The sequence below is a fragment of the Astatotilapia calliptera genome, chromosome 23 (assembly GCF_964374335.1).
Source record: "Astatotilapia calliptera chromosome 23, fAstCal68.1, whole genome shotgun sequence".
Taxonomy (NCBI): Eukaryota; Metazoa; Chordata; class Actinopteri; order Cichliformes; family Cichlidae; genus Astatotilapia; species Astatotilapia calliptera.
The window spans coordinates 19,275,538-19,416,205 of NC_137443.1; the positions used below are offsets into that span (position 1 = coordinate 19,275,538).

At 44.4% G+C, this 140,668-nt stretch overlaps 4 long non-coding RNA genes and 47 other non-coding genes across 56 annotated transcripts in view; 24 read left to right on the forward strand and 27 right to left on the reverse strand.

The window, feature by feature from the left end:
- Positions 1-12,667: 12,667 nt before the first annotated feature.
- LOC145424326 (uncharacterized) lies at positions 12,668-13,562 on the reverse strand. Its single transcript, XR_013905368.1, has 3 exons — positions 13,383-13,562; positions 13,185-13,296; positions 12,668-13,104 (listed from the first exon to the last, which is right to left on the reverse strand). It is a non-coding gene; the product is annotated as an uncharacterized LOC145424326 (long non-coding RNA).
- A 4,875-nt stretch (positions 13,563-18,437) lies between these two features.
- trnaw-cca (transfer RNA tryptophan (anticodon CCA)) lies at positions 18,438-18,509 on the reverse strand. Its single transcript has one exon. It is a non-coding gene; the product is annotated as a tRNA-Trp (tRNA).
- A 759-nt stretch (positions 18,510-19,268) lies between these two features.
- Positions 19,269-19,351, forward strand: trnas-uga (transfer RNA serine (anticodon UGA)). Its single transcript has one exon. It is a non-coding gene; the product is annotated as a tRNA-Ser (tRNA).
- Positions 19,352-21,646: 2,295 nt separating this feature from the next.
- Positions 21,647-21,718, reverse strand: trnaw-cca (transfer RNA tryptophan (anticodon CCA)). The gene has a single exon. It is a non-coding gene; the product is annotated as a tRNA-Trp (tRNA).
- A 759-nt stretch (positions 21,719-22,477) lies between these two features.
- Positions 22,478-22,560, forward strand: trnas-uga (transfer RNA serine (anticodon UGA)). Its single transcript has one exon. It is a non-coding gene; the product is annotated as a tRNA-Ser (tRNA).
- A 2,295-nt stretch (positions 22,561-24,855) lies between these two features.
- On the reverse strand, positions 24,856-24,927 carry trnaw-cca (transfer RNA tryptophan (anticodon CCA)). Its single transcript has one exon. It is a non-coding gene; the product is annotated as a tRNA-Trp (tRNA).
- Positions 24,928-25,686: 759 nt separating this feature from the next.
- Positions 25,687-25,769, forward strand: trnas-uga (transfer RNA serine (anticodon UGA)). The gene has a single exon. It is a non-coding gene; the product is annotated as a tRNA-Ser (tRNA).
- A 2,295-nt stretch (positions 25,770-28,064) lies between these two features.
- trnaw-cca (transfer RNA tryptophan (anticodon CCA)) lies at positions 28,065-28,136 on the reverse strand. The gene has a single exon. It is a non-coding gene; the product is annotated as a tRNA-Trp (tRNA).
- Positions 28,137-28,895: 759 nt separating this feature from the next.
- trnas-uga (transfer RNA serine (anticodon UGA)) lies at positions 28,896-28,978 on the forward strand. Its single transcript has one exon. It is a non-coding gene; the product is annotated as a tRNA-Ser (tRNA).
- Positions 28,979-31,273: 2,295 nt separating this feature from the next.
- On the reverse strand, positions 31,274-31,345 carry trnaw-cca (transfer RNA tryptophan (anticodon CCA)). Its single transcript has one exon. It is a non-coding gene; the product is annotated as a tRNA-Trp (tRNA).
- Positions 31,346-32,104: 759 nt separating this feature from the next.
- Positions 32,105-32,187, forward strand: trnas-uga (transfer RNA serine (anticodon UGA)). Its single transcript has one exon. It is a non-coding gene; the product is annotated as a tRNA-Ser (tRNA).
- Positions 32,188-34,482: 2,295 nt separating this feature from the next.
- On the reverse strand, positions 34,483-34,554 carry trnaw-cca (transfer RNA tryptophan (anticodon CCA)). Its single transcript has one exon. It is a non-coding gene; the product is annotated as a tRNA-Trp (tRNA).
- A 759-nt stretch (positions 34,555-35,313) lies between these two features.
- On the forward strand, positions 35,314-35,396 carry trnas-uga (transfer RNA serine (anticodon UGA)). Its single transcript has one exon. It is a non-coding gene; the product is annotated as a tRNA-Ser (tRNA).
- Positions 35,397-37,691: 2,295 nt separating this feature from the next.
- Positions 37,692-37,763, reverse strand: trnaw-cca (transfer RNA tryptophan (anticodon CCA)). The gene has a single exon. It is a non-coding gene; the product is annotated as a tRNA-Trp (tRNA).
- Positions 37,764-38,522: 759 nt separating this feature from the next.
- trnas-uga (transfer RNA serine (anticodon UGA)) lies at positions 38,523-38,605 on the forward strand. Its single transcript has one exon. It is a non-coding gene; the product is annotated as a tRNA-Ser (tRNA).
- Positions 38,606-40,900: 2,295 nt separating this feature from the next.
- On the reverse strand, positions 40,901-40,972 carry trnaw-cca (transfer RNA tryptophan (anticodon CCA)). The gene has a single exon. It is a non-coding gene; the product is annotated as a tRNA-Trp (tRNA).
- A 759-nt stretch (positions 40,973-41,731) lies between these two features.
- Positions 41,732-41,814, forward strand: trnas-uga (transfer RNA serine (anticodon UGA)). The gene has a single exon. It is a non-coding gene; the product is annotated as a tRNA-Ser (tRNA).
- A 2,295-nt stretch (positions 41,815-44,109) lies between these two features.
- On the reverse strand, positions 44,110-44,181 carry trnaw-cca (transfer RNA tryptophan (anticodon CCA)). The gene has a single exon. It is a non-coding gene; the product is annotated as a tRNA-Trp (tRNA).
- A 759-nt stretch (positions 44,182-44,940) lies between these two features.
- trnas-uga (transfer RNA serine (anticodon UGA)) lies at positions 44,941-45,023 on the forward strand. Its single transcript has one exon. It is a non-coding gene; the product is annotated as a tRNA-Ser (tRNA).
- Positions 45,024-47,318: 2,295 nt separating this feature from the next.
- Positions 47,319-47,390, reverse strand: trnaw-cca (transfer RNA tryptophan (anticodon CCA)). Its single transcript has one exon. It is a non-coding gene; the product is annotated as a tRNA-Trp (tRNA).
- A 759-nt stretch (positions 47,391-48,149) lies between these two features.
- trnas-uga (transfer RNA serine (anticodon UGA)) lies at positions 48,150-48,232 on the forward strand. The gene has a single exon. It is a non-coding gene; the product is annotated as a tRNA-Ser (tRNA).
- A 2,295-nt stretch (positions 48,233-50,527) lies between these two features.
- Positions 50,528-50,599, reverse strand: trnaw-cca (transfer RNA tryptophan (anticodon CCA)). The gene has a single exon. It is a non-coding gene; the product is annotated as a tRNA-Trp (tRNA).
- Positions 50,600-51,358: 759 nt separating this feature from the next.
- On the forward strand, positions 51,359-51,441 carry trnas-uga (transfer RNA serine (anticodon UGA)). Its single transcript has one exon. It is a non-coding gene; the product is annotated as a tRNA-Ser (tRNA).
- A 2,295-nt stretch (positions 51,442-53,736) lies between these two features.
- Positions 53,737-53,808, reverse strand: trnaw-cca (transfer RNA tryptophan (anticodon CCA)). Its single transcript has one exon. It is a non-coding gene; the product is annotated as a tRNA-Trp (tRNA).
- A 759-nt stretch (positions 53,809-54,567) lies between these two features.
- trnas-uga (transfer RNA serine (anticodon UGA)) lies at positions 54,568-54,650 on the forward strand. Its single transcript has one exon. It is a non-coding gene; the product is annotated as a tRNA-Ser (tRNA).
- A 2,295-nt stretch (positions 54,651-56,945) lies between these two features.
- On the reverse strand, positions 56,946-57,017 carry trnaw-cca (transfer RNA tryptophan (anticodon CCA)). Its single transcript has one exon. It is a non-coding gene; the product is annotated as a tRNA-Trp (tRNA).
- A 759-nt stretch (positions 57,018-57,776) lies between these two features.
- On the forward strand, positions 57,777-57,859 carry trnas-uga (transfer RNA serine (anticodon UGA)). Its single transcript has one exon. It is a non-coding gene; the product is annotated as a tRNA-Ser (tRNA).
- Positions 57,860-60,154: 2,295 nt separating this feature from the next.
- trnaw-cca (transfer RNA tryptophan (anticodon CCA)) lies at positions 60,155-60,226 on the reverse strand. Its single transcript has one exon. It is a non-coding gene; the product is annotated as a tRNA-Trp (tRNA).
- Positions 60,227-60,985: 759 nt separating this feature from the next.
- Positions 60,986-61,068, forward strand: trnas-uga (transfer RNA serine (anticodon UGA)). Its single transcript has one exon. It is a non-coding gene; the product is annotated as a tRNA-Ser (tRNA).
- A 2,295-nt stretch (positions 61,069-63,363) lies between these two features.
- Positions 63,364-63,435, reverse strand: trnaw-cca (transfer RNA tryptophan (anticodon CCA)). The gene has a single exon. It is a non-coding gene; the product is annotated as a tRNA-Trp (tRNA).
- Positions 63,436-64,194: 759 nt separating this feature from the next.
- Positions 64,195-64,277, forward strand: trnas-uga (transfer RNA serine (anticodon UGA)). Its single transcript has one exon. It is a non-coding gene; the product is annotated as a tRNA-Ser (tRNA).
- Positions 64,278-69,692: 5,415 nt separating this feature from the next.
- trnaw-cca (transfer RNA tryptophan (anticodon CCA)) lies at positions 69,693-69,764 on the reverse strand. Its single transcript has one exon. It is a non-coding gene; the product is annotated as a tRNA-Trp (tRNA).
- A 759-nt stretch (positions 69,765-70,523) lies between these two features.
- trnas-uga (transfer RNA serine (anticodon UGA)) lies at positions 70,524-70,606 on the forward strand. Its single transcript has one exon. It is a non-coding gene; the product is annotated as a tRNA-Ser (tRNA).
- A 2,295-nt stretch (positions 70,607-72,901) lies between these two features.
- trnaw-cca (transfer RNA tryptophan (anticodon CCA)) lies at positions 72,902-72,973 on the reverse strand. Its single transcript has one exon. It is a non-coding gene; the product is annotated as a tRNA-Trp (tRNA).
- Positions 72,974-73,732: 759 nt separating this feature from the next.
- On the forward strand, positions 73,733-73,815 carry trnas-uga (transfer RNA serine (anticodon UGA)). The gene has a single exon. It is a non-coding gene; the product is annotated as a tRNA-Ser (tRNA).
- Positions 73,816-76,110: 2,295 nt separating this feature from the next.
- trnaw-cca (transfer RNA tryptophan (anticodon CCA)) lies at positions 76,111-76,182 on the reverse strand. Its single transcript has one exon. It is a non-coding gene; the product is annotated as a tRNA-Trp (tRNA).
- A 759-nt stretch (positions 76,183-76,941) lies between these two features.
- On the forward strand, positions 76,942-77,024 carry trnas-uga (transfer RNA serine (anticodon UGA)). The gene has a single exon. It is a non-coding gene; the product is annotated as a tRNA-Ser (tRNA).
- A 2,295-nt stretch (positions 77,025-79,319) lies between these two features.
- Positions 79,320-79,391, reverse strand: trnaw-cca (transfer RNA tryptophan (anticodon CCA)). The gene has a single exon. It is a non-coding gene; the product is annotated as a tRNA-Trp (tRNA).
- A 3,121-nt stretch (positions 79,392-82,512) lies between these two features.
- trnaw-cca (transfer RNA tryptophan (anticodon CCA)) lies at positions 82,513-82,584 on the reverse strand. Its single transcript has one exon. It is a non-coding gene; the product is annotated as a tRNA-Trp (tRNA).
- Positions 82,585-85,705: 3,121 nt separating this feature from the next.
- trnaw-cca (transfer RNA tryptophan (anticodon CCA)) lies at positions 85,706-85,777 on the reverse strand. Its single transcript has one exon. It is a non-coding gene; the product is annotated as a tRNA-Trp (tRNA).
- A 759-nt stretch (positions 85,778-86,536) lies between these two features.
- Positions 86,537-86,619, forward strand: trnas-uga (transfer RNA serine (anticodon UGA)). Its single transcript has one exon. It is a non-coding gene; the product is annotated as a tRNA-Ser (tRNA).
- A 2,293-nt stretch (positions 86,620-88,912) lies between these two features.
- On the reverse strand, positions 88,913-88,984 carry trnaw-cca (transfer RNA tryptophan (anticodon CCA)). Its single transcript has one exon. It is a non-coding gene; the product is annotated as a tRNA-Trp (tRNA).
- A 759-nt stretch (positions 88,985-89,743) lies between these two features.
- Positions 89,744-89,826, forward strand: trnas-uga (transfer RNA serine (anticodon UGA)). Its single transcript has one exon. It is a non-coding gene; the product is annotated as a tRNA-Ser (tRNA).
- Positions 89,827-92,121: 2,295 nt separating this feature from the next.
- Positions 92,122-92,193, reverse strand: trnaw-cca (transfer RNA tryptophan (anticodon CCA)). Its single transcript has one exon. It is a non-coding gene; the product is annotated as a tRNA-Trp (tRNA).
- Positions 92,194-92,952: 759 nt separating this feature from the next.
- On the forward strand, positions 92,953-93,035 carry trnas-uga (transfer RNA serine (anticodon UGA)). Its single transcript has one exon. It is a non-coding gene; the product is annotated as a tRNA-Ser (tRNA).
- Positions 93,036-96,045: 3,010 nt separating this feature from the next.
- trnaw-cca (transfer RNA tryptophan (anticodon CCA)) lies at positions 96,046-96,117 on the reverse strand. Its single transcript has one exon. It is a non-coding gene; the product is annotated as a tRNA-Trp (tRNA).
- Positions 96,118-96,876: 759 nt separating this feature from the next.
- On the forward strand, positions 96,877-96,959 carry trnas-uga (transfer RNA serine (anticodon UGA)). Its single transcript has one exon. It is a non-coding gene; the product is annotated as a tRNA-Ser (tRNA).
- Positions 96,960-99,961: 3,002 nt separating this feature from the next.
- On the reverse strand, positions 99,962-100,033 carry trnaw-cca (transfer RNA tryptophan (anticodon CCA)). Its single transcript has one exon. It is a non-coding gene; the product is annotated as a tRNA-Trp (tRNA).
- A 10,196-nt stretch (positions 100,034-110,229) lies between these two features.
- Positions 110,230-119,833, forward strand: LOC145424345 (uncharacterized). 5 transcript variants are annotated; one of them, XR_013905398.1, is made up of 5 exons: positions 110,230-110,427; positions 111,802-112,566; positions 117,065-117,216; positions 118,981-119,102; positions 119,245-119,833. It is a non-coding gene; the product is annotated as an uncharacterized LOC145424345 (long non-coding RNA). The 5 variants fall into 5 exon arrangements; XR_013905397.1 differs by lacking the exon at positions 110,230-110,427 and having other exon boundaries at positions 111,446-111,982; positions 112,081-112,566; XR_013905399.1 differs by lacking the exon at positions 110,230-110,427 and having other exon boundaries at positions 111,446-111,982; positions 112,109-112,566.
- A 2,422-nt stretch (positions 119,834-122,255) lies between these two features.
- LOC145424348 (uncharacterized) lies at positions 122,256-129,976 on the forward strand. The gene is made up of 2 exons (XR_013905401.1): positions 122,256-128,997; positions 129,542-129,976. It is a non-coding gene; the product is annotated as an uncharacterized LOC145424348 (long non-coding RNA).
- Positions 129,977-131,941: 1,965 nt separating this feature from the next.
- LOC145424350 (uncharacterized) overlaps positions 131,942-140,668 on the reverse strand; it is a 14,873-nt gene continuing 6,146 nt past the window's right edge. Inside the window, exons 1-5 of one of the 2 annotated variants that reach the window (XR_013905402.1) lie at positions 136,552-136,791; positions 135,440-135,531; positions 133,843-134,000; positions 133,359-133,416; positions 131,942-132,423 (exon numbers count right to left, since the gene is read on the reverse strand). This is a non-coding gene — a long non-coding RNA (uncharacterized LOC145424350). Of the gene's footprint in view, positions 132,424-133,358; positions 133,417-133,842; positions 134,001-135,439; positions 135,532-136,551; positions 136,792-140,668 lie in introns of those variants that run through there. The other variant, XR_013905403.1, reaches the window with a different exon arrangement.

Genomic DNA, 140,668 nt, shown 5'->3' on the forward strand with positions numbered 1-140,668 from the left:
AACCTCAGCCACTAAGGTCTGCATTTTACGTGACAACACGCCTTTCTTTACTAATGCAGCCTTCAACACTCCTTTAATCTCATCTTTCAACCGTTTATCTCCAATGTCGACATCGTAATATTCAGCAAGTTTCAGGAGTTGTTCTTTAGTACAACTATTCAAGAGTTCCTCCGATGGAGACTGAACAAAAGCATCAACAGTAGCCATAACAGCAAAGTATTGATTCTCGACATGCAATTTAAAACAGCACTCTCCCACTAACTGCCTAACCAAAATCTACTTAACTAAAGCCTAGTCTTCATGCAGTTACTTACGGTGGGTACTTATGCACTAAAAACCACCAGGAAGAGAAAGGCAACTGCACAAACAGCGACCCCCTCAATCCTGGGGACGTGCTCCCGAGACAACTGCTCTAACCGTGTTCACCGCAACAGAAATTTCAATGAATGTTTCTCGAGGGAGAAACACTCCTTCAACCTAACAGGGAAAGCACTGATTTCAACTTCGCATATTCAATAATCAACACAGCTCATACGCTCCAAAGTTGACACAAGACAGCACATCAACACTAGCTCAAGTCTACAGTAAACAGTATTAACATGACTGCCTCCACTCAATCTGCCTAACCCAAATGGCCTCCCAAACACAATACACAGCAGACCCAAAATATCAAAGCACCACAAATAACCAAACTGATCAGCAATCAACTCAACAATTGCCTACAAGGCAAGACCTAGCCAAGACAAGCAGCTGCAAACAGACCAGCTCTCAATCAAATTTTAGAAAGCTTACCAAACCAGGACGATCCCAAACGAGCCCCCATTTGTCACAACCCGGCTCATAGGAAGTGACAAACAAATGGGAGACCACACACAGGCTTTTAAAGACTGTAAGACACATTTAATGAAAATAAGGTAAAGCAACTTAAACACAAGTTAAAGGACATAACAGCCATAACTGAAACTTCCAAATAAACATAACACGTGCCAGAGAGAGCCAAAAAGCCAGCCACCCTGGTTCAGTCAAGGTGTCTTTATATACACTGGGACTGGCCTCTCAGGTGTGCTGCATCAATAATTGGGTCAGCTCCACCTACCTGCAAGAAACAGGAAAAGGAAAAAGAAAAACACAAGGCCAGCCCACTGGCCGTCACAGTGGTCACTCAGCAGCCGTGGAGCATTAGCCAGGGGGGGTGGCAGTGACGTGCCCGTGAGCTCCGCCGGCAGCCAGCTGTGCCTGAGTGAACGAGCCCCAGGCCGAGAGGCTGAGGGCACCCCACCCCCGAAGTGGCCCGAGCGAGCCCCAGGCTCCAGGCCCCAATAAGCAGCCAACAAGGGGTGAGCCACAAAGAACCACCAACGCAATAATGTCTGAGGGCGTCTGCCACTGGCAGGGGAAGTGGTAGGGGGAGATAGGCCTCCATACCTTTGAGGGCCTGAGATGTCCCCAGAGATGTGGCATCTGATACCCAACCTGACATATAGACACAGACATACAGGCACACACAGATACAAACATCCATTCCCACCCTCATGCTCTCATATGCAATTACTCAACACTCAACCAACGTGGAGACAGACATAGAGACACTGTACACACAGTTACACTCCCCAAGCATACTCTAAGCCCCGGGTCTAGGCCCCTGGAGGGGGAAACTGCACACAGACCCAGGTGGTGTTACCCTTTTCCCTGTGGTGGGGAGAAGCAGACCACCCCGACTCCGCAGCAGCAGAGATGCCCCACACTCCAGACCCCAGTCGGACGGCCAACTCCTCCTCCTGGCCCCCTGCTCCAGCAGGTCGCAGAGAGCGGGGGTGTGAGAAGACTCCAAACCTCCCTCCGCCTGCTCATATGTAGTGTTAATGCATGTGTGTTTTAAGGTGCATTTAAAACCCAGGAGGTAAGCGCATAGCCCCTCCTGATAGCCATCAGTGTCTACGTGTATTTAAAATTTAGAGGTGGGAAACGACGCCAGGGGTGAAGTGTACACCCTGATGGTCTGTGTGTTTTGTTTGCCATTTTTATTCAGTTCCATTTACAGAAGCCCTCTTATTCAGCTACTATTCACACCTATCCAATGTATTCACACCTGGTGCTTTCAGAAAACAATGGAACGTCCAGCTACCCGGGCCCCCTCCCCAGACGGTCAACACTTGCGGCTCCCCCGTCACCTCTACCACTCAGTAAAGCTCACAAATTTCTCCATGTGCCTTCACACCTCTTCACAAATGCATTACGGGTGCTTCTTTTTCTGCTAAGATAAGGTTGCAATTAGTCGGTGGAGCTCATATACAAAAGTTGCAACGGTGCCCTGGAGCATTGAGTGATTGACAGTTCTCCAATCACCGGTTCACACCACTGTACTTACATACTAATCATTCATGTACAAAATGTGCTTGTCTCCAAGGAGAGTCCCTCTTCTTCTCTCCAGGCTTTATAAACAAAAACAGTGGGAGATGTCGATCAGTGGCATGTGCACAGACTTTGAGTCACATATTAATTCAAACAGGCTGCAGTCCTGTCACTCTTGGTTGACCTTGATGTGATTTGAATACGCAAGCTTCTGATCTGGAGTCAGATGCGCTACCCCACAAGGTCCCACAAACCTGCCCCTCAGCCCAAAACTTCTGAAAATCTCTGCAAAGCCAATCCATCTTCTTTCCACACAAGACATCAAAATTGTTGCAGGGGGCTACTTGTTATCACTGCTATAGAAAGGCTAGAATGACAAATCTTAATCCTTTCTGGCTACGTTTGGTTTTCAGTTAGGCGGCAGTACCTGGGCCCTATTTCAGGAAGCCGGTTTAGAAAACTCAGAGTGAAAAACGATACTCAGGTTTGAGTAACCCCGAACTGTCCAACTCGGAATATTCGGTTTCAGAAAGGCTGATAACAATTACTTCAGTCAACGCGGAGTTGCTTAAACCCCAAGTTAAGCGCACGCACGAGGATACATAAAGCCCTGATTAGTGGAGCACAGATTAAGCGAGTCACCATGGAGACGGAGGGAAAGAAGGCGCGGTCAATGTATTGTACAGCGCTTGAGGCCGAAATTCTGATGGCAGCATATGCCGATAACATGCAAATTTTGCAGAAAAAAAGTAACACAGCCTCAGCTGCAAAAGAAAGGGAGCATGCATGGCAAAACAGAGTCAATGCATGAGTGTTAATTTAAACATTGATCTAGGGATTTCCACCCATTTAACACGTTATTTTATTATATTTTATTTTATTTTTTATTTCATACATTTTAATTTTTGTGTGTGAGCGCAGGTGCAACCCAACAGGCCCCAAATGTTCCTGGCAGCAAGTAAAAATGAAATATAAAAATATAGTCCAAACAGGTAAGGTGTAATTGTATTATGAGCCATAGTGCTTGGTCTGTTTGTCCGATGTAAATCAATTGCAGTTAGAGGCTACATTAATTTCCCCTCTGTAAGCACTTATTGAAATTATCTGAGCACATTACAAGTACATATTTGCTTACTCTGTATGCTCAAATGTGACCCGTTATGGCCACTAGAAAAAAAGCGGAGGCCCGAAAAACAGGTGGGGGTCCTCCACCACCACCACCACTCACAGAGCCTGGCCACTTGGCTTCCACATTTGTGATAATGTTGGCAGCATCACATATGATCTTCACAGTGCAGAGAACGCAAATTAGCATCCATTACTAATAATGAAATAATTTGTTAGTTTGAAATGCTACAGGGAACTATGTACCTGCACATTAATGCTGTGGAAAGACTTCCTGTTCACATAGTCTCCTTCATTTACTGAAGGAGCAATGATTGGAATGTGAGTGCCATCTATACAGCCAATCACACCTGGGAACCGTGAAAATAAATGTAAAATTTAAGTAGTAGTTCAAGTATCACCACATCATGAATTAAGTTTTGTTCATAATAATAATAATAAATTTTATTTATGAGCGCCTTTCAAGTCACCCAAGGACACTTTACAATAGGATAAAACACTTAGTAAAACAATGGCAGAATAAGAACAATAAAATAACGCACAAGATAAAATGAACAAACAGTGTATTCACAGTGAATATGCAGATTTGAACAGATGAGTTTTGAGTTGGGATTTAAACTGGGGGAGAGAACCAATATTTCTTATTTCAGGGGGCAGAGAATTCCACAGCCTGGGAGCAGAGCAGCTGAAAGCTCTGCTTCCCATGGTTGTGAGGCGGAAGGAAGGTACAGTAAGCTGGACAGAAGAAGAAGAACGAAGTGAACGGGCAGAACAAGTGGTGGTTAACAGGTCAGAAAGGTAAGAAGGAGCGAGGTTATGAATGGCCTTGAAGGTGAGCAGAAAAAGTTTGAAAATTATCCGGAATTTCACAGGGAGCCAGTGAAGTTCCTGAAGAACAGGGGTGATGTGCTGGTAAGAGGGGGTTCTGGTGATAATGCGAGCAGCAGAGTTCTGAACCAGTTGAAGCTTATGGAGGGATTTTTGGGGGAGACCATGCAGAAGAGAATTGCAGTAGTCAATACGGGAGGTAACAAGACTATGTACAAGAATGGACGTAGACTGGGTGGAAAGAGAAGGAAGCAATCTGTTAATGTTATGTAGATGGAAGTAGGCAGAACGGGTGAGGTTATTGATGTGTGATTTATAAGAAAGTGAACTGTCTAGGATGACACCAAGGCTCTTAACCTGAGGAGAAGGGAAAACTGTGGAGTTATCGATGGTAAGTGAGAAATGGTTTGCCTTCAAAAGGTTGGATTTGGTGCCAATAAGGAGGATCTCAGTTTTATCCTCATTGAGCTTTAGAAAATTAGAGGTAAACCAGGATTTTAACTCGGATAGACATTCTGTAAGGGAACAAGGTGGGAGGGAGGAATCAGGTTTGCAAGAGAGATATAACTGGGTGTCATCAGCAAAACAGTGAAACTGAAGATCAAATTTGCGGAAGATGGTACCTAGAGGGAGGATGTATATTATAAAGAGAAGAGGGCCTAAAACTGAGCCTTGGGGTACACCAGAGGTGACGGGGAATAGGCGAGAGCGGAATGATCTTAGTTGAATAAACTGGGAACGGTCGAGGAGACATGATTGAAACTAGGCGAGGGGTGTGTCAGAGATGCCGAGAGAGGAAAGTCTGCTTAGAAGGACAGAGTGAGAAATGGTGTCAAAGGCTGAGCTCAGATCTAAAAGGACGAGAATGGTGAGAAGACCAGAGTCAGCTCCGATTAAGAGATCGTTAGTGACTTTAAGTAGAGCAGTTTCGGTACTGTGACATGAGCGAAAACCAGATTGAAATCTCTCATAGATGTTATTATTAACCAGGTGTAAATGAAGTTGAGCTGCAACCACTTTTTCGAGTATCTTAGAAATGAAGGGTAGATTGGAAATCGGACGGCGGTTGTTAAAGTTATTAGGATCTAAAGAAGGTTTTTTCAGTATAGGAGTGACTAGAGCAGTCTTCAATAAGGAGGGAACGATACCGGTGGTGAGAGAAGAGTGAATGATAGCACAGATGAGTGGGAGTAAAGAAGAGAGGCAGGATTTCACAAGCCCTGTGGGCATGGGGTCAAGATGACATGTGGCAGGCTTTGATTTACATATTAACTCGGAAATATCAGATAAATCAGGAAGATGAAAAGTGGAAAACGGCTCAAAAAGGAGAAAAGGTTCTGGAGAGGGCGTAGACACAACATTTGATCTGAGTTGCTGGTGGATGTTATCGATTTTCGTAGTCCAGAACAGCATCAAGGTGTTGCATGTTTCAGAGGAATAGAAGTGTGGTGGTAAAGCGTTGGGGGGTTGAATTAGTTTGTTGAAAACTGAAAACAGAGTCCTAGCATTACCCTCATAAGAACTGATAATACCAGAGTAGAAGCTTTGTTTGGCCTTGTTAATGGAGTCTTTATACTGAAGTACATGGTATTTATAGATTTCTGAATCAACAGTTAAACCAGATTTCTTATATTTACGCTCTAGCTGCCGAGCTTTGGCCTTCAGAGCTCGGAGGTCAGAGGTAAACCAGGGAGCAGAGCGAGTGAAGGAAACAGAGTGGGTTTTTACAGGAGCCAGAGAATCAAGGACAGTGCGTAGACAATTATTATAATATAACAACAAATCATCAGGAGTAGAATAGAAGTCCGGAATCTGAACATTGTCCCAACTGGTAGTGAGAATGTCCATATCAATGTTCTTGATGTTGCGGAACAAGATGAGACGGGTTGGCTTGGTAGAAGAGCAGCAGAGAGTGAGGTTAAATGAAAGGAGGAAGTGGTCAGTTATGGGGATTTCAGTAGCAGAAAGATTCAAGGGAGTAAGACCAGAACAGCAGACCAAGTCCAGGGTGTGTCCTTTAGAGTGACTGTGGAAGTAAATAAATTGTTTAAATTCAGAGCCTTCGAGAGAGGAGGAAAAGTCTCTGGTGAGCAGAAGGTCATTATTGTCCATGTGAATGTTGAAATCTCCCACCAAGATCACATTTGGGGAGAGAGATGAAAGATGGGTTAGTAGATTAGCAAAGTCACTGAGGAAGACAGGGTTAGGTTTGGGGGGGCGGTATACAGTAGATATGATAGTGGGAATGGGTCCAGTCAGCTCACATGCAAGGACCTCTAGAGAACTAAAGGTATCAACATTAACCGGCAGGACTTTCAAGTGCATCCTGCTACCTGCAATTTTGTGGAATCCCTCTTTGATAAATCTTGTGGGTCTATGACCGGGGAACACCACAAACGAGTACAGGAGACGTTTCAGTGCAACTGTAGCATTCCTGACTGCCCGACAGACGGTAGACTTGGAAATGTGCTCAGCGTCACCAATATTATACAGAAAGCTCCCGTTTGCAAAAAAGCGAAGTGCAATACAAATAATATGTACAGAACTGAGAGGATGTCCACGATGTGTCACATGAGCAATATTAGGCCTGAGGATGTTATTCAAATAAAGTGTAGATTGTGCTGAAAAACGGTAACGTCCACACAGGAAATCATCAGGAAATGATAAACACACAGAAAATCATCAGGAAATGATAAAATGTCCAAACGCGCTCTAATCACTCTCTCCCGGCGGAGAGCTCTACGGAGAATTTGGGCTTCAACATCTACTGGCTCTTCAAGGAAGGGACACGCCATGTCTGACACTTCCTAAAGTCAGGTTTCCGACAAAGAGGCGGAGACAGTCAGGGTTAGTTGAAGTAAACCTGCTAGGGGGCAGGTTAGCTTCACGGAGTGTGTCGTCATAGTGACTCACTCAGAATTAATCTAAACTCGCTTTGTGAAAACGAAAACCCAGAGTTTTCGTTAACTCAGGGTATACTTACTCAGAGTTTGCACTAAACAGGGCCAGGGCCCTATTTCAGGAAGCCGGTTTAGAAAACTCAGAGTGAAAAACGATACTCAGGGTTGAGTAACCCCGAACTGTCCAACTCGGAATATTCGGTTTCAGAAAGGCTGATAACAATTAGTTCAATCAACGCGGAGTTGCTTTAACCCCAAGTGAAGCGCGCGGACGAGGATACATAAAGCCCTGATAAGCGGAGCACAGATTAAGCGAGTCACCATGGAGACGGAGGGAAAGAAGGCGCGGTCAATATATTTTACAGCGCTTGAGGCCGAAATTCTGATGGCAGCATATGCCGATAACATGCAAATTCCGCGGAAAAAAGTAACACAGCCACAGCTGCAAAAGAAAGGGAGCATGCATGGCAAAACATAGCCGACAGAGTCAATGCGTGATGTTACACCCCGGCCTAGGCAACCGGGGTGCAACGCAGGAAAACAAAAATAAGGAAAATAAAAATAAGGTAAAAAAAAACACACAAGAAAAAACTAGTACGGGTTTCCACAAAAATCATCCCAAAACGACCACTATTTTCTTTAAAGCAAAATGATATTTATTTACAACGCAAGGCGCCAAACTATTTACAACGGGGGGGAAGATCGCGACCATGACCAACTGACACACAGGGTTTAAATACATAGAGGGAGCAATCAGGAAAATGGACAACAGGAGGGAAACACAGCTGGGGCAAATTAGAACTGACGAGACAGGGAAAATGTAAACTGAACACACTAAGATAACAACAGACCTTCAAAGTAAAACAGGAAACACATGACAGTCACGCAAAAACAAAACACTGACAACACCGAAACGTAACATTTCCCCCCACCCAAAAATCAAACATGTAACCCCAAGTGAAATGTTTGATCAAAACCGGATGAAGGCTGGTGGAGGCTGGAGCGGTCCCACGGACCCTCCAGCAGACGACGAAGGCTGGAGCGGTCCCTCCAACGGACCCTCCAGCGAAGACGGACGAAGCTGATGAAGGCTGGAGCGGTCCCACTGACCCTCCAGCAGACGACGAAGGCTGGAGCGGTCCCTCGGACCCTCCAGCGAAGACAGATGAAGACTGGAGCGGTCCCTCGGACCCTCCAGCGAAGGCGAATGAAGGCTGGAGCGGTCCCTCGGACCCTCCAGCGAAGGCAGACGAAGCTGATGGAGGCTGGAGCGGTCCCACTGACCCTCCAGCAGACGACGAAGGCTGGAGCGGTCCCTCGGACCCTCCAGCGAAGGCAGATGAAGACTGGAGCGGTCCCTCGGACCCTCCAGCGAAGGCGAATGAAGGCTGGAGCGGTCCCTCGGACCCTCCAGCGAAGGCAGACGAAGGCTGGAGCGGTCCCTCGGACCCTCCAGCGAAGACAGACGGAGGCTGAAGTGGACCTCCCTCGGACCCTCCAGCAACGGCGGACGGCTGAAGCGGCCCTCGGACCCTCCAGCGAAGACAGACGGCCGAAGCAGTCCCTCCCTCGGACCCTCCAGCGATTGGACGAGCCCCCATATGTTACACCCCGGCCTAGGCAACCGGGGTGCAACGCAGGAAAACAAAAATAAGGAAAATAAAAATAAGGTAAAAAAAAACACACAAGAAAAAACTAGTACGGGTTTCCACAAAAATCATCCCAAAACGACCACTATTTTCTTTAAAGCAAAATGATATTTATTTACAACGCAAGGCGCCAATGGGGCCAATGTTAATATAAACATTGATCTAGGGATTTCCACCCATTTAACACGTTATTTTATCATATGTTATTTTATTTGTTATGTTATACATTTTATTTTGTGACGTGATGTGAGCACAGGTGCAACCCAACAGGCCCCAAACGTTCCTGGCAGCAAGTAAAAATGAAATATAAAAATATAGTCCAAACAGGTAAGGTGTAATTGTATTATGAGCCATAGTGCTTGGTCTGTTTGTCCGATGTAAATCAATTGCAGTTAGAGGCTACATTAATTTCCTTTCTGTAAGCACTTATTGAAATTATCTGAGCACATTACAAGTACATATTTGCTTACTCTGTATGCTCAAATGTGGCCCGTTATAGCCAACAGAAAAAAAGCGGAGGCCCGAAAAACAGGTGGGGGTCCTCCACCACCACCACTCACAGAGGCTGAGCAGTTGGCCCTCAGCCAAAACAGTGGGCACCCTGTGGCCGAAGGCATCTCTGCGGGGACATCCTCTGAGTCAATAACCCCGCAAGACACAAGTGCCTACATAGGGGGTAAATTCAAAATAATACATGATGTGCATACATCCTTTCTTCACAGTCACCTTTGCAGTGCTACTCATTCATTTGATAAACTCTTTACCATAATGAATTATTTTGTAGTGAAGTTATTTTCCTACTGATTTTGCCTTCCCTCAGTCTTGGTTGTCTTTGAGAGCATAATGACAATGAAGTGTAAGGTGATAGGTATGTTTGTTAATTGCCATTTGGTCCCTTGTAAGTTATAAGTGACCTGTATGAACCTCATATTCTATCAGTTGATGGTGGTGGTGTACTGCATCTGGTGCAGCCTCCTGTTTTGTTTTGTTTTTTTGTTTTTTTTGTTTTTTTTTGTTTTTTTTTTGTGTCCCGTTTGGATCTTTGGCCATCAGAATTGTTGTCTTAAGGCGAAGAAAGATGCCAAGCGGATTTCTTTTACCAAGTGGATCATCATGGCCTTGCCATATTGGTCCATTTGATTGACCTTTATTCTAATTATGAATTTATTTTATTTTCAGTTGCTACAAACGGGACAGACATAACTGGGGGATAGGACAGGGAGAGAGAATGAAAGAAAGAGAGGGAGAGAGAGAAAAACAAAGGGGAGAAGAGACGGTGAGAAGGGGGGGAAGAAAGAAAAAAACAAACAAACAAAAAAAACAAAACACCTGGGTCACCTGTATGGAGAAAAAAAAACAGAAGAGAAAGCAAACAACAAGGAGCAACATAATAAAAAAAAACGGCACCATCACAATAAACTAGCTAGCAGTAGATATCAGTAGATACTAAATAATAAACGATATTGTGCAGCACGCAAGATAGACAGCGCACAATGTGCTTTGAGGCAGCAGCCAAGAAAGCTGTAGTCCGCGTCTGTGAATACCCGTGTGTACACCTGTGTGCATACCTGTATGGATCAGCATGCTTGCATTCCAAAGGTTTCTCCATGTAACGATCTGCTAGGGAGTGTGGGGAGCCAAAGCCCCGTCCTCCAGGGTATGAAGCAGGTATGGAGGAGATCAAAACTCCAGACATCCAGAGACCCCCAGAACACAAGAGACCAAGGAAGACCAACAGAGGGGCAGCCGCGCCACTGTCCCAGTAAGAGCTGAGGAGAGTCCCAGATGAGGGTTCACTCAGCAGCCGCGGAGCAGAAGCCAGGGGGAGTTGCAGTGACGCGCCCATGAGCTGTGCAGCCTCCTGTTGAGCCAGACCAACATGCAGTTGTGAGTAATACTCCACAGATTATATGAGTTTACAGTAGAACAGCAATGTTGTTAATTTCTTTACTACAGGAAAATAATGAAGAAACATTGACAGCTGTTACAGAGGAGGAAGCAACAAATCAAATTCAAATTCAAATTTTATTTGTCACGTACACAGTCATACACAGTACGATATGTAGTGAAATGCTTGGACAACTGCTCGTGACCTAAAGAGAACAAAAAAGGAAAAGGCTATGAATAAGATAGGAAATAAATATGAAAAATTAAAAAGGGTAAATTTAACTAGGAAGGAATAAAATATAAATTAAGGTTAAAAATGAAATAACTGTACAACACAAATTAGAATGAAGGGTAAATTTAACTGGGAAGAATAAGATAAAGATAAATATATAAATTAAAGTTGAAAATAAAATAACTGTACAACAAAATACACAATATAGAACTATATAAGAATGTATGAAGAAATCTAAATCTAAATAAATATATACACAATAACAGCAGCTGTACAAGTATTAACCGGAAATGAAGAATATAGTGACCAGTGTTGTGCAAAACCAAAGTCCAGAAAGTCCAGTGTGTGTGTAAGAACCATATGTGTGGGTCAGTACTGTGTGGTGGTGTGATTGAGAGACCGTATCGCCTGCGGGAAGAAGCTCCTCCTCAGTCTCTCTGTGTTGGTCTTCAGGGAGCGGAATCGCTTTCCTGACCTCAGCAGAGAGAACAGTCTGTTGTTGGGATGGCTGAGGTCCTTCACGATCTTCCTGGCCTTGGTCCAGCACCGCCTGCTGTAGATTGAGTGCAGGTCAGGGAGCTCGGAGCGGATGGTGCGCTCAGCTGACCGCACAACCCTCTGTAGAGCTCGTCTGTCCTGCATGGTGCTGTTCCCGAACCAGGTTAAGATGTTTCCCGCCAGGATGCTCTCTATGGTGCACGAGTAAAAGTTCCTGAGCACCTTGGAGGGCAGTTGGAAGTCTCTCAAGCGTCTGAGGTGGTAGAGACGCTGTCGGGCCTTTTTCACCACGGTGTTGATGTGACAGGACCATGACAGGTCCTGCGTGATGTGAACTCCGAGGTATTTGAAGCTGTCCACTCTCTCCACTGGGCACTCGTTGATGACGGGGGTCTGGTAGTTCCTCTCCTGCTTAGTGCTGAAGTCCACTATCAGCTCCTTTGTCTTACTGACGTTTAGAAGGAGGTTGTTCCTCTGGCACCAGTTCTCCAGATTCCTAATCTCCTTCAGGTAGGCCGTCTCGTTGTTATCAGAGATCAGGCCCACCACGACGGTGTCGTCAGCAAACTTGATGATGGTGGTGGAGCTGGTAGTGGCCACACAGTCATATGTGTACAAAGAGTACAGCAGGGGGCTCAGAACACACCCCTGGGGGGCTCCAGTGCTGAGAGTGGTGGAGGCTGAGACATGTCCGCCCATCCTTACTGCCTGTGGTCTGCCAGTTAGGAAGTTGGAGATCCACTGACACATAGATGAGCTGAGTCCCAGATGCTCCAGCTTGGTGGTGAGTGTGGAGGGAATTATGGTGTTAAATGCAGAGCTGTAGTCTATGAAGAGCATTTTAACATAATTCCCCCTTCTAGTGTCCAAGTGAGTGAGTGATGTGTGGAGGAGATGAGAGATGGCATCGTCTGTGGAACGATTTGGACGGTAAGCGAACTGTAGTGGGTCCAGTGTGTCTGGTAGTGAAGAAATGATGAAGTCTCTGACCAGGCGTTCAAAGCACTTCATCACTACTGAGGTGAGGGCTACAGGGCGATAGTCATTGAGAGAAGCAGGGTGGGGTTTCTTCGGGACAGGAACAATGATGGACTCTTTGAAGCATGTGGGGATCACCGACTGAGATAAACAGAGACACTTTATGAGGTTTACATCTTGTAATACTTTGTGTACAGGAAATACAGGCGACCAATAAAGCCAGTTGAACAAAAAATCTGTTTATTCTTCTTTCAACATGTTGAGGTGATGGGTCAAAAGAAATGATTGTGACATATGGTGTCTCTGACTGCGCTTCCATCTTGTATGTCCGTGCGAGGGTCAGGATATTCATGGTTTGGATCACTGCTGATGTTTGGTTCAGAAGGACAGTGTTCTCCTCTAATTGTGGCAATGTTGTGAAGAATCACACATGCCACAATAATGTCACATGCCCTTTCTGGGGTGACCCTGAGTCTTTGCAGGCACTGGAACCGGGCCTTAAGCATTCCGATAGTCATTTCAATTCTGGCTCTTGTCCTGCAATTAGCCAGATTATATCGCTGCTGTGGGCCCGGTTCAGGGTCAGAATAAGGGGTAAGCAAATAGGGTAAACATGGATACCCCCTATCACCAAGCAAGTAGCCAGTGAACTCTCCTAAGACAGAAGGATACACTTCAGTTCAAATGTCCCTGTAGCAATTGGTATTTATATATTTTAAAGTATTCTCAACTCACCATGTCCAAATTTTGTGCTCAGTGTACATTCACGGAATATTTGTGAGTCATGGACAGAGCCTGGCCACTTGGCTTCCACATTTGTGATAATGTTGGCAGCATCATATATGATCTTCACAGTGCAGAGAACACAAATTAGCATCCATTACTAATAATGAAATAATTTGTTAGTTTGACATGCTACAGGGAACTATGTACCTGTACATTAATGCTGTGGAAAGACTTCCTGTTCACATAGTCTCCTTCATTTACTGAAGGAGCAATGATTGGAATGTGAGTGCCATCTGTACAGCCAATCACGCCTGGGAACCGTGAAAATAAATGTAAAATTTAAGTAGTAGTTCAAATATCACCACATCATGAATTAAGTTTTGTTCATCCTGATACCTGCAATTTTGTGGCATCCCTCTTTGATGAATCTTGTGGGTCTGTGACCGGGGAACACCACAAACGAGTGCAGGAGACGTTTCAGTGCAACTGTAACATTCCTGACTGCCCGACAGACGGTAGCCTTGGAAACGTGCTCAGCGTCACCAATATTGTACAGAAAGCTCGCGTTTGCAAAGAAACGGAGTGCGGTACCAAGAATATGTACAGAACTGAGAGGATGTCACATGCGTAATATATGGCCTGAGGATGTTATCCAAATAACTTAGAGATTGTGCTGAGAAACGGTAACGTTCGCACAGAAAATCATCAGGAAATGATAAGATGTCCAAACGCGCTCTGATCACTCTCTCCCGGCGGTGAGCTCTGCGGAGTATTTGGTGTCAGTGTCAGACATGGCGTGTCCCTTCCTTGAAGAGCCAGTAGATCGTGAAGCCCAAATTCTCCGCAGAGCTCTCCGCCGGGAGAGAGTGATCAGAGCGCGTTTGGACATTTTATCATTTCCTGATGATTGTCTGTGCGAACGTTACCGTTTTTCAGCACAATCTATAAGTTATTTGGATAACATCCTCAGGCCATATATTACGCATGTGACACATCGCGGACATTCTCTCAGTTCTGTACATATTATTTGTATTGCACTTCGGTTTTTTGCAAACGGGAGCTTTCTGTACAATATTGGTGACGCTGAGCACGTTTCCAAGGCTACCGTCTGTCGGGCAGTCAGGAATGTTACAGTTGCACTGAAACGTCTCCTGTACACGTTTGTGGTGTTCCCCGGTCACAGACCCACAAGATTCATCAAAGAGGGATGCCACAAAATTGCAGGTATCAGGATGACCAAAACTTAATTTATGATGTGGTGATACTTGAACTACTACTTAAATATTACATTTATTTTCAGGGTTCCCAGGCGTGATTGGCTGTACAAATGGCACTCACATTCCAATCATTGCTCCTTCAGTAAATGAAGGAGACTATGTGAACAGGAAGTCTTTCCACAGCATTAATGTACAGGTACATAGTTCCCTGTAGCATGTCAAACTAACAAATTATTTCATCATAGTAATGGATGCTAATTTGTGTTCTCTGCACTGTGAAGATCATATGTGATGCTGCCAACATTATCACAAATGTGGAAGCCAAGTGGCCAGGCTCTGTCCATGACTCACAAATATTCCGTGAATGGACACTGAGCACAAAATTTGGACATGGTGAGTTGAAAATACTTTAAAATATATAAAGACCAATTGCTTCAGGGACATTTGAACTGAAGTGTATCCTTCTGTCTTAGGAGAGTTCACTGGCTACTTGCTTGGTGATAGGGGGTATCCATGTTTACCCTATTTGCTTACCCCTTATTCTGACCCTGAACCGGGCCCACAGCAGTGATATAATCTGGCTAATTTCAGGACAAGAGCCAGAATTGAAATGACTATCGGAATGCTTAAGGCCCGGTTCCAGTGCCTGCAAAGACTCAGGGTCACCCCAGAAAGGGCATGTGACATTATTGTGGCATGTGTGATTCTTCACAACATTGCCACAATTAGAGGAGAACACTGTCCTTCTGAACCAAACAGCAGTGATCCAAACCATGAACATCCTGACCCTCCCACGGACATACAAGATGGAAGTGCAGTCAGAGACACCATATGTCACAATCATTTCTTTTGACCCATCACCTCAACATGTTGAAAGAAGAATAAACAGATTTTTTGTTCAACTGGCTTTATTGGTCGCCTGTATTTCCTGTACACAAAGTATTAAAAGATGTAAACCTCATAAAGTGTCTCTGTTGCTTCCTCCTCTGTAACAGCTGTCAATGTTTCTTCATTATTTTCCTGTAGTAAAGAAATAAACAACATTGCTGTTCTACTGTAACCTCATATAATCTGTGGAGTATTACTCAAAACTGCATGTTGGTCTGGCTCAACAGGAGGCTGCACCAGATGCAGTACACCACCACCATCAACTGATAGAATATGAGGTTTATACAGGTCACTTATAACTTACAAGGGACCAAATGGCAATTAACAAACATACCAATCACCTTACACTTCATTGTCATTATGCTCTCAAAGACAACCAAGACTGAGGGAAGGCAAAATCAGTAGGAAAATAACTTCACTACAAAATAATCCATTATGGTAAAGAGTTTATCAAATGAATGAGTAGCACTGCAAAGGTGACTGTGAAGAAAGGATGTATGCACATCATGTATTATTTTGAATTTACCCCCTATGTAGGCACTTGTGTCTTGCGGGGTTATTGACTCAGAGGATGTCCCCGCAGAGATGCCTTCGGCCACAGGGCGCCCACTGTTTTGGCTGAGGGCCAACTGCTCAGCCTCTGTGAGTGGTGGTGGTGGAGGACCCCCACCTGTTTTTCGGGCCTCCGCTTTTTTTCTGTTGGCTATAACGGGTCACATTTGAGCATACAGAGTAAGCAAATATGTACTTGTAATGTGCTCAGATAATTTCAATAAGTGCTTACAGAAAGGAAATTAATGTAGCCTCTAACTGCAATTGATTTACATCGGACAAACAGACCAAGCACTATGGCTCATAATACAATTACACCTTACCTGTTTGGACTATATTTTTATATTTCATTTTTACTTGCTGCCAGGAACGTTTGGGGCCTGTTGGGTTGCACCTGCGCTCACATCACGTCACAAAATAAAATGTATAAAATAACAAATAACATATGATAAAATAACGTGTTAAATGGGTGGAAATCCCTAGATCAATGTTTATATTAACACTCACGCATTGACTCTGTCGGCTATGTTTTGCCATGCATGCTCCCTGTCTGTTGCAGCTGTGGCTAACTTTACTTTTTTCCGCGGAATTTGCATGTTATCGGCATATGCTGCCATCAGAATTTCGGCCTCAAGCGCTATAAAATACATTGACCGCGCCTTCTTTCCCTCCGTCTCCATGGTGACTCGCTTAATCTGTGCTCCGCTTATCAGGGCTTTATGTATCCTCGTCCGCGCGCTTCATTTGGGGTTAAAGCAACTCCGCGTTGACTGAACTAATTGTTATCAGCCTTTCTGAAACCGAATATTCCGAGTTGGACAGTTCGGGGTTACTCAACCCTGCGTATCGTTTTTCACTCTGAGTTTTCTAAACCGGCTTCCTGAAACAGGGCCCTGGTCACTGGTCTCCCGGCAAACAGAGCCAGCCATTTGGGTACACCCAAAGCAACACAGTGGTCCAACCGTTTACCGTCACCTCCATTGTTGATCTTGTGTTGCAAACAGGTGATGTCACGCTGTTGAGGTAACAAAGTGAATGGGCATTGAAGAAGATGTGGGGAACAGGTTATATTAACTAGGATTTGCTTCTTAGTGAGGCAACTTCTGGGTTTAGTCTGTTTTGTCCAATTTTTGGAAGGTGAATGGCTTCTTCCTGGAAACCTATCCCAGACTTGTAAGCAAGCCTTTCGGAGCACAGTTGTTTAGTACGTCCTGAAAACAGACGAGCCTAGCAGAGGATGGTTTCGATCCATCGACCTCTGGGTTATGGGCCCAGCACGCTTCCGCTGCGCCACTCTGCTCCACACGTACCACAAGACTAGCGCTGCTTAAAAGTGGGCCTTCAATAACATCTTGCATGAACAAACTGTGGGAATTCTGAAGGTGGACGGTACCCGTTTGAACACTGACTTTTATAAATCTTTGTCATCTCAGCGTTCAATGCTTCAAAGCTTCTTGGACTGCTTGTCAGGTCTCGTGTGCGGCCCAACAGATTTTAAGCTAGGGTCAGCCAACCATTTCCTCGTTAGCTGCTAACTCGAATCACTGAGCTTATTGTGTGAGCCACTGAGTCGCATAGTCACGTAAACGCTTAGACGTGAAAACAATGACACTTGGTGTTGCGTATGTTTACTTCCTAAATAAACCCATGAACTCTCTTCAATGAACCTTATTTTACCTTTAGTTAACTAAAATCGACATTCTGTTACACGAACACACTCTGCTGATGCACTTCGATGCTCTTAATACTTCCCGCTGATTGTCAATGGTAGTTCTCATCGGTAGAGATGTAATACCGTCTGTAATCACAAGCACCGACATTAGACATGAAATCTGAATGTATCCAACACAGCGGACACAGTGACATTGTCCACAGTGAAAAACTATCCTGGATATGATGAGCTTGCTTCAGAATGCCAAGCCCAGCTCTGAAGCTGGTTTTAGATTTCATTATCATTCAAAACCGTTTGTTTGCTCGGAATGAAAAACTTATACTTGATATTTGAATGTTTTTTTCTTTACAATCATTTTGTGAGTTTCTCTTTGGTGCAGTCTTTACTTCTTTCAACTATGTGTTTACATGTATCTCATGGCATGGTTCTCTGTATACCTGCAGCATGCGAGTGTTTTGTTTGCCATTTTTATTCAGTTCCATTTACAGAAGCCCTCTAATTCAGCTACTATTCACACCTATCCAATGTATTCACACCTGGTGCTTTCAGAAAACAATGGAACGTCCAGCTACCCGGGCCCCCTCCCCAGACGGTCAACACTTGCGGCTCCCCCATCACCTCTACCACTCAGTAAAGCTCACAAATTTCTCCATGTGCCTTCACACCTCTTTCCATACTTGAAAGGGATGTAAACAGACTCTCTAAGACACAGGACCCATGCAAAGCAGCTGGGCCAAATTCGGTGCCTCCATCCACCCTGAGGCACTGTGCTGATCAGTTGTCTACAGTGTTCACTGACACCATCAACAACTCACTGGAGACACGTCATGAGTCATGGACCTGAATTTCTGGACAGACGGACGAGTATGCCACAAGCAACTAAAAACCTCCTATTGGAAGGGAATCACAGGCTGCAGTCCCCTCACTCTCGGCTGACCTTGACGTGATTTGAACACGCAACCTTCTGATCTGGAGTCAGATGCGCTACCATTGCGCCACAAGGTCCCACAAACCTGGCCCTCTGCTCAAAACTTCTGAAAATCTCTGAGAAGCCAGACCATCTTTCCACACAAGCAATTTTTCTGCAACTGGAGGTTGTTCAACTTGTGAATGCAAAGAGGTTGTGCCAAAGACGCATGTCATTTCAGACCATGCATGTCAACATGCACACGTAGAATCTCTCTTTATACTTGAAAGGTTCTCCTCTTTGAGAAAAGAATACAAATCGAGGTTTGAAGTGCGCTTGCAGTAGTCAATCAAAGGCCTAATATAGTGTCTGTCATTCAGTGCTCACGCTCTGATGAGCTTTGCAAGCCAGCTAGACAAATTCTTAACAATGCATATTTGTTACTGATGCTTGTCAGAGAAAGACAAAGTCCTTGGACAGTGTCTAAAAATAAAAGACCTTCCTCTCACACACACCTAAAAAGTGATTGCTCAGAAGGGAGTGCTTTTGTACGTGATGATCTCCTGTCTCAAACACAAGCTGCTCTGGAGAGGCTCCTTGTGCCGTCTGCACCAAAATGCTATTCATGGGGGTAGGAGACCAGTGCTGTCAGCCTTGAATGAAATCTTACCTGACTAAACGACCTTACACTTCACACACAATGGTCTCTTCAACGACTGTTAATGGTATTTACCAGAGAAGTGACTTCTGACTAGGGAGTGTTCTGGCATGTGATGATCTCCAAAAGAACCAGCGCTGTTGGAGCAGGGAGCAGGCATCTCTCACCACAGGCCAAAAGGTGCAGGTGAAGTGGAGGAGCTGTGATGGCCGAGAGGTTAAGGCGTTGGATTTGAAATCCAATGGGGTGTTCCCCGTGCAGTTTCAAACCCTGCTCACAGCGAAAATGGGTTACGGGTGCTTCTTTTTCTGCTAAGATAAGGTTGCAATTAGTCGGAGGGGCTCATATACAAAAGTTGCAACGGTGCTCAGGAGCATTGAGTGATTGACAGTTCTCCAATCACCGGTTCACACCACTGTACTTACATACTAATCATTCATGTACAAAATGTGCTTGTCTCCAAGGAGAGTCCCTCTTCTTCTCTCCAGGCTTTATAAACAAAAACGGTGGGAGATGTCGATCAGTGGCATGTGCACAGACTTTGAGTCACATATTAATTCAAACAGGCTGCAGTCCTGTCACTCTTGGTTGACCTTGATGTGATTTGAACACGCAAGCTTCTGATCTGGAGTCAGATGCGCTACCATTGCCCCACAAGGTCCCACAAACCTGCCCCTCTGCCCAAAACTTCTGAAAATCTCTGCAAAGCCAATCCATCTTCTTTCCACACAAGACATCAAAATTGTTGCAGGGGGCTACTTGTTATCACTGCTATAGAAAGGCTAGAATGACAAATCTTAATCCTTTCTGGCTACGTTTGGTTTTCAGTTAGGCGGCAGTACCTGGTCACTGGTCTCCCGGCAAACACAGCCAGCCATTTGGGTACACCCAAAGCAACACAGTGGTCCAACCGTTTACCGTCACTTTAGCAGCAGGTACACCGTTGCCTCCATTGTTGTTCTTGTGTTGCAAACAGGTGATGTCACGCTGTTGAGGTAACAAAGTGAATGGGCTTTGAAGAAGATGTGGCGAACAGGTTATATTCACTAGGATTTGCTTCTTAGTTAGGCAACTTCTGGGTTTAGTCTGTTTTGTCCAATTTTTGGAAGGTGAATGGCTTCTTCCTGGAAACCTATCCCAGACTTGTAAGCAAGCCTTTTGGAGCACAGTTGTTTAGTACGTCCTGAAAACAGACGAGCCTGGCAGAGGATGGTTTCGATCCATCGACCTCTGGGTTATGGGCCCAGCACGCTTCCGCTGCGCCACTCTGCTCCACACGTACCACAAGACTAGCGCTGCTTAAAAGTGGGCCTTCAATAACATCTTGCATGAACAAACTGTGGGAATTCTGAAGGTGGACGGTACCCGTTTGAACACTGACTTTTATAAATCTTTGTCACCTCGGCGTTCAATGCTTCAGAGCTTCTTGGACTGCTTGTCAGGTCTCGTGTGCGGCCCAACAGATTTTAAGCTAGGGTCAGCCAACCATTTCCTCGTTAGCTGCTAACTCGAATCACTGAGCTTATTGTGTGAGCCACTGAGTCGCATAGTCACGTAAACGCTTAGACTTGAAAACACTGACACTTGGTGTTGCGTATGTTTACTTCCTAAATAAACCCATGAACTCTCTTCAATGAACCTTATTTTACCTTTAGTTAACTAAAATCGACGTTCTGTTACACGAACACACTCTGCTGATGCACTTCGATGCTCTTAATACTTTCCGCTGATTGTCAATGGTAGTTCTTATCGGTAGAGATGTAATACCGTCTGTAATCACAAGCACCGACATTAGACACGAAATCTGAATGTATCCAACACAGCGGACACAGTGACATTGTCCACAGTGAAAAACTATCCTGGATATGATGAGCTTGCTTCAGAATGCCAAGCCCAGCTCTGAAGCTGCTTTTAGATTTCATTATCATTCAAAACTGTTTGTTTGCTCGGAATGAAAAACTTATACTTGATATTTGAATGTTTTTTTCTTTACAATAATTTTGTGAGTTTCTCTTTGGTGCAGTCTTTACTTCTTTCAACTATGTGTTTACATGTATCACATGGCATTGCTCTCTGTATACCTGCAGCATGCGAGTGTTTTGTTTGCCATTTTTATTCAGTTCCATTTACAGAAGCCCTCTAATTCAGCTACTATTCACATCTATCCAATGTATTCACACCTGGTGCTTTCAGAAAACAATGGAACGTCCAGCTACCCGGGCCCCCTCCCCAGACGGTCAACACTTGCGGCTCCCCCATCACCTCTACCACTCAGTAAAGCTCACAAATTTCTCCATGTGCCTTCACACCTCTTTCCATACTTGAAAGGGATGTAAACAGACTCTCTAAGACACAGGACCCATGCAAAGCAGCTGGGCCAAATTCGGTGCCTCCATCCACCCTGAGGCACTGTGCTGATCAGTTGTCTACAGTGTTCACTGACACCATCAACAACTCACTGGAGACACGTCATGAGTCATGGACCTGAATTTCTGGACAGACGGACGAGTATGCCACAAGCAACTAAAAACCTCCTATTGGAAGGGAATCACAGGCTGCAGTCCCCTCACTCTCGGCTGACCTTGACGTGATTTGAACACGCAACCTTCTGATCTGGAGTCAGATGCGCTACCATTGCGCCACAAGGTCCCACAAACCTGGCCCTCTGCTCAAAACTTCTGAAAATCTCTGAGAAGCCAGACCATCTTTCCACACAAGCAATTTTTCTGCAACTGGAGGTTGTTCAACTTGTGAATGCAAAGAGGTTGTGCCAAAGACGCATGTCATTTCAGACCATGCATGTCAACATGCACACGTAGAATCTCTCTTTATACTTGAAAGGTTCTCCTCTTTGAGAAAAGAATACAAATCGAGGTTTGAAGTGCGCTTGCAGTAGTCAATCAAAGGCCTAATATAGTGTCTGTCATTCAGTGCTCACGCTCTGATGAGCTTTGCAAGCCAGCTAGACAAATTCTTAACAATGCATATTTGTTACTGATGCTTGTCAGAGAAAGACAAAGTCCTTGGACAGTGTCTAAAAATAAAAGACCTTCCTCTCACACACACCTAAAAAGTGATTGCTCAGAAGGGAGTGCTTTTGTACGTGATGATCTCCTGTCTCAAACACAAGCTGCTCTGGAGAGGCTCCTTGTGCCGTCTGCACCAAAATGCTATTCATGGGGGTAGGAGACCAGTGCTGTCAGCCTTGAATGAAATCTTACCTGACTAAACGACCTTACACTTCACACACAATGGTCTCTTCAACGACTGTTAATGGTATTTACCAGAGAAGTGACTTCTGACTAGGGAGTGTTCTGGCATGTGATGATCTCCAAAAGAACCAGCGCTGTTGGAGCAGGGAGCAGGCATCTCTCACCACAGGCCAAAAGGTGCAGGTGAAGTGGAGGAGCTGTGATGGCCGAGAGGTTAAGGCGTTAGATTTGAATTCCAATGGGGGGTTCCCCGCGCAGGTTCAAACCCTGCTCACAGCGAAAATGGGTTACGGGTGCTTCTTTTTCTGCTAAGATAAGGTTGCAATTAGTCGGAGGGGCTCATATACAAAAGTTGCAACGGTGCCCAGGAGCATTGAGTGATTGACAGTTCTCCAATCACCGGTTCACACCACTGTACTTACATACTAATCATTCATGTACAAAATGTGCTTGTCTCCAAGGAGAGTCCCTCTTCTTCTCTCCAGGCTTTATAAACAAAAACGGTGGGAGATGTCGATCAGTGGCATGTGCACAGACTTTGAGTCACATATTAATTCAAACAGGCTGCAGTCCTGTCACTCTTGGTTGACCTTGATGTGATTTGAACACGCAAGCTTCTGATCTGGAGTCAGATGCGCTACCATTGCCCCACAAGGTCCCACAAACCTGCCCCTCTGCCCAAAACTTCTGAAAATCTCTGCAAAGCCAATCCATCTTCTTTCCACACAAGACATCAAAATTGTTGCAGGGGGCTACTTGTTATCACTGCTATAGAAAGGCTAGAATGACAAATCTTAATCCTTTCTGGCTACGTTTGGTTTTCAGTTAGGCGGCAGTACCTGGTCACTGGTCTCCCGGCAAACACAGCCAGCCATTTGGGTACACCCAAAGCAACACAGTGGTCCAACCGTTTACCGTCACTTTAGCAGCAGGTACACCGTTGCCTCCATTGTTGTTCTTGTGTTGCAAACAGGTGATGTCACGCTGTTGAGGTAACAAAGTGAATGGGCTTTGAAGAAGATGTGGCGAACAGGTTATATTCACTAGGATTTGCTTCTTAGTTAGGCAACTTCTGGGTTTAGTCTGTTTTGTCCAATTTTTGGAAGGTGAATGGCTTCTTCCTGGAAACCTATCCCAGACTTGTAAGCAAGCCTTTCGGAGCACAGTTGTTTAGTACGTCCTGAAAACAGACGAGCCTAGCAGAGGATGGTTTCGATCCATCGACCTCTGGGTTATGGGCCCAGCACGCTTCCGCTGCGCCACTCTGCTCCACACGTACCACAAGACTAGCGCTGCTTAAAAGTGGGCCTTCAATAACATCTTGCATGAACAAACTGTGGGAATTCTGAAGGTGGACGGTACCCGTTTGAACACTGACTTTTATAAATCTTTGTCACCTCGGCGTTCAATGCTTCAGAGCTTCTTGGACTGCTTGTCAGGTCTCGTGTGCGGCCCAACAGATTTTAAGCTAGGGTCAGCCAACCATTTCCTCGTTAGCTGCTAACTCGAATCACTGAGCTTATTGTGTGAGCCACTGAGTCGCATAGTCACGTAAACGCTTAGACGTGAAAACACTGACACTTGGTGTTGCGTATGTTTACTTCCTAAATAAACCCATGAACTCTCTTCAATGAACCTTATTTTACCTTTAGTTAACTAAAATCGACGTTCTGTTACACGAACACACTCTGCTGATGCACTTCGATGCTCTTAATACTTCCCGCTGATTGTCAATGGTAGTTCTTATCGGTAGAGATGTAATACCGTCTGTAATCACAAGCACCGACATTAGACACGAAATCTGAATGTATCCAACACAGCGGACACAGTGACATTGTCCACAGTGAAAAACTATCCTGGATATGATGAGCTTGCTTCAGAATGCCAAGCCCAGCTCTGAAGCTGCTTTTAGATTTCATTATCATTCAAAACTGTTTGTTTGCTCGGAATGAAAAGCTTATACTTGATATTTGAATGTTTTTTTCTTTACAATCATTTTGTGAGTTTCTCTTTGGTGCAGTCTTTACTTCTTTCAACTATGTGTTTACATGTATCTCATGGCATGGTTCTCTGTATACCTGCAGCATGCGAGTGTTTTGTTTGCCATTTTTATTCAGTTCCATTTACAGAAGCCCTCTAATTCAGCTACTATTCACATCTATCCAATGTATTCACACCTGGTGCTTTCAGAAAACAATGGAACGTCCAGCTACCCGGGCCCCCTCCCCAGACGGTCAACACTTGCGGCTCCCCCATCAGCTCTACCACTCAGTAAAGCTCACAAATTTCTCCATGTGCCTTCACACCTCTTTCCATACTTGAAAGGGATGTAAACAGACTCTCTAAGACACAGGACCCATGCAAAGCAGCTGGGCCAAATTCGGTGCCTCCATCCACCCTGAGGCACTGTGCTGATCAGTTGTCTACAGTGTTCACTGACACCATCAACAACTCACTGGAGACACGTCATGAGTCATGGACCTGAATTTCTGGACAGACGGACGAGTATGCCACAAGCAACTAAAAACCTCCTATTGGAAGGGAATCACAGGCTGCAGTCCCCTCACTCTCGGCTGACCTCGACGTGATTTGAACACGCAACCTTCTGATCTGGAGTCAGATGCTCTACCATTGCGCCACAAGGTCCCACAAACCTGCCCCTCTGCTCAAAACTTCTGAAAATCTCTGAGAAGCCAGACCATCTTTCCACACAAGCAATTTTTCTGCAACTGGAGGTTGTTCAACTTGTGAATGCAAAGAGGTTGTGCCAAAGACGCATGTCATTTCAGACCATGCATGTCAACATGCACACGTAGAATCTCTCTTTATACTTGAAAGGTTCTCCTCTTTGAGAAAAGAATACAAATCGAGGTTTGAAGTGCGCTTGCAGTAGTCAATCAAAGGCCTAATATAGTGTCTGTCATTCAGTGCTCACGCTCTGATGAGCTTTGCAAGCCAGCTAGACAAATTCTTAACAATGCATATTTGTTACTGATGCTTGTCAGAGAAAGACAAAGTCCTTGGACAGTGTCTAAAAATAAAAGACCTTCCTCTCACACACACCTAAAAAGTGATTGCTCAGAAGGGAGTGCTTTTGTACGTGATGATCTCCTGTCTCAAACACAAGCTGCTCTGGAGAGGCTCCTTGTGCCGTCTGCACCAAAATGCTATTCATGGGGGTAGGAGACCAGTGCTGTCAGCCTTGAATGAAATCTTACCTGACTAAACGACCTTACACTTCACACACAATGGTCTCTTCAACGACTGTTAATGGTATTTACCAGAGAAGTGACTTCTGACTAGGGAGTGTTCTGGCATGTGATGATCTCCAAAAGAACCAGCGCTGTTGGAGCAGGGAGCAGGCATCTCTCACCACAGGCCAAAAGGTGCAGGTGAAGTGGAGGAGCTGTGATGGCCGAGAGGTTAAGGCGTTAGATTTGAATTCCAATGGGGGGTTCCCCGCGCAGGTTCAAACCCTGCTCACAGCGAAAATGGGTTACGGGTGCTTCTTTTTCTGCTAAGATAAGGTTGCAATTAGTCGGAGGGGCTCATATACAAAAGTTGCAACGGTGCCCAGGAGCATTGAGTGATTGACAGTTCTCCAATCACCGGTTCACACCACTGTACTTACATACTAATCATTCATGTACAAAATGTGCTTGTCTCCAAGGAGAGTCCCTCTTCTTCTCTCCAGGCTTTATAAACAAAAACGGTGGGAGATGTCGATCAGTGGCATGTGCACAGACTTTGAGTCACATATTAATTCAAACAGGCTGCAGTCCTGTCACTCTTGGTTGACCTTGATGTGATTTGAACACGCAAGCTTCTGATCTGGAGTCAGATGCGCTACCATTGCCCTACAAGGTCCCACAAACCTGCCCCTCTGCCCAAAACTTCTGAAAATCTCTGCAAAGCCAATCCATCTTCTTTCCACACAAGACATCAAAATTGTTGCAGGGGGCTACTTGTTATCACTGCTATAGAAAGGCTAGAATGACAAATCTTAATCCTTTCTGGCTACGTTTGGTTTTCAGTTAGGCGGCAGTACCTGGTCACTGGTCTCCCGGCAAACACAGCCAGCCATTTGGGTACACCCAAAGCAACACAGTGGTCCAACCGTTTACCGTCACTTTAGCAGCAGGTACACCGTTGCCTCCATTGTTGTTCTTGTGTTGCAAACAGGTGATGTCACGCTGTTGAGGTAACAAAGTGAATGGGCTTTGAAGAAGATGTGGCGAACAGGTTATATTCACTAGGATTTGCTTCTTAGTTAGGCAACTTCTGGGTTTAGTCTGTTTTGTCCAATTTTTGGAAGGTGAATGGCTTCTTCCTGGAAACCTATCCCAGACTTGTAAGCAAGCCTTTCGGAGCACAGTTGTTTAGTACGTCCTGAAAACAGACGAGCCTAGCAGAGGATGGTTTCGATCCATCGACCTCTGGGTTATGGGCCCAGCACGCTTCCGCTGCGCCACTCTGCTCCACACGTACCACAAGACTAGCGCTGCTTAAAAGTGGGCCTTCAATAACATCTTGCATGAACAAACTGTGGGAATTCTGAAGGTGGACGGTACCCGTTTGAACACTGACTTTTATAAATCTTTGTCACCTCGGCGTTCAATGCTTCAGAGCTTCTTGGACTGCTTGTCAGGTCTCGTGTGCGGCCCAACAGATTTTAAGCTAGGGTCAGCCAACCATTTCCTCGTTAGCTGCTAACTCGAATCACTGAGCTTATTGTGTGAGCCACTGAGTCGCATAGTCACGTAAACGCTTAGACGTGAAAACACTGACACTTGGTGTTGCGTATGTTTACTTCCTAAATAAACCCATGAACTCTCTTCAATGAACCTTATTTTACCTTTAGTTAACTAAAATCGACGTTCTGTTACACGAACACACTCTGCTGATGCACTTCGATGCTCTTAATACTTCCCGCTGATTGTCAATGGTAGTTCTTATCGGTAGAGATGTAATACCGTCTGTAATCACAAGCACCGACATTAGACACGAAATCTGAATGTATCCAACACAGCGGACACAGTGACATTGTCCACAGTGAAAAACTATCCTGGATATGATGAGCTTGCTTCAGAATGCCAAGCCCAGCTCTGAAGCTGCTTTTAGATTTCATTATCATTCAAAACTGTTTGTTTGCTCGGAATGAAAAGCTTATACTTGATATTTGAATGTTTTTTTCTTTACAATCATTTTGTGAGTTTCTCTTTGGTGCAGTCTTTACTTCTTTCAACTATGTGTTTACATGTATCTCATGGCATGGTTCTCTGTATACCTGCAGCATGCGAGTGTTTTGTTTGCCATTTTTATTCAGTTCCATTTACAGAAGCCCTCTAATTCAGCTACTATTCACATCTATCCAATGTATTCACACCTGGTGCTTTCAGAAAACAATGGAACGTCCAGCTACCCGGGCCCCCTCCCCAGACGGTCAACACTTGCGGCTCCCCCATCAGCTCTACCACTCAGTAAAGCTCACAAATTTCTCCATGTGCCTTCACACCTCTTTCCATACTTGAAAGGGATGTAAACAGACTCTCTAAGACACAGGACCCATGCAAAGCAGCTGGGCCAAATTCGGTGCCTCCATCCACCCTGAGGCACTGTGCTGATCAGTTGTCTACAGTGTTCACTGACACCATCAACAACTCACTGGAGACACGTCATGAGTCATGGACCTGAATTTCTGGACAGACGGACGAGTATGCCACAAGCAACTAAAAACCTCCTATTGGAAGGGAATCACAGGCTGCAGTCCCCTCACTCTCGGCTGACCTCGACGTGATTTGAACACGCAACCTTCTGATCTGGAGTCAGATGCTCTACCATTGCGCCACAAGGTCCCACAAACCTGCCCCTCTGCTCAAAACTTCTGAAAATCTCTGAGAAGCCAGACCATCTTTCCACACAAGCAATTTTTCTGCAACTGGAGGTTGTTCAACTTGTGAATGCAAAGAGGTTGTGCCAAAGACGCATGTCATTTCAGACCATGCATGTCAACATGCACACGTAGAATCTCTCTTTATACTTGAAAGGTTCTCCTCTTTGAGAAAAGAATACAAATCGAGGTTTGAAGTGCGCTTGCAGTAGTCAATCAAAGGCCTAATATAGTGTCTGTCATTCAGTGCTCACGCTCTGATGAGCTTTGCAAGCCAGCTAGACAAATTCTTAACAATGCATATTTGTTACTGATGCTTGTCAGAGAAAGACAAAGTCCTTGGACAGTGTCTAAAAATAAAAGACCTTCCTCTCACACACACCTAAAAAGTGATTGCTCAGAAGGGAGTGCTTTTGTACGTGATGATCTCCTGTCTCAAACACAAGCTGCTCTGGAGAGGCTCCTTGTGCCGTCTGCACCAAAATGCTATTCATGGGGGTAGGAGACCAGTGCTGTCAGCCTTGAATGAAATCTTACCTGACTAAACGACCTTACACTTCACACACAATGGTCTCTTCAACGACTGTTAATGGTATTTACCAGAGAAGTGACTTCTGACTAGGGAGTGTTCTGGCATGTGATGATCTCCAAAAGAACCAGCGCTGTTGGAGCAGGGAGCAGGCATCTCTCACCACAGGCCAAAAGGTGCAGGTGAAGTGGAGGAGCTGTGATGGCCGAGAGGTTAAGGCGTTAGATTTGAATTCCAATGGGGGGTTCCCCGCGCAGGTTCAAACCCTGCTCACAGCGAAAATGGGTTACGGGTGCTTCTTTTTCTGCTAAGATAAGGTTGCAATTAGTCGGAGGGGCTCATATACAAAAGTTGCAACGGTGCCCAGGAGCATTGAGTGATTGACAGTTCTCCAATCACCGGTTCACACCACTGTACTTACATACTAATCATTCATGTACAAAATGTGCTTGTCTCCAAGGAGAGTCCCTCTTCTTCTCTCCAGGCTTTATAAACAAAAACGGTGGGAGATGTCGATCAGTGGCATGTGCACAGACTTTGAGTCACATATTAATTCAAACAGGCTGCAGTCCTGTCACTCTTGGTTGACCTTGATGTGATTTGAACACGCAAGCTTCTGATCTGGAGTCAGATGCGCTACCATTGCCCTACAAGGTCCCACAAACCTGCCCCTCTGCCCAAAACTTCTGAAAATCTCTGCAAAGCCAATCCATCTTCTTTCCACACAAGACATCAAAATTGTTGCAGGGGGCTACTTGTTATCACTGCTATAGAAAGGCTAGAATGACAAATCTTAATCCTTTCTGGCTACGTTTGGTTTTCAGTTAGGCGGCAGTACCTGGTCACTGGTCTCCCGGCAAACACAGCCAGCCATTTGGGTACACCCAAAGCAACACAGTGGTCCAACCGTTTACCGTCACTTTAGCAGCAGGTACACCGTTGCCTCCATTGTTGTTCTTGTGTTGCAAACAGGTGATGTCACGCTGTTGAGGTAACAAAGTGAATGGGCTTTGAAGAAGATGTGGCGAACAGGTTATATTCACTAGGATTTGCTTCTTAGTTAGGCAACTTCTGGGTTTAGTCTGTTTTGTCCAATTTTTGGAAGGTGAATGGCTTCTTCCTGGAAACCTATCCCAGACTTGTAAGCAAGCCTTTCGGAGCACAGTTGTTTAGTACGTCCTGAAAACAGACGAGCCTAGCAGAGGATGGTTTCGATCCATCGACCTCTGGGTTATGGGCCCAGCACGCTTCCGCTGCGCCACTCTGCTCCACACGTACCACAAGACTAGCGCTGCTTAAAAGTGGGCCTTCAATAACATCTTGCATGAACAAACTGTGGGAATTCTGAAGGTGGACGGTACCCGTTTGAACACTGACTTTTATAAATCTTTGTCACCTCGGCGTTCAATGCTTCAGAGCTTCTTGGACTGCTTGTCAGGTCTCGTGTGCGGCCCAACAGATTTTAAGCTAGGGTCAGCCAACCATTTCCTCGTTAGCTGCTAACTCGAATCACTGAGCTTATTGTGTGAGCCACTGAGTCGCATAGTCACGTAAACGCTTAGACGTGAAAACACTGACACTTGGTGTTGCGTATGTTTACTTCCTAAATAAACCCATGAACTCTCTTCAATGAACCTTATTTTACCTTTAGTTAACTAAAATCGACGTTCTGTTACACGAACACACTCTGCTGATGCACTTCGATGCTCTTAATACTTTCCGCTGATTGTCAATGGTAGTTCTTATCGGTAGAGATGTAATACCGTCTGTAATCACAAGCACCGACATTAGACACGAAATCTGAATGTATCCAACACAGCGGACACAGTGACATTGTCCACAGTGAAAAACTATCCTGGATATGATGAGCTTGCTTCAGAATGCCAAGCCCAGCTCTGAAGCTGCTTTTAGATTTCATTATCATTCAAAACTGTTTGTTTGCTCGGAATGAAAAACTTATACTTGATATTTGAATGTTTTTTTCTTTACAATAATTTTGTGAGTTTCTCTTTGGTGCAGTCTTTACTTCTTTCAACTATGTGTTTACATGTATCACATGGCATTGCTCTCTGTATACCTGCAGCATGCGGGTGTTTTGTTTGCCATTTTTATTCAGTTCCATTTACAGAAGCCCTCTAATTCAGCTACTATTCACACCTATCCAATGTATTCACACCTGGTGCTTTCAGAAAACAATGGAACGTCCAGCTACCCGGGCCCCCTCCCCAGACGGTCAACACTTGCGGCTCCCCCATCACCTCTACCACTCAGTAAAGCTCACAAATTTCTCCATGTGCCTTCACACCTCTTTCCATACTTGAAAGGGATGTAAACAGACTCTCTAAGACACAGGACCCATGCAAAGCAGCTGGGCCAAATTCGGTGCCTCCATCCACCCTGAGGCACTGTGCTGATCAGTTGTCTACAGTGTTCACTGACACCATCAACAACTCACTGGAGACACGTCATGAGTCATGGACCTGAATTTCTGGACAGACGGACGAGTATGCCACAAGCAACTAAAAACCTCCTATTGGAAGGGAATCACAGGCTGCAGTCCCCTCACTCTCGGCTGACCTTGACGTGATTTGAACACGCAACCTTCTGATCTGGAGTCAGATGCGCTACCATTGCGCCACAAGGTCCCACAAACCTGGCCCTCTGCTCAAAACTTCTGAAAATCTCTGAGAAGCCAGACCATCTTTCCACACAAGCAATTTTTCTGCAACTGGAGGTTGTTCAACTTGTGAATGCAAAGAGGTTGTGCCAAAGACGCATGTCATTTCAGACCATGCATGTCAACATGCACACGTAGAATCTCTCTTTATACTTGAAAGGTTCTCCTCTTTGAGAAAAGAATACAAATCGAGGTTTGAAGTGCGCTTGCAGTAGTCAATCAAAGGCCTAATATAGTGTCTGTCATTCAGTGCTCACGCTCTGATGAGCTTTGCAAGCCAGCTAGACAAATTCTTAACAATGCATATTTGTTACTGATGCTTGTCAGAGAAAGACAAAGTCCTTGGACAGTGTCTAAAAATAAAAGACCTTCCTCTCACACACACCTAAAAAGTGATTGCTCAGAAGGGAGTGCTTTTGTACGTGATGATCTCCTGTCTCAAACACAAGCTGCTCTGGAGAGGCTCCTTGTGCCGTCTGCACCAAAATGCTATTCATGGGGGTAGGAGACCAGTGCTGTCAGCCTTGAATGAAATCTTACCTGACTAAACGACCTTACACTTCACACACAATGGTCTCTTCAACGACTGTTAATGGTATTTACCAGAGAAGTGACTTCTGACTAGGGAGTGTTCTGGCATGTGATGATCTCCAAAAGAACCAGCGCTGTTGGAGCAGGGAGCAGGCATCTCTCACCACAGGCCAAAAGGTGCAGGTGAAGTGGAGGAGCTGTGATGGCCGAGAGGTTAAGGCGTTGGATTTGAAATCCAATGGGGGGTTCCCCGCGCAGGTTCAAACCCTGCTCACAGCGAAAATGCGTTACGGGTGCTTCTTTTTCTGCTAAGATAAGGTTGCAATTAGTCGGAGGGGCTCATATACAAAAGTTGCAACGGTGCCCAGGAGCATTGAGTGATTGACAGTTCTCCAATCACCGGTTCACACCACTGTACTTACATACTAATCATTCATGTACAAAATGTGCTTGTCTCCAAGGAGAGTCCCTCTTCTTCTCTCCAGGCTTTATAAACAAAAACGGTGGGAGATGTCGATCAGTGGCATGTGCACAGACTTTGAGTCACATATTAATTCAAACAGGCTGCAGTCCTGTCACTCTTGGTTGACCTTGATGTGATTTGAACACGCAAGCTTCTGATCTGGAGTCAGATGCGCTACCATTGCCCTACAAGGTCCCACAAACCTGCCCCTCTGCCCAAAACTTCTGAAAATCTCTGCAAAGCCAATCCATCTTCTTTCCACACAAGACATCAAAATTGTTGCAGGGGGCTACTTGTTATCACTGCTATAGAAAGGCTAGAATGACAAATCTTAATCCTTTCTGGCTACGTTTGGTTTTCAGTTAGGCGGCAGTACCTGGTCACTGGTCTCCCGGCAAACACAGCCAGCCATTTGGGTACACCCAAAGCAACACAGTGGTCCAACCGTTTACCGTCACTTTAGCAGCAGGTACACCGTTGCCTCCATTGTTGTTCTTGTGTTGCAAACAGGTGATGTCACGCTGTTGAGGTAACAAAGTGAATGGGCTTTGAAGAAGATGTGGCGAACAGGTTATATTCACTAGGATTTGCTTCTTAGTTAGGCAACTTCTGGGTTTAGTCTGTTTTGTCCAATTTTTGGAAGGTGAATGGCTTCTTCCTGGAAACCCATCCCAGACTTGTAAGCAAGCCTTTCGGAGAACAGTTGTTTAGTACGTCCTGAAAACAGACGAGCCTAGCAGAGGATGGTTTCGATCCATCGACCTCTGGGTTATGGGCCCAGCACGCTTCCGCTGCGCCACTCTGCTCCACACGTACCACAAGACTAGCGCTGCTTAAAAGTGGGCCTTCAATAACATCTTGCATGAACAAACTGTGGGAATTCTGAAGGTGGACGGTACCCGTTTGAACACTGACTTTTATAAATCTTTGTCACCTCGGCGTTCAATGCTTCAGAGCTTCTTGGACTGCTTGTCAGGTCTCGTGTGCGGCCCAACAGATTTCAAGCTAGGGTCAGCCAACCATTTCCTCGTTAGCTGCTAACTCGAATCACTGAGCTTATTGTGTGAGCCACTGAGTCGCATAGTCACGTAAACGCTTAGACGTGAAAACACTGACACTTGGTGTTGCGTATGTTTACTTCCTAAATAAACCCATGAACTCTCTTCAATGAACCTTATTTTACCTTTCGTTAACTAAAATCGACGTTCTGTTACACGAACACACTCTGCTGATGCACTTCGATGCTCTTAATACTTCCCACTGATTGTCAATGGTAGTTCTTATCGGTAGAGATGTAATACCGTCTGTAATCACAAGCACCGACATTAGACACGAAATCTGAATGTATCCAACACAGCGGACACAGTGACATTGTCCACAGTGAAAAACTATCCTGGATATGATGAGCTTGCTTCAGAATGCCAAGCCCAGCTCTGAAGCTGCTTTTAGATTTCATTATCATTCAAAACTGTTTGTTTGCTCGGAATGAAAAACTTATACTTGATATTTGAATGTTTTTTTCTTTACAATCATTTTGTGAGTTTCTCTTTGGTGCAGTCTTTACTTCTTTCAACTATGTGTTTACATGTATCACATGGCATTGCTCTCTGTATACCTGCAGCATGTGGGTGTTTTGTTTGCCATTTTTATTCAGTTCCATTTACAGAAGCCCTCTAATTCAGCTACTATTCACACCTATCCAATGTATTCACACCTGGTGCTTTCAGAAAACAATGGAACGTCCAGCTACCCGGGCCCCCTCCCCAGACGGTCAACACTTGCGGCTCCCCCATCACCTCTACCACTCAGTAAAGCTCACAAATTTCTCCATGTGCCTTCACACCTCTTTCCATACTTGAAAGGGATGTAAACAGACTCTCTAAGACACAGGACCCATGCAAAGCAGCTGGGCCAAATTCGGTGCCTCCATCCACCCTGAGGCACTGTGCTGATCAGTTGTCTACAGTGTTCACTGACACCATCAACAACTCACTGGAGACACGTCATGAGTCATGGACCTGAATTTCTGGACAGATGGACGAGTATGCCACAAGCAACTAAAAACCTCCTATTGGAAGGGAATCACAGGCTGCAGTCCCCTCACTCTCGGCTGACCTTGACGTGATTTGAACACGCAACCTTCTGATCTGGAGTCAGATGCGCTACCATTGCGCCACAAGGTCCCACAAACCTGGCCCTCTGCTCAAAACTTCTGAAAATCTCTGAGAAGCCAGACCATCTTTCCACACAAGCAATTTTTCTGCAACTGGAGGTTGTTCAACTTGTGAATGCAAAGAGGTTGTGCCAAAGACGCATGTCATTTCAGACCATGCATGTCAACATGCACACGTAGAATCTCTCTTTATACTTGAAAGGTTCTCCTCTTTGAGAAAAGAATACAAATCGAGGTTTGAAGTGCGCTTGCAGTAGTCAATCAAAGGCCTAATATAGTGTCTGTCATTCAGTGCTCACGCTCTGATGAGCTTTGCAAGCCAGCTAGACAAATTCTTAACAATGCATATTTGTTACTGATGCTTGTCAGAGAAAGACAAAGTCCTTGGACAGTGTCTAAAAATAAAAGACCTTCCTCTCACACACACCTAAAAAGTGATTGCTCAGAAGGGAGTGCTTTTGTACGTGATGATCTCCTGTCTCAAACACAAGCTGCTCTGGAGAGGCTCCTTGTGCCGTCTGCACCAAAATGCTATTCATGGGGGTAGGAGACCAGTGCTGTCAGCCTTGAATGAAATCTTACCTGACTAAACGACCTTACACTTCACACACAATGGTCTCTTCAACGACTGTTAATGGTATTTACCAGAGAAGTGACTTCTGACTAGGGAGTGTTCTGGCATGTGATGATCTCCAAAAGAACCAGCGCTGTTGGAGCAGGGAGCAGGCATCTCTCACCACAGGCCAAAAGGTGCAGGTGAAGTGGAGGAGCTGTGATGGCCGAGAGGTTAAGGCGTTGGATTTGAAATCCAATGGGGGGTTCCCCGCGCAGGTTCAAACCCTGCTCACAGCAAAAATGCGTTACGGGTGCTTCTTTTTCTGCTAAGATAAGGTTGCAATTAGTCGGAGGGGCTCATATACAAAAGTTGCAACGGTGCCCAGGAGCATTGAGTGATTGACAGTTCTCCAATCACCGGTTCACACCACTGTACTTACATACTAATCATTCATGTACAAAATGTGCTTGTCTCCAAGGAGAGTCCCTCTTCTTCTCTCCAGGCTTTATAAACAAAAACGGTGGGAGATGTCGATCAGTGGCATGTGCACAGACTTTGAGTCACATATTAATTCAAACAGGCTGCAGTCCTGTCACTCTTGGTTGACCTTGATGTGATTTGAACACGCAAGCTTCTGATCTGGAGTCAGATGCGCTACCATTGCCCCACAAGGTCCCACAAACCTGCCCCTCTGCCCAAAACTTCTGAAAATCTCTGCAAAGCCAATCCATCTTCTTTCCACACAAGACATCAAAATTGTTGCAGGGGGCTACTTGTTATCACTGCTATAGAAAGGCTAGAATGACAAATCTTAATCCTTTCTGGCTACGTTTGGTTTTCAGTTAGGCGGCAGTACCTGGTCACTGGTCTCCCGGCAAACACAGCCAGCCATTTGGGTACACCCAAAGCAACACAGTGGTCCAACCGTTTACCGTCACTTTAGCAGCAGGTACACCGTTGCCTCCATTGTTGTTCTTGTGTTGCAAACAGGTGATGTCACGCTGTTGAGGTAACAAAGTGAATGGGCTTTGAAGAAGATGTGGCGAACAGGTTATATTCACTAGGATTTGCTTCTTAGTTAGGCAACTTCTGGGTTTAGTCTGTTTTGTCCAATTTTTGGAAGGTGAATGGCTTCTTCCTGGAAACCTATCCCAGACTTGTAAGCAAGCCTTTCGGAGCACAGTTGTTTAGTACGTCCTGAAAACAGACGAGCCTAGCAGAGGATGGTTTCGATCCATCGACCTCTGGGTTATGGGCCCAGCACGCTTCCGCTGCGCCACTCTGCTCCACACGTACCACAAGACTAGCGCTGCTTAAAAGTGGGCCTTCAATAACATCTTGCATGAACAAACTGTGGGAATTCTGAAGGTGGACGGTACCCGTTTGAACACTGACTTTTATAAATCTTTGTCACCTCGGCGTTCAATGCTTCAGAGCTTCTTGGACTGCTTGTCAGGTCTCGTGTGCGGCCCAACAGATTTTAAGCTAGGGTCAGCCAACCATTTCCTCGTTAGCTGCTAACTCGAATCACTGAGCTTATTGTGTGAGCCACTGAGTCGCATAGTCACGTAAACGCTTAGACGTGAAAACACTGACACTTGGTGTTGCGTATGTTTACTTCCTAAATAAACCCATGAACTCTCTTCAATGAACCTTATTTTACCTTTAGTTAACTAAAATCGACGTTCTGTTACACGAACACACTCTGCTGATGCACTTCGATGCTCTTAATACTTTCCGCTGATTGTCAATGGTAGTTCTTATCGGTAGAGATGTAATACCGTCTGTAATCACAAGCACCGACATTAGACACGAAATCTGAATGTATCCAACACAGCGGACACAGTGACATTGTCCACAGTGAAAAACTATCCTGGATATGATGAGCTTGCTTCAGAATGCCAAGCCCAGCTCTGAAGCTGCTTTTAGATTTCATTATCATTCAAAACTGTTTGTTTGCTCGGAATGAAAAACTTATACTTGATATTTGAATGTTTTTTTCTTTACAATAATTTTGTGAGTTTCTCTTTGGTGCAGTCTTTACTTCTTTCAACTATGTGTTTACATGTATCACATGGCATTGCTCTCTGTATACCTGCAGCATGCGGGTGTTTTGTTTGCCATTTTTATTCAGTTCCATTTACAGAAGCCCTCTAATTCAGCTACTATTCACACCTATCCAATGTATTCACACCTGGTGCTTTCAGAAAACAATGGAACGTCCAGCTACCCGGGCCCCCTCCCCAGACGGTCAACACTTGCGGCTCCCCCATCACCTCTACCACTCAGTAAAGCTCACAAATTTCTCCATGTGCCTTCACACCTCTTTCCATACTTGAAAGGGATGTAAACAGACTCTCTAAGACACAGGACCCATGCAAAGCAGCTGGGCCAAATTCGGTGCCTCCATCCACCCTGAGGCACTGTGCTGATCAGTTGTCTACAGTGTTCACTGACACCATCAACAACTCACTGGAGACACGTCATGAGTCATGGACCTGAATTTCTGGACAGACGGACGAGTATGCCACAAGCAACTAAAAACCTCCTATTGGAAGGGAATCACAGGCTGCAGTCCCCTCACTCTCGGCTGACCTTGACGTGATTTGAACACGCAACCTTCTGATCTGGAGTCAGATGCGCTACCATTGCGCCACAAGGTCCCACAAACCTGGCCCTCTGCTCAAAACTTCTGAAAATCTCTGAGAAGCCAGACCATCTTTCCACACAAGCAATTTTTCTGCAACTGGAGGTTGTTCAACTTGTGAATGCAAAGAGGTTGTGCCAAAGACGCATGTCATTTCAGACCATGCATGTCAACATGCACACGTAGAATCTCTCTTTATACTTGAAAGGTTCTCCTCTTTGAGAAAAGAATACAAATCGAGGTTTGAAGTGCGCTTGCAGTAGTCAATCAAAGGCCTAATATAGTGTCTGTCATTCAGTGCTCACGCTCTGATGAGCTTTGCAAGCCAGCTAGACAAATTCTTAACAATGCATATTTGTTACTGATGCTTGTCAGAGAAAGACAAAGTCCTTGGACAGTGTCTAAAAATAAAAGACCTTCCTCTCACACACACCTAAAAAGTGATTGCTCAGAAGGGAGTGCTTTTGTACGTGATGATCTCCTGTCTCAAACACAAGCTGCTCTGGAGAGGCTCCTTGTGCCGTCTGCACCAAAATGCTATTCATGGGGGTAGGAGACCAGTGCTGTCAGCCTTGAATGAAATCTTACCTGACTAAACGACCTTACACTTCACACACAATGGTCTCTTCAACGACTGTTAATGGTATTTACCAGAGAAGTGACTTCTGACTAGGGAGTGTTCTGGCATGTGATGATCTCCAAAAGAACCAGCGCTGTTGGAGCAGGGAGCAGGCATCTCTCACCACAGGCCAAAAGGTGCAGGTGAAGTGGAGGAGCTGTGATGGCCGAGAGGTTAAGGCGTTGGATTTGAAATCCAATGGGGGGTTCCCCGCGCAGGTTCAAACCCTGCTCACAGCGAAAATGCGTTACGGGTGCTTCTTTTTCTGCTAAGATAAGGTTGCAATTAGTCGGAGGGGCTCATATACAAAAGTTGCAACGGTGCCCAGGAGCATTGAGTGATTGACAGTTCTCCAATCACCGGTTCACACCACTGTACTTACATACTAATCATTCATGTACAAAATGTGCTTGTCTCCAAGGAGAGTCCCTCTTCTTCTCTCCAGGCTTTATAAACAAAAACGGTGGGAGATGTCGATCAGTGGCATGTGCACAGACTTTGAGTCACATATTAATTCAAACAGGCTGCAGTCCTGTCACTCTTGGTTGACCTTGATGTGATTTGAACACGCAAGCTTCTGATCTGGAGTCAGATGCGCTACCATTGCCCCACAAGGTCCCACAAACCTGCCCCTCTGCCCAAAACTTCTGAAAATCTCTGCAAAGCCAATCCATCTTCTTTCCACACAAGACATCAAAATTGTTGCAGGGGGCTACTTGTTATCACTGCTATAGAAAGGCTAGAATGACAAATCTTAATCCTTTCTGGCTACGTTTGGTTTTCAGTTAGGCGGCAGTACCTGGTCACTGGTCTCCCGGCAAACACAGCCAGCCATTTGGGTACACCCAAAGCAACACAGTGGTCCAACCGTTTACCGTCACTTTAGCAGCAGGTACACCGTTGCCTCCATTGTTGTTCTTGTGTTGCAAACAGGTGATGTCACGCTGTTGAGGTAACAAAGTGAATGGGCTTTGAAGAAGATGTGGCGAACAGGTTATATTCACTAGGATTTGCTTCTTAGTTAGGCAACTTCTGGGTTTAGTCTGTTTTGTCCAATTTTTGGAAGGTGAATGGCTTCTTCCTGGAAACCCATCCCAGACTTGTAAGCAAGCCTTTCGGAGAACAGTTGTTTAGTACGTCCTGAAAACAGACGAGCCTAGCAGAGGATGGTTTCGATCCATCGCCCTCTGGGTTATGGGCCCAGCACGCTTCCGCTGCGCCACTCTGCTCCACACGTACCACAAGACTAGCGCTGCTTAAAAGTGGGCCTTCAATAACATCTTGCATGAACAAACTGTGGGAATTCTGAAGGTGGACGGTACCCGTTTGAACACTGACTTTTATAAATCTTTGTCACCTCGGCGTTCAATGCTTCAGAGCTTCTTGGACTGCTTGTCAGGTCTCGTGTGCGGCCCAACAGATTTCAAGCTAGGGTCAGCCAACCATTTCCTCGTTAGCTGCTAACTCGAATCACTGAGCTTATTGTGTGAGCCACTGAGTCGCATAGTCACGTAAACGCTTAGACGTGAAAACACTGACACTTGGTGTTGCGTATGTTTACTTCCTAAATAAACCCATGAACTCTCTTCAATGAACCTTATTTTACCTTTCGTTAACTAAAATCGACGTTCTGTTACACGAACACACTCTGCTGATGCACTTCGATGCTCTTAATACTTCCCACTGATTGTCAATGGTAGTTCTTATCGGTAGAGATGTAATACCGTCTGTAATCACAAGCACCGACATTAGACACGAAATCTGAATGTATCCAACACAGCGGACACAGTGACATTGTCCACAGTGAAAAACTATCCTGGATATGATGAGCTTGCTTCAGAATGCCAAGCCCAGCTCTGAAGCTGCTTTTAGATTTCATTATCATTCAAAACTGTTTGTTTGCTCGGAATGAAAAACTTATACTTGATATTTGAATGTTTTTTTCTTTACAATCATTTTGTGAGTTTCTCTTTGGTGCAGTCTTTACTTCTTTCAACTATGTGTTTACATGTATCACATGGCATTGCTCTCTGTATACCTGCAGCATGTGGGTGTTTTGTTTGCCATTTTTATTCAGTTCCATTTACAGAAGCCCTCTAATTCAGCTACTATTCACACCTATCCAATGTATTCACACCTGGTGCTTTCAGAAAACAATGGAACGTCCAGCTACCCGGGCCGCCTCCCCAGACGGTCAACACTTGCGGCTCCCCCATCACCTCTACCACTCAGTAAAGCTCACAAATTTCTCCATGTGCCTTCACACCTCTTTCCATACTTGAAAGGGATGTAAACAGACTCTCTAAGACACAGGACCCATGCAAAGCAGCTGGGCCAAATTCGGTGCCTCCATCCACCCTGAGGCACTGTGCTGATCAGTTGTCTACAGTGTTCACTGACACCATCAACAACTCACTGGAGACACGTCATGAGTCATGGACCTGAATTTCTGGACAGATGGACGAGTATGCCACAAGCAACTAAAAACCTCCTATTGGAAGGGAATCACAGGCTGCAGTCCCCTCACTCTCGGCTGACCTTGACGTGATTTGAACACGCAACCTTCTGATCTGGAGTCAGATGCGCTACCATTGCGCCACAAGGTCCCACAAACCTGGCCCTCTGCTCAAAACTTCTGAAAATCTCTGAGAAGCCAGACCATCTTTCCACACAAGCAATTTTTCTGCAACTGGAGGTTGTTCAACTTGTGAATGCAAAGAGGTTGTGCCAAAGACGCATGTCATTTCAGACCATGCATGTCAACATGCACACGTAGAATCTCTCTTTATACTTGAAAGGTTCTCCTCTTTGAGAAAAGAATACAAATCGAGGTTTGAAGTGCGCTTGCAGTAGTCAATCAAAGGCCTAATATAGTGTCTGTCATTCAGTGCTCACGCTCTGATGAGCTTTGCAAGCCAGCTAGACAAATTCTTAACAATGCATATTTGTTACTGATGCTTGTCAGAGAAAGACAAAGTCCTTGGACAGTGTCTAAAAATAAAAGACCTTCCTCTCACACACACCTAAAAAGTGATTGCTCAGAAGGGAGTGCTTTTGTACGTGATGATCTCCTGTCTCAAACACAAGCTGCTCTGGAGAGGCTCCTTGTGCCGTCTGCACCAAAATGCTATTCATGGGGGTAGGAGACCAGTGCTGTCAGCCTTGAATGAAATCTTACCTGACTAAACGACCTTACACTTCACACACAATGGTCTCTTCAACGACTGTTAATGGTATTTACCAGAGAAGTGACTTCTGACTAGGGAGTGTTCTGGCATGTGATGATCTCCAAAAGAACCAGCGCTGTTGGAGCAGGGAGCAGGCATCTCTCACCACAGGCCAAAAGGTGCAGGTGAAGTGGAGGAGCTGTGATGGCCGAGAGGTTAAGGCGTTGGATTTGAAATCCAATGGGGGGTTCCCCGCGCAGGTTCAAACCCTGCTCACAGCAAAAATGCGTTACGGGTGCTTCTTTTTCTGCTAAGATAAGGTTGCAATTAGTCGGAGGGGCTCATATACAAAAGTTGCAACGGTGCCCAGGAGCATTGAGTGATTGACAGTTCTCCAATCACCGGTTCACACCACTGTACTTACATACTAATCATTCATGTACAAAATGTGCTTGTCTCCAAGGAGAGTCCCTCTTCTTCTCTCCAGGCTTTATAAACAAAAACGGTGGGAGATGTCGATCAGTGGCATGTGCACAGACTTTGAGTCACATATTAATTCAAACAGGCTGCAGTCCTGTCACTCTTGGTTGACCTTGATGTGATTTGAACACGCAAGCTTCTGATCTGGAGTCAGATGCGCTACCATTGCCCCACAAGGTCCCACAAACCTGCCCCTCTGCCCAAAACTTCTGAAAATCTCTGCAAAGCCAATCCATCTTCTTTCCACACAAGACATCAAAATTGTTGCAGGGGGCTACTTGTTATCACTGCTATAGAAAGGCTAGAATGACAAATCTTAATCCTTTCTGGCTACGTTTGGTTTTCAGTTAGGCGGCAGTACCTGGTCACTGGTCTCCCGGCAAACACAGCCAGCCATTTGGGTACACCCAAAGCAACACAGTGGTCCAACCGTTTACCGTCACTTTAGCAGCAGGTACACCGTTGCCTCCATTGTTGTTCTTGTGTTGCAAACAGGTGATGTCACGCTGTTGAGGTAACAAAGTGAATGGGCTTTGAAGAAGATGTGGCGAACAGGTTATATTCACTAGGATTTGCTTCTTAGTTAGGCAACTTCTGGGTTTAGTCTGTTTTGTCCAATTTTTGGAAGGTGAATGGCTTCTTCCTGGAAACCTATCCCAGACTTGTAAGCAAGCCTTTCGGAGCACAGTTGTTTAGTACGTCCTGAAAACAGACGAGCCTAGCAGAGGATGGTTTCGATCCATCGACCTCTGGGTTATGGGCCCAGCACGCTTCCGCTGCGCCACTCTGCTCCACACGTACCACAAGACTAGCGCTGCTTAAAAGTGGGCCTTCAATAACATCTTGCATGAACAAACTGTGGGAATTCTGAAGGTGGACGGTACCCGTTTGAACACTGACTTTTATAAATCTTTGTCACCTCGGCGTTCAATGCTTCAGAGCTTCTTGGACTGCTTGTCAGGTCTCGTGTGCGGCCCAACAGATTTTAAGCTAGGGTCAGCCAACCATTTCCTCGTTAGCTGCTAACTCGAATCACTGAGCTTATTGTGTGAGCCACTGAGTCGCATAGTCACGTAAACGCTTAGACGTGAAAACACTGACACTTGGTGTTGCGTATGTTTACTTCCTAAATAAACCCATGAACTCTCTTCAATGAACCTTATTTTACCTTTAGTTAACTAAAATCGACGTTCTGTTACACGAACACACTCTGCTGATGCACTTCGATGCTCTTAATACTTTCCGCTGATTGTCAATGGTAGTTCTTATCGGTAGAGATGTAATACCGTCTGTAATCACAAGCACCGACATTAGACACGAAATCTGAATGTATCCAACACAGCGGACACAGTGACATTGTCCACAGTGAAAAACTATCCTGGATATGATGAGCTTGCTTCAGAATGCCAAGCCCAGCTCTGAAGCTGCTTTTAGATTTCATTATCATTCAAAACTGTTTGTTTGCTCGGAATGAAAAACTTATACTTGATATTTGAATGTTTTTTTCTTTACAATAATTTTGTGAGTTTCTCTTTGGTGCAGTCTTTACTTCTTTCAACTATGTGTTTACATGTATCACATGGCATTGCTCTCTGTATACCTGCAGCATGCGGGTGTTTTGTTTGCCATTTTTATTCAGTTCCATTTACAGAAGCCCTCTAATTCAGCTACTATTCACACCTATCCAATGTATTCACACCTGGTGCTTTCAGAAAACAATGGAACGTCCAGCTACCCGGGCCCCCTCCCCAGACGGTCAACACTTGCGGCTCCCCCATCACCTCTACCACTCAGTAAAGCTCACAAATTTCTCCATGTGCCTTCACACCTCTTTCCATACTTGAAAGGGATGTAAACAGACTCTCTAAGACACAGGACCCATGCAAAGCAGCTGGGCCAAATTCGGTGCCTCCATCCACCCTGAGGCACTGTGCTGATCAGTTGTCTACAGTGTTCACTGACACCATCAACAACTCACTGGAGACACGTCATGAGTCATGGACCTGAATTTCTGGACAGACGGACGAGTATGCCACAAGCAACTAAAAACCTCCTATTGGAAGGGAATCACAGGCTGCAGTCCCCTCACTCTCGGCTGACCTTGACGTGATTTGAACACGCAACCTTCTGATCTGGAGTCAGATGCGCTACCATTGCGCCACAAGGTCCCACAAACCTGGCCCTCTGCTCAAAACTTCTGAAAATCTCTGAGAAGCCAGACCATCTTTCCACACAAGCAATTTTTCTGCAACTGGAGGTTGTTCAACTTGTGAATGCAAAGAGGTTGTGCCAAAGACGCATGTCATTTCAGACCATGCATGTCAACATGCACACGTAGAATCTCTCTTTATACTTGAAAGGTTCTCCTCTTTGAGAAAAGAATACAAATCGAGGTTTGAAGTGCGCTTGCAGTAGTCAATCAAAGGCCTAATATAGTGTCTGTCATTCAGTGCTCACGCTCTGATGAGCTTTGCAAGCCAGCTAGACAAATTCTTAACAATGCATATTTGTTACTGATGCTTGTCAGAGAAAGACAAAGTCCTTGGACAGTGTCTAAAAATAAAAGACCTTCCTCTCACACACACCTAAAAAGTGATTGCTCAGAAGGGAGTGCTTTTGTACGTGATGATCTCCTGTCTCAAACACAAGCTGCTCTGGAGAGGCTCCTTGTGCCGTCTGCACCAAAATGCTATTCATGGGGGTAGGAGACCAGTGCTGTCAGCCTTGAATGAAATCTTACCTGACTAAACGACCTTACACTTCACACACAATGGTCTCTTCAACGACTGTTAATGGTATTTACCAGAGAAGTGACTTCTGACTAGGGAGTGTTCTGGCATGTGATGATCTCCAAAAGAACCAGCGCTGTTGGAGCAGGGAGCAGGCATCTCTCACCACAGGCCAAAAGGTGCAGGTGAAGTGGAGGAGCTGTGATGGCCGAGAGGTTAAGGCGTTGGATTTGAAATCCAATGGGGGGTTCCCCGCGCAGGTTCAAACCCTGCTCACAGCGAAAATGCGTTACGGGTGCTTCTTTTTCTGCTAAGATAAGGTTGCAATTAGTCGGAGGGGCTCATATACAAAAGTTGCAACGGTGCCCAGGAGCATTGAGTGATTGACAGTTCTCCAATCACCGGTTCACACCACTGTACTTACATACTAATCATTCATGTACAAAATGTGCTTGTCTCCAAGGAGAGTCCCTCTTCTTCTCTCCAGGCTTTATAAACAAAAACGGTGGGAGATGTCGATCAGTGGCATGTGCACAGACTTTGAGTCACATATTAATTCAAACAGGCTGCAGTCCTGTCACTCTTGGTTGACCTTGATGTGATTTGAACACGCAAGCTTCTGATCTGGAGTCAGATGCGCTACCATTGCCCCACAAGGTCCCACAAACCTGCCCCTCTGCCCAAAACTTCTGAAAATCTCTGCAAAGCCAATCCATCTTCTTTCCACACAAGACATCAAAATTGTTGCAGGGGGCTACTTGTTATCACTGCTATAGAAAGGCTAGAATGACAAATCTTAATCCTTTCTGGCTACGTTTGGTTTTCAGTTAGGCGGCAGTACCTGGTCACTGGTCTCCCGGCAAACACAGCCAGCCATTTGGGTACACCCAAAGCAACACAGTGGTCCAACCGTTTACCGTCACTTTAGCAGCAGGTACACCGTTGCCTCCATTGTTGTTCTTGTGTTGCAAACAGGTGATGTCACGCTGTTGAGGTAACAAAGTGAATGGGCTTTGAAGAAGATGTGGCGAACAGGTTATATTCACTAGGATTTGCTTCTTAGTTAGGCAACTTCTGGGTTTAGTCTGTTTTGTCCAATTTTTGGAAGGTGAATGGCTTCTTCCTGGAAACCCATCCCAGACTTGTAAGCAAGCCTTTCGGAGAACAGTTGTTTAGTACGTCCTGAAAACAGACGAGCCTAGCAGAGGATGGTTTCGATCCATCGACCTCTGGGTTATGGGCCCAGCACGCTTCCGCTGCGCCACTCTGCTCCACACGTACCACAAGACTAGCGCTGCTTAAAAGTGGGCCTTCAATAACATCTTGCATGAACAAACTGTGGGAATTCTGAAGGTGGACGGTACCCGTTTGAACACTGACTTTTATAAATCTTTGTCACCTCGGCGTTCAATGCTTCAGAGCTTCTTGGACTGCTTGTCAGGTCTCGTGTGCGGCCCAACAGATTTCAAGCTAGGGTCAGCCAACCATTTCCTCGTTAGCTGCTAACTCGAATCACTGAGCTTATTGTGTGAGCCACTGAGTCGCATAGTCACGTAAACGCTTAGACGTGAAAACACTGACACTTGGTGTTGCGTATGTTTACTTCCTAAATAAACCCATGAACTCTCTTCAATGAACCTTATTTTACCTTTCGTTAACTAAAATCGACGTTCTGTTACACGAACACACTCTGCTGATGCACTTCGATGCTCTTAATACTTCCCACTGATTGTCAATGGTAGTTCTTATCGGTAGAGATGTAATACCGTCTGTAATCACAAGCACCGACATTAGACACGAAATCTGAATGTATCCAACACAGCGGACACAGTGACATTGTCCACAGTGAAAAACTATCCTGGATATGATGAGCTTGCTTCAGAATGCCAAGCCCAGCTCTGAAGCTGCTTTTAGATTTCATTATCATTCAAAACTGTTTGTTTGCTCGGAATGAAAAACTTATACTTGATATTTGAATGTTTTTTTCTTTACAATCATTTTGTGAGTTTCTCTTTGGTGCAGTCTTTACTTCTTTCAACTATGTGTTTACATGTATCACATGGCATTGCTCTCTGTATACCTGCAGCATGTGGGTGTTTTGTTTGCCATTTTTATTCAGTTCCATTTACAGAAGCCCTCTAATTCAGCTACTATTCACACCTATCCAATGTATTCACACCTGGTGCTTTCAGAAAACAATGGAACGTCCAGCTACCCGGGCCCCCTCCCCAGACGGTCAACACTTGCGGCTCCCCCATCACCTCTACCACTCAGTAAAGCTCACAAATTTCTCCATGTGCCTTCACACCTCTTTCCATACTTGAAAGGGATGTAAACAGACTCTCTAAGACACAGGACCCATGCAAAGCAGCTGGGCCAAATTCGGTGCCTCCATCCACCCTGAGGCACTGTGCTGATCAGTTGTCTACAGTGTTCACTGACACCATCAACAACTCACTGGAGACACGTCATGAGTCATGGACCTGAATTTCTGGACAGATGGACGAGTATGCCACAAGCAACTAAAAACCTCCTATTGGAAGGGAATCACAGGCTGCAGTCCCCTCACTCTCGGCTGACCTTGACGTGATTTGAACACGCAACCTTCTGATCTGGAGTCAGATGCGCTACCATTGCGCCACAAGGTCCCACAAACCTGGCCCTCTGCTCAAAACTTCTGAAAATCTCTGAGAAGCCAGACCATCTTTCCACACAAGCAATTTTTCTGCAACTGGAGGTTGTTCAACTTGTGAATGCAAAGAGGTTGTGCCAAAGACGCATGTCATTTCAGACCATGCATGTCAACATGCACACGTAGAATCTCTCTTTATACTTGAAAGGTTCTCCTCTTTGAGAAAAGAATACAAATCGAGGTTTGAAGTGCGCTTGCAGTAGTCAATCAAAGGCCTAATATAGTGTCTGTCATTCAGTGCTCACGCTCTGATGAGCTTTGCAAGCCAGCTAGACAAATTCTTAACAATGCATATTTGTTACTGATGCTTGTCAGAGAAAGACAAAGTCCTTGGACAGTGTCTAAAAATAAAAGACCTTCCTCTCACACACACCTAAAAAGTGATTGCTCAGAAGGGAGTGCTTTTGTACGTGATGATCTCCTGTCTCAAACACAAGCTGCTCTGGAGAGGCTCCTTGTGCCGTCTGCACCAAAATGCTATTCATGGGGGTAGGAGACCAGTGCTGTCAGCCTTGAATGAAATCTTACCTGACTAAACGACCTTACACTTCACACACAATGGTCTCTTCAACGACTGTTAATGGTATTTACCAGAGAAGTGACTTCTGACTAGGGAGTGTTCTGGCATGTGATGATCTCCAAAAGAACCAGCGCTGTTGGAGCAGGGAGCAGGCATCTCTCACCACAGGCCAAAAGGTGCAGGTGAAGTGGAGGAGCTGTGATGGCCGAGAGGTTAAGGCGTTGGATTTGAAATCCAATGGGGGGTTCCCCGCGCAGGTTCAAACCCTGCTCACAGCAAAAATGCGTTACGGGTGCTTCTTTTTCTGCTAAGATAAGGTTGCAATTAGTCGGAGGGGCTCATATACAAAAGTTGCAACGGTGCCCAGGAGCATTGAGTGATTGACAGTTCTCCAATCACCGGTTCACACCACTGTACTTACATACTAATCATTCATGTACAAAATGTGCTTGTCTCCAAGGAGAGTCCCTCTTCTTCTCTCCAGGCTTTATAAACAAAAACGGTGGGAGATGTCGATCAGTGGCATGTGCACAGACTTTGAGTCACATATTAATTCAAACAGGCTGCAGTCCTGTCACTCTTGGTTGACCTTGATGTGATTTGAACACGCAAGCTTCTGATCTGGAGTCAGATGCGCTACCATTGCCCCACAAGGTCCCACAAACCTGCCCCTCTGCCCAAAACTTCTGAAAATCTCTGCAAAGCCAATCCATCTTCTTTCCACACAAGACATCAAAATTGTTGCAGGGGGCTACTTGTTATCACTGCTATAGAAAGGCTAGAATGACAAATCTTAATCCTTTCTGGCTACGTTTGGTTTTCAGTTAGGCGGCAGTACCTGGTCACTGGTCTCCCGGCAAACACAGCCAGCCATTTGGGTACACCCAAAGCAACACAGTGGTCCAACCGTTTACCGTCACTTTAGCAGCAGGTACACCGTTGCCTCCATTGTTGTTCTTGTGTTGCAAACAGGTGATGTCACGCTGTTGAGGTAACAAAGTGAATGGGCTTTGAAGAAGATGTGGCGAACAGGTTATATTCACTAGGATTTGCTTCTTAGTTAGGCAACTTCTGGGTTTAGTCTGTTTTGTCCAATTTTTGGAAGGTGAATGGCTTCTTCCTGGAAACCTATCCCAGACTTGTAAGCAAGCCTTTCGGAGCACAGTTGTTTAGTACGTCCTGAAAACAGACGAGCCTAGCAGAGGATGGTTTCGATCCATCGACCTCTGGGTTATGGGCCCAGCACGCTTCCGCTGCGCCACTCTGCTCCACACGTACCACAAGACTAGCGCTGCTTAAAAGTGGGCCTTCAATAACATCTTGCATGAACAAACTGTGGGAATTCTGAAGGTGGACGGTACCCGTTTGAACACTGACTTTTATAAATCTTTGTCACCTCGGCGTTCAATGCTTCAAAGCTTCTTGGACTGCTTGTCAGGTCTCGTGTGCGGCCCAACAGATTTTAAGCTAGGGTCAGCCAACCATTTCCTCGTTAGCTGCTAACTCGAATCACTGAGCTTATTGTGTGAGCCACTGAGTCGCATAGTCACGTAAACGCTTAGACGTGAAAACACTGACACTTGGTGTTGCGTATGTTTACTTCCTAAATAAACCCATGAACTCTCTTCAATGAACCTTATTTTACCTTTAGTTAACTAAAATCGACGTTCTGTTACACGAACACACTCTGCTGATGCACTTCGATGCTCTTAATACTTTCCGCTGATTGTCAATGGTAGTTCTTATCGGTAGAGATGTAATACCGTCTGTAATCACAAGCACCGACATTAGACACGAAATCTGAATGTATCCAACACAGCGGACACAGTGACATTGTCCACAGTGAAAAACTATCCTGGATATGATGAGCTTGCTTCAGAATGCCAAGCCCAGCTCTGAAGCTGCTTTTAGATTTCATTATCATTCAAAACTGTTTGTTTGCTCGGAATGAAAAACTTATACTTGATATTTGAATGTTTTTTTCTTTACAATAATTTTGTGAGTTTCTCTTTGGTGCAGTCTTTACTTCTTTCAACTATGTGTTTACATGTATCACATGGCATTGCTCTCTGTATACCTGCAGCATGCGGGTGTTTTGTTTGCCATTTTTATTCAGTTCCATTTACAGAAGCCCTCTAATTCAGCTACTATTCACACCTATCCAATGTATTCACACCTGGTGCTTTCAGAAAACAATGGAACGTCCAGCTACCCGGGCCCCCTCCCCAGACGGTCAACACTTGCGGCTCCCCCATCACCTCTACCACTCAGTAAAGCTCACAAATTTCTCCATGTGCCTTCACACCTCTTTCCATACTTGAAAGGGATGTAAACAGACTCTCTAAGACACAGGACCCATGCAAAGCAGCTGGGCCAAATTCGGTGCCTCCATCCACCCTGAGGCACTGTGCTGATCAGTTGTCTACAGTGTTCACTGACACCATCAACAACTCACTGGAGACACGTCATGAGTCATGGACCTGAATTTCTGGACAGACGGACGAGTATGCCACAAGCAACTAAAAACCTCCTATTGGAAGGGAATCACAGGCTGCAGTCCACTCACTCTCGGCTGACCTTGACGTGATTTGAACACGCAACCTTCTGATCTGGAGTCAGATGCGCTACCATTGCGCCACAAGGTCCCACAAACCTGGCCCTCTGCTCAAAACTTCTGAAAATCTCTGAGAAGCCAGACCATCTTTCCACACAAGCAATTTTTCTGCAACTGGAGGTTGTTCAACTTGTGAATGCAAAGAGGTTGTGCCAAAGACACATGTCATTTCAGACCATGCATGTCAACATGCACACGTAGAATCTCTCTTTATACTTGAAAGGTTCTCCTCTTTGAGAAAAGAATACAAATCGAGGTTTGAAGTGCGCTTGCAGTAGTCAATCAAAGGCCTAATATAGTGTCTGTCATTCAGTGCTCACGCTCTGATGAGCTTTGCAAGCCAGCTAGACAAATTCTTAACAATGCATATTTGTTACTGATGTTTGTCAGAGAAAGACAAAGTCCTTGGACAGTGTCTAAAAATAAAAGACCTTCCTCTCACACACACCTAAAAAGTGATTGCTCAGAAGGGAGTGCTTTTGTACGTGATGATCTCCTGTCTCAAACACAAGCTGCTCTGGAGAGGCTCCTTGTGCCGTCTGCACCAAAATGCTATTCATGGGGGTAGGAGACCAGTGCTGTCAGCCTTGAATGAAATCTTACCTGACTAAACGACCTTACACTTCACACACAATGGTCTCTTCAACGACTGTTAATGGTATTTACCAGAGAAGTGACTTCTGACTAGGGAGTGTTCTGGCATGTGATGATCTCCAAAAGAACCAGCGCTGTTGGAGCAGGGAGCAGGCATCTCTCACCACAGGCCAAAAGGTGCAGGTGAAGTGGAGGAGCTGTGATGGCCGAGAGGTTAAGGCGTTGGATTTGAAATCCAATGGGGGGTTCCCCGCGCAGGTTCAAACCCTGCTCACAGCGAAAATGCGTTACGGGTGCTTCTTTTTCTGCTAAGATAAGGTTGCAATTAGTCGGAGGGGCTCATATACAAAAGTTGCAACGGTGCCCAGGAGCATTGAGTGATTGACAGTTCTCCAATCACCGGTTCACACCACTGTACTTACATACTAATCATTCATGTACAAAATGTGCTTGTCTCCAAGGAGAGTCCCTCTTCTTCTCTCCAGGCTTTATAAACAAAAACGGTGGGAGATGTCGATCAGTGGCATGTGCACAGACTTTGAGTCACATATTAATTCAAACAGGCTGCAGTCCTGTCACTCTTGGTTGACCTTGATGTGATTTGAACACGCAAGCTTCTGATCTGGAGTCAGATGCGCTACCATTGCCCCACAAGGTCCCACAAACCTGCCCCTCTGCCCAAAACTTCTGAAAATCTCTGCAAAGCCAATCCATCTTCTTTCCACACAAGACATCAAAATTGTTGCAGGGGGCTACTTGTTATCACTGCTATAGAAAGGCTAGAATGACAAATCTTAATCCTTTCTGGCTACGTTTGGTTTTCAGTTAGGCGGCAGTACCTGGTCACTGGTCTCCCGGCAAACACAGCCAGCCATTTGGGTACACCCAAAGCAACACAGTGGTCCAACCGTTTACCGTCACTTTAGCAGCAGGTACACCGTTGCCTCCATTGTTGTTCTTGTGTTGCAAACAGGTGATGTCACGCTGTTGAGGTAACAAAGTGAATGGGCTTTGAAGAAGATGTGGCGAACAGGTTATATTCACTAGGATTTGCTTCTTAGTTAGGCAACTTCTGGGTTTAGTCTGTTTTGTCCAATTTTTGGAAGGTGAATGGCTTCTTCCTGGAAACCTATCCCAGACTTGTAAGCAAGCCTTTCGGAGCACAGTTGTTTAGTACGTCCTGAAAACAGACGAGCCTAGCAGAGGATGGTTTCGATCCATCGACCTCTGGGTTATGGGCCCAGCACGCTTCCGCTGCGCCACTCTGCTCCACACGTACCACAAGACTAGCGCTGCTTAAAAGTGGGCCTTCAATAACATCTTGCATGAACAAACTGTGGGAATTCTGAAGGTGGACGGTACCCGTTTGAACACTGACTTTTATAAATCTTTGTCACCTCGGCGTTCAATGCTTCAGAGCTTCTTGGACTGCTTGTCAGGTCTCGTGTGCGGCCCAACAGATTTTAAGCTAGGGTCAGCCAACCATTTCCTCGTTAGCTGCTAACTCGAATCACTGAGCTTATTGTATGAGCCACTGAGTCGCATAGTCACGTAAACGCTTAGACGTGAAAACACTGACACTTGGTGTTGCGTATGTTTACTTCCTAAATAAACCCATGAACTCTCTTCAATGAACCTTATTTTACCTTTAGTTAACTAAAATCGACGTTCTGTTACACGAACACACTCTGCTGATGCACTTCGATGCTCTTAATACTTTCCGCTGATTGTCAATGGTAGTTCTTATCGGTAGAGATGTAATACCGTCTGTAATCACAAGCACCGACATTAGACACGAAATCTGAATGTATCCAACACAGCGGACACAGTGACATTGTCCACAGTGAAAAACTATCCTGGATATGATGAGCTTGCTTCAGAATGCCAAGCCCAGCTCTGAAGCTGCTTTTAGATTTCATTATCATTCAAAACTGTTTGTTTGCTCGGAATGAAAAACTTATACTTGATATTTGAATGTTTTTTTCTTTACAATAATTTTGTGAGTTTCTCTTTGGTGCAGTCTTTACTTCTTTCAACTATGTGTTTACATGTATCACATGGCATTGCTCTCTGTATACCTGCAGCATGCGGGTGTTTTGTTTGCCATTTTTATTCAGTTCCATTTACAGAAGCCCTCTAATTCAGCTACTATTCACACCTATCCAATGTATTCACACCTGGTGCTTTCAGAAAACAATGGAACGTCCAGCTACCCGGGCCCCCTCCCCAGACGGTCAACACTTGCGGCTCCCCCATCACCTCTACCACTCAGTAAAGCTCACAAATTTCTCCATGTGCCTTCACACCTCTTTCCATACTTGAAAGGGATGTAAACAGACTCTCTAAGACACAGGACCCATGCAAAGCAGCTGGGCCAAATTCGGTGCCTCCATCCACCCTGAGGCACTGTGCTGATCAGTTGTCTACAGTGTTCACTGACACCATCAACAACTCACTGGAGACACGTCATGAGTCATGGACCTGAATTTCTGGACAGACGGACGAGTATGCCACAAGCAACTAAAAACCTCCTATTGGAAGGGAATCACAGGCTGCAGTCCCCTCACTCTCGGCTGACCTCGACGTGATTTGAATACGCAACCTTCTGATCTGGAGTCAGATGCTCTACCATTGCGCCACAAGGTCCCACAAACCTGGCCCTCTGCTCAAAACTTCTGAAAATCTCTGAGAAGCCAGACCATCTTTCCACACAAGCAATTTTTCTGCAACTGGAGGTTGTTCAACTTGTGAATGCAAAGAGGTTGTGCCAAAGACGCATGTCATTTCAGACCATGCATGTCAACATGCACACGTAGAATCTCTCTTTATACTTGAAAGGTTCTCCTCTTTGAGAAAAGAATACAAATCGAGGTTTGAAGTGCGCTTGCAGTAGTCAATCAAAGGCCTAATATAGTGTCTGTCATTCAGTGCTCACGCTCTGATGAGCTTTGCAAGCCAGCTAGACAAATTCTTAACAATGCATATTTGTTACTGATGCTTGTCAGAGAAAGACAAAGTCCTTGGACAGTGTCTAAAAATAAAAGACCTTCCTCTCACACACACCTAAAAAGTGATTGCTCAGAAGGGAGTGCTTTTGTACGTGATGATCTCCTGTCTCAAACACAAGCTGCTCTGGAGAGGCTCCTTGTGCCGTCTGCACCAAAATGCTATTCATGGGGGTAGGAGACCAGTGCTGTCAGCCTTGAATGAAATCTTACCTGACTAAACGACCTTACACTTCACACACAATGGTCTCTTCAACGACTGTTAATGGTATTTACCAGAGAAGTGACTTCTGACTAGGGAGTGTTCTGGCATGTGATGATCTCCAAAAGAACCAGCGCTGTTGGAGCAGGGAGCAGGCATCTCTCACCACAGGCCAAAAGGTGCAGGTGAAGTGGAGGAGCTGTGATGGCCGAGAGGTTAAGGCGTTGGATTTGAAATCCAATGGGGGGTTCCCCGCGCAGGTTCAAACCCTGCTCACAGCGAAAATGCGTTACGGGTGCTTCTTTTTCTGCTAAGATAAGGTTGCAATTAGTCGGAGGGGCTCATATACAAAAGTTGCAACGGTGCCCAGGAGCATTGAGTGATTGACAGTTCTCCAATCACCGGTTCACACCACTGTACTTACATACTAATCATTCATGTACAAAATGTGCTTGTCTCCAAGGAGAGTCCCTCTTCTTCTCTCCAGGCTTTATAAACAAAAACGGTGGGAGATGTCGATCAGTGGCATGTGCACAGACTTTGAGTCACATATTAATTCAAACAGGCTGCAGTCCTGTCACTCTTGGTTGACCTTGATGTGATTTGAACACGCAAGCTTCTGATCTGGAGTCAGATGCGCTACCATTGCCCCACAAGGTCCCACAAACCTGCCCCTCTGCCCAAAACTTCTGAAAATCTCTGCAAAGCCAATCCATCTTCTTTCCACACAAGACATCAAAATTGTTGCAGGGGGCTACTTGTTATCACTGCTATAGAAAGGCTAGAATGACAAATCTTAATCCTTTCTGGCTACGTTTGGTTTTCAGTTAGGCGGCAGTACCTGGTCACTGGTCTCCCGGCAAACACAGCCAGCCATTTGGGTACACCCAAAGCAACACAGTGGTCCAACCGTTTACCGTCACTTTAGCAGCAGGTACACCGTTGCCTCCATTGTTGTTCTTGTGTTGCAAACAGGTGATGTCACGCTGTTGAGGTAACAAAGTGAATGGGCTTTGAAGAAGATGTGGCGAACAGGTTATATTCACTAGGATTTGCTTCTTAGTTAGGCAACTTCTGGGTTTAGTCTGTTTTGTCCAATTTTTGGAAGGTGAATGGCTTCTTCCTGGAAACCTATCCCAGACTTGTAAGCAAGCCTTTCGGAGCACAGTTGTTTAGTACGTCCTGAAAACAGACGAGCCTAGCAGAGGATGGTTTCGATCCATCGACCTCTGGGTTATGGGCCCAGCACGCTTCCGCTGCGCCACTCTGCTCCACACGTACCACAAGACTAGCGCTGCTTAAAAGTGGGCCTTCAATAACATCTTGCATGAACAAACTGTGGGAATTCTGAAGGTGGACGGTACCCGTTTGAACACTGACTTTTATAAATCTTTGTCACCTCGGCGTTCAATGCTTCAAAGCTTCTTGGACTGCTTGTCAGGTCTCGTGTGCGGCCCAACAGATTTTAAGCTAGGGTCAGCCAACCATTTCCTCGTTAGCTGCTAACTCGAATCACTGAGCTTATTGTGTGAGCCACTGAGTCGCATAGTCACGTAAACGCTTAGACGTGAAAACACTGACACTTGGTGTTGCGTATGTTTACTTCCTAAATAAACCCATGAACTCTCTTCAATGAACCTTATTTTACCTTTAGTTAACTAAAATCGACGTTCTGTTACACGAACACACTCTGCTGATGCACTTCGATGCTCTTAATACTTTCCGCTGATTGTCAATGGTAGTTCTTATCGGTAGAGATGTAATACCGTCTGTAATCACAAGCACCGACATTAGACACGAAATCTGAATGTATCCAACACAGCGGACACAGTGACATTGTCCACAGTGAAAAACTATCCTGGATATGATGAGCTTGCTTCAGAATGCCAAGCCCAGCTCTGAAGCTGCTTTTAGATTTCATTATCATTCAAAACTGTTTGTTTGCTCGGAATGAAAAACTTATACTTGATATTTGAATGTTTTTTTCTTTACAATAATTTTGTGAGTTTCTCTTTGGTGCAGTCTTTACTTCTTTCAACTATGTGTTTACATGTATCACATGGCATTGCTCTCTGTATACCTGCAGCATGCGGGTGTTTTGTTTGCCATTTTTATTCAGTTCCATTTACAGAAGCCCTCTAATTCAGCTACTATTCACACCTATCCAATGTATTCACACCTGGTGCTTTCAGAAAACAATGGAACGTCCAGCTACCCGGGCCCCCTCCCCAGACGGTCAACACTTGCGGCTCCCCCATCACCTCTACCACTCAGTAAAGCTCACAAATTTCTCCATGTGCCTTCACACCTCTTTCCATACTTGAAAGGGATGTAAACAGACTCTCTAAGACACAGGACCCATGCAAAGCAGCTGGGCCAAATTCGGTGCCTCCATCCACCCTGAGGCACTGTGCTGATCAGTTGTCTACAGTGTTCACTGACACCATCAACAACTCACTGGAGACACGTCATGAGTCATGGACCTGAATTTCTGGACAGACGGACGAGTATGCCACAAGCAACTAAAAACCTCCTATTGGAAGGGAATCACAGGCTGCAGTCCACTCACTCTCGGCTGACCTTGACGTGATTTGAACACGCAACCTTCTGATCTGGAGTCAGATGCGCTACCATTGCGCCACAAGGTCCCACAAACCTGGCCCTCTGCTCAAAACTTCTGAAAATCTCTGAGAAGCCAGACCATCTTTCCACACAAGCAATTTTTCTGCAACTGGAGGTTGTTCAACTTGTGAATGCAAAGAGGTTGTGCCAAAGACACATGTCATTTCAGACCATGCATGTCAACATGCACACGTAGAATCTCTCTTTATACTTGAAAGGTTCTCCTCTTTGAGAAAAGAATACAAATCGAGGTTTGAAGTGCGCTTGCAGTAGTCAATCAAAGGCCTAATATAGTGTCTGTCATTCAGTGCTCACGCTCTGATGAGCTTTGCAAGCCAGCTAGACAAATTCTTAACAATGCATATTTGTTACTGATGTTTGTCAGAGAAAGACAAAGTCCTTGGACAGTGTCTAAAAATAAAAGACCTTCCTCTCACACACACCTAAAAAGTGATTGCTCAGAAGGGAGTGCTTTTGTACGTGATGATCTCCTGTCTCAAACACAAGCTGCTCTGGAGAGGCTCCTTGTGCCGTCTGCACCAAAATGCTATTCATGGGGGTAGGAGACCAGTGCTGTCAGCCTTGAATGAAATCTTACCTGACTAAACGACCTTACACTTCACACACAATGGTCTCTTCAACGACTGTTAATGGTATTTACCAGAGAAGTGACTTCTGACTAGGGAGTGTTCTGGCATGTGATGATCTCCAAAAGAACCAGCGCTGTTGGAGCAGGGAGCAGGCATCTCTCACCACAGGCCAAAAGGTGCAGGTGAAGTGGAGGAGCTGTGATGGCCGAGAGGTTAAGGCGTTGGATTTGAAATCCAATGGGGTGTTCCCCGCGCAGGTTCAAACCCTGCTCACAGCGAAAATGCGTTACGGGTGCTTCTTTTTCTGCTAAGATAAGGTTGCAATTAGTCGGAGGGGCTCATATACAAAAGTTGCAACGGTGCCCAGGAGCATTGAGTGATTGACAGTTCTCCAATCACCGGTTCACACCACTGTACTTACATACTAATCATTCATGTACAAAATGTGCTTGTCTCCAAGGAGAGTCCCTCTTCTTCTCTCCAGGCTTTATAAACAAAAACGGTGGGAGATGTCGATCAGTGGCATGTGCACAGACTTTGAGTCACATATTAATTCAAACAGGCTGCAGTCCTGTCACTCTTGGTTGACCTTGATGTGATTTGAACACGCAAGCTTCTGATCTGGAGTCAGATGCGCTACCATTGCCCCACAAGGTCCCACAAACCTGCCCCTCTGCCCAAAACTTCTGAAAATCTCTGCAAAGCCAATCCATCTTCTTTCCACACAAGACATCAAAATTGTTGCAGGGGGCTACTTGTTATCACTGCTATAGAAAGGCTAGAATGACAAATCTTAATCCTTTCTGGCTACGTTTGGTTTTCAGTTAGGCGGCAGTACCTGGTCACTGGTCTCCCGGCAAACACAGCCAGCCATTTGGGTACACCCAAAGCAACACAGTGGTCCAACCGTTTACCGTCACTTTAGCAGCAGGTACACCGTTGCCTCCATTGTTGTTCTTGTGTTGCAAACAGGTGATGTCACGCTGTTGAGGTAACAAAGTGAATGGGCTTTGAAGAAGATGTGGCGAACAGGTTATATTCACTAGGATTTGCTTCTTAGTTAGGCAACTTCTGGGTTTAGTCTGTTTTGTCCAATTTTTGGAAGGTGAATGGCTTCTTCCTGGAAACCTATCCCAGACTTGTAAGCAAGCCTTTCGGAGCACAGTTGTTTAGTACGTCCTGAAAACAGACGAGCCTAGCAGAGGATGGTTTCGATCCATCGACCTCTGGGTTATGGGCCCAGCACGCTTCCGCTGCGCCACTCTGCTCCACACGTACCACAAGACTAGCGCTGCTTAAAAGTGGGCCTTCAATAACATCTTGCATGAACAAACTGTGGGAATTCTGAAGGTGGACGGTACCCGTTTGAACACTGACTTTTATAAATCTTTGTCACCTCGGCGTTCAATGCTTCAGAGCTTCTTGGACTGCTTGTCAGGTCTCGTGTGCGGCCCAACAGATTTTAAGCTAGGGTCAGCCAACCATTTCCTCGTTAGCTGCTAACTCGAATCACTGAGCTTATTGTATGAGCCACTGAGTCGCATAGTCACGTAAACGCTTAGACGTGAAAACACTGACACTTGGTGTTGCGTATGTTTACTTCCTAAATAAACCCATGAACTCTCTTCAATGAACCTTATTTTACCTTTAGTTAACTAAAATCGACGTTCTGTTACACGAACACACTCTGCTGATGCACTTCGATGCTCTTAATACTTCCCGCTGATTGTCAATGGTAGTTCTTATCGGTAGAGATGTAATACCGTCTGTAATCACAAGCACCGACATTAGACACGAAATCTGAATGTATCCAACACAGCGGACACAGTGACATTGTCCACAGTGAAAAACTATCCTGGATATGATGAGCTTGCTTCAGAATGCCAAGCCCAGCTCTGAAGCTGCTTTTAGATTTCATTATCATTCAAAACTGTTTGTTTGCTCGGAATGAAAAACTTATACTTGATATTTGAATGTTTTTTTCTTTACAATAATTTTGTGAGTTTCTCTTTGGTGCAGTCTTTACTTCTTTCAACTATGTGTTTACATGTATCACATGGCATTGCTCTCTGTATACCTGCAGCATGCGGGTGTTTTGTTTGCCATTTTTATTCAGTTCCATTTACAGAAGCCCTCTAATTCAGCTACTATTCACACCTATCCAATGTATTCACACCTGGTGCTTTCAGAAAACAATGGAACGTCCAGCTACCCGGGCCCCCTCCCCAGACGGTCAACACTTGCGGCTCCCCCATCACCTCTACCACTCAGTAAAGCTCACAAATTTCTCCATGTGCCTTCACACCTCTTTCCATACTTGAAAGGGATGTAAACAGACTCTCTAAGACACAGGACCCATGCAAAGCAGCTGGGCCAAATTCGGTGCCTCCATCCACCCTGAGGCACTGTGCTGATCAGTTGTCTACAGTGTTCACTGACACCATCAACAACTCACTGGAGACACGTCATGAGTCATGGACCTGAATTTCTGGACAGACGGACGAGTATGCCACAAGCAACTAAAAACCTCCTATTGGAAGGGAATCACAGGCTGCAGTCCCCTCACTCTCGGCTGACCTTGACGTGATTTGAACACGCAACCTTCTGATCTGGAGTCAGATGCGCTACCATTGCGCCACAAGGTCCCACAAACCTGGCCCTCTGCTCAAAACTTCTGAAAATCTCTGAGAAGCCAGACCATCTTTCCACACAAGCAATTTTTCTGCAACTGGAGGTTGTTCAACTTGTGAATGCAAAGAGGTTGTGCCAAAGACACATGTCATTTCAGACCATGCATGTCAACATGCACACGTAGAATCTCTCTTTATACTTGAAAGGTTCTCCTCTTTGAGAAAAGAATACAAATCGAGGTTTGAAGTGCGCTTGCAGTAGTCAATCAAAGGCCTAATATAGTGTCTGTCATTCAGTGCTCACGCTCTGATGAGCTTTGCAAGCCAGCTAGACAAATTCTTAACAATGCATATTTGTTACTGATGTTTGTCAGAGAAAGACAAAGTCCTTGGACAGTGTCTAAAAATAAAAGACCTTCCTCTCACACACACCTAAAAAGTGATTGCTCAGAAGGGAGTGCTTTTGTACGTGATGATCTCCTGTCTCAAACACAAGCTGCTCTGGAGAGGCTCCTTGTGCCGTCTGCACCAAAATGCTATTCATGGGGGTAGGGAACCAGTGCTGTCAGCCTTGAATGAAATCTTACCTGACTAAACGACCTTACACTTCACACACAATGGTCTCTTCAACGACTGTTAATGGTATTTACCAGAGAAGTGACTTCTGACTAGGGAGTGTTCTGGCATGTGATGATCTCCAAAAGAACCAGCGCTGTTGGAGCAGGGAGCAGGCATCTCTCACCACAGGCCAAAAGGTGCAGGTGAAGTGGAGGAGCTGTGATGGCCGAGAGGTTAAGGCGTTGGATTTGAAATCCAATGGGGTGTTCCCCGCGCAGGTTCAAACCCTGCTCACAGCGAAAATGCGTTACGGGTGCTTCTTTTTCTGCTAAGATAAGGTTGCAATTAGTCGGAGGGGCTCATATACAAAAGTTGCAACGGTGCCCAGGAGCATTGAGTGATTGACAGTTCTCCAATCACCGGTTCACACCACTGTACTTACATACTAATCATTCATGTACAAAATGTGCTTGTCTCCAAGGAGAGTCCCTCTTCTTCTCTCCAGGCTTTATAAACAAAAACGGTGGGAGATGTCGATCAGTGGCATGTGCACAGACTTTGAGTCACATATTAATTCAAACAGGCTGCAGTCCTGTCACTCTTGGTTGACCTTGATGTGATTTGAACACGCAAGCTTCTGATCTGGAGTCAGATGCGCTACCATTGCCCCACAAGGTCCCACAAACCTGCCCCTCTGCCCAAAACTTCTGAAAATCTCTGCAAAGCCAATCCATCTTCTTTCCACACAAGACATCAAAATTGTTGCAGGGGGCTACTTGTTATCACTGCTATAGAAAGGCTAGAATGACAAATCTTAATCCTTTCTGGCTACGTTTGGTTTTCAGTTAGGCGGCAGTACCTGGTCACTGGTCTCCCGGCAAACACAGCCAGCCATTTGGGTACACCCAAAGCAACACAGTGGTCCAACCGTTTACCGTCACTTTAGCAGCAGGTACACCGTTGCCTCCATTGTTGTTCTTGTGTTGCAAACAGGTGATGTCACGCTGTTGAGGTAACAAAGTGAATGGGCTTTGAAGAAGATGTGGCGAACAGGTTATATTCACTAGGATTTGCTTCTTAGTTAGGCAACTTCTGGGTTTAGTCTGTTTTGTCCAATTTTTGGAAGGTGAATGGCTTCTTCCTGGAAACCTATCCCAGACTTGTAAGCAAGCCTTTCGGAGCACAGTTGTTTAGTACGTCCTGAAAACAGACGAGCCTAGCAGAGGATGGTTTCGATCCATCGACCTCTGGGTTATGGGCCCAGCACGCTTCCGCTGCGCCACTCTGCTCCACACGTACCACAAGACTAGCGCTGCTTAAAAGTGGGCCTTCAATAACATCTTGCATGAACAAACTGTGGGAATTCTGAAGGTGGACGGTACCCGTTTGAACACTGACTTTTATAAATCTTTGTCACCTCGGCGTTCAATGCTTCAGAGCTTCTTGGACTGCTTGTCAGGTCTCGTGTGCGGCCCAACAGATTTTAAGCTAGGGTCAGCCAACCATTTCCTCGTTAGCTGCTAACTCGAATCACTGAGCTTATTGTATGAGCCACTGAGTCGCATAGTCACGTAAACGCTTAGACGTGAAAACACTGACACTTGGTGTTGCGTATGTTTACTTCCTAAATAAACCCATGAACTCTCTTCAATGAACCTTATTTTACCTTTAGTTAACTAAAATCGACGTTCTGTTACACGAACACACTCTGCTGATGCACTTCGATGCTCTTAATACTTCCCGCTGATTGTCAATGGTAGTTCTTATCGGTAGAGATGTAATACCGTCTGTAATCACAAGCACCGACATTAGACACGAAATCTGAATGTATCCAACACAGCGGACACAGTGACATTGTCCACAGTGAAAAACTATCCTGGATATGATGAGCTTGCTTCAGAATGCCAAGCCCAGCTCTGAAGCTGCTTTTAGATTTCATTATCATTCAAAACTGTTTGTTTGCTCGGAATGAAAAACTTATACTTGATATTTGAATGTTTTTTTCTTTACAATAATTTTGTGAGTTTCTCTTTGGTGCAGTCTTTACTTCTTTCAACTATGTGTTTACATGTATCACATGGCATTGCTCTCTGTATACCTGCAGCATGCGGGTGTTTTGTTTGCCATTTTTATTCAGTTCCATTTACAGAAGCCCTCTAATTCAGCTACTATTCACACCTATCCAATGTATTCACACCTGGTGCTTTCAGAAAACAATGGAACGTCCAGCTACCCGGGCCCCCTCCCCAGACGGTCAACACTTGCGGCTCCCCCATCACCTCTACCACTCAGTAAAGCTCACAAATTTCTCCATGTGCCTTCACACCTCTTTCCATACTTGAAAGGGATGTAAACAGACTCTCTAAGACACAGGACCCATGCAAAGCAGCTGGGCCAAATTCGGTGCCTCCATCCACCCTGAGGCACTGTGCTGATCAGTTGTCTACAGTGTTCACTGACACCATCAACAACTCACTGGAGACACGTCATGAGTCATGGACCTGAATTTCTGGACAGACGGACGAGTATGCCACAAGCAACTATAAACCTCCTATTGGAAGGGAATCACAGGCTGCAGTCCCCTCACTCTCGGCTGACCTTGACGTGATTTGAACACGCAACCTTCTGATCTGGAGTCAGATGCGCTAACATTGCGCCACAAGGTCCCACAAACCTGGCCCTCTGCTCAAAACTTCTGAAAATCTCTGAGAAGCCAGACCATCTTTCCACACAAGCAATTTTTCTGCAACTGGAGGTTGTTCAACTTGTGAATGCAAAGAGGTTGTGCCAAAGACACATGTCATTTCAGACCATGCATGTCAACATGCACACGTAGAATCTCTCTTTATACTTGAAAGGTTCTCCTCTTTGAGAAAAGAATACAAATCGAGGTTTGAAGTGCGCTTGCAGTAGTCAATCAAAGGCCTAATATAGTGTCTGTCATTCAGTGCTCACGCTCTGATGAGCTTTGCAAGCCAGCTAGACAAATTCTTAACAATGCATATTTGTTACTGATGTTTGTCAGAGAAAGACAAAGTCCTTGGACAGTGTCTAAAAATAAAAGACCTTCCTCTCACACACACCTAAAAAGTGATTGCTCAGAAGGGAGTGCTTTTGTACATGATGATCTCCTGTCTCAAACACAAGCTGCTCTGGAGAGGCTCCTTGTGCCGTCTGCACCAAAATGCTATTCATGGGGGTAGGAGACCAGTGCTGTCAGCCTTGAATGAAATCTTACCTGACTAAACGACCTTACACTTCACACACAATGGTCTCTTCAACGACTGTTAATGGTATTTACCAGAGAAGTGACTTCTGACTAGGGAGTGTTCTGGCATGTGATGATCTCCAAAAGAACCAGCGCTGTTGGAGCAGGGAGCAGGCATCTCTCACCACAGGCCAAAAGGTGCAGGTGAAGTGGAGGAGCTGTGATGGCCGAGAGGTTAAGGCGTTGGATTTGAAATCCAATGGGGTGTTCCCCGCGCAGGTTCAAACCCTGCTCACAGCGAAAATGCGTTACGGGTGCTTCTTTTTCTGCTAAGATAAGGTTGCAATTAGTCGGAGGGGCTCATATACAAAAGTTGCAACGGTGCCCAGGAGCATTGAGTGATTGACAGTTCTCCAATCACCGGTTCACACCACTGTACTTACATACTAATCATTCATGTACAAAATGTGCTTGTCTCCAAGGAGAGTCCCTCTTCTTCTCTCCAGGCTTTATAAACAAAAACGGTGGGAGATGTCGATCAGTGGCATGTGCACAGACTTTGAGTCACATATTAATTCAAACAGGCTGCAGTCCTGTCACTCTTGGTTGACCTTGATGTGATTTGAACACGCAAGCTTCTGATCTGGAGTCAGATGCGCTACCATTGCCCCACAAGGTCCCACAAACCTGCCCCTCTGCCCAAAACTTCTGAAAATCTCTGCAAAGCCAATCCATCTTCTTTCCACACAAGACATCAAAATTGTTGCAGGGGGCTACTTGTTATCACTGCTATAGAAAGGCTAGAATGACAAATCTTAATCCTTTCTGGCTACGTTTGGTTTTCAGTTAGGCGGCAGTACCTGGGGCCCGTTCTTCGTACGTCGCTTACTACATCCAAGATCAAATGACACATCCAAGATCAAATCATCGCGCTAACCGTGAGCTCGCTAATCCGGTTCCCCGAACACACCTGCTGTTGACGATTACTACAGCTGGACGCAGTAATGTGACATCACTGGGTGTCGTAAAAGGGGCTACGCATCGATAGTAGAAACATTGATCGGCAACCCTCTGATTGGTCGGCGAAAATGTCGACGGAGCGCGCTCGGCTCGGTATTTTTCGGCAGCAGAGCAAGAACTCTTGAGTGAGGGATTTCAGGAGTTTCAGAGTTTAATCAGAACGCAAGGGAACACTGCAAAGGCTGCAAAAGCAAGGAGCGAGGGCTGGCAGGAAGTTGCTGACAAATTAAACTCGTAAGTAATTTAATAATAACAATAATAATGGAGTGGATTGATATAGCGCTTTTCAAGGCACCCAAAGCGCTGTACAATGCCACTATTCAGTCACTCTCACATTCACACACTGGGGGAGGCAGCTACAGTTGTAGCCACAGCTGCCCTGGGGCAGACTGACAGAAGCCAGGCTGCCATATCGCGCCATCGGCCCCTCTGGCCAACACCAGTAGGCGGTAGGGTAGATTTATTATATTACACTATATTATCCAATATTATATTACATTATATTATAATATGTTATATTTTATCCTCTGTCACATTAGAGCCACGACAGGACCCACTAGAACATGGGAACAGGTAAAAGTGAAATATAAGAATATTCTACAGAATGGTAATATTTATCACTTATATTGCTTTTAGTCTCTTGGAAAGAGACCCTGGAATAATCTGTTTGTTTATAACAGCAACCAAGAAAAGGGCAGAGCAACAAAAGACAGGTGGTGGTCCTGCACCCCCTCGTCAACAAGTTGGTTAAGTAAATAATACCCTCACGGGAAAATCGATATCTCTCTATGAGCACACTGTCGCGCTGAGCTAAAGGATCCTGTCTGTCCCGCAATATACGCTGAATTCTGAGGACTCTCCTTATCAATCTTGCACCTTCCGCAATGGGTGGCTCGCGTATACGGACAGGACATGGCTGCGACAGACTTCCCAAATCCACCTTCGCTTTTATAGCCGTGGTCTCTCATCTTGATTACACGAAGTAATTTACAATTGCTACTCTGAAATATGAATTAAATCTGTAATAATCACATACATGTAATAGAATGTTAATAGTACATTTCCCTTTTTTAGGAAATGACCTGTATGTATCTGTATGAAATCAATAAATGGATCTGGGGCCCGTTCTTCGTACGTCGCTCACTACATCCAAGATCAAATGACACATCCAAGATCAAATCATCGCGCTAACCGTGAGCTCGCTAATCCAGTTCCCCGAACACACCTGCTGTTGACGATTACTACAGCTGGACGCAGGAATGTGACATCACTGGGTGTTGTAAAAGGGGCTACGCATCGATAGTAGAAACATTGATCGGCAACCCTCTGATTGGTCGGCGAAAATGTCGAAGGAGCGCGCTCGGCTCGGTATTTTTCGGCAGCAGAGCAAGAACTCTTGAGTGAGGGATTTCAGGAGTTTCAGAGTTTAATTAAAACGCAAGAGAACACTGCAAAGGCTGCAAAAGCAAGGAGAGAGGGCTGGCAGGAAGTTGCTGACAAATTAAACTCGTAAGTAATTTAATAATAACAATAATAATGGAGTGGATTGATATAGCGCTTTTCAAGGCACCCAAAGCGCTTTACAATGCCACTATTCAGTCACTCTCACATTCACACACTGGTGGAGGCAGCTACAGTTGTAGCCACAGCTGCCCTGGGGCAGACTGACAGAAGCCAGGCTGCCATATCGCGCCATCGGCCCCTCTGGCCAACACCAGTAGGCGGTAGGGTAGATTTATTATATTACACTATATTATCCAATATTATATTACATTATATTATAATATGTTATATTTTATCCTCTGTCACATTAGAGCCACGACAGGACCCACTAGAACATGGGAACAGGTAAAAGTGAAATATAAGAATATTCTACAGAATGGTAATATTTATCACTTATATTGCTTTTAGTCTCTTGGAAAGAGACCCTGGAATACTCTGTTTGTTTGTTCATAACAGCAACCAAGAAAAGGGCAGAGCAACAAAAGACAGGTGGTGGTCCTGCACCCCCTCGTCAACAAGTTGGTTAAGTAAATAATACCCTCACGGGAAAATCGATATCTCTCTATGAGCACACTGTCGCGCTGAGCTAAAGGATCCTGTCTGTCCCGCAATATACGCTGAATTCTGAGGACTCTCCTTATCAATCTTGCACCTTCCGCAATGGGTGGCTCGCGTAAACGGACAGGATATGGCTGCGACAGACTTCCCAAATCCACCTTCGCTTTTATAGCCGTGGTCTCTCATCTTGATTACACGAAGTAATTTACAATTGCTACTCTGAAATATGAATTAAATCTGTAATAATCACATACATGTAATAGAATGTTAATAGTACATTTCCCTTTTTTAGGAAATGACCTGTGTGAAATCAATAAATGGATCAGGTGCTGCATTGTCTTTAGTTACATTGATAATATTTATTTATGGTGAAACAGTGGTGGAATATCGCTGTTGCTTTCGTATGAATGACGCGGACATACCTGCGTGGCCGCGATCTAATCCTGTTTACATAAAGTAAACCTGCTCCCGAGCAGGTTTACGCTTACGGCTCTGTTGCTATGACAGCAAGTCCCGGATGAGCTTCGGGGAACCGAACGATCCAAGATCACGCGAAATCGTCAACAATCTAATCCGGCTAACCTACTTAGCGAGGTACGAAGAACGGGCCCCAGGTGCTGCATTGTCTTTAGTTACATTGATGTTATTTATTTATGGTGAAACAGTGGTGGAATATCGCTGTTGCTTTCGTATGAATGACGCGGACATACCTGCGTGGCCGCGATCTAATCCTGTTTACATAAAGTAAACCTGCTCCCAAGCAGGTTTACGCTTACGGCTCTGTTGCTATGACAGCAAGTCCCGGATGAGCTTCGGGGAACCGACTGATCCAGGATCACGCGAAATCGTCAACAATCTAATCCGGCTAACCTACTTAGCGAGGTACGAAGAACGGGCCCCAGGTCACTGGTCTCCCGGCAAACACAGCCAGCCATTTGGGTACACCCAAAGCAACACAGTGGTCCAACCGTTTACCGTCACTTTAGCAGCAGGTACACCGTTGCCTCCATTGTTGTTCTTGTGTTGCAAACAGGTGATGTCACGCTGTTGAGGTAACAAAGTGAATGGGCTTTGAAGAAGATGTGGCGAACAGGTTATATTCACTAGGATTTGCTTCTTAGTTAGGCAACTTCTGGGTTTAGTCTGTTTTGTCCAATTTTTGGAAGGTGAATGGCTTCTTCCTGGAAACCTATCCCAGACTTGTAAGCAAGCCTTTCGGAGAACAGTTGTTTAGTACGTCCTGAAAACAGACGAGCCTAGCAGAGGATGGTTTCGATCCATCGACCTCTGGGTTATGGGCCCAGCACGCTTCCGCTGCGCCACTCTGCTCCACACGTACCACAAGACTAGCGCTGCTTAAAAGTGGGCCTTCAATAACATCTTGCATGAACAAACTGTGGGAATTCTGAAGGTGGACGGTACCCGTTTGAACACTGACTTTTATAAATCTTTGTCACCTCGGCGTTCAATGCTTCAGAGCTTCTTGGACTGCTTGTCAGGTCTCGTGTGCGGCCCAACAGATTTTAAGCTAGGGTCAGCCAACCATTTCCTCGTTAGCTGCTAACTCGAATCACTGAGCTTATTGTATGAGCCACTGAGTCGCATAGTCACGTAAACGCTTAGACGTGAAAACACTGACACTTGGTGTTGCGTATGTTTACTTCCTAAATAAACCCATGAACTCTCTTCAATGAACCTTATTTTACCTTTAGTTAACTAAAATCTACGTTCTGTTACACGAACACACTCTGCTGATGCACTTCGATGCTCTTAATACTTCCCGCTGATTGTCAATGGTAGTTCTTATCGGTAGAGATGTAATACCGTCTGTAATCACAAGCACCGACATTAGACACGAAATCTGAATGTATCCAACACAGCGGACACAGTGACATTGTCCACAGTGAAAAACTATCCTGGATATGATGAGCTTGCTTCAGAATGCCAAGCCCAGCTCTGAAGCTGCTTTTAGATTTCATTATCATTCAAAACTGTTTGTTTGCTCGGAATGAAAAACTTATACTTGATATTTGAATGTTTTTTTCTTTACAATAATTTTGTGAGTTTCTCTTTGGTGCAGTCTTTACTTCTTTCAACTATGTGTTTACATGTATCACATGGCATTGCTCTCTGTATACCTGCAGCATGCGGGTGTTTTGTTTGCCATTTTTATTCAGTTCCATTTACAGAAGCCCTCTAATTCAGCTACTATTCACACCTATCCAATGTATTCACACCTGGTGCTTTCAGAAAACAATGGAACGTCCAGCTACCCGGGCCCCCTCCCCAGACGGTCAACACTTGCGGCTCCCCCATCACCTCTACCACTCAGTAAAGCTCACAAATTTCTCCATGTGCCTTCACATCTCTTTCCATACTTGAAAGGGATGTAAACAGACTCTCTAAGACACAGGACCCATGCAAAGCAGCTGGGCCAAATTCGGTGCCTCCATCCACCCTGAGGCACTGTGCTGATCAGTTGTCTACAGTGTTCACTGACACCATCAACAACTCACTGGAGACACGTCATGAGTCATGGACCTGAATTTCTGGACAGACGGACGAGTATGCCACAAGCAACTATAAACCTCCTATTGGAAGGGAATCACAGGCTGCAGTCCCCTCACTCTCGGCTGACCTTGACGTGATTTGAACACGCAACCTTCTGATCTGGAGTCAGATGCGCTAACATTGCGCCACAAGGTCCCACAAACCTGCCCCTCTGCTCAAAACTTCTGAAAATCTCTGAGAAGCCAGACCATCTTTCCACACAAGCAATTTTTCTGCAACTGGAGGTTGTTCAACTTGTGAATGCAAAGAGGTTGTGCCAAAGACACATGTCATTTCAGACCATGCATGTCAACATGCACACGTAGAATCTCTCTTTATACTTGAAAGGTTCTCCTCTTTGAGAAAAGAATACAAATCGAGGTTTGAAGTGCGCTTGCAGTAGTCAATCAAAGGCCTAATATAGTGTCTGTCATTCAGTGCTCACGCTCTGATGAGCTTTGCAAGCCAGCTAGACAAATTCTTAACAATGCATATTTGTTACTGATGTTTGTCAGAGAAAGACAAAGTCCTTGGACAGTGTCTAAAAATAAAAGACCTTCCTCTCACACACACCTAAAAAGTGATTGCTCAGAAGGGAGTGCTTTTGTACGTGATGATCTCCTGTCTCAAACACAAGCTGCTCTGGAGAGGCTCCTTGTGCCGTCTGCACCAAAATGCTATTCATGGGGGTAGGAGACCAGTGCTGTCAGCCTTGAATGAAATCTTACCTGACTAAACGACCTTACACTTCACACACAATGGTCTCTTCAACGACTGTTAATGGTATTTACCAGAGAAGTGACTTCTGACTAGGGAGTGTTCTGGCATGTGATGATCTCCAAAAGAACCAGCGCTGTTGGAGCAGGGAGCAGGCATCTCTCACCACAGGCCAAAAGGTGCAGGTGAAGTGGAGGAGCTGTGATGGCCGAGAGGTTAAGGCGTTGGATTTGAAATCCAATGGGGTGTTCCCCGCGCAGGTTCAAACCCTGCTCACAGCGAAAATGCGTTACGGGTGCTTCTTTTTCTGCTAAGATAAGGTTGCAATTAGTCGGAGGGGCTCATATACAAAAGTTGCAACGGTGCCCAGGAGCATTGAGTGATTGACAGTTCTCCAATCACCGGTTCACACCACTGTACTTACATACTAATCATTCATGTACAAAATGTGCTTGTCTCCAAGGAGAGTCCCTCTTCTTCTCTCCAGGCTTTATAAACAAAAACGGTGGGAGATGTCGATCAGTGGCATGTGCACAGACTTTGAGTCACATATTAATTCAAACAGGCTGCAGTCCTGTCACTCTTGGTTGACCTTGATGTGATTTGAACACGCAAGCTTCTGATCTGGAGTCAGATGCGCTACCATTGCCCCACAAGGTCCCACAAACCTGCCCCTCTGCCCAAAACTTCTGAAAATCTCTGCAAAGCCAATCCATCTTCTTTCCACACAAGACATCAAAATTGTTGCAGGGGGCTACTTGTTATCACTGCTATAGAAAGGCTAGAATGACAAATCTTAATCCTTTCTGGCTACGTTTGGTTTTCAGTTAGGCGGCAGTACCTGGTCACTGGTCTCCCGGCAAACACAGCCAGCCATTTGGGTACACCCAAAGCAACACAGTGGTCCAACCGTTTACCGTCACTTTAGCAGCAGGTACACCGTTGCCTCCATTGTTGTTCTTGTGTTGCAAACAGGTGATGTCACGCTGTTGAGGTAACAAAGTGAATGGGCTTTGAAGAAGATGTGGCGAACAGGTTATATTCACTAGGATTTGCTTCTTAGTTAGGCAACTTCTGGGTTTAGTCTGTTTTGTCCAATTTTTGGAAGGTGAATGGCTTCTTCCTGGAAACCTATCCCAGACTTGTAAGCAAGCCTTTCGGAGCACAGTTGTTTAGTACGTCCTGAAAACAGACGAGCCTAGCAGAGGATGGTTTCGATCCATCGACCTCTGGGTTATGGGCCCAGCACGCTTCCGCTGCGCCACTCTGCTCCACACGTACCACAAGACTAGCGCTGCTTAAAAGTGGGCCTTCAATAACATCTTGCATGAACAAACTGTGGGAATTCTGAAGGTGGACGGTACCCGTTTGAACACTGACTTTTATAAATCTTTGTCACCTCGGCGTTCAATGCTTCAGAGCTTCTTGGACTGCTTGTCAGGTCTCGTGTGCGGCCCAACAGATTTTAAGCTAGGGTCAGCCAACCATTTCCTCGTTAGCTGCTAACTCGAATCACTGAGCTTATTGTGTGAGCCACTGAGTCGCATAGTCACGTAAACGCTTAGACGTGAAAACACTGACACTTGGTGTTGCGTATGTTTACTTCCTAAATAAACCCATGAACTCTCTTCAATGAACCTTATTTTACCTTTAGTTAACTAAAATCGACGTTCTGTTACACGAACACACTCTGCTGATGCACTTCGATGCTCTTAATACTTCCCGCTGATTGTCAATGGTAGTTCTTATCGGTAGAGATGTAATACCGTCTGTAATCACAAGCACCGACATTAGACACGAAATCTGAATGTATCCAACACAGCGGACACAGTGACATTGTCCACAGTGAAAAACTATCCTGGATATGATGAGCTTGCTTCAGAATGCCAAGCCCAGCTCTGAAGCTGCTTTTAGATTTCATTATCATTCAAAACTGTTTGTTTGCTCGGAATGAAAAACTTATACTTGATATTTGAATGTTTTTTTCTTTACAATAATTTTGTGAGTTTCTCTTTGGTGCAGTCTTTACTTCTTTCAACTATGTGTTTACATGTATCACATGGCATTGCTCTCTGTATACCTGCAGCATGCGGGTGTTTTGTTTGCCATTTTTATTCAGTTCCATTTACAGAAGCCCTCTAATTCAGCTACTATTCACACCTATCCAATGTATTCACACCTGGTGCTTTCAGAAAACAATGGAACGTCCAGCTACCCGGGCCCCCTCCCCAGACGGTCAACACTTGCGGCTCCCCCATCACCTCTACCACTCAGTAAAGCTCACAAATTTCTCCATGTGCCTTCACATCTCTTTCCATACTTGAAAGGGATGTAAACAGACTCTCTAAGACACAGGACCCATGCAAAGCAGCTGGGCCAAATTCGGTGCCTCCATCCACCCTGAGGCACTGTGCTGATCAGTTGTCTACAGTGTTCACTGACACCATCAACAACTCACTGGAGACACGTCATGAGTCATGGACCTGAATTTCTGGACAGACGGACGAGTATGCCACAAGCAACTATAAACCTCCTATTGGAAGGGAATCACAGGCTGCAGTCCCCTCACTCTCGGCTGACCTTGACGTGATTTGAACACGCAACCTTCTGATCTGGAGTCAGATGCGCTACCATTGCGCCACAAGGTCCCACAAACCTGCCCCTCTGCTCAAAACTTCTGAAAATCTCTGAGAAGCCAGACCATCTTTCCACACAAGCAATTTTTCTGCAACTGGAGGTTGTTCAACTTGTGAATGCAAAGAGGTTGTGCCAAAGACACATGTCATTTCAGACCATGCATGTCAACATGCACACGTAGAATCTCTCTTTATACTTGAAAGGTTCTCCTCTTTGAGAAAAGAATACAAATCGAGGTTTGAAGTGCGCTTGCAGTAGTCAATCAAAGGCCTAATATAGTGTCTGTCATTCAGTGCTCACGCTCTGATGAGCTTTGCAAGCCAGCTAGACAAATTCTTAACAATGCATATTTGTTACTGATGTTTGTCAGAGAAAGACAAAGTGCTTGGACAGTGTCTAAAAATAAAAGACCTTCCTCTCACACACACCTAAAAAGTGATTGCTCAGAAGGGAGTGCTTTTGTACGTGATGATCTCCTGTCTCAAACACAAGCTGCTCTGGAGAGGCTCCTTGTGCCGTCTGCACCAAAATGCTATTCATGGGGGTAGGAGACCAGTGCTGTCAGCCTTGAATGAAATCTTACCTGACTAAACGACCTTACACTTCACACACAATGGTCTCTTCAACGACTGTTAATGGTATTTACCAGAGAAGTGACTTCTGACTAGGGAGTGTTCTGGCATGTGATGATCTCCAAAAGAACCAGCGCTGTTGGAGCAGGGAGCAGGCATCTCTCACCACAGGCCAAAAGGTGCAGGTGAAGTGGAGGAGCTGTGATGGCCGAGAGGTTAAGGCGTTGGATTTGAAATCCAATGGGGTGTTCCCCGCGCAGGTTCAAACCCTGCTCACAGCGAAAATGCGTTACGGGTGCTTCTTTTTCTGCTAAGATAAGGTTGCAATTAGTCGGAGGGGCTCATATACAAAAGTTGCAACGGTGCCCAGGAGCATTGAGTGATTGACAGTTCTCCAATCACCGGTTCACACCACTGTACTTACATACTAATCATTCATGTACAAAATGTGCTTGTCTCCAAGGAGAGTCCCTCTTCTTCTCTCCAGGCTTTATAAACAAAAACGGTGGGAGATGTCGATCAGTGGCATGTGCACAGACTTTGAGTCACATATTAATTCAAACAGGCTGCAGTCCTGTCACTCTTGGTTGACCTTGATGTGATTTGAACACGCAAGCTTCTGATCTGGAGTCAGATGCGCTACCATTGCCCCACAAGGTCCCACAAACCTGCCCCTCTGCCCAAAACTTCTGAAAATCTCTGCAAAGCCAATCCATCTTCTTTCCACACAAGACATCAAAATTGTTGCAGGGGGCTACTTGTTATCACTGCTATAGAAAGGCTAGAATGACAAATCTTAATCCTTTCTGGCTACGTTTGGTTTTCAGTTAGGCGGCAGTACCTGGTCACTGGTCTCCCGGCAAACACAGCCAGCCATTTGGGTACACCCAAAGCAACACAGTGGTCCAACCGTTTACCGTCACTTTAGCAGCAGGTACACCGTTGCCTCCATTGTTGTTCTTGTGTTGCAAACAGGTGATGTCACGCTGTTGAGGTAACAAAGTGAATGGGCTTTGAAGAAGATGTGGCGAACAGGTTATATTCACTAGGATTTGCTTCTTAGTTAGGCAACTTCTGGGTTTAGTCTGTTTTGTCCAATTTTTGGAAGGTGAATGGCTTCTTCCTGGAAACCTATCCCAGACTTGTAAGCAAGCCTTTCGGAGCACAGTTGTTTAGTACGTCCTGAAAACAGACGAGCCTAGCAGAGGATGGTTTCGATCCATCGACCTCTGGGTTATGGGCCCAGCACGCTTCCGCTGCGCCACTCTGCTCCACACGTACCACAAGATTAGCGCTGCTTAAAAGTGGGCCTTCAATAACATCTTGCATGAACAAACTGTGGGAATTCTGAAGGTGGACGGTACCCGTTTGAACACTGACTTTTATAAATCTTTGTCACCTCGGCGTTCAATGCTTCAGAGCTTCTTGGACTGCTTGTCAGGTCTCGTGTGCGGCCCAACAGATTTTAAGCTAGGGTCAGCCAACCATTTCCTCGTTAGCTGCTAACTCGAATCACTGAGCTTATTGTGTGAGCCACTGAGTCGCATAGTCACGTAAACGCTTAGACGTGAAAACACTGACACTTGGTGTTGCGTATGTTTACTTCCTAAATAAACCCATGAACTCTCTTCAATGAACCTTATTTTACCTTTAGTTAACTAAAATCTACGTTCTGTTACACGAACACACTCTGCTGATGCACTTCGATGCTCTTAATACTTTCCGCTGATTGTCAATGGTAGTTCTTATCGGTAGAGATGTAATACCGTCTGTAATCACAAGCACCGACATTAGACACGAAATCTGAATGTATCCAACACAGCGGACACAGTGACATTGTCCACAGTGAAAAACTATCCTGGATATGATGAGCTTGCGTCAGAATGCCAAGCCCAGCTCTGAAGCTGCTTTTAGATTTCATTATCATTCAAAACTGTTTGTTTGCTCGGAATGAAAAACTTATACTTGATATTTGAATGTTTTTTTCTTTACAATAATTTTGTGAGTTTCTCTTTGGTGCAGTCTTTACTTCTTTCAACTATGCGTTTACATGTATCACATGGCATTGCTCTCTGTATACCTGCAGCATGCGGGTGTTTTGTTTGCCATTTTTATTCAGTTCCATTTACAGAAGCCCTCTAATTCAGCTACTATTCACACCTATCCAATGTATTCACACCTGGTGCTTTCAGAAAACAATGGAACGTCCAGCTACCCGGGCCCCCTCCCCAGACGGTCAACACTTGCGGCTCCCCCATCACCTCTACCACTCAGTAAAGCTCACAAATTTCTCCATGTGCCTTCACACCTCTTTCCATACTTGAAAGGGATGTAAACAGACTCTCTAAGACACAGGACCCATGCAAAGCAGCTGGGCCAAATTCGGTGCCTCCATCCACCCTGAGGCACTGTGCTGATCAGTTGTCTACAGTGTTCACTGACACCATCAACAACTCACTGGAGACACGTCATGAGTCATGGACCTGAATTTCTGGACAGACGGACGAGTATGCCACAAGCAACTATAAACCTCCTATTGGAAGGGAATCACAGGCTGCAGTCCCCTCACTCTCGGCTGACCTTGACGTGATTTGAACACGCAACCTTCTGATCTGGAGTCAGATGCGCTAACATTGCGCCACAAGGTCCCACAAACCTGCCCCTCTGCTCAAAACTTCTGAAAATCTCTGAGAAGCCAGACCATCTTTCCACACAAGCAATTTTTCTGCAACTGGAGGTTGTTCAACTTGTGAATGCAAAGAGGTTGTGCCAAAGACACATGTCATTTCAGACCATGCATGTCAACATGCACACGTAGAATCTCTCTTTATACTTGAAAGGTTCTCCTCTTTGAGAAAAGAATACAAATCGAGGTTTGAAGTGCGCTTGCAGTAGTCAATCAAAGGCCTAATATAGTGTCTGTCATTCAGTGCTCACGCTCTGATGAGCTTTGCAAGCCAGCTAGACAAATTCTTAACAATGCATATTTGTTACTGATGCTTGTCAGAGAAAGACAAAGTCCTTGGACAGTGTCTAAAAATAAAAGACCTTCCTCTCACACACACCTAAAAAGTGATTGCTCAGAAGGGAGTGCTTTTGTACGTGATGATCTCCTGTCTCAAACACAAGCTGCTCTGGAGAGGCTCCTTGTGCCGTCTGCACCAAAATGCTATTCATGGGGGTAGGAGACCAGTGCTGTCAGCCTTGAATGAAATCTTACCTGACTAAACGACCTTACACTTCACACACAATGGTCTCTTCAACGACTGTTAATGGTATTTACCAGAGAAGTGACTTCTGACTAGGGAGTGTTCTGGCATGTGATGATCTCCAAAAGAACCAGCGCTGTTGGAGCAGGGAGCAGGCATCTCTCACCACAGGCCAAAAGGTGCAGGTGAAGTGGAGGAGCTGTGATGGCCGAGAGGTTAAGGCGTTGGATTTGAAATCCAATGGGGTGTTCCCCGCGCAGGTTCAAACCCTGCTCACAACGAAAATGCGTTACGGGTGCTTCTTTTTCTGCTAAGATAAGGTTGCAATTAGTCGGAGGGGCTCATATACAAAAGTTGCAACGGTGCCCAGGAGCATTGAGTGATTGACAGTTCTCCAATCACCGGTTCACACCACTGTACTTACATACTAATCATTCATGTACAAAATGTGCTTGTCTCCAAGGAGAGTCCCTCTTCTTCTCTCCAGGCTTTATAAACAAAAACGGTGGGAGATGTCGATCAGTGGCATGTGCACAGACTTTGAGTCACATATTAATTCAAACAGGCTGCAGTCCTGTCACTCTTGGTTGACCTTGATGTGATTTGAACACGCAAGCTTCTGATCTGGAGTCAGATGCGCTACCATTGCCCCACAAGGTCCCACAAACCTGCCCCTCTGCCCAAAACTTCTGAAAATCTCTGCAAAGCCAATCCATCTTCTTTCCACACAAGACATCAAAATTGTTGCAGGGGGCTACTTGTTATCACTGCTATAGAAAGGCTAGAATGACAAATCTTAATCCTTTCTGGCTACGTTTGGTTTTCAGTTAGGCGGCAGTACCTGGTCACTGGTCTCCCGGCAAACACAGCCAGCCATTTGGGTACACCCAAAGCAACACAGTGGTCCAACCGTTTACCGTCACTTTAGCAGCAGGTACACCGTTGCCTCCATTGTTGTTCTTGTGTTGCAAACAGGTGATGTCACGCTGTTGAGGTAACAAAGTGAATGGGCTTTGAAGAAGATGTGGCGAACAGGTTATATTAACTAGGATTTGCTTCTTAGTTAGGCAACTTCTGGGTTTAGTCTGTTTTGTCCAATTTTTGGAAGGTGAATGGCTTCTTCCTGGAAACCTATCCCAGACTTGTAAGCAAGCCTTTCGGAGCACAGTTGTTTAGTACGTCCTGAAAACAGACGAGCCTAGCAGAGGATGGTTTCGATCCATCGACCTCTGGGTTATGGGCCCAGCACGCTTCCGCTGCGCCACTCTGCTCCACACGTACCACAAGACTAGCGCTGCTTAAAAGTGGGCCTTCAATAACATCTTGCATGAACAAACTGTGGGAATTCTGAAGGTGGACGGTACCCGTTTGAACACTGACTTTTATAAATCTTTGTCACCTCGGCGTTCAATGCTTCAGAGCTTCTTGGACTGCTTGTCAGGTCTCGTGTGCGGCCCAACAGATTTTAAGCTAGGGTCAGCCAACCATTTCCTCGTTAGCTGCTAACTCGAATCACTGAGCTTATTGTGTGAGCCACTGAGTCGCATAGTCACGTAAACGCTTAGACGTGAAAACACTGACACTTGGTGTTGCGTATGTTTACTTCCTAAATAAACCCATGAACTCTCTTCAATGAACCTTATTTTACCTTTAGTTAACTAAAATCTACGTTCTGTTACACGAACACACTCTGCTGATGCACTTCGATGCTCTTAATACTTTCCGCTGATTGTCAATGGTAGTTCTTATCGGTAGAGATGTAATACCGTCTGTAATCACAAGCACCGACATTAGACACGAAATCTGAATGTATCCAACACAGCGGACACAGTGACATTGTCCACAGTGAAAAACTATCCTGGATATGATGAGCTTGCTTCAGAATGCCAAGCCCAGCTCTGAAGCTGCTTTTAGATTTCATTATCATTCAAAACTGTTTGTTTGCTCGGAATGAAAAACTTATACTTGATATTTGAATGTTTTTTTCTTTACAATAATTTTGTGAGTTTCTCTTTGGTGCAGTCTTTACTTCTTTCAACTATGTGTTTACATGTATCACATGGCATTGCTCTCTGTATACCTGCAGCATGCGAGTGTTTTGTTTGCCATTTTTATTCAGTTCCATTTACAGAAGCCCTCTAATTCAGCTACTATTCACACCTATCCAATGTATTCACACCTGGTGCTTTCAGAAAACAATGGAACGTCCAGCTACCCGGGCCCCCTCCCCAGACGGTCAACACTTGCGGCTCCCCCATCACCTCTACCACTCAGTAAAGCTCACAAATTTCTCCATGTGCCTTCACACCTCTTTCCATACTTGAAAGGGATGTAAACAGACTCTCTAAGACACAGGACCCATGCAAAGCAGCTGGGCCAAATTCGGTGCCTCCATCCACCCTGAGGCACTGTGCTGATCAGTTGTCTACAGTGTTCACTGACACCATCAACAACTCACTGGAGACACGTCATGAGTCATGGACCTGAATTTCTGGACAGACGGACGAGTATGCCACAAGCAACTAAAAACCTCCTATTGGAAGGGAATCACAGGCTGCAGTCCCCTCACTCTCGGCTGACCTTGACGTGATTTGAACACGCAACCTTCTGATCTGGAGTCAGATGCGCTACCATTGCGCCACAAGGTCCCACAAACCTGGCCCTCTGCTCAAAACTTCTGAAAATCTCTGAGAAGCCAGACCATCTTTCCACACAAGCAATTTTTCTGCAACTGGAGGTTGTTCAACTTGTGAATGCAAAGAGGTTGTGCCAAAGACGCATGTCATTTCAGACCATGCATGTCAACATGCACACGTAGAATCTCTCTTTATACTTGAAAGGTTCTCCTCTTTGAGAAAAGAATACAAATCGAGGTTTGAAGTGCGCTTGCAGTAGTCAATCAAAGGCCTAATATAGTGTCTGTCATTCAGTGCTCACGCTCTGATGAGCTTTGCAAGCCAGCTAGACAAATTCTTAACAATGCATATTTGTTACTGATGCTTGTCAGAGAAAGACAAAGTCCTTGGACAGTGTCTAAAAATAAAAGACCTTCCTCTCACACACACCTAAAAAGTGATTGCTCAGAAGGGAGTGCTTTTGTACGTGATGATCTCCTGTCTCAAACACAAGCTGCTCTGGAGAGGCTCCTTGTGCCGTCTGCACCAAAATGCTATTCATGGGGGTAGGAGACCAGTGCTGTCAGCCTTGAATGAAATCTTACCTGACTAAACGACCTTACACTTCACACACAATGGTCTCTTCAACGACTGTTAATGGTATTTACCAGAGAAGTGACTTCTGACTAGGGAGTGTTCTGGCATGTGATGATCTCCAAAAGAACCAGCGCTGTTGGAGCAGGGAGCAGGCATCTCTCACCACAGGCCAAAAGGTGCAGGTGAAGTGGAGGAGCTGTGATGGCCGAGAGGTTAAGGCGTTGGATTTGAAATCCAATGGGGTGTTCCCCTGCTCACAGCGAAAATGCGTTACGGGTGCTTCTTTTTCTGCTAAGATAAGGTTGCAATTAGTCGGAGGGGCTCATATACAAAAGTTGCAACGGTGCCCAGGAGCATTGAGTGATTGACAGTTCTCCAATCACCGGTTCACACCACTGTACTTACATACTAATCATTCATGTACAAAATGTGCTTGTCTCCAAGGAGAGTCCCTCTTCTTCTCTCCAGGCTTTATAAACAAAAACGGTGGGAGATGTCGATCAGTGGCATGTGCACAGACTTTGAGTCACATATTAATTCAAACAGGCTGCAGTCCTGTCACTCTTGGTTGACCTTGATGTGATTTGAACACGCAAGCTTCTGATCTGGAGTCAGATGCGCTACCATTGCCCCACAAGGTCCCACAAACCTGCCCCTCTGCCCAAAACTTCTGAAAATCTCTGCAAAGCCAATCCATCTTCTTTCCACACAAGACATCAAAATTGTTGCAGGGGGCTACTTGTTATCACTGCTATAGAAAGGCTAGAATGACAAATCTTAATCCTTTCTGGCTACGTTTGGTTTTCAGTTAGGCGGCAGTACCTGGTCACTGGTCTCCCGGCAAACACAGCCAGCCATTTGGGTACACCCAAAGCAACACAGTGGTCCAACCGTTTACCGTCACTTTAGCAGCAGGTACACCGTTGCCTCCATTGTTGTTCTTGTGTTGCAAACAGGTGATGTCACGCTGTTGAGGTAACAAAGTGAATGGGCTTTGAAGAAGATGTGGCGAACAGGTTATATTCACTAGGATTTGCTTCTTAGTTAGGCAACTTCTGGGTTTAGTCTGTTTTGTCCAATTTTTGGAAGGTGAATGGCTTCTTCCTGGAAACCTATCCCAGACTTGTAAGCAAGCCTTTCGGAGCACAGTTGTTTAGTACGTCCTGAAAACAGACGAGCCTAGCAGAGGATGGTTTCGATCCATCGACCTCTGGGTTATGGGCCCAGCACGCTTCCGCTGCGCCACTCTGCTCCACACGTACCACAAGACTAGCGCTGCTTAAAAGTGGGCCTTCAATAACATCTTGCATGAACAAACTGTGGGAATTCTGAAGGTGGACGGTACCCGTTTGAACACTGACTTTTATAAATCTTTGTCACCTCGGCGTTCAATGCTTCAGAGCTTCTTGGACTGCTTGTCAGGTCTCGTGTGCGGCCCAACAGATTTTAAGCTAGGGTCAGCCAACCATTTCCTCGTTAGCTGCTAACTCGAATCACTGAGCTTATTGTGTGAGCCACTGAGTCGCATAGTCACGTAAACGCTTAGACGTGAAAACACTGACACTTGGTGTTGCGTATGTTTACTTCCTAAATAAACCCATGAACTCTCTTCAATGAACCTTATTTTACCTTTAGTTAACTAAAATCTACGTTCTGTTACACGAACACACTATGCTGATGCACTTCGATGCTCTTAATACTTTCCGCTGATTGTCAATGGTAGTTCTTATCGGTAGAGATGTAATACCGTCTGTAATCACAAGCACCGACATTAGACACGAAATCTGAATGTATCCAACACAGCGGACACAGTGACATTGTCCACAGTGAAAAACTATCCTGGATATGATGAGCTTGCTTCAGAATGCCAAGCCCAGCTCTGAAGCTGCTTTTAGATTTCATTATCATTCAAAACTGTTTGTTTGCTCGGAATGAAAAACTTATACTTGATATTTGAATGTTTTTTTCTTTACAATCATTTTGTGAGTTTCTCTTTGGTGCAGTCTTTACTTCTTTCAACTATGTGTTTACATGTATCACATGGCATTGCTCTCTGTATACCTGCAGCATGCGGGTGTTTTGTTTGCCATTTTTATTCAGTTCCATTTACAGAAGCCCTCTAATTCAGCTACTATTCACACCTATCCAATGTATTCACACCTGGTGCTTTCAGAAAACAATGGAACGTCCAGCTACCCGGGCCCCCTCCCCAGACGGTCAACACTTGCGGCTCCCCCATCACCTCTACCACTCAGTAAAGCTCACAAATTTCTCCATGTGCCTTCACACCTCTTTCCATACTTGAAAGGGATGTAAACAGACTCTCTAAGACACAGGACCCATGCAAAGCAGCTGGGCCAAATTCGGTGCCTCCATCCACCCTGAGGCACTGTGCTGATCAGTTGTCTACAGTGTTCACTGACACCATCAACAACTCACTGGAGACACGTCATGAGTCATGGACCTGAATTTCTGGACAGACGGACGAGTATGCCACAAGCAACTATAAACCTCCTATTGGAAGGGAATCACAGGCTGCAGTCCCCTCACTCTCGGCTGACCTTGACGTGATTTGAACACGCAACCTTCTGATCTGGAGTCAGATGCGCTACCATTGCGCCACAAGGTCCCACAAACCTGCCCCTGTGCTCAAAACTTCTGAAAATCTCTGAGAAGCCAGACCATCTTTCCACACAAGCAATTTTTCTGCAACTGGAGGTTGTTCAACTTGTGAATGCAAAGAGGTTGTGCCAAAGACACATGTCATTTCAGACCATGCATGTCAACATGCACACGTAGAATCTCTCTTTATACTTGAAAGGTTCTCCTCTTTGAGAAAAGAATACAAATCGAGGTTTGAAGTGCGCTTGCAGTAGTCAATCAAAGGCCTAATATAGTGTCTGTCATTCAGTGCTCACGCTCTGATGAGCTTTGCAAGCCAGCTAGACAAATTCTTAACAATGCATATTTGTTACTGATGTTTGTCAGAGAAAGACAAAGTCCTTGGACAGTGTCTAAAAATAAAAGACCTTCCTCTCACACACACCTAAAAAGTGATTGCTCAGAAGGGAGTGCTTTTGTACGTGATGATCTCCTGTCTCAAACACAAGCTGCTCTGGAGAGGCTCCTTGTGCCGTCTGCACCAAAATGCTATTCATGGGGGTAGGAGACCAGTGCTGTCAGCCTTGAATGAAATCTTACCTGACTAAACGACCTTACACTTCACACACAATGGTCTCTTCAACGACTGTTAATGGTATTTACCAGAGAAGTGACTTCTGACTAGGGAGTGTTCTGGCATGTGATGATCTCCAAAAGAACCAGCGCTGTTGGAGCAGGGAGCAGGCATCTCTCACCACAGGCCAAAAGGTGCAGGTGAAGTGGAGGAGCTGTGATGGCCGAGAGGTTAAGGCGTTGGATTTGAAATCCAATGGGGTGTTCCCCTGCTCACAGCGAAAATGCGTTACGGGTGCTTCTTTTTCTGCTAAGATAAGGTTGCAATTAGTCGGAGGGGCTCATATACAAAAGTTGCAACGGTGCCCAGGAGCATTGAGTGATTGACAGTTCTCCAATCACCGGTTCACACCACTGTACTTACATACTAATCATTCATGTACAAAATGTGCTTGTCTCCAAGGAGAGTCCCTCTTCTTCTCTCCAGGCTTTATAAACAAAAACGGTGGGAGATGTCGATCAGTGGCATGTGCACAGACTTTGAGTCACATATTAATTCAAACAGGCTGCAGTCCTGTCACTCTTGGTTGACCTTGATGTGATTTGAACACGCAAGCTTCTGATCTGGAGTCAGATGCGCTACCATTGCCCCACAAGGTCCCACAAACCTGCCCCTCTGCCCAAAACTTCTGAAAATCTCTGCAAAGCCAATCCATCTTCTTTCCACACAAGACATCAAAATTGTTGCAGGGGGCTACTTGTTATCACTGCTATAGAAAGGCTAGAATGACAAATCTTAATCCTTTCTGGCTACGTTTGGTTTTCAGTTAGGCGGCAGTACCTGGTCACTGGTCTCCTGGCAAACACAGCCAGCCATTTGGGTACACCCAAAGCAACACAGTGGTCCAACCGTTTACCGTCACTTTAGCAGCAGGTACACCGTTGCCTCCATTGTTGTTCTTGTGTTGCAAACAGGTGATGTCACGCTGTTGAGGTAACAAAGTGAATGGGCTTTGAAGAAGATGTGGCGAACAGGTTATATTCACTAGGATTTGCTTCTTAGTTAGGCAACTTCTGGGTTTAGTCTGTTTTGTCCAATTTTTGGAAGGTGAATGGCTTCTTCCTGGAAACCTATCCCAGACTTGTAAGCAAGCCTTTCGGAGCACAGTTGTTTAGTACGTCCTGAAAACAGACGAGCCTAGCAGAGGATGGTTTCGATCCATCGACCTCTGGGTTATGGGCCCAGCACGCTTCCGCTGCGCCACTCTGCTCCACATGTACCACAAGACTAGCGCTGCTTAAAAGTGGGCCTTCAATAACATCTTGCATGAACAAACTGTGGGAATTCTGAAGGTGGACGGTACCCGTTTGAACACTGACTTTTATAAATCTTTGTCACCTCGGCGTTCAATGCTTCAGAGCTTCTTGGACTGCTTGTCAGGTCTCGTGTGCGGCCCAACAGATTTTAAGCTAGGGTCAGCCAACCATTTCCTCGTTAGCTGCTAACTCGAATCACTGAGCTTATTGTATGAGCCACTGAGTCGCATAGTCACGTAAACGCTTAGACGTGAAAACACTGACACTTGGTGTTGCGTATGTTTACTTCCTAAATAAACCCATGAACTCTCTTCAATGAACCTTATTTTACCTTTAGTTAACTAAAATCGACGTTCTGTTACACGAACACACTCTGCTGATGCACTTCGATGCTCTTAATACTTTCCGCTGATTGTCAATGGTAGTTCTTATCGGTAGAGATGTAATACCGTCTGTAATCACAAGCACCGACATTAGACACGAAATCTGAATGTATCCAACACAGCGGACACAGTGACATTGTCCACAGTGAAAAACTATCCTGGATATGATGAGCTTGCTTCAGAATGCCAAGCCCAGCTCTGAAGCTGCTTTTAGATTTCATTATCATTCAAAACTGTTTGTTTGCTCGGAATGAAAAACTTATACTTGATATTTGAATGTTTTTTTCTTTACAATAATTTTGTGAGTTTCTCTTTGGTGCAGTCTTTACTTCTTTCAACTATGTGTTTACATGTATCACATGGCATTGCTCTCTGTATACCTGCAGCATGCGGGTGTTTTGTTTGCCATTTTTATTCAGTTCCATTTACAGAAGCCCTCTAATTCAGCTACTATTCACACCTATCCAATGTATTCACACCTGGTGCTTTCAGAAAACAATGGAACGTCCAGCTACCCGGGCCCCCTCCCCAGACGGTCAACACTTGCGGCTCCCCCATCACCTCTACCACTCAGTAAAGCTCACAAATTTCTCCATGTGCCTTCACACCTCTTTCCATACTTGAAAGGGATGTAAACAGACTCTCTAAGACACAGGACCCATGCAAAGCAGCTGGGCCAAATTCGGTGCCTCCATCCACCCTGAGGCACTGTGCTGATCAGTTGTCTACAGTGTTCACTGACACCATCAACAACTCACTGGAGACACGTCATGAGTCATGGACCTGAATTTCTGGACAGACGGACGAGTATGCCACAAGCAACTAAAAACCTCCTATTGGAAGGGAATCACAGGCTGCAGTCCACTCACTCTCGGCTGACCTTGACGTGATTTGAACACGCAACCTTCTGATCTGGAGTCAGATGCGCTACCATTGCGCCACAAGGTCCCACAAACCTGGCCCTCTGCTCAAAACTTCTGAAAATCTCTGAGAAGCCAGACCATCTTTCCACACAAGCAATTTTTCTGCAACTGGAGGTTGTTCAACTTGTGAATGCAAAGAGGTTGTGCCAAAGACACATGTCATTTCAGACCATGCATGTCAACATGCACACGTAGAATCTCTCTTTATACTTGAAAGGTTCTCCTCTTTGAGAAAAGAATACAAATCGAGGTTTGAAGTGCGCTTGCAGTAGTCAATCAAAGGCCTAATATAGTGTCTGTCATTCAGTGCTCACGCTCTGATGAGCTTTGCAAGCCAGCTAGACAAATTCTTAACAATGCATATTTGTTACTGATGCTTGTCAGAGAAAGACAAAGTCCTTGGACAGTGTCTAAAAATAAAAGACCTTCCTCTCACACACACCTAAAAAGTGATTGCTCAGAAGGGAGTGCTTTTGTACGTGATGATCTCCTGTCTCAAACACAAGCTGCTCTGGAGAGGCTCCTTGTGCCGTCTGCACCAAAATGCTATTCATGGGGGTAGGAGACCAGTGCTGTCAGCCTTGAATGAAATCTTACCTGACTAAACGACCTTACACTTCACACACAATGGTCTCTTCAACGACTGTTAATGGTATTTACTAGAGAAGTGACTTCTGACTAGGGAGTGTTCTGGCATGTGATGATCTCCAAAAGAACCAGCGCTGTTGGAGCAGGGAGCAGGCATCTCTCACCACAGGCCAAAAGGTGCAGGTGAAGTGGAGGAGCTGTGATGGCCGAGAGGTTAAGGCGTTGGATTTGAAATCCAATGGGGGGTTCCCCGCGCAGGTTCAAACCCTGCTCACAGCGAAAATGCGTTACGGGTGCTTCTTTTTCTGCTAAGATAAGGTTGCAATTAGTCGGAGGGGCTCATATACAAAAGTTGCAACGGTGCCCAGGAGCATTGAGTGATTGACAGTTCTCCAATCACCGGTTCACACCACTGTACTTACATACTAATCATTCATGTACAAAATGTGCTTGTCTCCAAGGAGAGTCCCTCTTCTTCTCTCCAGGCTTTATAAACAAAAACGGTGGGAGATGTCGATCAGTGGCATGTGCACAGACTTTGAGTCACATATTAATTCAAACAGGCTGCAGTCCTGTCACTCTTGGTTGACCTTGATGTGATTTGAACACGCAAGCTTCTGATCTGGAGTCAGATGCGCTACCATTGCCCCACAAGGTCCCACAAACCTGCCCCTCTGCCCAAAACTTCTGAAAATCTCTGCAAAGCCAATCCATCTTCTTTCCACACAAGACATCAAAATTGTTGCAGGGGGCTACTTGTTATCACTGCTATAGAAAGGCTAGAATGACAAATCTTAATCCTTTCTGGCTACGTTTGGTTTTCAGTTAGGCGGCAGTACCTGGTCACTGGTCTCCCGGCAAACACAGCCAGCCATTTGGGTACACCCAAAGCAACACAGTGGTCCAACCGTTTACCGTCACTTTAGCAGCAGGTACACCGTTGCCTCCATTGTTGTTCTTGTGTTGCAAACAGGTGATGTCACGCTGTTGAGGTAACAAAGTGAATGGGCTTTGAAGAAGATGTGGCGAACAGGTTATATTCACTAGGATTTGCTTCTTAGTTAGGCAACTTCTGGGTTTAGTCTGTTTTGTCCAATTTTTGGAAGGTGAATGGCTTCTTCCTGGAAACCTATCCCAGACTTGTAAGCAAGCCTTTCGGAGCACAGTTGTTTAGTACGTCCTGAAAACAGACGAGCCTAGCAGAGGATGGTTTCGATCCATCGACCTCTGGGTTATGGGCCCAGCACGCTTCCGCTGCGCCACTCTGCTCCACATGTACCACAAGACTAGCGCTGCTTAAAAGTGGGCCTTCAATAACATCTTGCATGAACAAACTGTGGGAATTCTGAAGGTGGACGGTACCCGTTTGAACACTGACTTTTATAAATCTTTGTCACCTCGGCGTTCAATGCTTCAGAGCTTCTTGGACTGCTTGTCAGGTCTCGTGTGCGGCCCAACAGATTTTAAGCTAGGGTCAGCCAACCATTTCCTCGTTAGCTGCTAACTCGAATCACTGAGCTTATTGTATGAGCCACTGAGTCGCATAGTCACGTAAACGCTTAGACGTGAAAACACTGACACTTGGTGTTGCGTATGTTTACTTCCTAAATAAACCCATGAACTCTCTTCAATGAACCTTATTTTACCTTTAGTTAACTAAAATCGACGTTCTGTTACACGAACACACTCTGCTGATGCACTTCGATGCTCTTAATACTTTCCGCTGATTGTCAATGGTAGTTCTTATCGGTAGAGATGTAATACCGTCTGTAATCACAAGCACCGACATTAGACACGAAATCTGAATGTATCCAACACAGCGGACACAGTGACATTGTCCACAGTGAAAAACTATCCTGGATATGATGAGCTTGCTTCAGAATGCCAAGCCCAGCTCTGAAGCTGCTTTTAGATTTCATTATCATTCAAAACTGTTTGTTTGCTCGGAATGAAAAACTTATACTTGATATTTGAATGTTTTTTTCTTTACAATAATTTTGTGAGTTTCTCTTTGGTGCAGTCTTTACTTCTTTCAACTATGTGTTTACATGTATCACATGGCATTGCTCTCTGTATACCTGCAGCATGCGAGTGTTTTGTTTGCCATTTTTATTCAGTTCCATTTACAGAAGCCCTCTAATTCAGCTACTATTCACACCTATCCAATGTATTCACACCTGGTGCTTTCAGAAAACAATGGAACGTCCAGCTACCCGGGCCCCCTCCCCAGACGGTCAACACTTGCGGCTCCCCCATCACCTCTACCACTCAGTAAAGCTCACAAATTTCTCCATGTGCCTTCACACCTCTTTCCATACTTGAAAGGGATGTAAACAGACTCTCTAAGACAGGACCCATGCAAAGCAGCTGGGCCAAATTCGGTGCCTCCATCCACCCTGAGGCACTGTGCTGATCAGTTGTCTACAGTGTTCACTGACACCATCAACAACTCACTGGAGACACGTCATGAGTCATGGACCTGAATTTCTGGACAGACGGACGAGTATGCCACAAGCAACTAAAAACCTCCTATTGGAAGGGAATCACAGGCTGCAGTCCCCTCACTCTCGGCTGACCTTGACGTGATTTGAACACGCAACCTTCTGATCTGGAGTCAGATGCGCTACCATTGCGCCACAAGGTCCCACAAACCTGCCCCTCTGCTCAAAACTTCTGAAAATCTCTGAGAAGCCAGACCATCTTTCCACACAAGCAATTTTTCTGCAACTGGAGGTTGTTCAACTTGTGAATGCAAAGAGGTTGTGCCAAAGACGCATGTCATTTCAGACCATGCATGTCAACATGCACACGTAGAATCTCTCTTTATACTTGAAAGGTTCTCCTCTTTGAGAAAAGAATACAAATCGAGGTTTGAAGTGCGCTTGCAGTAGTCAATCAAAGGCCTAATATAGTGTCTGTCATTCAGTGCTCACGCTCTGATGAGCTTTGCAAGCCAGCTAGACAAATTCTTAACAATGCATATTTGTTACTGATGCTTGTCAGAGAAAGACAAAGTCCTTGGACAGTGTCTAAAAATAAAAGACCTTCCTCTCACACACACCTAAAAAGTGATTGCTCAGAAGGGAGTGCTTTTGTACGTGATGATCTCCTGTCTCAAACACAAGCTGCTCAGGAGAGGCTCCTTGTGCCGTCTGCACCAAAATGCTATTCATGGGGGTAGGAGACCAGTGCTGTCAGCCTTGAATGAAATCTTACCTGACTAAACGACCTTACACTTCACACACAATGGTCTCTTCAACGACTGTTAATGGTATTTACCAGAGAAGTGACTTCTGACTAGGGAGTGTTCTGGCATGTGATGATCTCCAAAAGAACCAGCGCTGTTGGAGCAGGGAGCAGGCATCTCTCACCACAGGCCAAAAGGTGCAGGTGAAGTGGAGGAGCTGTGATGGCCGAGAGGTTAAGGCGTTAGATTTGAATTCCAATGGGGGGTTCCCCGCGCAGGTTCAAACCCTGCTCACAGCGAAAATGGGTTACGGGTGCTTCTTTTTCTGCTAAGATAAGGTTGCAATTAGTCGGAGGGGCTCATATACAAAAGTTGCAACGGTGCCCAGGAGCATTGAGTGATTGACAGTTCTCCAATCACCGGTTCACACCACTGTACTTACATACTAATCATTCATGTACAAAATGTGCTTGTCTCCAAGGAGAGTCCCTCTTCTTCTCTCCAGGCTTTATAAACAAAAACGGTGGGAGATGTCGATCAGTGGCATGTGCACAGACTTTGAGTCACATATTAATTCAAACAGGCTGCAGTCCTGTCACTCTTGGTTGACCTTGATGTGATTTGAACACGCAAGCTTCTGATCTGGAGTCAGATGCGCTACCATTGCCCCACAAGGTCCCACAAACCTGCCCCTCTGCCCAAAACTTCTGAAAATCTCTGCAAAGCCAATCCATCTTCTTTCCACACAAGACATCAAAATTGTTGCAGGGGGCTACTTGTTATCACTGCTATAGAAAGGCTAGAATGACAAATCTTAATCCTTTCTGGCTACGTTTGGTTTTCAGTTAGGCGGCAGTACCTGGTCACTGGTCTCCCGGCAAACACAGCCAGCCATTTGGGTACACCCAAAGCAACACAGTGGTCCAACCGTTTACCGTCACTTTAGCAGCAGGTACACCGTTGCCTCCATTGTTGTTCTTGTGTTGCAAACAGGTGATGTCACGCTGTTGAGGTAACAAAGTGAATGGGCTTTGAAGAAGATGTGGCGAACAGGTTATATTCACTAGGATTTGCTTCTTAGTTAGGCAACTTCTGGGTTTAGTCTGTTTTGTCCAATTTTTGGAAGGTGAATGGCTTCTTCCTGGAAACCTATCCCAGACTTGTAAGCAAGCCTTTCGGAGCACAGTTGTTTAGTACGTCCTGAAAACAGACGAGCCTAGCAGAGGATGGTTTCGATCCATCGACCTCTGGGTTATGGGCCCAGCACGCTTCCGCTGCGCCACTCTGCTCCACACGTACCACAAGACTAGCGCTGCTTAAAAGTGGGCCTTCAATAACATCTTGCATGAACAAACTGTGGGAATTCTGAAGGTGGACGGTACCCGTTTGAACACTGACTTTTATAAATCTTTGTCACCTCGGCGTTCAATGCTTCAGAGCTTCTTGGACTGCTTGTCAGGTCTCGTGTGCGGCCCAACAGATTTTAAGCTAGGGTCAGCCAACCATTTCCTCGTTAGCTGCTAACTCGAATCACTGAGCGTATTGTGTGAGCCACTGAGTCGCATAGTCACGTAAACGCTTAGACGTGAAAACACTGACACTTGGTGTTGCGTATGTTTACTTCCTAAATAAACCCATGAACTCTCTTCAATGAACCTTATTTTACCTTTAGTTAACTAAAATCGACGTTCTGTTACACGAACACACTCTGCTGATGCACTTCGATGCTCTTAATACTTTCCGCTGATTGTCAATGGTAGTTCTTATCGGTAGAGATGTAATACCGTCTGTAATCACAAGCACCGACATTAGACACGAAATCTGAATGTATCCAACACAGCGGACACAGTGACATTGTCCACAGTGAAAAACTATCCTGGATATGATGAGCTTGCTTCAGAATGCCAAGCCCAGCTCTGAAGCTGCTTTTAGATTTCATTATCATTCAAAACTGTTTGTTTGCTCGGAATGAAAAACTTATACTTGATATTTGAATGTTTTTTTCTTTACAATCATTTTGTGAGTTTCTCTTTGGTGCAGTCTTTACTTCTTTCAACTATGTGTTTACATGTATCACATGGCATTGCTCTCTGTATACCTGCAGCATGTGGGTGTTTTGTTTGCCATTTTTATTCAGTTCCATTTACAGAAGCCCTCTAATTCAGCTACTATTCACACCTATCCAATGTATTCACACCTGGTGCTTTCAGAAAACAATGGAACGTCCAGCTACCCGGGCCCCCTCCCCAGACGGTCAACACTTGCGGCTCCCCCATCACCTCTACCACTCAGTAAAGCTCACAAATTTCTCCATGTGCCTTCACACCTCTTTCCATACTTGAAAGGGATGTAAACAGACTCTCTAAGACACAGGACCCATGCAAAGCAGCTGGGCCAAATTCGGTGCCTCCATCCACCCTGAGGCACTGTGCTGATCAGTTGTCTACAGTGTTCACTGACACCATCAACAACTCACTGGAGACACGTCATGAGTCATGGACCTGAATTTCTGGACAGACGGACGAGTATGCCACAAGCAACTAAAAACCTCCTATTGGAAGGGAATCACAGGCTGCAGTCCCCTCACTCTCGGCTGACCTTGACGTGATTTGAACACGCAACCTTCTGATCTGGAGTCAGATGCGCTACCATTGCGCCACAAGGTCCCACAAACCTGCCCCTCTGCTCAAAACTTCTGAAAATCTCTGAGAAGCCAGACCATCTTTCCACACAAGCAATTTTTCTGCAACTGGAGGTTGTTCAACTTGTGAATGCAAAGAGGTTGTGCCAAAGACGCATGTCATTTCAGACCATGCATGTCAACATGCACACGTAGAATCTCTCTTTATACTTGAAAGGTTCTCCTCTTTGAGAAAAGAATACAAATCGAGGTTTGAAGTGCGCTTGCAGTAGTCAATCAAAGGCCTAATATAGTGTCTGTCATTCAGTGCTCACGCTCTGATGAGCTTTGCAAGCCAGCTAGACAAATTCTTAACAATTCATATTTGTTACTGATGCTTGTCAGAGAAAGACAAAGTCCTTGGACAGTGTCTAAAAATAAAAGACCTTCCTCTCACACACACCTAAAAAGTGATTGCTCAGAAGGGAGTGCTTTTGTACGTGATGATCTCCTGTCTCAAACACAAGCTGCTCTGGAGAGGCTCCTTGTGCCGTCTGCACCAAAATGCTATTCATGGGGGTAGGAGACCAGTGCTGTCAGCCTTGAATGAAATCTTACCTGACTAAACGACCTTACACTTCACACACAATGGTCTCTTCAACGACTGTTAATGGTATTTACCAGAGAAGTGACTTCTGACTAGGGAGTGTTCTGGCATGTGATGATCTCCAAAAGAACCAGCGCTGTTGGAGCAGGGAGCAGGCATCTCTCACCACAGGCCAAAAGGTGCAGGTGAAGTGGAGGAGCTGTGATGGCCGAGAGGTTAAGGCGTTGGATTTGAAATCCAATGGGGGGTTCCCCGCGCAGGTTCAAACCCTGCTCACAGCGAAAATGCGTTACGGGTGCTTCTTTTTCTGCTAAGATAAGGTTGCAATTAGTCGGAGGGGCTCATATACAAAAGTTGCAACGGTGCCCAGGAGCATTGAGTGATTGACAGTTCTCCAATCACCGGTTCACACCACTGTACTTACATACTAATCATTCATGTACAAAATGTGCTTGTCTCCAAGGAGAGTCCCTCTTCTTCTCTCCAGGCTTTATAAACAAAAACGGTGGGAGATGTCGATCAGTGGCATGTGCACAGACTTTGAGTCACATATTAATTCAAACAGGCTGCAGTCCTGTCACTCTTGGTTGACCTTGATGTGATTTGAACACGCAAGCTTCTGATCTGGAGTCAGATGCGCTACCATTGCCCCACAAGGTCCCACAAACCTGCCCCTCTGCCCAAAACTTCTGAAAATCTCTGCAAAGCCAATCCATCTTCTTTCCACACAAGACATCAAAATTGTTGCAGGGGGCTACTTGTTATCACTGCTATAGAAAGGCTAGAATGACAAATCTTAATCCTTTCTGGCTACGTTTGGTTTTCAGTTAGGCGGCAGTACCTGGTCACTGGTCTCCGGGCAAACACAGCCAGCCATTTGGGTACACCCAAAGCAACACAGTGGTCCAACCGTTTACCGTCACTTTAGCAGCAGGTACACCGTTGCCTCCATTGTTGTTCTTGTGTTGCAAACAGGTGATGTCACAAAGTGAATGGGCATTGAAGAAGATGTGGGGAACAGGTTATATTAACTTGGATTTGCTTCTTAGTGAGGCAACTTCTGGGTTTAGTCTGTTTTGTCCAATTTTTGGAAGGTGAATGGCCTCTTCCTGGAAACCTATCCCAGACTTGTAAGCAAGCCTTTCTTAGCACAATTGTTTAGTACGTCCTGAAATCAGATGCGCCTAGCAGAGGATGGTTTCGATCCATCGACCTCTGGGTTATGGGCCCAGCACGCTTCTGCTGCGCCACTCTGCTGCACACGTGCCACCAGACTAGCGCTGCTTAAAAGTGGGCCTTCAATAACATCTTACATGAACAAACTGTGGGAATTCTGAAGGTGGACGGTACCCGTTTGAACACTAACTTTTATAAATCTTTGTCACCTCGGCGTTCAATGCTTCAGAGCTTCTTGGACTGCTTGTCAGGTCTCGTGTGCAGCCCAACAGATTTTAAGCTAGGGTCAGCCAACCATTTCCTCGTTAGCTGCTAACTCGAATCACTGAGCTTATTGTGTGAGCCACTGAGTCGCATAGTCACGTAAACGCTTAGACGTGAAAACACTGACACTTGGTGTTGCATATGTTTACTTCCTAAATAAACCCATGAACTCTCTTCAATGAACCTTATTTTACCTTTAGTTAACTAAAATCGACGTTCTGTTACACGAACACACTCTGCTGATGCACTTCGATGCTCTTAATACTTCCCGCTGATTGTCAATGGTAGTTCTCATCGGTAGAGATGTAATACCGTCTGTAATCACAAGCACCGACATTAGACATCAAATCTGAATGTATCCAACACAGCGGACACAGTGACATTGTCCACAGTGAAAAACTATCCTGGATATGATGAGCTTGCTTCAGAATGCCAAGCCCAGCTCTGAAGCTGCTTTTAGATTTCATTATCATTCAAAACTGTTTGTTTGCTCGGAATGAAAAACTTATACTTGATATTTGAATGTTTTTTTCTTTACAATCATTTTGTGAGTTTCTCTTTGGTGCAGTCTTTACTTCTTTCAACTATGTGTTTACATGTATCTCATGGCATTGCTCTCTGTATACCTGCAGCATTCGGGTGTTTTGTTTGCCATTTTTATTCAGTTCCATTTACAGAAGCTGTTACGCCCCAGTCTAGGGGTACAGGAACATAAGTTTGAAAAGACTGCCCGCCCTGGTCCCCAAAACCATACACAGAGTGAAACCAATTCCTTAGTGAATCGTGTTTTATTATCTACACTGCAAAAATGAAGCTCCAGCGTGAACAAAGGCCAAAATAACAAACAAAACAAGCTAAGTCAGGAGGAGGTGCTATCTAAAACCCTATGTGAAATCAAACATGAAACAAAAGACAAGCGCTACACCTAACTCCCTAACTGAAATAAACAGGAGAAAACAGTGCAAGGAAAAACAATACGGCAGCTCACCCCTTCTGTTGCAGTGCTATGTACAATGTGCTATTTACAATGAAAGCTAATATACACACTATATACAAAACTCAGAAAGGCCGCAAAAATCACAGGCACAAAAGTCTCAGGTTTTGGAGGCCAGGGTCAGGTCTGCTGCTGCTGTCAGTGGCTCCCCCGGGACAACTGCTGGTGAGGGATTTGAAGAAGATCACATGGCCAGGGGACCAATCAGCAGCCGTCAGCTCATCCACTCCGGGACCTGCAAAGACTTAAAGGCACAGACAACAACAGCCACCAAAACAGATTATGGACAGGGCCATAACACCCCCCTTCCCAAGACCAATCATCTCCCCTAAAGATGTTTGGCGCTTAGGGGTCCCGAAAACCACGTGACAGCGCATCTGCCAGTACATTCTCTGTCCCTTTTTTGTAACAGAAGCCCTCTAATTCAGCTACTATTCACACCTATCCAATGTATTCACACCTGGTGCTTTCAGAAAACAATGGAACGTCCGGCTACCCGGGCCCCCTCCCCAGACGGTCAACACTTGCGGCTCCCCCATCACCTCTACCACTCAGTAAAGCTCACAAATTTCTCCATGTGCCTTCACACCTCTTTCCATACTTGAAAGGGATGTAAACAGACTCTCTAAGACACAGGACCCATGCAAAGCAGCTGGGCCAAATTCGGTGCCTCCATCCACCCTGAGGCACTGTGCTGATCAGTTGTCTACAGTGTTCACTGACACCATCAACAACTCACTGGAGACACGTCATGAGTCATGGACCTGAATTTCTGGACAGACGGACGAGTATGCCACAAGCAACTAAAAACCTCCTATTGGAAGGGAATCACAGGCTGCAGTCCCCTCACTCTCGGCTGACCTTGACGTGATTTGAACACGCAACCTTCTGATCTGGAGTCAGATGCGCTACCATTGCGCCACAAGGTCCCACAAACCTGCCCCTCTGCTCAAAACTTCTGAAAATCTCTGAGAAGCCAGACCATCTTTCCACACAAGCAATTTTTCTGCAACTGGAGGTTGTTCAACTTGTGAATGCAAAGAGGTTGTGCCAAAGACGCATGTCATTTCAGACCATGCATGTCAACATGCACACGTAGAATCTCTCTTTATACTTGAAAGGTTCTCCTCTTTGAGAAAAGAATACAAATCGAGGTTTGAAGTGCGCTTGCAGTAGTCAATCAAAGGCCTAATATAGTGTCTGTCATTCAGTGCTCACGCTCTGATGAGCTTTGCAAGCCAGCTAGACAAATTCTTAACAATTCATATTTGTTACTGATGCTTGTCAGAGAAAGACAAAGTCCTTGGACAGTGTCTAAAAATAAAAGACCTTCCTCTCACACACACCTAAAAAGTGATTGCTCAGAAGGGAGTGCTTTTGTACGTGATGATCTCCTGTCTCAAACACAAGCTGCTCTGGAGAGGCTCCTTGTGCCGTCTGCACCAAAATGCTATTCATGGGGGTAGGAGACCAGTGCTGTCAGCCTTGAATGAAATCTTACCTGACTAAACGACCTTACACTTCACACACAATGGTCTCTTCAACGACTGTTAATGGTATTTACCAGAGAAGTGACTTCTGACTAGGGAGTGTTCTGGCATGTGATGATCTCCAAAAGAACCAGCGCTGTTGGAGCAGGGAGCAGGCATCTCTCACCACAGGCCAAAAGGTGCAGGTGAAGTGGAGGAGCTGTGATGGCCGAGAGGTTAAGGCGTTGGATTTGAAATCCAATGGGGGGTTCCCCGCGCAGGTTCAAACCCTGCTCACAGCGAAAATGCGTTACGGGTGCTTCTTTTTCTGCTAAGATAAGGTTGCAATTAGTCGGAGGGGCTCATATACAAAAGTTGCAACGGTGCCCAGGAGCATTGAGTGATTGACAGTTCTCCAATCACCGGTTCACACCACTGTACTTACATACTAATCATTCATGTACAAAATGTGCTTGTCTCCAAGGAGAGTCCCTCTTCTTCTCTCCAGGCTTTATAAACAAAAACGGTGGGAGATGTCGATCAGTGGCATGTGCACAGACTTTGAGTCACATATTAATTCAAACAGGCTGCAGTCCTGTCACTCTTGGTTGACCTTGATGTGATTTGAACACGCAAGCTTCTGATCTGGAGTCAGATGCGCTACCATTGCCCCACAAGGTCCCACAAACCTGCCCCTCTGCCCAAAACTTCTGAAAATCTCTGCAAAGCCAATCCATCTTCTTTCCACACAAGACATCAAAATTGTTGCAGGGGGCTACTTGTTATCACTGCTATAGAAAGGCTAGAATGACAAATCTTAATCCTTTCTGGCTACGTTTGGTTTTCAGTTAGGCGGCAGTACCTGGTCACTGGTCTCCGGGCAAACACAGCCAGCCATTTGGGTACACCCAAAGCAACACAGTGGTCCAACCGTTTACCGTCACTTTAGCAGCAGGTACACCGTTGCCTCCATTGTTGTTCTTGTGTTGCAAACAGGTGATGTCACAAAGTGAATGGGCATTGAAGAAGATGTGGGGAACAGGTTATATTAACTTGGATTTGCTTCTTAGTGAGGCAACTTCTGGGTTTAGTCTGTTTTGTCCAATTTTTGGAAGGTGAATGGCCTCTTCCTGGAAACCTATCCCAGACTTGTAAGCAAGCCTTTCTTAGCACAATTGTTTAGTACGTCCTGAAATCAGATGCGCCTAGCAGAGGATGGTTTCGATCCATCGACCTCTGGGTTATGGGCCCAGCACGCTTCTGCTGCGCCACTCTGCTGCACACGTGCCACCAGACTAGCGCTGCTTAAAAGTGGGCCTTCAATAACATCTTACATGAACAAACTGTGGGAATTCTGAAGGTGGACGGTACCCGTTTGAACACTAACTTTTATAAATCTTTGTCACCTCGGCGTTCAATGCTTCAGAGCTTCTTGGACTGCTTGTCAGGTCTCGTGTGCAGCCCAACAGATTTTAAGCTAGGGTCAGCCAACCATTTCCTCGTTAGCTGCTAACTCGAATCACTGAGCTTATTGTGTGAGCCACTGAGTCGCATAGTCACGTAAACGCTTAGACGTGAAAACACTGACACTTGGTGTTGCATATGTTTACTTCCTAAATAAACCCATGAACTCTCTTCAATGAACCTTATTTTACCTTTAGTTAACTAAAATCGACGTTCTGTTACACGAACACACTCTGCTGATGCACTTCGATGCTCTTAATACTTCCCGCTGATTGTCAATGGTAGTTCTCATCGGTAGAGATGTAATACCGTCTGTAATCACAAGCACCGACATTAGACATCAAATCTGAATGTATCCAACACAGCGGACACAGTGACATTGTCCACAGTGAAAAACTATCCTGGATATGATGAGCTTGCTTCAGAATGCCAAGCCCAGCTCTGAAGCTGCTTTTAGATTTCATTATCATTCAAAACTGTTTGTTTGCTCGGAATGAAAAACTTATACTTGATATTTGAATGTTTTTTTCTTTACAATCATTTTGTGAGTTTCTCTTTGGTGCAGTCTTTACTTCTTTCAACTATGTGTTTACATGTATCTCATGGCATTGCTCTCTGTATACCTGCAGCATTCGGGTGTTTTGTTTGCCATTTTTATTCAGTTCCATTTACAGAAGCTGTTACGCCCCAGTCTAGGGGTACAGGAACATAAGTTTGAAAAGACTGCCCGCCCTGGTCCCCAAAACCATACACAGAGTGAAACCAATTCCTTAGTGAATCGTGTTTTATTATCTACACTGCAAAAATGAAGCTCCAGCGTGAACAAAGGCCAAAATAACAAACAAAACAAGCTAAGTCAGGAGGAGGTACTATCTAAAACCCTATGTGAAATCAAACATGAAACAAAAGACAAGCGCTACACCTAACTCCCTAACTGAAATAAACAGGAGAAAACAGTGCAAGGAAAAACAATACGGCAGCTCACCCCTTCTGTTGCAGTGCTATGTACAATGTGCTATTTACAATGAAAGCTAATATACACACTATATACAAAACTCAGAAAGGCCGCAAAAATCACAGGCACAAAAGTCTCAGGTTTTGGAGGCCAGGGTCAGGTCTGCTGCTGCTGTCAGTGGCTCCCCCGGGACAACTGCTGGTGAGGGATTTGAAGAAGATCACATGGCCAGGGGACCAATCAGCAGCCGTCAGCTCATCCACTCCGGGACCTGCAAAGACTTAAAGGCACAGACAACAACAGCCACCAAAACAGATTATGGACAGGGCCATAACACCCCCCTTCCCAAGACCAATCATCTCCCCTAAAGATGTTTGGCGCTTAGGGGTCCCGAAAACCACGTGACAGCGCATCTGCCAGTACATTCTCTGTCCCTTTTTTGTAACAGAAGCCCTCTAATTCAGCTACTATTCACACCTATCCAATGTATTCACACCTGGTGCTTTCAGAAAACAATGGAACGTCCGGCTACCCGGGCCCCCTCCCCAGACGGTCAACACTTGCGGCTCCCCCATCACCTCTACCACTCAGTAAAGCTCACAAATTTCTCCATGTGCCTTCACACCTCTTTCCATACTTGAAAGGGATGTAAACAGACTCTCTAAGACACAGGACCCACGCAAAGCAGCTGGGCCAAATTCGGTGCCTCCATCCACCCTGAAGCACTGTGCTGATCAGTTGTCTACAGTGTTCACTGACACCATCAACAACTCACTGGAGATACGTCATGAGTCATGGACCTGAATTTCTGGACGAGTATGCCACAAGCAACTAAAAACCTCCTATTGGAAGGGAATCACAGGCTGCAGTCCTCTCGCTCTCGGCTGACCTTGACGTGATTTGAACACACAACCTTCTGATCTGGAGTCAGATGCGCTACCATTGCGCCACAAGGTCCCACAAACCTGCCCCTCTGCTCAAAACTTCTGAAAATCTCTGAGAAGCCAGTCCATCTTCTTTCCACACAAGCAATTTTTCTGCAACTGGAGGTTGTTCAGCTTGTGAATGCAAAGAGGTTGTGCCAAAGACGCATGTCATTTCAGACCATGCATGTCAACATGCACACGTAGAATCTCTCTTTATACTTGAAAGGTTCTCCTCTTTGAGAAAAGAATACAAATCGAGGTTTGACGTGCGCTTGCAGTAGTCAATCAAAGGCCTAATATAGTGTCTGTCATTCAGTGCTCACGCTCTGATGAGCTTTGCAAGCCAGCTAGACAAATTCTTAATGATGCATATTTGTTACTGATGCTTGTCAGAGAAAGACAAAGTCCTTGGACAGTGTCTAAAAATAAAAGACCTTCCTCTCACACACACCTGAAAAGTGATTGCTCAGAAGGGAGTGCTTTTGTACGTGATGCTCTCCTGTCTCAAACACAACCTGCTCTGGAGAGGCTCCTTGTATTGTCTGCACCAAAATGCTATCCATGGGGTAGGAGACCAGTGCTGTCAGCCTTGAATGAAATCTTACCTGACTAAACGACCTTACAGTTCACACACAATGGTCTCTTCAACGACTGTTAAGTAACACCCAAATACAATACTACAGCTAGAGCCCAGAGTCACAACTTATGATAAGAACAGCTGCATCCATATACAATCTCTTCATGAAGTTTTTTTGTCAAGTGAGTTCTCGAGTTTTCCGAGCTTTTTCCTTTAGTTTTGCTTTAATATTTATCGCTTTGAGTTAAGTTTCTTTCTTTCTTTAACCTCCTAAGACCCGAGCTCTTCCATGGCATGCATTTTTAATTTCTCTTTGATGTTTGAGGATATTGGGACCCGATGAATGTAAAAACAAAGAATTACCAGATTTGATTGGGGTTTTTTTGACAGATTTTTTTTTCTAAGAAAAATGAGAGCCACAAATGAGAATATTCATTCAAAATTTCAATAGAACAGTGGCATTATAATGCCCTCGTAAGTGGATATCATCCCCTTGTCTAGCAAAATTTAGTATTCTGGTCTAGACCAAGGGTTAGCAACCCTTAACACCGAAAGAGCTGTTTGGACCCAGTTTTCATAGAAAAGAAAACACTGGGAGCCGCAAATACTTTTTGACATCTAAAATGAAGATAACACTGTTATTGTTTTTTTTATCTTTATGCTTTATAAACAACTAAAGTTTGTTGCTTATGAAATACAAGAAGTGCTACAGAGAAAATTTTATTTTATTTATGTAATGAACAAATTTTGAACTCTTAAAAAATATAACAAAAAGGAAAGACACCCAGGTGAAGGTCTCTTTTAAATGAAAGCTGAAGCTGAAGTTAAATCATTCATATAGCAAGCAAAAACTGTAGTGAGCCGTCACCCTTATATCACCTTTGGGATTTCGCAGCCTGTAGCGGAGCCTTGACCTGAATTTAAAAAATAATTGGAAAACAGCACTATACTACTAATAATTGGAAAATAATTATTTGCAAAATATCTGCATAAATATTTATTTTACGTGGTTAATGTGTGCGGCAGAGCGTGGTCTGCAGTGCTGCTGCAGGGGAGGCGGACGCACCTAAGCGGCACCCGCAATCAAGCCTCGCCGGCTTAAAGTTTGTGCTTTCTCTGCTGTCATGTTGGTGTGTACCGGGCTGTGAGCTGCAAAACCACAGCTGGCTGTGTGGGTACACCAACCATGTGTGAAAAGTGGTCAATAAAGAAAAAAGCATGTTCATGCAAACATTGTCGGGTCTGCCGTGGTATATTTACAATGGGACACCTGTTCCTGAACCTCTGCGCAGGGCGCCTGCAGACCGGGGCTGTACGAAGTCTCTAGTAAGCTGTCATCTGTGAGGCGTGAGCTGTGTTTGTTGTTACCATAGTTCATGGAGGAGAATAGCTGCTCACATATGTATGTGGCTCCGAAGATCCATCCTTGGCCTACCTGGGGTTGAAAGTCTCGATAAATGCATGGCATTTCGGCGGGTATCATTTATGCAAGTGTGACACTTATTTTGAGCGATGAAAAATAATAACATAATTTTACTTTTATGTTTCAAGATCACAATGAACTTCCAATTTGACCACAAGTTAAAAAAAAAATAACACAAATAAAATACACTTCAGTTAAATACTTATAATTATTTTCCAAACCACGTGGAGCCGCAGTATAAGGACTAAAGAGCTGCAGGCGGCTCCGGAACCGCATTTAGGGTTGCCTAGACCCCTGGTCTAACACCGGATGAATGACAGTTTCCTCATATCTTCTCTGTTTTTAAGAGACCTTCCTGTTTGAATGTAACTCAGTTACTAGTTTGGGGTAGAGTGCTTTTGCAAAGTTTCCTTGTTTCTTTTTGTTTTTATCATTTATCGTTTCCTCATTTCTCCTCTTTAGAGTGGTTTCACCTGCTTCTACTTAGTTCCTTGTGTAATTATATTCCAAGTGTCATGACTTATTGCCAGTGTGAAGAGGTGAACTTCCCATCATTACAGGAAGAGTTTGTTTGTTATCTGCATTTCTTCAAACATACGACCCAAAGGACCACACCATCTCTATAGTGGAATATAAAATGGGACGTATAATATAATATAATATAATATAATATAATATAATATAATATAATATAATATAATATAATATAATATAATATAATATAATATAATATAATATACGTTTGTGGACAAGGCTCAACGGGCCGAACACTCTAAAGGAAAAGAAAGACAACGCAGGAAATTCTACACCTTGCTTTCAAGAACATTCACTCCTCAGTCTGAACCTACACAACTCAGAGAAGAACACACACCTGAGGACAGTCAGGAAAAATGGGTGAAGTACTTTTCAGACCGGAATCTCACTGAACCTGAAGAGAAAGTGTTAGCCATAGTCTTTTTACTTGGTTCATTCAAGTAAGAAGTTCAGTTCAGAAGTTTCTGAGCTAATTTTGTTTTCTCCTGAATTTCCAACAGCACCCCAAAGAAGGTGACAAGAAGACAGTCTACACACACTTCACAAACCAGCAACTGCAAAGTTAATTTAGAGGTGATTTTATTTAACTGCTGTATGACACAGTGTCTCAAGTATTTAAATACACTGTATATGTGTATCTGTGTATTCTACCAGTAAATTAAGAGGGCTTAAGTAGTGAGTGGGAGGCTGCCTGGTGGTATGAATCAGTAGTTTCTGCAAACAGAAACAACAAACTAACTATGAAATGAATGTGAACCAGCTCATTCTAATAACTGTGGCTTGAACACTAAGCTTTTTAAGTGAGAACCTTGTGAACACTGGACAGTTTCCTCATTACTTCATTTGACATCTTTACTTGTTACTTGTGTATCTTTTCCTTGTTCCTTGTAGTGTTCTGAATGTTAGTTCTTATCATAGTTTAACCCTTTAAAGCCTAAACCATGAGATAATTGCCAAAAAACTAAAATATTTTGCAAGTGTGTATTGAACCGTCAAAAAATTAAAAAAAATGAAATATCAGTTTGCATATATGACTTGTTTTGCTACATTTCTGTGGAATTTATTGCTCTGAATTTGTTTATTTTACACTTCTTCTATGATCTGTGAGCTTCCTTATACATCATTTATGAATAAGATTACATAGACAATTAGCATTGCTAAGAGTACAGCAAAATATTAAGCTGCAACCCAACAGAACAAATAAAGGACATGCTCTAAATTCAAACAGAGGTTTGAAGAAGTAACAACCCAGCAAACAATAGGCTAAATGAAAAATGAAGCTCTACCAGACTCCAAAATAACTTCCACATCTGGTTTGGGATCTATGGGAAAGATATGTCTGTGTAGGTTCTCAATCAAGTTCAAGTTCAAGTTCAAGGTTCTTTATTTGTCACATGCATAGTTATACAAGTATAACACACAGTGAAATGTAGCCTGACACGCTCCTTGACTTGTGCAAAAAATGGGGGGGGGGGGGGGGGGTGTAGAGGAAGGACATTATATATATATATATATATATATATATATATATATATATATATATATATATATATATGCGCAGGACCCTCAAGCTCCCAGGCCTCTGGTAGAGGACCCGAGCTTGAAGGATAAACCGCCCGCAGGGGCGTGCTGGGTGTGTGTGTGTGTGTATATCCTGCGCAGTATCTTAGCTGTTCCCAGGACTGCGCTCTTCTGGACAGAGATCTCCGATGTTGTTCCCGGGATCTGCTGGAGCCACTCGCCTAGCTTGGGAGTCACCGCACCTAGTGCTCCGATTACCACGGGGACCACCGTTACCTTCACCCTCCACATCCTCTCGAGCTCTTCTCTGAGCCCTTGGTATTTCTCCAGCTTCTCGTGTTCCTTCTTCCTGATATTGCTGTCATTCGGAACCGCTACATCGATCACTACGGCCGTCTTCTTCTGTTTGTCTACCACCACTATGTCCGGTTGGTTAGCCACCACCATTTTGTCTGTCTGTATCTGGAAGTCCCACAGGATCTTAGCTCGGTCATTCTCCACCACCCTTGGGGGCATCTCCCATTTTGACCTCGGGACTTCCAGGTTATACTCGGCACAGATGTTCCTGTACACTATGCCGGCCACTTGGTTATGGCGTTCCATGTATGCCTTGCCTGCTAGCATCTTGCACCCTGCTGTTATGTGCTGGATTGTCTCTGGGACATCTTTACACAGCCTGCACCTGGGGTCTTGCCTGGTGTGATAGACCCCAGCCTCTATGGATCTTGTGCTCAGAGCTTGTTCTTGTGCTGCCATGATTAGTGCCTCTGTGCTGTCTTTCAGTCCAGCTTTGTCCAGCCACTGGTAGGATTTCTGGATATCAGCCACCTCCTCTATCTGCCGGTGGTACATACCGTGCAGGGGCCTGTCCTTCCATGATGGTTCCTCGTCTCCCTCCTCTTTGTTGGGTTTCTGCTGCCTGAGGTATTCACTGAGCACTCGGTCAGTTGGGGCCATCTTCCCAATGTATTCTTGGATGTTCCTTGTCTCATCCTGGACTGTGGTGCTGACACTCACCAGTCCCCGGCCCCCTTCCTTCCGCTTAGCGTACAGCCTCAGGGTGCTGGACTTGGGGTGAAACCCTCCATGCATGGTAAGGAGCTTTCTTGTCTTTATGTCAGTGGGTTCTATCTCCTCCTTTGGCCAGCCTATTACCCCAGCAGGGTACCTGATCACGGGCAGGGCGTACGTGTTGATGGCCCGGATCTTGTTCTTACCATTCAGCTGACTCCTCAGGACTTGCCTGACCCTCTGCAGGTACTTGGTGGTTGCAGCTTTTCTAGCGGCCTCTTCATGGTTCCCATTCGCCTGCGGGATCCCCAAGTACTTGTAACTGTCCTCTATGTCTGCAATGTTGCCTTCTGGTAGTTCAATCCCCTCAGTTCTGACTACCTTCCCTCTCTTTGTTACCATCCGACTACACTTCTCCAGTCCGAACGTCATTCCAATGTCATTGCTGTATAGCCTGGTAGTGTGGATCAGTGAATCGATGTCTCGTTCACTCTTGGCATACAGCTTGATGTCATCCATGTACAGGAGGTGGCTGACAACTGCTCCGTTCCGTAGTCGGTATCCGTAGCCAGTCTTGTTAATGATCTCACTGAGGGGGTTCAGGCCTATGCAGAACAGCAGTGGGGACAGAGCATCTCCTTGGTAGATCCCGCACTTGATGGTGACTTGTGCTATGGGCTTGGAGTTGGCCTCTAGTGTTGTACGCCACATCCCCATTGAGTTCCTGATGAAGGCTCTTAGGGTCCCATTGATCTTGTACAATTCTAGGCATTCCAGTATCCAGCTGTGGGGCATTGAGTCATAGGCCTTCTTGTAATCAATCCAGGCAGTGCACAGGTTGGTCAGTCTGGTCTTGCAGTCTCGGCTGACTGTTCTGTCTACCAGTAGCTGGTGTTTTGCGCCTCTGGTATCCTTGCCAATTCCTTTCTGTGTCTCGCTCATGTATTGACCCATGTGCCTGTTCATCTTAGCCGATATGATGCCTGACAGGAGCTTCCATGTAGTACTGAGGCAGGTTATTGGTCGGTAGTTGGAGGGGACCGGTCCCTTCTTGGGGTCCTTGGGGACCAGGACCGTCCGGCCTTCAGTTAGCCATTCCGGGTGTCTCTCGTTAACTAGCAGCTGGTTCATTTGTGCTGCCAGACGCTCGTGGAGTGCAGTCAGCTTCTTCAGTCAGTAGGCGTGAACCATGTCGGGCCCTGGTGCTGTCCAACTCTTCATACTGGAGACACTTTCTTGGATATCTGCCACTGTGATGGTTACTGGACCCTGTTCAGGGAGGTCGCTGTGGTCAGCCCTCAGATCCTCTAGCCACTGAGCATTGCCGTTATGGGTTGCGTCCTTCTCCCATATGCTCTTCCAGTATTGCTCCGTCTCCAGCCTTGGTGGTGCTGTTCTCTTATTGTTCCCTTGCCACTGAGAGTACACCTTTGCTGGTTCTGTGGAGAACAGCTGGTTTATTCTCCTGCCTTCTATCTCTCTGGTGTACCTCCTCAAGCGGCTGGCCAAGGCTGTGAGTCTTTGCTTGGCAGTTTCCAAGGCCTCAGGTATGGACAGCTTGCTGTATTTCTTAGGCACCTTATTTGTCGCACCTTTCTGCAACTCCGTTAGTTGGCTAACCTCCCTCCGTGCTACTTTGATCTTGCCCTCTAGCCTCCTTCTCCATGGAGGGTACTGCCCCTTGTGGCTGTTCAACTTGTAGCCAAGCATCTCACTGATCACTGCTGCCGTATTGTAGATCAGCTTGTTAGTGTCGGTAATCGTGGTTGTAGGTATTGCCCGTAGTGCTGCATTAACATCATCTAGCAGACCTTCTGAGGGTACTTCACGTAATCTTGGTAACCGGCTACGGGGGATCCAGGTTTCAAGCTTGGCCATGATCCTATTTTTCAGGTCAGTTCCTCTCGCACTCAACGATCCTTCTCCTATCGCACTTGGGGCTATGTACCCAATCTCGGGTGGGGGTGATGATATCGCCCCCCTGACCTGGCGTCCTGACTCCTCCTTGCCATAGCATTTGTGTTGTACCTCGTCAATCTCTAGCTGTGAGAGCAGTCCCTTCTTTCGAATGTTGGAACACTGAGCTACTAGTTGTTATATATATATATGTATATATATATATATATATATATATATATATATATATATATATATATATATATATATATATATATATTAGGGGTGCAACGATACACAAAATTCACGGTTCGGTTCGGTTCAATACTTTGGTGTCACGGTTCGATATTTTTTCGATACAAAAAAAAATGTTCATGCCTTTTTAATTTGTCATTTATTAAAATTATAAATATATATTTTAACACAAAAGTACAGTTTTTAAATTGAACCCTAACCCTTGTGCGTGTTGTTTTTTAGCTCGTCATATTGCAGCCACAGAAATTCTTTTGTCCATGAAACCATAAAGCTGCACTTTCTTTTTGCCTTATAGTCTGATTTGTCATAACTTCTCCGTTTTGTGGTAAGCTTTTCTTTGGCTGTCACTTCTTCACCCTGACCTGTCTTATTTGGCTCAGCAGAACTAAAATATATATCTGTCTGTGAAGGTTCTCAGTCATCCAGGTCATCGTAGTGAAATATATATCCTGCCGCACTCACATAAGCTCAGCGATTCTCTGCGCGATCAACCTCTCACATGTTTAAGCTGCGGGAGATTTCACTTGTCATGTTTGCATAGTAAGCTAACAATTAATAAGACGATGTCAGAGGAATTGGTGCACAAATTATCATCACTCACAGATCAGTGCTGTCGCTCTCTATACACAGTTTGCGCGATTGCAAAGTGAAAGCAAAAAAACAAGCGCAAATTCAAACACGATTTCAATATGTCACATATTGACAGTGGCTCACCCAATGACATAATTACCCAGCTACATTTCTGAAACAATGCAAAAGCAATGACATATATTTTTCCTTCCTACAACAGCCCGACAGGCAGGGCAGAGATAGCCCCGGGACGTCGGGCTAGCGATATTGCGAGCCCTGTATCTGATTGAGGAATCACTCATCTTTGGAAAAGAGAGTTTATTACAGAGAAATGTCTCTTTCCAAAATAAAAGCTATACTATCCGCTTCTTCTGGGCTATATTCTCAGCAGCATATTAAACATATCAGGTCTCCATAAGGAGAATCCTGTGCTAACAGCTGTCTAAATGACTCGGCTAAAGTTTGTAGCATGCATGCTTGTTGTTTTTGTCTTTGCACTAGGATGATGTCGGTGTAAATGTGCAGTCATATTCGTTGTGTTCCCACTAGTGCTTTCAGGTTAATCTCGTTGAAATAACCTTAACGCCACAACACGGCACATCTCCGTTAACGAGCTACCCTATACAGAGGGGCTAGACGGCCAACACGTTAACGAGCTAACTGCGCTAACACACTAGCTCCCACCCATGTAATTGAGCATTGCATGGCACATCCAACATACTGTTTTACTTTAGTCCATGACTCGCTTACCTTCAGGGTCATACGTCACATGAAAACCAAAATAATTCCAAACGCCAGATCTGAATGAGGGTGGGGAGGTCCACTTCTGTCTCGCTAGCTTGCCCTGCGCTCTTCCTTCTGACCATGCTGTCTGTGTTGAGTGCCCAGTGAATCTGCGTTCGACTACTCCGCCTAGGCTGCACTCTCGAGCCTAGGCGGAGTAGTCAAATGCAGATTCACTGAGCACTCAACACAGACAGCATCGTCAGAAGGAAAGTTGATAAAATAAATTACAAATTTTGTATTGTTCTTTTTTTTTTCTCCCCTTTGGTTTTCTTTCTTTCTCTCCCCCTCTTTCTTTCATTCTTTCCCCCTGTCCTATCCCACAGTCATGTCTGTCCCGTTTGCAACTGAAAATAAAATAAATTCATAATTATAATAAAGGTCAATCAAATGGACCAATATGATGATCCACTTAAAATAAATCCTCTTGGCATCTTTCTTGGCCTCAAGACAACAATTCTGATGGCTATAGATCCAAACGGGACACAAAAAAAAAAAAAAAAAAAAAAAATTGAAAAAAATTATATTGTTCGATACATATGCGTACCGAACCGAAAGCACTGTATCGAACGGTTCAATATCGATACGAATATCGTTGCACCCCTAATATATATATATATATATATATATATATATATATATATATATATATATATATATATATATATATATATATATACATATATATATATATACATATATATATATATATATATACATTGGCTGAATGTGAAGTAGTAGCAGCAAGCAGGTGAATTCTGTACATTAATATGAATAGACATCTGACTATTTTACAGGATAGACAATATAAACATATTTAAAATTAAAGGAATTGAAATGTACATTGTGCCTTGGTTTAGTGTCTGGAAGAGTCCTGTCTCAGTCAATTATAGATGATGTGAGAGGGCGGGTGTGTGTGTTTAGGGCACGGATGGCTTGGGGATAGAAGCTCCTCTTGAGTCTCTCTGTCCTTGCCCAGAAGATGCGGAACCTTCTACCAGATTGCAGAAGTTGGAACAGTTTGTTGCCAGGATGGGACGGGTCCTTCAGTATCTGCGCTGCTCTAGTCCGGCATCTCCTCATCCAGGTCACGATAATCTACGAGCTTTGTTTAAGTTTCTTGAAGACATTTCACCTCTTATCTCAGAAGCTTCTTCATTTCTAAGAGCAAATGGTGGAGAGTCCCAGATATGTAAGCCCCATTGGGAGTGTCCCTTGAGATTGATCGTTTTGCCTAATCACACAAGCCAAGGTGTAAAAACGGGAGTGGGTCAGCCAAGGTTTCAGGTGAACCCAAACGTGCCCCACCCTTTATGTGACTTATCAACACATTCTCACTCCCAACTCGTCAAACGTGTGACGCATGGTCAGGCTCCCTCTGCTTCACTTATGGACGCGCAGGGTACCCCTCTCGCATCGGGAATTGACGTGAAGGGTCCTCCGATTGAAGAGATTGCCGCGGAAGTGCCTGTTGTCGGTATATTTAAACATTTTCCAAATCACATTGTAGTGACGTATACAGAACACAATAAATTATATAATGTAAACAACTACCGGTACCTGAAAAACAGGTAGAACGATACTTTTGTATCGTTTATTGCATTTACGGAGTGAGTGATGTATGCTGGGTAATGGCACAGCTAGCTACTGGGTGACTTTATTCACCCGCTTCGGCTGTTATCAGTCCATACAATGGGCGTTATTAGCACAAATCAGTCCCATAGATATGGACCATCTCCTGCTAGATTGTTCAGAAGGTTGTTCTCATCCATCCAGATGGAGGATCACTAACAGGAGAGTGGGAGACTCCAGAATCCACTCTGGCTGGAATCCGGTGGATATGCGGTGTGTACAGGTAAGACCATTTAAACGGACAGCATTTATAGAATGACTATTAAAAGTCAGCGAGTGTCAGTAATGTTAATGTGGTTATGTTAGTAATACACAGAGTGCTAATATAACAGCTTTAAGATGCATTTGTAGATATTATTACGTGTTTTACCGTCTTTATGGTGCTAGCTTAAAGTTACGGTGTAAACGTTAGCTTATATTGGAGTAAAGCTGTTACTGTTTAAACGATGTTAGCACAGAAATATTAGCTTCTGTCATGACTGATGAAGTTACTAGTTAATAAAGTTTCCAGTAAAGTGTTTAATCGCAGCCACAGATTGACAGCAAATATCTCGATTAGCTTCACTGCATCTATAATAAATATGTGCAAGTTTCAGTGCTTCATTTAAACTGTATGATACTTATACTGACCCAGGGTCAGTGTAAAATACAATCCCAGCTGTGTTCCTGAGAGGTGGACTGTGAGCACAGAAACACATGTTCATACATACAGCTGCAGCAAACTTACATTAATTTTAAATAGATTTGTTACTCTGATGTCTGTCTCTGTGTTAGTCCTCTGACAGACTGGTGACCTGTCCAGGTGTGTTCTACCTATGACTACTGGGACAGGCTCTAGCCTCTGTAATAGAAATTTTCTGTTATTCTCATTTAAAGTATTTAAGTGCTTATGCATATGCTTAGTTGTGACACTGTTATAGACTGTTCAGTGAAAGTTTCTAAAACTAGATGAACTTACTTCAGCGTCAGCAGTTTGAGAAAACAACTCCCTTTACAGGTGCTGATAAGGCCAAGGGCACAAAACAGCATAACCATTGATCCGTTGAAGTGTGGTAGGATCAGTTTGTAACTTCCTCCCTCTTCCTTGGAATGCATAAAGGAGGAGGAGCACCACTTCTGTGGCAGCGCTGACATGACTGAACTGTGATGTTTGATGTGTGTTGGCGCAGTAATAAATAGCTTGATCACAGCTCTTTCTGTGTTGCAGACTTTATTTAAAAAATTCCACGACACCCCCCCACTGTGAACCTGAATTTAATATTCAGAAGACATTTGTTTAAATAGTTCTACAAATCTGAGCTGTTGGTGTGTCCTTGGATTGTGTGGTAATAATATTAGAGCCTGCAATCTTTCTTACTGAATCTCTACTATGAGTCATGTTACCTGAGATTAATTCTATGTTTACCTGTCAGCCTGGACGAATGTGCTGTGTGAAGGAAATTAAATTAAATCAGATCTGAACTGCGCACATTTAAGGAACCTGTTCATATTTAATTGAAATATGAACCAGTGATTTTTTGATTGCTGATTCCAAGAGAGTCTTTGTGGAAATCCTGTTTGGCTTTTTGTTATTTTAATTCTCTTCTCTGTTTTCCAGAACAGTTCTCCACAGTCACTGTCCACATGGGTCAGTGGGACCAAGAAGCACTCTGCTAATGTGGGACTCTGACCAGCAACATCCAGCAGGACCCAGACAGCGTTTTCTATCTCCCAGCTGGAGGTTTTTGTTTGTCTGTGACTGGAGAGTCAGATTTTTGTTGAGCTTCACACTTGCAGAGGTAAGTCAGTTTGCAGAGATCCCTCCCACCCTGGCTTTTATGTGCTAGATTTCTTATCTGAAAGAGTAATATTTCAGTGACTGCTGCTTATACCACAGGTTAAGACACGCTACTGATCCCTGATAGGAGAATCATCAATTTTGGCAACAAAGAAGCCTGGTGGATGTTTGTTTACAGTCTGATGATGGGACATCATGCTCTGCATCTTCAAAGTTTGCCTCCTCATTATTATTCATACCCAGTAATGTGAAGTATGCTTATATCTACTATAACTGAACCAACCTGGTGCTCTTCATTTATGGAGGCTGTTGAGTCTGAATGTTGGATGTTGTGTATCTCGTGTTCTCTGGGCTTTGTTGTCCTCAGTCTTTTTGCAGGATCAGAAAGCAAAACCAGGAGGCGCGTAAATGTTTCTTCTCCATGATGTTTCTTCAAATGTTTCTTCTGGATAATGATAAGACTGTGACACGAGATGCCACCTTTGGTCTTGTGATGACGCAAAGCTCAGGAAGAAGTGTGATTAAATGATACCCACATGTTGAGGAGGATGTACAGGGGCACCTGCAGCCAAATCCAAGCTTCAGGTTAGTTGTAGTTGCAGAATGCTATAGACTGAGACATCTGAGGCATCAAATGCTTGATTAAACAGATGAAAAAAAGAAGTTTCTTCCCTATAATTATCACTTCTTAAAATCTGTAGCAACTTCAAGTCTGTCAGCGTGCTGAGCATGCTCAGAATGTGACAATATATTTTTGTTCAATATTTAATTTCTTTCAGTTGCAATTGTTAAATGAATATATATATATATATATATATATATATATATATATATATATATATATATATATATATATATATATATATATATATATATATATATATATTCTTATAATTTAGCAAATTAAATTATCAAAAAATATACATATATCTGTATTAGTTTTAATAAATTAATTTGACACCTGTATTGAAAATACCATATTGTATTCATACAGAATCAAAATCAAATCAAAAATCAAATCAAATCACTTTTATTGTCACATCACATGTGCAGGTACATTGGTACAGCACATGTGAGTGAAATTCTTATGTGCGAGCTTCACAAGCAACAGAGTTGTGCAAAATACAATAATGTAAACAAGCAAAATACAAGAATGGCTACATCTGAAACTAATAAATATATGTACAATATATAATAGTATATGCATTTCTGGATGTGTATACTAAATATTTTTCTACGTGTGTGTGTGTGTGTGTACACATATTTTACAAATTAAATAGAGTAAACAATAAATAAAATATATAAAAATATACAGAGTTGAGACATGTGCAAAACAGTGGCATTACTGTACAGTATGGAGTGCATAATGTTAAAGTTCCAGTAGTGAAGCTGAGGTGTCTATGACGTGTTCAGCAGTCTGATGGCCTGATGGAAGAAGCTGTCTCTCAGTCTGCTGGTACGGGACCGGATGCTGCAGAACCTCCTTCCTGGGGGAAGTAGTCTGAACAGTTTATGGCTGGGGTGACTGGAGTCCTTGATGATCCTCCCCGCTTTCCTCAGGCAGCGCTTCCTGTAGATGTCTTGTAGGGAGGGAAGCTCACCTCCAATTATCCGTTCAGAGCACCACACTACTCGCTGGAGAGCTTTGCAGTTGTAGGCGGTGCTGTTGCCATACCTGTCATGGTCCTGGGTCCCCTGACCCAGCGTTTTTAGTTCCTTGTGATGTTTGTAATATTGTACTTGTGTGAGTTATTTTATGGTTTCTAGTTTCGATCCCTTGCCCTTCATGTTTCTCTGTGTCCCCTCTGTTCTGTGTAAGTCTGTGTCTGCATGTTTGATTTCCCCTCTGTGTCTTTCGGTTCTTAGAGTCCTCTGCCTTATGGTTTATGTCTCTGTGTTCCTTAGTTGCTGTCTCCACTGTGTCAAGTTCGCGTCTCTATGTGATCCTTCCTGTTTTACTTTGAAGTTCCGTGTCTTATGTGAATGTGTCCTGCTTTGCTTGTCTCGTCAGTCCTGATTTCTCCCAGCTGTGCCCTCCTTCTGTGTCTCATTCCCTCGTTATCCCTCTGTGTATTTAAGCCCTGTGTTTCTCTTTGTCAGTGTCGTAGTCTCCCTCATGCTGTGTGTGATTCTCCCCGTGGTTCCTGGTTTACTTTATGTTTAGCTTTCCCAGTTTAGTGTAGTACTGTTTTTGTGTTTCACCCTTTGCCAGCATTAAAGCTGTGTTTTTGAGTTTACGTTTCGTCTCCGTGAGTTTGCGTTTGGGTCCTTCTCCTGCCTGCCACACAGCCGAATCATGACAATACCAGGTGGTGATGCATCCAGTGAGGATGCTCTCAATGGCACAGTGATAGAAGGTCCTGAGGATGCGGGGGCTTATGCCAAATCTTTTCAGTCTCCTGAGAAAGAAGAGGCGCTGCTGCGCCTTCTTCACTGTTTTGTTTGTGTGTACTGACCACGTAAGATCCTCAGCCAGATGTACACCAAGGAACCGGAAGCTGCTCACTCTCTCCACAGCAGCGCCGTTGATGGTGATGGGGGTGTGTACTTCTCTGCACCTCCGGAAGTCCACTATCAGCTCCTTTGTCTTTGCGACGTTGAGGGTGAGATGGTTGTCTTGACACCAGTGGGTCAGGGCGCTGACCTCCTCCCTGTAAGCCGTCTCATCACCGTTGGTGATAAGACCCACCACTGTAGTGTCGTCCGCAAACTTCACAATGATGTTGGAGTTGTTAGTGGCTGTGCAGTCGTAGGTGTAGAGTGAGTACAGGAGAGGGCTCAGTACACACCCCTGTGGAGCACCAGTGTTCAGTGTGATGGGGGATGAGGTGATGCTGCCCAGTCTGACCACTTGGCGTCTGTCAGACAGGAAGCTAAGGATCCAGCTGCAGAGGGAGCTACTCAGTCCTAGATCCTGCAGTTTCCTGTCCAGCTTCGAGGGAACGATGGTATTGAATGCTGAGCTGTAATCTACAAACAGCATTCTCACATACGTGTCTCTCTTCTCCAGGTGTGACAGGGCAGTGTGTAGTGTCAGGGCTATGGCATCATCAGTGGACCTGTTGTGGCGGTATGCAAACTGTAGAGGGTCCAATGAGTCGGGTAGTGCAGAGCAGATGAAGTCCCTGACCAGCTTCTCGAAGCATTTGCTTACAATGGGGGTCAGGGCTACAGGTCGCCAGTCGTTCAATGAGGAGATGGTGGAGGATTTGGGTACAGGGACGATGGTGGCCATTTTGAAGCAGGCTGGGACTACAGACAGAGAGAGGGAAAGGTTGAAGATGTGCGTGAACACTCCAGCCAGCTGAGCCGCGCATGACTTGAGGACGCGGCCGGGAATCCCGTCCGGACCAGTAGCTTTGCGTGCGTTCACCTTCCTGAAGCACTTCCGCACATCCTCCTCAGACACAGTGTGCGCACTGACGTCATCCGCGGTGCGCACACTGTCCGGTCTCATGGTGTTCGCTGTGTCGAATCTACCATAGAATACGTTTAGATCCTCACACAGAGAGGCCGTGGTCTGCGGTGTGCTGGTTTTCCCTCTAAAGTCTGTGATCGTGTTTAGTCCCTGCCCCATACTCCGAGGGTTGTCAAACTGTTGCTCCACCCTGTCCCTGTACTCACGTTTGGTTGCTTTGATCGTCTTCCGGAGTTGGTAATGTGCGTGTTTGTAGTCCGATGTGTTCGCGGAGGCAAAGGCGGTGCTCCGTGCCGCGCAAACATCTCCGTTAATCCAGGGTTTTTGATTTGGGAAGGATTTAACTGTTCTGGATGGGACGACATCTTCCACGCATTTTCTGATAAATCCGCAGACTGAGTCTGTGTACTCATCAATGTCCCTAGCAGCCACGTGAAACATTTCCCAGTCCGCGTGATCAAAACAGTCCCGCAGCGCAGACTCCGATTGGTCCGTCCAACAGTGCACCGCCCTCCGGGTTGGAGCTTCCTGTTTCAGCTTCTGCCTGTAGGCGGGCAGGAGCAGGATGGAGCAGTGATCTGATTGGCCGAATGGGGCGCGGGGGAGGGCTTTGTACACATCCCGGAAAGAGGTGTACCAGTGGTCGAGTAGCCGGTCTCCACGAGTGTTAAAATGGATGTGTTGGTGGAGTTTGGGTGAGACTTTCTTCAGGTTTCCCTTATTAAAGTCTCCGGCTGTGATAAACGCTGCCTCTGAGTGTGCGGTTTCCTCGCTGCTGATCGCGCTGTACAGTTCCCTGAGTGCTCGGTCAGTGTCGGCTTGTGGGGGAATGTAAACAGCCGTAATAATGGCCGGCACTTAATCATCAGGTACTCCAGGTCCGGTGAGCAGAAGGATTTGACCGGGTGCACGTTCGCATAATCACACCAGCTGTTGTTGATCATGAAACATACACCACCGCCTCTGCTTTTCCCAGTAAGATCCTGTGACCTGTCCACGCGATGCACGGAGAACCCCGGTAGTTGTATTGCGGAGTCCGGTACCTTGTCCAATAGCCAGGTTTCTGTGAGCCAGATCACGCAGCAGTCCTGCATCTCTCGCTGGAATGAGATCCGTGCCCGAAGCTCGCACAGCTTGTTCTCCAAAGACTGCACATTAGCCAGTAATAAACTGGGTAACGGTGGTCTGTTAGTGCGCCGTCTCAGTCGAACCAGAACGCCAGATCTTCTCCCTCTGCGTCGGCGTTTGCGGCCTCCAGGGCCAGAGAACAAAGGCGTCTCGGTGAGATGAATGGGGGGTCTGCAAACGGAGCGTCCGTGTTGCAAAACGTTAACTCCGGAAAGTTATAAGAAAGACCGTCTTTTATGTCCAGTAAGGTTTGTCGGTCGTACACAAGGAGACATGTGCTACTCGAGAAAAAATGAAGGAAAAGTAAAATTAAGCACAGAAAAAAGCTGTTGCTTGGGGGAGCTCGCGACGAGGCTGCCATACTCGGCGCCATCTTGGATCAGCACGCCAGTTTGGTATCATTGTTTGTCTGCTCACTGATTGCTGAAGCTAAGAGCTGCTTTGATCTGTTTGGATCTAAAGTATCCAAAGTTGAGCTCTGATGTTTCTTCACCCCTGTGTGTGTGATATGTGATTTCCTACATGCTGGCAGAGCAGCAGTTTGTGCTCACAGATGGTGACGGTGTGGAGAGACGGTGGTGTTTCCTCAGAAGAACCAGCAGAGTCACAAAGGACACCAGTCCATCTCACCACCTTGACTTGCTGACTGATGCTCGTCTGCACTGCACAGAGGAAATCAACTGACCGAGGTTTGTCCAGTGACGTGTTATGAAATGTATATTTGTTTTAGGCTTACAGTTAGTGATGGGCAGATGAAGCCCCATGAAGCACTGAAGCTTTTCATCCAATTGGTTCACCCCAACGCGAAGCTTCATGAAGCTTCATTTGCTCTAGTAGGACACCTACTGGACGTAAAAATAATAGCTGGCATGAATTTGAAGAGTGTGGCATTTTGCACACAGCCTGTAAATGTCAACAACAAAAGGAGTGTGTAAAACATGTATATTGTAGTGATGGCAGTACACTGTGTATATTTATAGTGGCAGTATGGAAAATGATTATTTGGAAATGCTTGAAATGGAAATGATCATTTACTGTGAGGTGAGGTGTGGTTGGGGTGTGGACAGTGGTTGTGCTTTTGTAACGTTGAGGTATGGACAGCTACACACTGAGGCCTCAGTCCTGCCTGTTCACATTTTATTCTGTAAAAACTAAATTTTCACTGCTTTTATGACCTTTTTAGTGGGGAGAACATAGCTGGGATTTAATGATTTAACAAATCTTTTGAATCCTTTGTCCTCCACAATGCTAAATGGCTGGGAGTCCTCAATCACCATGCTGACCAGGTCTTCATCTATTTGAGATTGTTCTCCTGAGGAAAGACAATAAAGATAAAGCACAAATATAAATATCACACACGTAACTTATAACAGTTGTATAATATTGTTATATCATTTAGTAACATTACTGCATCCTATATTATCATTGCATTTGATGGCTCACCTGGTCTTGCTCCACGATCGGTGTCCCCCTTATTCTCATGCAAAGCTCTGTAGTGCCTAAGCATGGATGAGGTGTTGCTGTTATATCCCAGCTCCCTGGCACATAGCAAACACTTCACCTTGTACAAAAGTCAAGACAGCTCAACATAAATTGTATTGCACCATCAGTATCATGAAAATACATCTTCTGTAGAAATTTACATACCTTGTTGGGAGGAATAAGATCAAAATGTTCCCACACAGGGGAGGACATCCTCCTCTTCTTAGCTGGCTCCATTCTCTCCTGACTTTCCTCACTCTCATAAACCTCCAAACGGTCTCCAAACTCTCACTAACCGCAACTCTCCATCAAACACCCACATTTTTGAATGAAGTCTGAGGGGTTTATATCGCTGTCATATCTCGCGGCAAAGTTCGAACCACTTCATGAACCAGTCACGTGGTACAGCCGGGCAGCGAGGCTTCGGACGTCATCATTTTCAGCTCCTCCCATAAATGAAGCAAGCCTCGATACGCGTTTCGCGGAAACGCCCCCTCCATTACTCGACACACGCTCCGAAGCCTCGATACAGAACGTCCCATCACTACTTACAGTTATGTTTTTCTTGACAGAGGCTCTGCAGAGGTTAGACAAAGCAGAGAAAACATGTGCTTTACATTTTACTGTGATTTATTGAGATATTTGTTGCCTGATGTTCAGCAGGAATGGAGAAATAGAATCAAAGGGAGATGTTTTTGACGTTTTTGTAATGATGTAAGTAAATCTTCAATATTATTTATTTGCTTGGTTATATTAGGAGTGTTTCTGAGTGAGGGGGAGAGGAGTCATCATCCTGTTTAAGTGACGTAGATCAGTGGATACACTTGTCTCCCCTTTAAAGGAGACAATCCAAGTCATTCTTAAATGTTAGCGCTTTCAAATACACAAACATTTTTAAAGGACAAAAATGAACATCCAACTTTGACTGTAATGCAAAATAAATCTTTGCATGTATGTTTTCAAACTCTCAGATGGGCAGCATATCAGTCTTGGACTGTCTAACCTGCCGGAGCAGCATTGAATGACCACCGCACATGAGCATGTTCCTGCAACATTCAGCATCTGATCCTTCATCTGTGTGCTGCTGCTTTTGGTAAGTAGAGTTACCCAACTCCAGTAACTCTAAACACATGCCATCCATTTCTAACGGCCTGGTTACTTCCTGTCAGTTACTTTAGAAACCATGTGGTCACCTGACCTAACACTGTTTCTTCTTCTTCCCCTTAATGTTGAAGTGTCAAATGTCAAACAGCTGGAGGGGAAACTACACCAGTGTACTGAGATGTTTCACCAACACGTGCCAGATGCTGTTCCTTCATGGTGACATCACCAGAGACAGCCCCGCCCACCTCAGGACCTCGCCATTGATCATGATGATTATAATGATGACAGCGAGCGGAACTAAGACTGTAAAAATCCACGACCAGAATTTTTCTTTCTAATTATTAATGAATACTGAGAGCCTCTTTCTGTGTTTTGTCTGTTTTGGGGTTGTTTTTTTTACCTCATTTGTTACTAACAAAGTTCAGCAAACTCACACAGTTTACATTCTGTATGTTTCCATCTTTACCAGCCACACTCCAACTGCATTTAAGAAAATAATCCTTAGAAATTGTCGTTTTTCTCTTTTGTAATTGATGATAATTCAGTGAATATACTGCGCTGCTTCCTTTTATTGCTTTAAGTTTTTCAGTGTCCAGTTATTTTTTACTGCCGTTTGAATTCTCTGTATGTTTGACCCTGTAGACTGTTTGATGGATTGCTTGTCTTCCTATTTGTTACCACCGCCTGTTTTTGACTAAAGATTTGGATTTCTGGCTTCAACACAGCCTCTGCGTGTCCTCTCTTTGTGTCCTCTTCCTCTGTGAATGTGTTGCATGTGTCACAGATTCATTTTATTAACAGCTTTCCCACAGTGAGTTGCATCAGCATTCATTCACAGCACATTTCAGAAGGATTCAGATTAATACAGTGATCTTACAGTCAGAATGATCCTGACAGAGTGCCACTGTAAATGATCTTTCATCAGGTAAATTTTAAAGTTCAGTATTTCAAAGCAGGAGTTATGAAGAATCATGCTGGCATTAGGACTAATAATATGTACTTATAAAGTCAGTTTTTTAATTATGCTAGAATATCGGAAGACAATCAACTTTTAGTGTTTTCTGCATATTAATTATTCTGAAATAGAGATGGTGACTGTTAGGTATTTTAGTACCATGGGAGCATTTACTGGATATTGTTTTATAGTGACATTATGCAGGAAAACTCTGTCATTCAATAAGGCCCCTTTTGTTTTAGTTATTTTTCTCTTTGACCCAAGAATTGATGTGTGAGAATCACAGGCTGGTACAAGGTTGAAATACCACAGAGATCACTCCCTCAGCTACATTAGTTTCTTAATCTTTTAGACGCCTGTTGAAGGCCAAATGGTTTGTTTCAGATTTCACTAATGTAAGAACTCTTCGTTTTGTGCCTTGAAAATATGTCGCTGAGATAATCACAATTGTAGCTGAACTAATACACTACACAAAGGATGCTTCTTCACCCAAGGGCAGGAAGACGCTGCCTTATCTTGGTCTGTACTGGTTTAAACTGATAATCTGCTGTCTCATGAATTTGTCCCTCTATATAAACTGTTGTACTTGTGAATAAAGTTGAGTCACTTTGGGAAGACAATCTAAAGCAGTCTCTGTTTTCTGTTCTCCCAAGCTGCTCCCGAGCTGCTCGTACTAACACGCTGAATGGCATACTTGAATATTACTTGAGAATATATTTGACTGTGTTACAGACTAAGGGACATTCTCTGCTGATAGGTGAAGGTACATTCTCTGCTGATAGACGTCCACGCCTCGGAGGAAGCCGATCCACGGAGTAGGCCCTGGAAACAGTTTCCTTCAATTTTGGTGTCAGAAGTGGGATCCTGACGAAGGTAGGCACTTGTCTTTTTATTTTATAAGACTGTGTTATGCCTTTCTCAGTGATCCACATAGAAACGGGATACGCTGACGAGGCCTTCTTCAGTGGCCCACATAGTAACAAGTGGGATACACTGAGGAGCCTTATTTAGTGGCCCACATAGAAACACAGGAAGTTGCCTGTTGTTTTGTAAATAAAAGCAGAAAGGACACAGGAAGTTGCCTGCTGTCATAAACTAAGAAGTTGCTCACCAGCAGAAAGGACACAGGAAGTTGCCTGGGGTCATAAAACGAGAAGTTGCTCGTTAAAAAGTGAGAAGTTGCTCACTAAAAACATAAAATTGCTAGCAAAAAATCAAGTAACCTCAGGTGTGCCACAGCAAAAATAGAAACTAACTTAAATCCTTCAAAGCGTCTAAACCCCTCTGGAAATCACTGACCATGGGTCAGAATAATTCAAAGACCTTAGACGGGTCCGATAAAAAATCAAAATTAACTGTAAAACCGAAAAAAATAAAATATAAAATCACAAATAGCGGCTCAGTACGACTCCCACTTCCGGTTACGTTTAACCCACGCTCGCGAATCAATGAAGACTTCCATGATTACGTATCCAGAACATGCGGAAGTGCTTACGTGACTGATTTCGTCTCGAACTTAAGAACTATAACTTTAATGCATCCTAATGTATTTCCGGAGCCCTATCCCGAACGATTATCGCCAGAAAACAGGTCAGTAGAAATGTTAAATACTATTTGTGATAAGGAAAGTAGGCTGATTAAAAAGTCCTGTAAAAAATATATGATAGAATGTCGTGATGTGACCAATCGCATGCTACCACTATGGAAAAAAGGACCCGAGCCAGACGTAAATGCTTTAAATCAAGCCAGTGTAGGCTCTAGTAAATCCACTGCAGAAAAAACTAGCCTTATATGCCCATCCGTTCAACCTACGGCTCCGCCGCCTTATGATGAAAAAACAGAATTAATAGCTGCTGCGGCGGCTGCACGTCATCAGCGCGTATATCCTGATTTAACAGCAGAATCCCAAAAGAGTGAGGAAGGCACCGAAATGACACCTAAATCAGAAGAAGATGACTGGTTTAACCTAGATCAAAGACAGGAACGAGAATACACTGAACGAGAAAGAGAGTTACAGGAACATAAAAAGCAAACAAAACAGTTAATGACAGAGTGTGAGGAAATCATGAAAGATCCTTTAACTGAACGTACGGAAGCCGAACTGCAGGAAGCCGTTTCTGTCATAGATAATCATGTTCAGCGCCACACTAGAGTAGCGAATGGTTTAACTGTGCCAAAAGTAATAACTAACACCAGAAATTTAATAAGGAACTACTTAAAGCAGAAAAAAGAGGAAAAAACTCAAGAGGGCCCCCACAAAAACACCCGTTATAAAGAAAAGCAGGGATCACAATTTAATGACGTCAGCACCTCCCTCCCGTTCATGATAATAGGGGACATGTGTTGCATTCAACCCCCTAAAATTTCAGAGTTAGCAGCAACCATTAAAGAACTTCCCGATCCTCTACAAAATCCTACAGCCTTTGTTTCTGCATTACAGAGAAGTACCAGATACCACCACTTGGGTGGGCCTGACTATAGATATATATTATGTCAACGAATCCCAGGTGTGACTGAATCTCAGCTTATTGAAGAAGTAGAGGAACTAGACTCTAAAAATGACCAAGCAGCCAACACCACCTCGTTTTTGTGGATAAATGATGACAAAATCACAGCCTTTTTTCAAAATCTAAAGAAATTTCTGCTCACAATGTCTAGAGATAAAATTGATTTAAATGCAGTAACCATGTGTAAGCAAAAGCCAGATGAATCCATTCTAGTGTTTATGAAACGTTTCACACACTGCTGGACTAATGAGGCATGCATGCCTGAAGGAGGAAATGATCAGATTTTCATAACAACATTCTTAAACAATATTCATCCAGAATGTTCACAACTATTGAAGCTGACTGCCACTGATAATCTCTATGACATGAAAATAAAGAACTTTATCACACTTGTCAAAACAAAAGCTGGTGCAGATCTTTTCCCCAACAGCACGAAGGCTAAAAGTGTTAAGATGTTGTTGAACTTTGATGTTGAAGGCTCAGAGGAAAGTGAAAAAATGATGTATGCAGGGGCCCCGCCCCCTCAACAAGCGCAGCAGGGAGATTTCAGAAGGAGAGATAGGAGTGGAGACGTATGTTTTTATTGTGGAAAAATAGGACACTGGAGGACGGAATGCAAATCAGCAGCAGGTAGATCTCAACCACAGAACACAGGACCAGCTCCTGCCACTAGGCGTAAGCAGAGCTCTTACAGACAAGGTAACTGGCAACGCAGACAGGAATCACATCAAAATAATGGCCCCTTTGCACTTAGGCAGCAATCTTATAATCCACATTTTAATCCCCACCCATATGATAACGAAAGACTGGACCAACCATAGGGAGGCCCAGGTGATGATGAGGGACAGTGTGAAGCACTACACACGATGCTGCATTTGCAATTGTCCCGTAACACAGAAAGCTTGCCCATGTTAGATATAGAGATAGGTGAAAAGATTTATTCTTTTTTAGTTGACAGTGGAGCCACTAAAAGTTCACTGTCTGGAAAATTCTATAGTGGGCCTGTTTCCTCTGTGTGCATCAACACCATGGGAATAAACGGAACTCTAGTGCAATGCCCCAAAACTCATTCTCTAAAAACACGCTGGGGCCCAAAACCAGATGAAATTACATATCATCCATTCATAATTATTCCAAACTCGCCTGTGAATCTATTAGGCAGAGATTTAATGGCAAAAATGAACTTGTGTATTTCATTTAACACAAAGGGTGAAATGTTTGCAGATACTGATAACAGCTATGTTTTCTCTGCCCTATGCACCGACACCATGGAGAAGGAACATCCTCTGTGTCAGCTGGACGCCTCAGCGGAGAATGAACTCAATATCCATCTGACTGGTATCCCACGTCACACACTGTGCCAAACACGTGTACAGACACCACTACCAGGTAGCCCCATGCCTGGAAGCCACATATTTGTTTCTCTCACACTGTTCAACAACATGATAACTGCTCACACCAGTGAAGGCCAAACAGTGGTTTTGTCACATAACTCAGACATAGGCTATGACATCACTGCACCATGTCAACACATAGATCTAACCTACCCCATACACTGTACTATCTCTGCTGTCACATTGCCAGCTGAATATCAAAACATGACATTATGGTCAAGAGGTGAGAATGATGTAGGATTTATTGACTGTACACCTTATCATGCTCAGCTGAAAAACAACAAGCCGGTATATGTCAAGCAATATCCCATTTCCGCTGAAAAAGCCGCAGCCTTAGACATCATCATAGGAGATTTATTGACAGCTGGAGTAATAAAGCCCACAGTATCTCCATATAACACTCCTGTCAATCCTGTGCCAAAGCCTAACAAACCTGGCGTATGGCGTTTCACACAAGACTTAAGGCAAGTTAATGCAGTCATCATGCCTCTGCCACCTCTGGTTCCAGATGTTCCCAGCATATTGACATCTATTCCAGCAACAGCTACACATTTTACTGTGGTGGATTTGTGCTCCGCCTTTTTCTCAGTACCTGTGCATGAGGACACACAGCCGATATTTGCTTTTACACATAGAGATAAGCAGTACACATGGACTCGCTTACCCCAAGGCATGGTAGACAGCCCTGCGGCTTTCTCAATGGTAGTACGTGCTACCCTGGACGGCTTCACTCCTCCAGAGGGCTGTACTCTGATCCAGTATGTAGATGATCTCCTCCTCTGTGCTGAAAGTGAAAAACTATGTCAAACTGCCACACACATGCTACTCCAGCACCTCCAACAGACTGGCCACAAAGCATCAGCAAAGAAAATGCAGTACTGTCAGACTTCTGTTCAATATTTGGGATTTACACTGTCTCACGGACAACGTTCTATGACTACAGACAGGGTCAAAGCTGTGACCTCTGTCCCTAAGCCCACTACACAGAAAGAAATGCTGTCTTTCCTAGGCATGGTGAACTATTGCAGACAGTGGATACCAGACTGTTCTTTTCATGACCACATTCTGCGTGAATGCTGCAAAAAAGACAAGCCTCCTCGAATACTGTGGTCCACAGAAATGACTGCCTCTTTCAATGCATTACAGGGAGCGCTGACCTCCGCCCCTTGTTTGGGTCTGCCTGACTACCACTTACCGTTCCACCTGTACGTCACAGAGAACGGCACAACCTGTGCAGGTGTATTGGCCCAAGAGCATGGCTGTGGCTACCGTCCAGTAGCCTTCTACTCAAAGGTGCTGCCAGCAGTAGTTCAGGGGATGCCGGCCTGCCTGAGAGCAGTAGCAGCTTGCTCTATCATGATAAGGGACTGCGAGAAGCTCACACTCTCACATGACACTATTCTACACACCAATCACCAGGTCACGACCATTCTAGCAAACATAACTACACAACACATGACCGCACAACGTCGCTCAGGTTATGAAGCTACACTGACTTCAACAGCAAATCTCACTATAAAAGCAAGCAGCACACCCAATTCGCCAGCACACTTACTTATTCGTATGCTGTGTTCCTCTGACCGACAGGATGGTTCAGACGACCCTGACGATCATGATTGTATGACACGTATACAGGAATCCACAGCACCACGCCCAGACTTAGAGCAGACACCAATCCCAGACTCAGTCATTGTTTATGTGGACGGGTCCTGTTCAAAACCAAATGACAACTTATTTCTTTGTGGCTATTCGGTGGTGACATTGCCTGACATCATACTAGAGGCTCACTCATTACCATTTCACTCAGCACAAAAGGCAGAGCTCATGGCTTTAATACGCGCCTGTGAGTTACATGTGGATAAGCGGGTAACAGTTTACACTGATAGCCGTTATGCATTCGGTGTGGTGCATGACTTTGGCACATTGTGGAGACAAAGAGGATTTAGATCTGCTGATGGAAAATCGATCGCTAATTCTGACCTTGTTCAAAGACTTTTGCAGGCTATACAGCTGCCATCGGCAATTGCAGTTGTTAAAACGAAGGGGCACAGCACGGCTGACACAGACGAAGCAGTGGGAAATGCTCTTGCAGACGTAACCGCGAAAGCAGCTGCTGCCTCACAGCAACCACCCAGAAGGGAAGTATTATCTTTGCCTTTACAGCTGCCACTTGTCACGCTCCCAGACTATTTAGAAACAAATGTTGACCTAAAATTCATACAAGAGCAAGCCTCTGCCTTAGATTACACTTACTGGGAAAGTAATGATTGTACCTTAGATAACAGAGACGGCTTATACAAAAACCTTGAGGGTTTGATTGCCCTCCCATCTTCACTACTGCCAATCCTTGTCCGCCATTTTCACGGTGTGAGTCATGTCGGACAAAGAGGGGTAATAGGAGCAATAAAATCAAGATTTGTAATCAAGAAAACATCACACGCAGTAAAACGCATATTAGCAACCTGTCTAACATGTGCACGAACTAATGTAGGAAAACCAAAAGCAAAACATCAGCATTTACCACAACCAGATTTCCCATTTCATACATTACAAATTGATTTTACACACATGCCAGCACAAGGAAGCATCAAGTACTTACTGGTAATAGTGGACCAATTTAGTAAATGGGTAGAAGCTTACCCAACATCAAAAGAAACTGCAGAAGTAGTCTGTCAAAAGTTGTGCAATGAAATAATACCCAGATTTGGAATACCTCACCAAATTAACAGTGATAGAGGACCTTCATTCACATCAGAAGTAATTCAAAAGTGTGCTAAAACTCTAGCAATAGACTGGAAATATCATGTGCCATACCATCCTCAGAGTTCAGGAGTTGTAGAAAGAATGAATAGGACCATAAAAAATCGCCTGACTAAAGCAATGATAGAAACAGGAATGACCTGGATCAAACTACTTCCTCAAATCCTCTGCGAGATTAGAATGACTCCATCCGCAGCAACCAAATTATCTCCATTTGAAATAATCATGGGAAGACCGTTTCCAACACCATGGTCAGCCTCCAGAGGGGCACCGCTATTGGAAGGGGACATAGACACTGCATTGTCTGACTATGTTCATAACCTGGTAGAAACACTGAATAATAACTATCAGAAAGTTTGTCTCTCTCAGCCTCTCCCTTCCACAGATCCAACCCATCCGTGGAAACCAGGAGATGCGGTATTGGTAAAGTTGCTAAAACCAAGGGCACTCGGGGAGGCCGCGTGTTCCAGCCCCCAGACTGTACTTGCAGTGACGAGAACCAGCATCCTAACAGACGGACAACCTCAGTGGATTCATGCCAGCAGGGTTAAGACCAGCCCCACCAAACCACCTAAGGCGTCGGATCAAGTAGATGACGTCTCAGGCGAGCCAGCGCCCGGATTCAATACACCTATAGATGACGACTCAGGCGAGCCAGCGCCCGGATCCAATCCACCTACACACACACAATCACTGATTAACACACAACGCCTGAAAGAGCCAAGACTCAGAAAGCCCTCTGATCCCCCGCCTGAACAACAACAAGGTACTCGAACATCCAGCAGGAACAGAAAGCCTAGAGTACCACACAATGTCTAACCTGATAAAGATAGACTCATTCCATCCTGATAATGGAGAAAATGAAATGCCCATTGTCATCACACGACGCTTATACGGTGTCTCTCGAACCTGGGACCAGGCCAGGAGACGACTAAAGAACTGTCTTTTTTATATATTTAGGTTATTAATCATATCTACTGCATTAATCTTAGGATTTTTATTTACTATTTCGTATTGTAAAGTGCAACCCTGTTCACGTTTCTGCAAGCCACATTTTGCTGACAATACCTCATGCTCCACTTGGCAAGACACCCACCTAGTACACTCGTCACGTTCTCTAAAATCAGTAGAAAGCAACACAGACACCACCAATAAACCATCTTATGCACCCCCTAGAACAGGAACTAACGCCTGGTATGACAATGCCAGAACAGCCGCTCGTGACTTAGGAAACAGTAACTGTTATGTCTGTTCAAAGGGTAATCCAGAACAGGTCATAGTGGGATATCCAATTTCAGGTTTTCCCTTAACAAAGATGCTATTCAAAAATGATAAAAAGGGGCCCTTAACGGTAACCCTGATTGAAGCGCTGCGAGTAGAACTAAGTCCTTTAGATTGTTTATTCATATACACAGCACAAGTCTCTAGTAAGGATGTTAGCATGATTAATGATTCTACCCACCCCTGCAACCAAATGAAGCGCCCCGAAGACCGCACTGAACCTCTTTCGCCCCCAACACAGGTGCGCCATCACCCAAATATCTTGATGACATGCATACACCGACCAAAACTTGAAAACATAAATTATGACACACAAAACTATACGTTCTTTTCTGACTCACCAGGAGCACGCTGTAACGAAACATGGCTAGCAGCGAGTGTTGACAGGACACAATATAAACATATGTTTTCTTATATATATGCATATATAAGTACGCATTCAGATAACTCAACAATCCTGCATTCGCCCAACACACTAAACGACTCGTACTGGGGAGGCATATTAAAAGGCTTTACAGCTTCGCGCCTGACCAGACCAATCCCACATGCTTATTGGATGTGCAATAATACTCTTAGATTAGCCTTACCTGTTAATTGGACCGGTACCTGCGGTCTAGTAACTTTAGCTCAAGAACTACTGATACAACAAACCTCGGATCTGCCTGTATCCAGCAGACGGACGGAACGCTCCGCTTATTCACATAACGTTTACATAGATGCTATAGGAGTTCCACGCGGGATACCAAATGAATTAAAGGCACAAGGAGAAATATCAGCAGGGTTTGTCTCAATACTACCGTGGATACAGGTAAACAAAAATGTAGGCTGGATCAATTATGTTTATTACAATCAGCAAAGACTTACTAATTTGACCAATACGGCCCTTAAAGCCCTAGGAGAACAGATGTCTGCTGCCTCCTTAATGACCATGCAAAATAGAATGGCCTTAGATATGCTGTTAGCTGAGAAAGGAGGTGTTTGTGCTATGTTTGAAGATTTTTGTTGTACTTTTATTCCCAATAATACCGCCCCTGACGGTTCATTTACACAAGCTATGAATAAACTTGAAGCATTGCAGATAGAACTAAGAGCCAATACAGGTCACGGTCAGTGGCTAGACAAGTGGATGCAGGACACGTTTGGAAAATGGAAGGAACTCATTGTAGCCTTTGTAACAGTTGTAGCATGTATTATTTTGTTTTTGATGATTATTGCCTGTTGTGTGATACCCTGTGTACGCTCAATGATAACCCGTATAGCTACTAGTACAGCTACTTCAATGTATTTGCAATTAGCACAAATTGATCCTGAGGATGTGCCAGATGTTACCAATGATGTTCCTGATGTGTATATTGAACATTAGGTTGTGAACTATTACATTTTATGATTTGCTTTTTATATTATATTATTACATTTGTGATTTTTCCTTTCTATTTGAGTTATTATTTTTTTAAAAAATAATAATAAAAAAAGAGTGGAACTGTTAGGTATTTTAGTACCATGGGAGCATTTACTGGATATTGTTTTATAGTGACATTATGCAGGAAAACTCTGTCATTCAATAAGGCCCCTTTTGTTTTAGTTATTTTTCTCTTTGACCCAAGAATTGATGTGTGAGAATCACAGGCTGGTACAAGGTTGAAATACCACAGAGATCACTCCCTCAGCTACATTAGTTTCTTAATCTTTTAGACGCCTGTTGAAGGCCAAATGGTTTGTTTCAGATTTCACTAATGTAAGAACTCTTCGTTTTGTGCCTTGAAAATATGTCGCTGAGATAATCACAATTGTAGCTGAACTAATACACTACACAAAGGATGCTTCTTCACCCAAGGGCAGGAAGACGCTGCCTTATCTTGGTCTGTACTGGTTTAAACTGATAATCTGCTGTCTCATGAATTTGTCCCTCTATATAAACTGTTGTACTTGTGAATAAAGTTGAGTCACTTTGGGAAGACAATCTAAAGCAGTCTCTGTTTTCTTGTTCTCCCAAGCTGCTCCCGAGCTGCTCGTACTAACACGCTGAATGGCATACTTGAATATTACTTGAGAATATATTTGACTGTGTTACAGACTAAGGGACATTCTCTGCTGATAGGTGAAGGTACATTCTCTGCTGATAGACGTCCACGCCTCGGAGGAAGCCGATCCACGGAGTAGGCCCTGGAAACAGTTTCCTTCAGTGACCCTCACTGTACAGAAGCACTAAACAACTGACAATCTAACAGACATCATTGGCCCGAGCTGTCATGCACAGTGAGTCTGATCCTTTGCTGTGAGAGTCTGACAAGCATGTTTCTGATCAGTCGCGCTAAACAACAGCAGCACGTTTAAGCTTGATTAGCTGTTGTTAGAATTTATTTAATATTAATTTCTAGTATCAGCTGATGTTTGCTGGAGCCACAGCTGTAAAGCTGCTGGTCATGATATGGTTTGGTTATCTGGTGAGAGGGAAACATGAAGATGAAACCAGGAGATGTCCTTACTGAATCACCAGAGCTGAACAGGTGATGGAGAAACAGGTTTACCTTTTAGGTGTCATGAATGAGTTGAAGGGAAGCTATGAACTGTTTCTGAGAGACAAATAACACCAGGATCCTTTTCTAAGTAGCTGACAGCTGGTAACTGTGCAGGTGCAGATCTAGCAAAGTGTTGCCAGGGGGGCATGTAGGGCATTAACAGGGAAAGGGGGGCACAAAGAAATACTTTTCTTTCTTATTCTCATTTAAAATGTCTCGCTTTTAAAAAATAATTATCTGAATCTTACAACAAACGATTGATAGATTGATGCATATATACCATCAGAACAGCGTACAACACTGTCACAACACTGTTTATTTTCATTCAAAGGCTTTATGATTTTTCCTATAATGGTGGGCCGGTCTCTAGTCAAAATGCCCGGGCTGATTTTCTGTCCCAGTCCAGCCCTGTAAGCAGCTCATCTGCAGTCTGGTGTTTCCTACATCTTCCTATTCAGAAGGCAGAATTTCCGAGTTGTGAGTACAATCGAAAGCACCACGACTGCAGTTTTTGTGTTGGATGTAAAAGGCTCACATGACGCTGTGACGTAGGCTAGAATCATGGCAGCAGTCAATGACGGTCCAGGTGTGGGATTTCTCTCGTGGAAATATGCACATTATCTTTTCCTTTCTATTGGTAGGTGGCACAGTGCACTTGTGGCAAGTAAGCAAGCTAGAAGACTGGCAACGTTATGGAAGAAACACATTAACAAGAGAATTCTGAGTAAAACCAAAGTTACTTTCCCTAGTAACTAGTTACTTTGAAAGTAACGAGTAACTTGAAGTAACTGAGTTACTTATGAGAGAAGTAACTAGTAATGTAACTAAGTTACTATTTTAAAGTAACTTACCCAACACTGGTCATGAACGGCCATAAAAGGCCTATAATTAATGAACAAAGCGGGGTTTCAGTTCGAGTTGCGGCAGACTGTCACTACTTGTAAATGGAACGCAGCCTTCCTACGGCGGACAGCTAACAACAGGAATCGGACGCGGTCCACCCAAGTCCACAGCAACCACCATAGCAACCGCCTAGCTTGACCTTAAAAACATATTCTGTCTTCATAACTATCAAAAATGTGAAATGATTTGCAAAGTGTGAAAGTGTTACAGCTGCAGAGAGCTATGACGGTATCTATGGAAGCTGTTTACATAGCTAATAATATACGATGTAACCATGGAGACAGTCAGTCACGTGAGCTAGCGGTGCACGTTTACTACAGTGAATAAGGTGATTGCATGCACACGCTGCAGAGAGTAAAGACATTACTTCAATATTGTTTTATATTGATATATATTTGCCTTCTGTTGACCATCACCTCAGGTTCACCATTACAGTTTCAGCATACAGATGCACACTGTCTAAATATGAACACATTCAAAAACTCATGTCTCAGAAATAAGCACAGATGTTCATGTTTGTCATTAGAGTTTTATTTGTAAGAAAATTATGAACTTCATATTGTGTATCAAATAAAAGAACATTTCACAACTCTGAGTCAACAGAAACAGGTAACAGAAATGTCTCTAATGTAGACATGTACAGTGTAGTGTAAGCATTAAAAGATCATAAAGGAAACACTAACATTTATGTGAAACTAATTGTAATAAAAAAATGAACAGGTGGTTTATAGATGTAAAAGAAAGAATCTGAAAACAACACTTTTTTGGTCTAAGTGATCAAAGTAGAAAACAGAACTGATGTTCAAGAACAAACCGTAGCTGCACTAATATTACACATCTCCATTGTTGTGGTGAACAGACATGTTGCTTTTAAAACCACATGCAGTGTGTGACCGTGACTGTTCACTGAGACCATGAACGCCACTTCGCTGAAGCATTCTTCTTCTTCTTCTAAATTGGAAGCAGAAGGAGCACGAGCTGCTTTGATCTACTGAAAGGAAAAAGCAGAACATCTGAGCTGAAACCAGTCAGCTGAAATCATTAAGACAGGAACAAATTCAATGCAGTGTCTCAGGTGGCTTAGCCTGTTACAACTGTTGACACAAGCTAAATACGGTTAACACACAGTGTCAGGGAGCTCCAGTGTGGGAACTAGTGGCTTTAGGTTTGTAGTCATTTAACTTTCATCCATTCATTCATTTAATTCAGGAGGAAGAAATGTCAGGTTGATGCAGGCATTTGGTCCCATGCTGTCTTTAACTAAATGACTTGGTTCACTTTATGGCTGGGCTGTATGTGGGGTTATATCATGTTATTTGGGCAGGAGTACCTGTCCTCTGTTAGACTTAGAAAGTTTCTCCATAAGTAGAGTTTCTAACTCTTATAGCACATCTGTGGCTGACAGCTTTTTGGTGGCTCTTTTTACCCCACACTGGCTGTGAGTGTGTAAATAGCCCCACTAGTTATTTTGGGTTGCAGTTAACTTGGGAGGAAGAGGTAGGTCTGCCATGACTAGATGAATAACAATTATCTGGGATACATAAATTTCATAATGCATGCATATATCTCTATAAACCTGGCCTGAGGGCTGCCATTTTTTACGTTCAGTTATTTCTCTGCTGGATCTAAATAATGAATGTGTTACAGTTAAACTGACACTGATCAGTGTAAATGGCTCATTGGGACACAGAAACCTTTAAATTAAACCCTATCACCTGATATCGAGTGTCAAACAATATCAAAGCTGTAAAGCTGTTTACAGTCAGAATTTATAAAACTATGATTGTAAATAAATTCAAACAAGTGAGCTTTTCTCTTTGTGCTGAATATCAACACTGAGATTTCTTAGACTGTAAGCTTTACTTTAGCACAACCAGTTGTAGAAGCTGCCACTCCAAATGTCTTTTGATAACAAGAAAAAAATACCTTTTCAGTCCACGGCCTGAAGTTCTTCTCTGACATCTTCTGCAATCGGCTTTGTCTGCTGGTTTGAAGACAATAAACCACAAAAAAGATGATTTAGTCACTTTGTCTGCGTCATGCAGCTCGAATGTGTCGTGTAACGATGTTGAATAGCCGTCGTTATCCCTCTGCTGTGTCAGTAGGATTGTACTGTACAGCATCTCATTGATATGTGAGGAATGCTAATGTAACACGATAACAGACTTACATCATTAAAACATAAAGGACAGGAGATATTTAGATATTTTTATATTTATATTACATTTTATAGCTGACGGATATTACTAAAAAGATAGAATTTACTAAATAGCTGGATGAACATGAAAAATATGTCTATAATAACAAATGACCATGAGAGCCAGTAGAATTAATTCAACTGGACACTCAAAAGACGTCCTTAAATGCTCTTTAAGTGGCAGAACAGATGAACAAACAGTTAATCGCTTACTTGAGATGAAATCTGCTCAGCTACTTTGAAAACAGCTTCTAACTGGTTCCTCCTTCAACAGGATGACTGCTCAGGGGTAAGGTCATCATGCAGTCCAGCAATCTTTATGGTTCTGCTTTGATTCACCAGGAACTATTAGGGAAACCTTCCAGCGCCTCCTGTGAAAGACACAGGCATAAACACACAAACATTTATTAACATGTTCCACAGTCTTCCAGTTTGATTTTCTCATCCTGTGGACAACAACATACAGGGATGCAGGTTTATTGTTGACTTTTGTAAGGTTTATTTAGTGAACATATCCAGCTGCAGCTCCACTGTGATCCTGAACTGGATAAGCACTTAAGAAAATGTGTCAATAAATGCACATACATCAACTTACTATATTTATCCAAACAGACGGGACCAATAATGCTTCACTGAGTTAGAGACTTTAATGTCTCTTCTATGTAAGAATGTCTCATGCTGATATACCTGCAAACTTGACAACAAAGGTTTTTCAGACTACATGTAGCTGTCCTCTATGTCAGCTCACACATTTACATTTATGTCACACTTATTTCTGCTTTCCCATTTTATAATTATTACTTACATTTTGATTAGAATAGAATAGAATAGAATAGAATTCAACTTTATTGTCATTGCACATGCACAGGTACAGGGCAACGAAATGCAGTTTGCATCCATCCAGAAGTGCTTTAGTGATATAGATATATTACAATATATATTAGCAATAATATAGATATGTGAGTATATTACAGAAATGGGTCTATTATGGTGTGTTATAATGTACACGGTATGAAGTATGTTGTGAATATTCTATAACTATAAGTATGTACAGGCTGTAGTGAGTACAAGCTATGTACAGGATATGAACAGGATATAAATATGAAAAAACTATACAGAATATGAAATAAATAACTTTACAGAAATCTGAGATATACAGCTATACAGAAATGGGAACTATGCAAGTTGTAAACAGTTGTAGGATTAAAGATTATCGAATGTACAGAATGATTATTTACACAGAGCTATACAGTAGTGCAGTTAAGATAAGTGAGGGTGTAGATAGTTTCTACAGAGGCTATATAAAGTGCTAGTGGTTGTGAGTGGTGGTTCAGTCCATGTTATTATTGTGTTTGAGGGTACAGTTGTCCATTGTGGGTGTGTGTATGTTCAGTCCATGAGTTAACGTGGGTCAGATGTCAGGAGGCAGAGTTCAGGAGTCTGACAGCTGTGTGGAAGAAGCTGTTCCGGTACCTGGTGGTCTTAGTCCGGAGGCTCCTGTGGCGCCTCCCAGAGGGCAGGAGGGTGAAGATACCTTGAGTTTGTAAATGATCAGATGACATAACTGGAATACAATGTATCCAATTCAGGGTTGCGGGAGGATGAAGTCTATCCCAGCTGATACAGGACAAAGACAGGCTGCCAGTTTATTACAGGGCTAACACGATATGTGAAACAGAAAATCCACTTAAATGTTTGATATGTCTTATAATAATCATAATTATGACTATTATTTAAAGGTTTCTTTATAAATACATTTTGATTTTTTATAACCTCTAAAATATAAACCTGAGCTGTTTCAGATTCTGACCTCTGACCTCACTGCAGCGCCCTCTTGGAAGTACGTCTGCTTCTTGTCTACCCCCAGTGTTGACCGCCTGCCATTGATATCACGTACTGTACCTGAGGAACAAAAAAGGACAAACACTTGCCTTCATTTAAGAAGTACATTCATACAGAGGTAATCTATGGAAACACACTAGTTCAACCTTTGGGAGAAATGAGTTCTTCAGGTGACTCTGCAGTCCCACACTGACAAATGAAATCTAGTTAAACTATTAAGCATATTTGCTCTTCTGAAATCTGTGTTAAACAACAACAAACATAAATTAGTAACAAAAATACAGCTGAGTAGAGGCTTTACAAACCACCAGCAGCCATAATGCTAAATTGTAATCTTCAAATGTTTCTGAGCCGTCTTCAACCTGCTTTTAACACATTAAAGTCCCACAGTCAATGCAGCCTGACTCAACCCTAGATGTTCAGCACACAGAGAGACAGAGGTGCCGTTTAAAGTTTAGTGTTAACCTGAGTCACTGATCATTTGCAGTATTACAGAGTCTGGCAGTCTTTGCATGATGTCCACGTCACTGTAAGTTTCTAGCTGACTCTCAGGTGTGACAGGTGTGCCAGCAGGAAAGCGTAATAATAACCTGCATCCTGAGGTTTGTCATGCAGGATTAAAGGAGCCAGGCTTTGTTCACACAGCTAGGATTGTATTTTACACTGACCCTGGGTCAGTATAAGTATCATACAGTTTAAATGAAGCACTGAAACTTGCACATATTTATTATAGATGCAGTGAAGCTAATCGAGATATTTGCTGTCAATCTGTGGCTGCGATTAAACACTTTACTGGAAACTTTATTAACTAGTAACTTCATCAGTCATGACAGAAGCTAATATTTCTGTGCTAACATCGTTTAAACAGTAACAGCTTTACTCCAATATAAGCTAACGTTTACACCGTAACTTTAAGCTAGCACCATAAAGACGGTAAAACACGTAATAATATCTACAAATGCATCTTAAAGCTGTTATATTAGCACTCTGTGTATTACTAACATAACCACATTAACATTACTGACACTCGCTGACTTTTAACAGTCATTCTATAAATGCTGTCCGTTTAAATGGTCTTACCTGTACACACTGCATATCCACCGGATTCCAGCCAGAGTGGATTCTGGAGTCTTCCACGCTCCTGTTAGTGATCCTCCATCTGGATGGATGAGAACAACCTTCTGAACAATCTAGCAGGAGATGGCCCATATCTATGGGACTGATTTGTGCTAATAACGCCCATTGTATGGACTGATAACATGAATAAAGTCACCCAGTAGCTAGCTGTGCCATTACCCAGCATACACCACTCCCTCCGTAAATGCAATAAACGATACAAAAGTATCGTTCTACCTGTTTTTCAGGTACCGGTAGTTGTTTACATTATATAATTTATTGTGTTCTGTATACGTCACTACAATGTGATTTGGAAAATGTCTAAATATACCGACAACAGGCACTTCCGCGGCAATCTCTTCAATCGGAGGACCCTTCATGTCAATTCCCGACGCGAGAGGGGTACCCTGCGCGTCCATAAGTGAATCAGAGGGAGCCTGACCATGCGTCACACGTTTGCAAGTTGGGAGTGAGAACGTGTTGGACTTATTGAGACCAAATGACCAAAGAGGTGAGTGGGTGTTAAGACACGTGGGAAGATGTCTCAACTGATTTATACATGGCAGACAAATGATTTTGTAAGCCACTGCCTCTGTTCAAAGATGGTCGATCACGGTGGACATAAATGGCTTCTTTCACTCCTCTTTCAAACCATCTTTCTTCTCTGCATCCAAAATGTTAACATTTTGGACAGAGTGCAGATGGACAGCCAAGTGTTGTCCCGTGGAGGTGGTGTTAGGATGCCTGGGTCGTTGACCCAGGGTTTTTGAGTTCATTATATTATTTATAATTTCTAGTCTTTGGTTTCTTTGTTAGAGTTCTGTCTTTTGGTTTATGTCTCTGTGTTATCCTTAGTTGCTGTCTCCCCTGTCGGCTATATCCCCGTGTCCTGTCAGTGTCTGTGTCTGCCCTGGTCCCACGTCTCTGTTCCCTCTGTAGTGCCTGTCTGTGTGTCTAAGTTCAGTCTGTGTTATGTTTCCTGTTTTACTTTGAAAGTCCATGTCTCAATTTAATGTGTCTGGTTTTGCTTCCTTTGTCTCATTAGGCCTGATTTGCCCCAGCTGTGTTTTCCTCCTGTTACTCATTCCCTGATTGCTCCCGCTGTGTATTTAAGCCCTGTGTTTCTCTGTGTCCGTGTTGCGATCTATTGTTTATTTTGCTGTGTGTTTTGTCAGTCCACCGGTGTTAGTTTATTTTGATTTTTTCCAGTTATGTTATGTTTGAGTTCAGCATTAAAGCTGTTTTGGTTTAAGTTTGTCTCTGGAGTCTGCACCTTGGGTCCTATTCCTGTCCGCACACAGCCGTTCCATAACAGGTGGCTCTTCTATGTTGTGCCATGCATTTATGAAGTGGCTGTCTGGTCTCTCCAAATGGAGTTCTGGGCATTCCTCACTACAATGTACAGCATACACCACATTATTAAGTTTGTTTTTAACAGTTATGTCTTTGGGATGAACCAGTTTTTCTCTAAATGTGTGGCTGGATCTGAAGTACACTTGGAGAGGACTCTACTGAGTTTCTCTGATAAACCTGTGTCAATTGAAAATTGTATTTAGTAGTCAGTATAATCTTTTAGTGATATAAGTTTGCATATGGTAGAATACTGCATGTAGTTATTTGTATTAGGAAATATTCAACCATGTATACTTAGAGGCATATAATCAATTGTGTGTGATCTCTAACAGGCTGCAGGCTTGGTGTGCACTCCAGGAATGCACCCCCACGTCCTGGGAGCATGAGAGTTCGTACCTTGTTTTATTGTTTTACGGTAGGATTAACGTAGCTATGTCTGTTTTAGTTTAAGTGCTTCTTTACATATAGATGAACTGCTGGACTTCCTCACCATGTTATTTAGGGTGAGGGGGAGACTACCCTTTCCTGACCAAGGATGTACCTTTTGTGCTTTCATGACCCTTTGATCAGCAGGACACACACACACACACACACACACACACACACACACACACACACACACACACACACACACACACTGAAATATAAATAAAGACCGGGGCAGTTTCTTAGTGCGAGTCTCAGTCTGGAGGCTGCCCTTGCTAGCAAGAAGTTCTGTGTGTTTCTCCTCTCTGAGTCTTTACTGAAGAAGTGTTTTAGAATATTTTCCCTAACAACCTGCTACATAAGGGATGACAATGTTGTTCATTTTGTCCTTCTGGTTCTCCTTAGTTGGTGTCTGAGCTTCTATACTGTGAATCTTTGCCAATTTTATGAAATCCCACTTGGGATAACCACATGTTTTAAGAACTTTGTTTACATGCGTGTGTTCCCTCTTTTTCCCTTTTGGCTTAGCGGGAACATTTTCTGCCCAGTCCGGAATACTTCAATTTTGTTCTCTATAGGGCAGTGATAGTCCAAGAGTAAGTACTAGTCTATGTGTATGGGCTTCCGATAAACTTCAATGTTGAGGTTTCCATTCGCCTCAATGCGTATGAATGGCTAACTATTATCTTCTGTGTCATCCGTTGTAAACTTTCTGTTTCTATAGTAGTGAGTAGTGAAGGTTTCTACTTCTTGGGCTTTGATTTTGACCTAGGTGTCACTCACGTATCTGTACCAGTGGCTAAGGACAGCGCCTCTATTCTACACATACCTCACTGAACAACTAGCCTATAAATGTACTAGAAATGTACATTTAACTGCTTATTTTCCATAAAGTCACTAAGTAACCCTAGAATGTGGGCGAAATCAAGCTAACAACATATAATAGCTGAAAATAGTTGAGATGGGGCAGCACGGTGGCACAGTGGTTAGCACTGTTGCCGCACAGCAAGAAGGTCCTGAGTTCAATTCCACCATCAGGCTGGGGTCTTTCTGTGTGGAGTTTGCATGTTCTCCCTGTGTTTGCGTGGGTTCCCTCCGGGTACTCCGGCTTCCTCCCACTGTCCAAAGACATGCACTTAGTGGGGATAGGTTAATTGGTTAATCCAAATTGCCCATAGGTGTGAATGTGCGAGTGAATGTGAGTGCGAATGGTTGTCTGTCCCTGTGTGTTGGCCCTGCGACAGACTGGCGACCTGTCCAGGGTGTACCCCGCCTCTCGCCCTATGACAGCTGGGATAGGCTCCAGCGCTCCCCGCGACCCTGACAAGGATAAGCGGACGCAGATGGATGGATGGATGGATGGTTGAGATGAATCTAGCTGGGTTAATGCCAGTTATTGGAAATTGATAGAAATGATATGCTCACTGAAAAAAAGTAAATAAAGAAAGGAAAGTGAAACAAGTTAATTTTAATCTTTCACTTGAACATTGAATGACAGTATCCTTTTGGGTTTGAAGAGAGCCGTCTCTTCAAGAGATTAAGTACGTATCATTGTGCAGGCGTTTTGTAAAGTTTCCTTGTTTTTTGTTATGTTTCACTTGTGTGTGGTTCCCCAGGGTTTCAGCTGTTTCTTAGTTAGTTCTTCTTCATCTAAGGTTCATCTACTGTTCAATTGTCATGGTGAATCATTACCAGTGTAATACAGTGCAGTGCCTACTCCAGGAATAGTTGCTTTGTTAGTGTGTTCGTACTATCTGTGTTTTTGCAAAACAAAACAACTAAAAATCCACTCTGGATTTGCAATTTTAGGTAGATTTCTTAGATGCCAGGTATTCAGCCAGTCGTGTGCTGAGTCACTTTTCACTACCCACCAAGTCAAAGCCCTTGCCTGAAAATGTTGTGATAGCTGAAGCAAGTAGTTCATAAGAGATAACCCGCTGTCAGCCCTGAGCTAAAGTTTTTATTTTTCATAGAGAAGAGAACTTTAAATGTCAATAAAACCTGTACTTGTAAAGATAAAATAAATACAAATAAAAAAGGAGCATCATCATGTGTATCATTCTTTAAAAAATTAAGGCCTGAAGGTGTTTCCTCTGCAGAAGAGCTTCTCTTGGTCTGGAACCTTACAGCTTGTTTAGGATTCTAATGTCTTTTTTGAAACTACCTCACGTGGCTAAGTCATTCACTAGGTTTTGACAGGTTTTTTTTTTCCACAAAAAAATAAAAAGCTTATTGGGGGGGCCTAATAATTTTGTCCCCATCTGTAGTTGTTGACCTGAAAAAGAAATTTGTAGTTGCATAC